At 36.0% G+C, this 138,931-nt stretch overlaps 5 protein-coding genes across 7 annotated transcripts; 2 read left to right on the forward strand and 3 right to left on the reverse strand.

Moving 5' to 3' along the window:
* Positions 1-5,301: 5,301 nt before the first annotated feature.
* On the reverse strand, positions 5,302-24,323 carry LOC140155779 (krev interaction trapped protein 1-like). The gene is made up of 16 exons (XM_072178740.1): positions 24,196-24,323; positions 18,972-19,224; positions 18,054-18,190; positions 17,544-17,678; positions 16,957-17,019; positions 16,447-16,540; positions 15,752-15,859; positions 14,999-15,097; positions 14,223-14,286; positions 13,543-13,694; positions 12,648-12,764; positions 11,345-11,394; positions 9,409-9,544; positions 7,406-7,585; positions 6,499-6,624; positions 5,302-5,531 (listed from the first exon to the last, which is right to left on the reverse strand). Exons 2-16 carry the CDS (start codon positions 19,203-19,205, stop codon positions 5,424-5,426), a joined length of 1,803 nt encoding a protein of 600 aa, XP_072034841.1. The 5' UTR covers positions 19,206-19,224; positions 24,196-24,323; the 3' UTR covers positions 5,302-5,423.
* A 2,034-nt stretch (positions 24,324-26,357) lies between these two features.
* Positions 26,358-66,820, forward strand: LOC140155789 (uncharacterized). 3 transcript variants are annotated; one of them, XM_072178757.1, is made up of 21 exons: positions 26,358-26,517; positions 28,644-29,132; positions 31,265-31,387; positions 36,120-36,295; positions 38,348-38,420; positions 42,413-42,540; positions 43,765-43,868; positions 44,695-44,851; positions 45,209-45,367; positions 46,216-46,401; positions 47,971-48,222; positions 48,786-49,011; positions 49,859-50,058; positions 54,552-54,694; positions 55,465-55,553; positions 56,145-56,438; positions 63,145-63,315; positions 63,857-64,074; positions 64,959-65,077; positions 65,450-65,628; positions 65,787-66,820. In XM_072178757.1, the coding sequence occupies exons 2-20, from the start codon at positions 28,775-28,777 to the stop codon at positions 65,589-65,591; spliced, it is 3,318 nt and encodes a 1,105-aa protein (XP_072034858.1). In that variant the 5' UTR covers positions 26,358-26,517; positions 28,644-28,774; the 3' UTR covers positions 65,592-65,628; positions 65,787-66,820. The 3 variants fall into 3 exon arrangements, with proteins under 3 accessions (XP_072034858.1, XP_072034857.1, XP_072034859.1); XM_072178756.1 differs by having other exon boundaries at positions 65,450-66,820; XM_072178758.1 differs by lacking the exons at positions 63,145-63,315; positions 63,857-64,074; positions 64,959-65,077; positions 65,450-65,628; positions 65,787-66,820 and adding exons at positions 57,442-57,568; positions 58,578-58,650.
* Positions 66,821-79,888: 13,068 nt separating this feature from the next.
* On the reverse strand, positions 79,889-120,726 carry LOC140155780 (endoplasmic reticulum resident protein 44-like). The gene is made up of 11 exons (XM_072178741.1): positions 120,639-120,726; positions 91,274-91,389; positions 86,602-86,717; positions 85,403-85,587; positions 84,314-84,429; positions 83,608-83,665; positions 83,175-83,294; positions 82,345-82,456; positions 81,463-81,604; positions 80,452-80,584; positions 79,889-80,417 (listed from the first exon to the last, which is right to left on the reverse strand). Exons 1-11 carry the CDS (start codon positions 120,720-120,722, stop codon positions 80,319-80,321), a joined length of 1,281 nt encoding a protein of 426 aa, XP_072034842.1. The 5' UTR covers positions 120,723-120,726; the 3' UTR covers positions 79,889-80,318.
* On the forward strand, positions 95,396-104,428 carry LOC140154103 (uncharacterized). Its single transcript, XM_072176711.1, has 5 exons — positions 95,396-95,441; positions 96,482-96,828; positions 99,966-99,995; positions 101,122-101,208; positions 102,487-104,428. Exons 1-5 carry the CDS (start codon positions 95,396-95,398, stop codon positions 102,739-102,741), a joined length of 765 nt encoding a protein of 254 aa, XP_072032812.1. The 3' UTR covers positions 102,742-104,428.
* Positions 104,638-110,837, reverse strand: LOC140154104 (putative nuclease HARBI1). Its single transcript, XM_072176712.1, is given in 3 exon segments — positions 104,638-104,848; positions 110,360-110,527; positions 110,529-110,837. Coding segments are annotated over 3 exon segments (687 nt in total). The 5' UTR covers position 110,837.
* Positions 120,727-138,931: the final 18,205 nt, after the last annotated feature.

The raw sequence follows: 138,931 nt of genomic DNA on the forward strand, positions 1-138,931 counted from the left end.
ATATCCATAACCATATTCGTGACCCAAAAAACATGACCACAGCTGACGCTTTAAAAACTAATTGGTTCATTTCATTTTACAAAATATAAAATAATTTTGTGAAATATCTAAGGGGAGGTAACTTCCGGTGTCACCCAATAAATTATTACCCATACTGACCATTTCTGCTGGGAACGTCTCCGCGTATGGACCACGCGGTTTAGTGTTGAGTATTGGAGGGGCACCGACCATAATGGGGGGGGGGGGGCACAAGCAGTTTTCCTGTAATTTTCCTATCGGATTCTCTAAATTTTCAAACCGGGGGCATGTAATGCAACACCACTGACCACTACAAACCACCTCAAAAGATGGTTTGATGGTTGCCATAATCCTGCATCACCCTTTACCTGATCTCTTTTTACTGTGACCATTACCGCTTATTACTTCACATCTGTGCATCACCCACCATTTCTCACTACTCCTTTGCTAAGTAGAACACATTATAAAGATGACTAGAAACAATATTCAAGAGACAACAGAATGTTTATTGGACAGATTAAACATAAAAGTATTGCACAATAATCCATAATATAATATAACATGTTTTGGACATTTTACATGGGTGGAGGTTTAATACCTTGACTTAACTAAATGAACTAAATGTTAAACTAGAGCTAGCTTAAAACAACAAAGCAATCAGGAGTAGCAAATTAACAACCTAGGATACTGTTGCAGGGTACGAAAGAATACATTTAACAAGCATTTGTGTGTAAGATGCACCAAAACAATACCCAATTAAATGTAGAATCATCAGTTCCAATAGGCTTGCTATTTCATAAAGTCAATCTTAGAAAGTAATCAGACTAATAAATATTGCATTTAACCAAGTTAGCACCTCAAGGCGCTTTAAGCAACTTTCACAAATATGTCACTTCCAAACCACACATTCCTATATTTTAGGAACGTGAACAAGTGATCTCTTAAATGAATAAGTCACAAATGTTATTTACGTGTCAAGAGCGACAAGTATCACATCTCAGTAGTTCTTGTCTCCAGGTACAATGAACTAGGTGTAAGCAAGGAAGTCAAATTTGGAAACCGTGCTCTATGCCAGCAGATGGTGCTGCGATAAGCCAATGAACATTTAAAGATAGTATTACTTGAAGAAGACTATTTCATAAAGAAGCTTATTATCAAATTGAACAAAATATCTCTGAACGTGGCTTTTTGAGACCACTTCTTAAAACAGCGTAACCAAAGTCAAAATTGGGTATTATACGCATACACATTTAAAATACAGTATATCTGAAATCATGATCGTCATAATCTTAAGTTGGAAGGTTTAGGTTCTGATGATAATTTACCTGCTACGCTTGTCACAAATGAAAAACCACACAAAATATCAAACTATATACTGGCTCTTAAGGCAAGATTCACAGATGTATGGCAGTCACAGAATTAGAGAAGGAGAAGCGGGACTCCCTATACCGCTACATACAATCGCGCCGTCAGCTATAGGGAGAAAATTGCGGGTATTCGGGTCCTTGCCGATGGTGCACGGAGACAAACGAAAATAATTCTGCGTCTCATCATTAGCGTCTTGGTATCGCGTGCAGGTCCCATCAAGTGCGTCTCTCAAATGCACCCTTTATCCATGTCGCGCTAGCATGACAACGAATGTCTCGAGTGTATTGCGAGGGAAAACGAATACCCCAATTTTTGCTCTATGCCTTTATCAAGATGGCGGTCGAGTCCTGATTCTCTTTCTTTAATTCTGTGATGGCAGTAGACTGGTATTCATCTATCCATCCTATTTTTGATGGTAGCCTTTGTATGTGTTGAAGTAAGAGCAAGTCATTTGAGGCTGTCCGATTGACATTTTAGCCACAGTCTGCCTATACATGTGTAGTACATATTGCTAATCGGTGTTTTTCATTATATTTCTGATACCTCCCGGTTGCTTAACCCCATGGGTACTACTGGCTTCTGATTGGTTAATTACATGATATAATCATATGAGTAAACAATCAAATTAGAGCTTTTAGTTCTCTCAGCAATTTTAAGCATAATCTCCTTCATTCCTACTGACCATTCTTATCACATCTCTGATTGGCTCAATACATGATATAGCCCTCTTTATAACCAATCAAAATAGTTCATAATTCTGCTGGTAGTGTCCATGAGGTTGATAGAGTGTGCCTGTTTGTACTGGAAGTATACACGTATTTGAGCATCATGGTAAGGAAAGCCATGGTAAACAAAACTATTCCATTTTCTTTTTCCTAGACTAAAAACATATATGTGACACGATCAAGGGAAATGAGTCGGATGTCACTAACACTGATTTTGAGATATTGGCAAAGAAAGTGTTAAAATTCTTTTGTTTTATATTGTTTTCAGCGATTGATCAAGTGACGTACTTTGCAAAGAAAAGTCGTATCAACATGGGGTTTTCAGTTTCTTTCTGAAAGCTCTAAATGCCCTCTTAAGAAACATATGTAAAACTTATTTTCGACCAGGGTCGACATGTGAAACATTCCCCTTGATCAAGTCACATATACCATATTCGTTCCATTAACCGCCCATGCCCTATAAGCGCCCACCCAGTGACTTTACAACAAGTAAACTGTGATACTATTAAGGGATGGGGTATGAACGTTTGGACACTATTTATTGTGGGACATTGGAGCACATCAGACATATCGAATTGCATTCTGAATCGAAGAATGTCCTTCTGATATCAAATAATTTTGATTTTTGAAATTGCAATGTAATACACATTTTATGGCAAATGATTAAAAATTGATATTTTGATATTTAACAGTACTGAAGTAAACTTTATAAATCTGATGATTTATACTTAAAGTGTATCTAGGTGGGATGAAAAGGTGACGATCAATTGAAAATTTTGACCTTTCGTATTGAAGATATAGATTTTTTTCCCAAAACACCAGAAAAAATTAGGTATTTTGGGGAAAAATCCATATCTTCACTATGAAAGGTCAAAATTTTCAATTGATCGTCGGCTTTTACTCCCAGCTACATACACTTTAAAAACATATCATTAGATTTATAAAATTTACTAATTAAATGTGTATTATATCGTGAATTTCAAAAAATGTAAATTATTTGATATCAGAAAGACATTCTTCGTATTCAGAATGCAATTCGATATGTCTGATGTGCTCTCATGTCCCACAAAAATACTGTCGAAACGCCCAAAACGCTCATTCCAGATCCCTTAACTGCCCATGCAAACCTGAATCATGGTCTGAAACATAATGGCACACTGATGATGATGGATGTATATATTGGGCCATTTTTTACATAATTATGCAATTATATTAACAATGTAAAAAATAGTGCCCCAGGATAGTGCCGACCCAAAATGCCTTTATTAAGCACCATGGGTGGTTAATGGAATGAATACAGTATATATAATCAACACAATTAAATTGATATCAAACATGATACTTTTAAAGTCAACATTTCACAGCATTATAAATATCTATCATATATATTTACAGCATCACAAATATACAAAACTTAATAGAAATTTACACTTAGCAAAGCAAAGCTTTTCTATACACAATATATTTCACATTATATCCTGTAAAAATATTGTCAAAAACAAAATGCATTATATACAGAGCTTTAGGCACTATGAATCTTCAAACTTCCTGAGCAACCAGATGGACATCATTTAAGGAATGAAATAAACACTGGCCAATATGCTACAGCACATACTTTTATAGGAATGGACCACAATTTGAGCGTTATTTTGGCACGGTTTCAATGTAGAATCTTAAATGCATTTTATAACATAATGAGCCATATAATATGTAATTGCCCAAAGATACACACTTTTTATAATTCTATTTTTTGCCATCTAGTTGCAACGAGAATATACCTTTATACATGTTAACCATCATCATGCCTAAGTTTCCAGTGTCTACATGAGAGAGTAAAAGTAGTAATCTTATTAGACTGCAGTCAGCTTTACCGCTTACTAAGCACAGACCTGTGCTAATATACCATTTAAGAGTCTTAGATGGTATATTAGCACCTATGTATGCTAAGGTAAAAACAATTTGAATTAAGGTACATGTAGAGAGAGTCAGAAATGAAGACTGAAGTTATTTACTAACAGGGATGCAAGTAGCTGCTGTCAAAGCAATCTGCAATTTTTAAAATAAATCAGGAATCCGTAAGATGACCTTGCTCACTAACTTTCCAGAATTAACCGTCGACTGAGGCAATTGCTTATCAAAAGTTGGTAACAGGCATCATCATGCTGATAGCATTATGGCCATAGTGTGGGTGAATGAGTTGTTACCGCCTTTTTCAGATAAAAAGTTTTTTTCTGATAAAAGGTTTCTCACCTTGAAAGTCATTCCTTGCACATGATATGAAAACCTTTTGGTTTCTGTGCTCATTCCTTTCATGTTTTTTTAATTGCCTGATTCTCCTTGAATACAAATTGTCCATGTTTTTACCTACAACTACAATAATATTAGGGATAGCTTCAAAACCCATATATGCTGGTCGTCCACCATCCCCTGGCAGACCGCATTCTATTGTTCCCAACAATAGAAACCAGGTCCAATGGCTGGTTCTACCAGGGTGTTAGTGGTCAACAGACTGTTGGATTTTGAAATCATCCCTAATTTGATCATCAGACAACAAAGAATGCACTTGATGATTTTATTATACAATATCAAAACAAAATATGAAACACAATTTACCTGATTTGTTCATACACTCCAATTTTGTTTTGTTTACTGTTGACAGCATTCAATCTCTTTGGTTTATCATGTATGATGTGAACATACAACTTTGACATGTGTATATTTATTTACAGCACTTGGTTTAAAGCTGCTGATGTGGATATACTGTGTGGATGAGTGCTTGCTGATACAGCTATGACATCATCTGTGCAGTGCATCCACAGGGGTGTAGCCAGGGGGTGCAACACACCCCTCAAATTGACAAAAATGTCCAGTTTTCAGGAGGGGAAATATAAAAATGTACACAAGGTCCAAATAATAAAGATAAATTTAGAAGGGAATCATTTTTATCACTTTGAAAGTCCACTTTTGCATGTAAGAATTTATATAGGAAAAATGTCTATTTTATATGGAAATTTTGCATCCCTGCAAAAAATCCTGGCTACACCCCTGTCCATGCATCTTCACATCTTCAACTGAGTTAGTGTTATTTTTTTGACCAATTAGTTTTCAAAGCAGCCAGAACCAATCTACTTCATCTGTCAAAACTCAATTGCTTGTTACTCATGGACTGAGTGTCAAATCAGCTTTTGAATGAAAGTGATATGGTGGTTCAACTTGGTGTGGGTCAATGACAGCTATGAATTTGTTGGTCTCTGAGACATTCAGAAGTACTGTGACCTGTTTTTGATTTCATGTATACATTGATTACCATGGTTATCTTGGTAATGAGTTGGTTGTTCTTCCTGTGGACGTTGATGGTTGGTCTTCTACTGATGGAACTCTACCTGATAACTTATTGGCTAAGTTACTGATGATTGCAGACTACAAAAGCAAAATAACAGGAAAATGAAAATGGTTATCAAAACAATGAAATCTTTTTCTTGACAAAACAGCTAAGAAATGCATGAAACACACAAAAAAATAACAAAGTACATTTACAAACATCTACTCAAAATGAACTTTAAGCATAACTAACTCCCACTGTCTTGATGTATCAAGTTTATTACACAGTATCCAGTTACTCAATCAATAAAGAGAAATTAGATTGGCTGAGGCTGACATGCCAGAAAGACCTTTATGCTATACTGAATGTGTAAGGCACATTTCAAACAAAATCAGTTGGGACATCTATGGCAACATTTTATTGTGTTTTAGCCATATTTCAATTATTGTTAACATTTCAAAATGCCACTTTCTTTGTGTCAATCCAAAAACCGTAACCCTCCCCAATCCACAGTAATCAATGTTGGGTACTATTAGCCACTCATCAGTTTCATTCAACATTGATCAGAGGTGAGATTTACATTTTGTCTACCACTGTTAATGATAAAAAACAAACATTCCTAACATAACATAACAAGCATTATTTCTTGAGTGATTGTGGTCATTCAAAACCAGAAGGCAATAAGGGGCAGGAAACCTGGACATCATGAAACCATGAGAAAGCACTTGGATCAAGCACCTAACTGTAATGACAGAGTGTTATATCACCGATTTGATCTTTGACCAATAAAGAATAGATATTCCTGATTAACTTTGTTGTAAGTTGCAGGCTCCTGCTTCTGTATACTAGGATACTGCATACTTGATATTTGACTTCATAACCCACAATTAAATGACTTCAATTACCATATTCGTTCCAATAAGAGCCCATACCCCAATAAGCGCCCACACAGGGTATTTTCAATTTGCTAAAGGGTACCATTACAAATAAGCGCCCACCCAAAATGACTTTGTAAAGCGCCCTGGGTGCTTTTGGAATGAATACGGTAAATATAATTTGACTGACCTGTTTAGTTTTGACGGTGATACTCCGTAATGTGTTGCCATCTTGTATGTGTAATGTCAATGTCTGCATATCTATTGATACATTCCAGGTCAAATTCTGTCCATAGCCTATACTCAATTTCAATACCTGTGATAGAAATTTCATATTTAATACATGTTAAATTTGGCAGTTATTATTTACTTTTTTTGTAAACATATGTACAACCGTTCCTTATTTCCCAAATGCAGAGTGCCATCCTTTATATTATTATTATATTTATTGTCTGCTAGAATGAAGTATAACCATCATGTTCAGTTCTCATTTGACACCTTATATGCTATTTTCAAATCTCTTCATTTCTTTAATAAACCCTCACTAATAACATTTCCAATTGTAAAGAGTCAATTGCTTTCAGATTCCCATGCTTTTTCACACCAGGCATTAACATCGGAAATCAGTGAGAGAACACAGACACAATTGAAGGGAGATAGCCATAAAGTGACCTGGTGAAGGGGGATCGCCATAAACATATCAGGTTGGGGCATTTTTACAGGACAGACAACTGCAGCAGAATATCTAGTGTTACCCTGATCAGAACCGACTGTAATGAGGTCTTAAGCATGGGTCATCTGCACCACATTTTTCCAGATGGGCCATAGGGAGAGCGGATTTGGTTTATTTTTTGTCCAGAAGAGATTTTGAACCGGAGACCTCTCACATGAAAGGCAAGGACCTTATTCCGTGTGCAATGCTGCTCTAACATGTTAATAATAATTCCAATGAGATAGCCCTCAGGATACACAAATCTCTAAAAATTTAATATTCATTATAAAAGTCTTTTAAGTCAGTTTTAAAGTACAACAAAGATCCTTTGATGATACAACTCCAAACTTGTCATAATTTCCTATTTTAGACCCTGACAACCTACCTTAGTAACTGCATCTATAAGATGTATGCCTCTACAGTTGACACCTATAAACACTGCTGGTCTCTGTTGGGAACCAGTTCTAGTTGTTGAAATAGCTTTGAGCTGTGCTGAACCAAAGAAGAAAGCTGACCCATACACCATAAATTCTCTACAATGTTCTAGGTACATTAGTTGTAGTTTCTAAAATTAAAATGCAATAAAATGATTTTAGGTGCAAACATTGCTGGGAAAATAGAAAGTCAGGAAAGCAACATGTATAAATGTGTAACTCAGAACTTCATGAGGTTTAATTGTCAACAACAACACTTGTTTGCACATGCAACATTATTCCAGGCTATCAAAAAGATTTCTTTAATGTTGATTATGTAAACAAACAGTTGTGAACAGTTTGGTCTGAGTCACAAGGTAACCTTTTCAGGGTCATCATAAAATTGCAGAAGACCATAACAATCATTTTGCACCATAAACACCAGAAGATATGAACATGAGGTTTTCAGAGAAAATCAAATTTGTGTCCCTTCTTAGTACATGAATACTTTTGAATTAAAATTCATAAAATCACAACACATCTGTTTCCAATATCTAAATCTAAAGTGAATCTGGCATGTTATGTCCGTAGAAATGACACATTGGACTGTCAACCATGGGAACTAAAATGATTTATTTGGCATTCTTTTCGTAAAACCTGAAATCAAAAGATAATTGACATCTTACAATAAGAGTGTCAAGGTTTGCACATGTAATGCTTAGGACATGTACCTAACACTAAGCATTTGCACACAATATCCTTTACCAGGCACATGGTTAAATTATCTGAATATAATTTTATGTACTATTTAAGGCCGCTGTGTACTCAAGACGTTGTTTCTTTTGCAAAATTGAGTTTTTTTGATATTTGTTACTTTGTTATGTTTTTTATAAATACAAGCAAAGAAAATCCAGATTTATAAACTCCAACTGCGCTATTTTATGGATTTTATTTCACTATTTCATTCGTGTTTGCAATTTTAAAAGAGAGAAAATCTTTGTTGTATCAGCGGGTACACAAGCGCAACAACGCATCGCGCTGCGTATCGCGCAATTTGTTACCGCACAGATACGCTACGCGACGCTTATCTGCATGCGTGGCGCATCCTTTGGAAACACTAATTTCAAGTGGTCAAATGGCTCCGTTTTAGCTGATAAAATGTGGGTTTTTCAAGTCCTTTCCCTCGATTTGAATATCAAGTTATGAATGGATTTCGCTCAAACTTCTCAATGGGCTATGGATTTACCCGATGTTCACGTAATGTAAGGTAGACAAACGAAAACTGCCGCATTCTCCTGTGAGATTCGTTGAAAGGGCAAAATGTGACCACTTTAAACTTCAACGGCCATTATTTCAATGTTCATTTTCTCGGTACAATGACGATTTCGGTACCACCATAACTCAATAAATACAGCCTCTATAGGTAAGCAATTATGGTCATCGTAAAAAGCATGATCGACTCAAGAAACGGTTTTCTCATTTTTGTATATTTTGGTCTATTTCCGATTTTAGGCATCATTTTGTGCAAATAGGCGTTTGTGAATTTTAAAAAGTTCAATTTGATGCCTTATATGGTCAATATCTAAAAAACTAAGGCCAATATCAAAAAAATTAAAAAAACGTTTTTGGAATGGAGCCTCAAGATTGAGCTAAAAACAAAATAAAATATTTTGGAAAGAGTGTTTTTGTGTTATGATGTACCTAACAAATATTGCCAAAAACTCGCTTTTTTGTGATTTTCTTCATAATTGTTGTTTTTACCCCAAATCTGTATTTATATTAAGATTTATTGATGTCTTGCCTTTATAAAAATGTGTACTTTTATATGTCTTGCGCGAATAATTACAAAGTTATTGCACTTTTACTACATGCATGTCTGAGAGTACACAGCCTCCTTAAATGAAATTAATTTGTAAATGACAATTTGACATTAACCTGTCATACTAACTCATAGCCTCACAGTATAGATACTTACTGTTACATCTTTGATGCCTCTTTGAGTCACATTCCGATGCTCAGCTACAATTTTCTGTGGCCATGCCATACTTTTACTCCCGATTCCTTTGGATTCTAGCTTCACAGCTGGTATGAAATGCCGCAAGTTGATATTACTGTAGAAAGACAATGATACTTTTTGATGAAAGACAATCATACTTTTTGTTCTGCCAGCATTCAAAATCAAAATCTTGAAATCACACAAAACATGGTTTCAGAATTGTGATGTCAAGACAGCCTTTTTTACATGTGTTAACCTCAAATGACCTGTGACCTCACCATTTGACTTTCAATTTGCCATTAGATTGAGGATACCTTATATTGAGTTTAACCCTAACCCCCAAAAATCTTACGATGAAAAATTCTGCGCATGCATGAATCCCAGGGTCTGCGATGACGCAATCACCCTAAGTGTTATATGCGCACGGAATTGCTGGCCGGGCAACAATAACCTGTGTAGCTACCGGTCCGTGATCATGTGCTTGGCATGCGGGGGTCAAAGGTTCGAATCCCGGGGGTGCCAAGTCAAAAATTATTCTTCTCCTTGACTTTTTCGGATCTTCTTTGACTTCCGATCCCAAAAAGCAGGGTCCAGTGTTAGGTTAACTAAGATGTATTTTTCCAGATTTAGAGCCTATGTTAACCCTAACCCCCAAAAATCTTACAAAATCTTATGATGAAAAATTCTGCGCATGCATGAATCCCAGGGTCTGCGATGATGCAATCACCCTCCCAGGGTCTGCGATGATGCAATCACCCTAAGTGTTATATGCGCACAGAATTGCTGGTCGGGCAGCAATAACCCGTGTAGCTACCGGTCCGTGATCGTGTGCTTGGCATGCGGGGGTCAAAGGTTCGATTCTCGGGGGTGCCAAGTCAAACATTCTTCTTCTCCTTGACTTTTTCGGATCTTCTTTGACTTCCGATCCCAAAAAGCAGGGTCCAGTGTTAGGGTTAACTAAGATGTATTTTTCCAGATTTAGAGCCTATGTTAACCCTAACCCCCAAAAATCTTACAAAATCTTATGATGAAAAATTCTGCGCATGCATGAATCCCAGGGTCTGCGATGATGCAATCACCCTCCCAGGGTCTGCGATGATGCAATCACCCTAAGTGTTATATGCTCAAGGAATTGCTGGCCGGGCAGCAATAACCCGTAGCTACCGGTCCGTGATCGTGTGCTTGGCATGCGGGGGTCAAAGGTTCAATCCCGGGGTTCCAAGTCAAAATTCTTCTTCTCCTTGACTTTTTCGGATCTTCTTTGACTTCCGATCCCAAAAAGCAGGGTCCAGTGTTAGGGTTAATAGATTATTAACTTCAATGTTTTTGCCCTCTGCATATTGGCTGTTGCTCTGAAGTGTTAAATATGCTTAGTTATTCACTCACTCACACTCATGCCTGGCAAGGCTTCATTATACAGTGAATTCACAATTTTATACTGTGAATTGTATGTTGTGACCTTTGGGGAACTAGTGTGTTGAACATACGATCCTGCATCCCCACTTGAATAGACTTAGATGTAATATCTTCCATCTGGTTTCTAGTTTTCAGAGTATGCTGGATTCCATGTTGCACCTTTGGCATGACATGAATGCACTTTTATTTAATAATTAAGCTATTTACGTTTCAGCCAATATGAAATTTGTACCTCAGATAACCTCCATCTTCAATAGATGACCTTTGACAATGCCATTTGATAAATAATGCAATGTTTCAGTTTCACTTATATCATACGGAAAGGTCAATAATCATATACAGGATACTGGGATTAAGGGATTAAAAAAACCAACCAAACATAATTATTCTACTTTGTTTGAATATTACAAAATGTCTGAAATAAAATTCAAATCATGTAGGCCTATAAACTATTAATTAGCAAAAACAAAACAAAAAACAGGGTTTTGGTATGACTTACTTCAAGAAATTAGACTTGTGTCTCTTTGGATCATGGTCACCATATACAATCTGAAAGGGAAGTAAAATTATTATAATATTTTAAATGTCACATCTATGAAACTATCAGTACTGACAGTATCTATATGTTATCGGCAAGGTACAAAGTTTGATTTGTTTAGTAAAGATTGGTGAAAGCCTACCACTTGTTTCAATGTATGACTCACTAAAAGTGGATAAGATGTTGTCTCTATCATTTCCTACATTAGAACTAAATTGATTTAGAACACATACATGTATACAAGTCTTTCTAAATGAGAAACCTTATTTGAGAATCAGAGAGAACTAGAGCGATAACCGCACCATAGCTGAACCATGTGGCTTCGGCAGTATTGCATTTAAATTTCAGCTCAATTGAAGCATTTTGAAAACTTGACATTTGACCCCTTTATTGCCCCTTAGTGACCTTAAATGTATTTTAAAATATTTTAAACATGTTTAGAATGTCATAAGGATCATTGCTTTAAAATTTCAGCTCAATCGGAGCATTTTGGAAAACTTGACCTTTGACCCCTTTATGACCCCCTTCATGACCTTAAATGAATTTTAAAATATTTTTAAAATGTTTACAATGTCATATTAAAGGATCATTGCATTTAAATTTCAGCTCAATTGGAGCATTTTGAGAACCTTGACCTTTGACCCCTTTGTGACCCCTTAATGACCTTAAATTAATTTTAAAGGTTTTAAACATGTTCAGAATGTCATAAGGATCATTGCATTTAAATTTAAGCTCAATCGGAGCATTTTCGGTTAAAATGACCTTTTTTGACCCCCTGTGACCCCTGGATGACCTCCGACGCTTGGAAATATTTTTATTATATTCTTTATATTTTCCTCTTTCATATGACACCACTCATGGGGTCATACCTTCGTGGCATTTAGAGATATGTCCATTTCAGACCAAATGGTTAGTCAGTTAGTAAGTAAGCTAGTAAGTAAGCTAGTAAGTAACATTCACTCATATAGGCTGATACCATTTCATGGTTCAGCAAAAATTATTATGAAAAAGAAAGGAGGAAAAAATGGAAAATAGAAATGTTACACAAAAAGAGGGGAACAGGGTTGGGCAAGAGAAGAATGAGAAAGGCCCTTAAAAGTGATGAACATGGGAAGATGTGAGGAGAAAGGGTAAAAGAGAAACAAGAGAAAAAAAGACTTACACCATGCCAGTATAAGGAAGACAGGCAGACAGACAGACAGACACACAGACAGACAGGAAAAGCACACTGACAGACAAGAAGACAAAAAATGTACAAAATTACCTGCATATAAATACCAGCTAATGTAATAGCGTCTGTATCACTGCATGGGTACATGCCTTTGAGTATGTTAAGTAAACACTCATCAAACAAGAGTTTGATTGCTTGTGGATCATTCACCTGTAGGAATCATACAATAATTCATACCCTATTAGTGATCACATTGTGATCGCATTCACCTGTCAGAATCATACAATAAATCATACCCTATTAGTTCACATTGTGCTCAATACCATTAGGCGATGGAAAAAAACAACACCACTTGTTCTACGGGCCTGACCGAATTGATTTTGACTGAATTGTTTTGAAAAAAATTCAGAACATTTTCAAAATATGTTTGCAACAAGATTTTCTGTGATTTTTTAGGGTAATTTATCTTCTTAGGAAAACAATCCCGACCAACCAACACTACTTGGCAAGTCTATCTGCCAATAGAACAGATTTTTTTAAAAATCACCTTATGCCCATATAATAATAGTATTGTGCAACAGTAGTCTTAGGTTCAGCAGTAAGACTGTGCTAAGTCACCACATATTTTCCAAACTATACATTGATATGGCCTACATCTGGTCAGATTTAACATCCATGCCTATTCAAGTATCAAACGAATTCATTTAAATTAATTTCATTGAATGGCTTTCTGACTAATCACATTAATGTCCCCATTTGAAAGTGATTACAAATGCATAACCACATACATAACCCCTTACACACTACAACTGTGATCTAATCAATTCAAATTTTAGAGGCGGAAACTTCACTCTCCAATAAGGCATCAGCTTGCATTAGCACTACCTGCTTCTCAAGTCAGTATAACTATACAGCAATGAAAAAACAAATGTGCAGGGAGCATCATAATTCAGAGTATGGTATGTTTATATTTTGCCATGGATCTTACCAGTTTCTCTTGGTCTACACTTAATCTGGCATCTCTTCTCATATATAGAAATGGTCTTTCTGTTTCTGGATTGTAATTTGTTAGTTGCCTTATGATAGTAGGCCACTGCTTGAGATGTAATACTGGCTTGTGCTCTGGTCTCATTTGTAAATCTGGAATATATGAGGAAAAAAATATGTTGCTAGAATTGATTAGCTGCAGTTGGATATACATAAAAAGTGCAGAATGACATTACTTTCTGGTCTGATTAGCATCCTATTCCCACGTTATCCCCATTTTCACAAAATAAACATGGAAAGTTGGATACCGATAAAAAGCCTGTAGTTTTTTCATTAACCATGCCTGTGGAATTTTAGGCCTAAAAATGTTTTGCTTTTAACTCAAATCAGATGCTAGATGCTCGGGCCCATCATCAGCATATGGTGAGGTAAAAAATATAAGTGTTTTAGAAATGGTAACAAGAAAAACAATAGCTTTGAAAGGTCTTCTCACAATTGTGTAAGTCATCACTAAATAGATTCCTCACAAATTGGTGCCTGACACTGAATGAAAGTGGCAAATATTCTTGTTCCAGATTTAGTCTATTTCCAGATTATCTATTTCAGATGTATTACACCTGAATTTCAGATGTATTACACCTAAACTAAAACCATGATACAATGTGATATCAAAACACTTACGTAAACTTTGTGAAGCTATCCAAATGGCAAAGATATGTTGGCAACCTGGAGGCAATTTCAGTTGCTATGGAAACAATATGAAATAAGATTATATTAGTGACCATCACACTATTGTCTATTTATCATATTTTATCATATTATCTACTGATAATATAGCTAATACTTATGCATAGTATGGATTAGTCTTCATAAAATTAATTCTGCTTATCATTTCTATTGTTTGATAATGAATATCTGATTCTGACCTTTGCATTCATGTGAAAACACATCTGCTGCTTTTGGAAGGTTTTTTATTAATTTAACATTCCTAGTTGATGAATATTGCATAACTGCACAGAATACTGTATTTGACTTATGACAGGAAGTTTTTAACAAATAGCAATAATGTTGCAATGTCCATTAAGAGTCAGTATATTCTCAAATGCAATGTATTTAAATAACAGTTTTGTACTTCAGGTAAAAATGGACTAAACAAGCATACACATTTGGGAACTGACCAGAATCACATGAACAAATCATTGTTTTACAAGAAATCTTGCTCCTTCCTCTTTTCCCTTTCTTTCAGATTTGGCAACATACAAAGTCTATATGTGACAGACACTATCTGATCTACTCGGACCAAAGTCCAAAAATTTTTTAATTGAGTTATTATCACTAACTTGCTCAATACTTAACTATACTTTCATGCAAAGTTTAAACTTGTCATAAGTCCATCTTCTTGTTTGCTCCTTATTTTGTCTACATTTTAATTTCAGTTAACTGTGCATGTTACTTACTTGTAGAAGATCAGCTACTGTAGTATTGCTTCCAGAGTCTAGCGTGAGTACTACATGCGAGTCATCTAGGTCCATTAGATGAACTTCAACTTTATGAGGCTGAAATAAAGTAGAGATTTAAATTGTTGATCTAATTTTAACAACATTTTTGACCTGAATGTACGACATATCTGGTAAATGCAAAAATATTGATCCAAACAGGACTATATGATAACAAAAACATCAACGACATCAAACAGGGAAAAAGTTGCCGCTATAAAGAAAAGATATAGACATCTTACTTAGTTTCAAAATCTCAATAATAACAAACATGTTTTGGTGTGTATATTACAGGTAACAAAACTGACAATTCAGATAATCATAGGCGTAGATCCCGGTGGGATAAATCCACCCCCAATATTTTGCCAGGGGGGATGGTCCATACAATCATCCCCCCCAATGTTGACGCCTGATATGGGTTTCTGAACAAGTTAACCTCATATTTGCCCATTTTAGCCCCAAAAAGTGCAATATTTTCGAGCGCTTCTCACACATTTATTCTACTGTTACACCATATTTCAACAGTTCAGCTTCAAAATAACAAAAAATTTCGCGCGCTTTGCACGCATTTGTACCATAAACTTATTCTGTTGCCAAAAGGTGCTGGATTGACTATACTTTTTTTCCAACTCCATTCCCCCAATGTCAAAAAGAAATCTACGCCACTGCAGATAATTAGAACATAATCATGCATATAATGAAACTATATATTACGTCTTGGTTTTTGGCTTCTTGTAGCAATGTCTTGGTAGTCTGCCAGTCATTTTGTTGTGATTCTTCACATAATTGTAATGGTGACCGCCCCTCTCTATCTACCACAGTCTGATAACAACAAAATAAAACAAAAAGAAATTCTAAATAACAATAAAGTTTCATCAAAATCTGTCCATGTAATGGGTAGATGTTTGATTTTTGTTTCAAGAAGCTTATACCCTCATTCACAAATCAAAATGCTCATACACAATATATTTATCACCAGCTTTTGTGGACACCACATTAGAAATGTGTCCTCAGAATAGCAAAGTGTTATCAAAAGTGTCTCATAATGACTGTATGTGTTAAACACACTACCCTGTGAAGAACAGATTAGGAGTGTATGAGTGTGTACAATATTAAGAGATGTATACTTCTGAAAGATTCTTAAATGTTAGATATAGATCCTTAGAAAACTGGTATGCTTTCAAGTTCTTGGACATATAATAAAAATAATGTACAAACAACACACACCCCGATTTTCTCAATCGAAGCACCAAAGGTACCAAACACATTGGAGAGGCATATGACATTCTCCCTGCACAAATTGTTTCACTGTAGTTCACACTGAAGAAAGGGCAAAAAAGTGCATCATGTTGACTACCTTTCTCATATAAATAAAACAGGAGAGCAAACAACACACTGATTTCTCCTACCTTATCAATATCTCGATGTGCTAATAAAATACCAACTACTGATGAGTGTCCTCTAAAGGCAGAAAAATGAAGTGGCGTGGAAGCATTTTCATTCCTGGAAATAAAATGATGACCACAATATGTTAACAATTAGTGTGATAAAAAGGCTTTAATAAGATACAAACTAATTGCAAATATTTTATAACAGCTAGCTGATTGTGAATTGTAAAGAACTCTTGACTTTTCCCAACTTGTCAATATGTATCTTATTGTCAATTATAAATTCATGTAAATACGTAAAGATCTTCTATTGATATCAGATTACATTGCTATACAAAGAAAAACATTAGATTCATGTGACTGTGAATCACTAGGTAATAATCTTAAAATTGGTACAGACTAAAAATGTTTGTAATACTACGAAAGATATAATCCTCCAAGTGTTTCACAAAGCTCTACTGATCTGAGAATCAATTATGTGTACATATGGCTAACATTATATCTATAACTATATCCTGTAATAGTACTTACTCTGCATTTGGTGAACATCTACCGACTTGAAGCAATGCTTTTACTGCTTCTACATGGCCATTCCTGAAATAAACAGAAGAGCAAAACTTAAGTAAAATATATATTTTTTATTTTCTGAGTGCTTACTGTTGACTAGCTTTATCACTACAATCAATATATCTGTGTACATTACAAGCATTGAGATTTTAAAAAGCCAGAGAACAATTAATGATATAAAATTGGATCGATTGAGCCCACATTTATTGGTGGTTTTAAAATATTGGACGAGACGTAGTCGAGTCCAATATTTTAAAACTTATAGCGAGACCAATAAATATTGGGCGTAAAGCATCCAATTTTATCATTATTATGTTATGAATCCAATATTTTTACACACTAGGGAAATATTACGTACAACCTATTAGGCTATTACTACCTTGGGAGACTCAAATTCAAAGACAAATTCATAACTTGACACCTCATTTAGTAAGAGCCATGTTACAACTTGCATGATGCATTTACCAGGTTTACAACTCTCAATCACCAAGTGATAATTTGAGGCATATATGTACACAATACAGGAGTAAAGTTGATTTGATGGTACCTACCAGGAAGCATAATGTAGTGGAACCCATGAATGCATATCAGGTTGGTCAGCTGGATAACCCATACTTAATAGTTGGCGTACTTTATCAGCATTACCTTCATAGGCTGCACTGTGTAGAGGGTATTGATCTACCCAGCTGAAAACAAAAAATTATGTGTTAGCTACCAATGACACACATTCTATTATATTGTATTTGACTGCTTCTCTGAATGCCTTCATTAGCCACTTTTGAGACTTGTTCAAATCCATAAATAAGGCAAAAATGAGTCAATTGTCACATTTTATTTATGAATAAATGGTTCACAATAAAGCAATTTTTCTTGTTAAAATTTGAATATACATTTGTACCTAAAAATAATTAGAAGTTGTATTAAATAGACAGCTTTGAATAATTAGTGAATAGTTTTATTTTTTTAAACTAGTGTATTGTGAGATAGTATTTGTGCAATTATATCATGTTCAAAGTACAATTCTGAGCAATAGCCTGGATCCTCCCCTCCCTATAACTTACTTATCTGGTGGTGTATGGATGGTGGTTTGTTTCTGGTTCAATCTAATTGGTGGTCTGATCTTATCATAATCAGGTTTTCCTTTACCAAAGTATGGATTTATTACAGCATTGTCTACGCTGATGAAATCATTTACAGTCTGCAACAAAAATGACAAGTAAAAGAAATATATTTTCTAATAGATTATCATTATTATTTAATTGGCAGCATTTGACAACTTTGGCTGTCCTTTCAGATTATGAGGTTGAGTTTTTGAGGCTTTCAACTGGAATATGTGAGGGAAATAATAATCTACATTTTTGCCAAATGAATCTAATTATTTTGAAATATCTAATTTTGTATCACCAAGGTGTACAAAAAAAAAAATAACAACAATAAATACCGTAATTAAAAATATGCAGTGTACTTTTTTTAAATTTTCGATTCCCATTTAGAAAATCAGATATAATTACAGCATGGCTTTAAAATTACAGCAAGGTCTGGTAATCAAATATGATTGATAAAAACACCGTAATAAATTTGATCTTCCATAAAAATGCATATTTTCGTAGCCCACACTTTATATTGAGAACAGCCCATTAGTCTGAAGCCTACATGTAACCTCATTAGTCTGAAAAGGGTTAAGGGTTCAGAGCATTTTAGGTTAGGAATAAGGGTATGATTATCATTAGGGTTAGTGTTAGAGATAGGGTTAGGCTTGAGTTAAGATTAGAATCAGGGTCCTGTTTAGGGTTGATTAGTGTTCAGGTTAGGCTTCTAGGGTTATGATTAAGGTTAGGGATTGGGTGCAGTTTTGGGTTAGCATTACGGTATTAAGGACTAGGGTATATAACTGAGTTATTGGGTTTTCAGACTAAGACCCTTCAGACTATCGACCTGTAATATTTATATTTTGTTCTATATTTGCAGTATCAACTTACAGGATCATTCACAGGTAAATTGTACACAACGTCAGACTGTCCTTGGAAGACGGGATTGAATATGGCACGGTCGCAATGTTCAAGCATTTTCATTTTGGTAAGTGCTTCAGCAGGAGATATTCTGTAATCTGATTGGTTGACTTCTGTAACATAGGCAGGATTGGTAATTCCATTTTGGTAGCGTCCATGATGGTGATGATGATGTCTGGAGGAGTGATGCATTCTGGCGCTCATCACCACTCGTGATCAGTCTCTGAACAAATCAAAATGAAGCTTAAAATTCAGGGTTATTTTTGTAAAATTATTTACATGACAGACAAAAAACGGATTTTGAAAAATTCAAAAAAGTCATAACTCCCCCCATTTCTTGGCCTATTAAGCTCATTTTTGCACCATTGCATTTCTTTTTTGATGCTCTTTACAGTGATACCAAATTTGTTGGGGTTTTATTCAAAAATCCACCGGACTCCCTAAGGCTAATATAACATATTGTAAAAATGTAATTCAGTACGGGAGAAGCGGTGAATTCAACAATCGACATGATCGATGGATACACCGACCTCGTTGAATCCAGCGATCATGACTCAGGCAACACAAGTCTACAAAATTTCAGAATTCAGTACAAAATAAATTTATTTTATCATTTTGCATGTTGGTTTTAATACTGATTTTAAGTGAATAAAATTGGGCTTAAAATGTCGCGTTAATTGCCACGGCAGAATCGGTGTGTGAACTTCCATTTTGTTTTATTGTTTTCATCGCCACTGTGCATGTGCGGCACTACATTTTAATATTCATGTGCGGGTCATCAGCAAAATGGCGAATACCCGAATCTTCATGACAACTTTTTCCATGATATTTATCCATTTGCATCCGAGTTATGAGGCTAAAAATTAATTAATTTACATATGCATTGCAACCTTTACCCCTTTGACCCCTCAATTTTCCAAGATGGAGTAAAAAAATTACGATATAGCAGAAAAACAAAATGATTTTCGCCACCAAATCAAAATCATTAATCCCAAGTTTTGCACTTGAAAATCATCATTTTTTCATCATGCAGCATAAAAACAAAACGGTAAATATTTTTTTCCAAGGGTGAAATTTAAGAATAACTACTAAGGGCGTAAACCACCAAATAACTTCTCCATTGAAAAGCACGTAAAAATCAACTTTTTCAAACGGCGTTTTCTTACCAGGCGTGACAATATTTGTCACTTTTTTACGTCATCCCTGTATTAATTAAGGACTGAAATTTTATTTAAGCTTCAATTTTGGGGAACTTTATAGAATCAGTTTTTATTAAAAATGTTGAAAAGCGACGCGCTATTTCAACACCAAAACTAGCATTAAAACTTGTTCCGTTAGCAGTAGTTCGGACAGGGCCTACTTTTCTTGTGAAATCGATTTGTATAATTTCATATCTATTTTAGTCATTAATAGGCTAGCATCTTTCATTTAAATCAGAACATGTCAATCTCACGAAGAACATGGTCCCTAAGGACACCACGTTGTCTCCAGTAGCCATATACGCTTAACCGGCTCTCATCACCATGGCACCTTTCGCGCAGTGATTTAGTGTAATACGCCCTTGAACCGCACAAGAGGTTTGAATTTTTTAACTTTTCTCTATTTTTGGAAACAATAAACTATTCTAAGAAAAAGTGTCATTTCTTTAATTCATACATTACACCAATCTGCTATAAGGGTTCTCTAAACAATTTTTGATACATTAAAAAAACCCGCCATTTTGGGTACTTTTGACCATTAAGGATATAAACAGAGTTTATAGCAGGTTTGATCGATCTTTAAATACAATTATGACATCATAATAGTTAAAATTTTAACAACAGTGAGTCAAATAACTTAAGTTGCACATTACATAAGCAAAATGCACAAAGGTTTCTGAACCCCCCCCATGACAAGCATCATCTCATTGCACGAGTATATGCCTAGGTCGAAACGTTAGGGGTAGGGGTATTATGCCCACTCTCCCCCCCCCCCCCTTGCGCGCATATTTTCTCCCAATGTCTGATAATATTACAATATCTTCAATCAAAGAAACTCGTCACAAACTTTGTTAATCAATTTCCCTCTAGAGAATTGAAAACGGCCGCATTGTAACTAGTAACGCCATATACCGACCAAATTTCGTTAAAATTGAGAGGAAAATAGAAACGTCACCTTAAAACGCTATTGATAAGGCAGTTGGAGGTACTTGGATACCTTTGATGGGATAAATGTTTCCGAGAGTATCTTATAAACGCATTTCATGTTATAAGTTTTTCAATTATTGTACCATTTTCTTAAACAAAAATTTTAAAAGTTGAATGGTTATTCGATTTTAAGCTCAAAGTGGTATATGGTCATTTTCACGGTAAAGGGTGTAACTTTTGATTTTTAGGGTCAAAATTTCAAACCACTTAAATATGTTTCTGTTTACTGTAATCATGCATAGAAGCAACTTAAATTCCAGTAAAATAGTGTTTCAAGGCTTAAACCTTTTGATTTCTGATAAAAAATTTGACATTTCCATAACATTTTGGTTAAAATCTAAGAAAAATGTATTTTACATAAGCTCAGAAAATTATGACATGAAAGCTGGAATACATGTGAAATCCCATTCCAAAGTAAGTCAACAGATATAAGTTAAATTTTATACCATGTTTTGCTATGTTTGTAATTGCAATTTTGAAAATTTTTAACATCAAGGGTCATTTGCAATGGAAATTTCCCAACCTTAAACATATTTTTTAAGTTTTAATTGGGTTCCTAAAATAATTTAAATGTCTAACTTCATGTACAAATACTACTTGATGAAAGGAACCTCCCAGCCAAGTTTCACAGAAATTGGAGTTATTTTTTAGGATTGGCAATTCAAGCGATTTGTGTTTCGGAGGCTTCAGTTAACAACACAGGTGATCATAAAAGTAAAATATTTGGCTAACTACTACAAGTTGACATGAAAAATAGGTAAAAAATATCACAATTACCAATTTTCATGCTTTGCTTCTAAGTATTGAATTTCAGTTGTGACAAAAATTTAATTATCACAGCAAGTCATTTTTTTTGTTTCGGAGGCTTCATGTTTACAATGGTTAAACATGGCAGAAGTAGTTTTTTTAAAACAACACTGTTGGGATCATCTAAGCTGTTATTTTCTTGTGTGTATTGAATCAATGATTCTATGCGGCAGATATTGCAGATTTATAACATGATAATTTTTTCACCCATTTGTTAAGTATGGTGTTATTTGCATGTGAAGCCTCCGAAGCGGGCTTTCTTGGATATCAGTATATTTTTCAAGCATTAACCATAATATCAATTTTTTTTTTTTTTTATGACATTCTGCACATATCATGCAACAATTACAATGCAGATATCAATATGGAACATACCAATTTAGATATGCATAGATGATAATTAAGTTTACTGTTGTTTCGGAGGCTTCATTTGTTTCGGAGGCTTCAATTGTTAACGGAAAGTTTGTATTGGGTCCCATTTTCAAACGGTGATATATATCTCCATGATTTAAAAACAAGTGACTTGAGGATCTACTTTGCTACATTTTGATAAATAGATTGGATGAGCTCTTTTATTTATATTTGCCCAAGCTTGCTGAACAGTTTGTTTCGGAGGCTTCAAAAAAGTTAACGGAAAATCGGCTCTTTGAAATCAAGATTTTATAAAAATTTTAAAAGCTTGCAAATCAACTAATTTTTGTTACCCATTTCAAGTTAAGATATCAACTGTTATGAATCAAGAAGAAGTGAAGAAATAACCAAGAATTATGAACCAAAGCTATACCCACAAAGTTTGTTAACAATTGTTAACGGAAAATGAAGCCTCGAAGCGACAAATATCAAGTCCGGTTCTCAAAAATACAGGGCTGTTCACAATTAAATCTAATGTGGCAGTGTTTACTGAACATATGACCGTACTTTCAGGATAAGAAAAATTATCCATGAACTAACTGAAGAAAACACAGGGTTTTACAAAATGTTACTGTTTTTTACAGTTTTTCAAAATGGCAATATTAGGTACATTTAAGCCTGCTAAAACTGAACGCAGTAACTCCCGAAGATGATTATGCTACCCAAGGTAGCTGCTAACTAGATGACTTATGTGGCCAAAAATCATGGAATTCTGTGGCTTTATTAGAAAACTACGGATCAAAAAATTAAAAATCCAAAGTTACACCCTTTACCGTGAAAATGACCATATCTGAACAAACATGGCCGCCATTGCCAGTTTTGGTACCAAACCCTGTTTCCAACGAATTTTCCAGAAATGTATACTCTAAAATCTTGTTTGAAAGCTTCGGGATTATAAAATAGAATATTCTCATTTCAAAATAAATCAGTTTGAGGGGAAAACTTTCTTTAATAAATTTAAATTCGAATTTTATAGCTTATTCCACCATTTTTTAACATGCTTTCAAGGGCGTAAACCACCAAATAACTTCTCCATTGAAAAGCACGTAAAAATCAACTTTTTCAAGCGGCGTTTTCTACCAGGCGTGACAATTTTTTTTTTTTTTTTTCGTCATCCCCGTATTAATTAAGGACTGAAATTTTATTTAAGCTTCAATTTTGGGGAACTTTATAGAATCAGTTTTTTATTAAAAAATGTTGAAAAGCGATGCCGCTATTTCAACACCAAAACTAGCATTAAAACTTGTTCCGTTAGCAGTAGTTCGGACAGGGCCTACTTTTCTTGTGAAATCGATTTGTATAATTTCATATCTATTTTAGTCATTAATAGGCTAGCATCTTTCATTTAAATCAGAACATGTCAATCTCACGAAGAACGTGGTCCCTAAGGACACCACGTTGTCTCCAGTAGCCATATACGTTTAACCGGAACTCATCACCATTGCACCTTTCGCGCAGTGATTTAGTGTAATACGCCCCTAAGGTACAATTTAATGAAGGACAAAAGTGTGTGGTATTAAATAATATTGTTGTTGGGTTTAATTTAATCATAATCAGTGTCTTTAATGCAAAATGAACACCAACACCAGCAAATGCAAAATATCTTTCTTTCTCCCTTTCATGCTTTATATTGCAGACTTCATAAACGAAGATAACACACACTGCTATTCAGGCTAAAACTTACATGACTTTCTTAATTTACATGTTTTAAGCTTACCGAACTGGTGACAAATTTAGCTTATTTTCTCCATTAATTTCGCAACCAGTCACAAACAAATACAACATTTTACCTGTTTTTGATCTTAGGTACAAGTTGATTCGCTTCAATCGTGGATTCGTTGTGGATTTCTATGTAAAATAGACGACTCCACCCAAGTTTGCACACATTCTGTGTAGAAAGTCGCCTTCCAAAATCGCAATATCGCATAAATAATGACAACAAATCGATGTTTTGCCTTTAGTGTTTCTATATCGAGATTGATAAATGATCATTAAAATAATATTTCAATCAAATTGAAGATCAAACATAGTTTTTAATAATGTTATATTTAGATAGATTAAAAAATTCTTTTGTAAATTTGTCAAAAGTACAATAATTGAATGAGTATAAATTTATATTAGGAATTTTTTTATTTATTATTAAGCACTGATGATAAGGTCAATATAGGTCATATTAATCAATTAAATAGTTGGAATGGTCCACTATTAAAAAGGGGGACATTTAACTGGTGACTCATCGCGGGATATCCCGGAGGGGTGAATTATAGGGAACTTGGTGGGGGGGGTGGTGGAGAGGCTATTGCTCAGAATTGCACTAACATATCAGATCAGATTCAGAATTGTGAGGGAGGGCCTCCCGGGGGAGGAAGCTCGCGAATCTGAGACGCACGGCATTGGCGTAGACATTTTCAGGGGGCGGGGGGCAAGCAGGGGAAACATAATAAATAAGGGTGCAGGCATCGTTCATGCTGTTTGGATTTGTAAGCCCATCAACACCCTCGTCGCACTGGGCAACGCGGGAGGGGGGTCTGCTTGGAATGTCCCCCGGAACACCAGGGGGGTGGGGGTCAATCCCTTTGTGGCCTGTAATAGGCCTACACCATCCGCGATAATCAACGTTTGAAAAGCACCCTTAACAAGGATTTAACCCATGGCTAAAACGATACCCTAAACAGGTAACACACGCCTGTTAGACAGGGATTTTATTCCTTGCATCAAATTTCATACCCTAAATTTCATTTCCGCGTAGGCCTATGTTTTTGACACCCTAAACAAGATACGCGCGTATTGTGCCTACCCACGAAAAACTACCCTTTTTATGTGACGCGTTTTTATTATCGCCAATGGTGTGCAGGTGTGGGAGTCAGGACCGGCACTGACCCCCCCGCCCCCCTGGCAGGGGTAGCGCTAGAACTAAACACTCCACACAGTGTCATCGCCCTGATATCTTCATGGCAGAAATCGCCATGGTAGGTTGAATCCACAGCCACGCTTGGCCATTTTGTTCCGACCAAATTGAGACGCATAATGATTCGAGGACCTGACTTAGGCTACTGACAATAGCCGGGTAATTGATTTCTCTAGTGTGTGAGTAAGCTTGTATACAACATTGAGGTCAATGGTCATCGACTTTTATACTGCTTCCACGGGAGTAGTGAGTGCAGCTATAGCATATGCGCGCTGTAGTCCATACAGGACCAACGCAATATAAAATTAGAATTTTGGTCAGATTTTGAGTTCAAGACGCACGGCCTTTTCTCAAGACGCAAGCTAACGACTATCATATCTGTTCAACACATATTTTCAAGTGTATGAGACCAGATCTGGTTTCTTGAGACGAAATCATTAAAAATTTTGATCCCCCCATAAAAAAGGGGGGATTTTTTTATTCCCTTTTTTAATGGTCTAAAATATTTTTGATCCCCCTGGCCCCTTCATGTCCTTCGTGCCCGGGCCTTCGTGTTATTAACTCATTAGCTAAAAATTACCGGTTGGCGTAATTACTCATTGGAGTCATAGTCAATGGTGTAGCGATACATATTAAATGGCGCCCCCAATCTTGAAACAACTTGTTGAAGTTGAATATCAGTCCTAAATTAATCTTTCAAGTGATTTTGTGCCTAAATGCGTGCGAAGCGTGCAGAAATTTTGACATTCATCGTTTGGAGGGGCGCAGAATCTATGCTGAATTGGCCAATTCGGCGTCCCCTAACGGTAGCGCCCAGGGCACATGCCCGCCATGATCATCCCCATAGAGGACTGAATTTTTTTTATCCCTTTTTTAGACTCAATTTTTTTTTGATCCTCCCATATTTTCCAATACCCCACCAAAGTATTTATGATCACTCCCTTATGCCCCTCAAACCAAAATTCCCCTTCTCTACAGTAGACGAGTCATAACAACAAAACACGTACCATACACAACTTCCGCATGTATAGTGGTGTGATGTAATTGTAAACCTGCTAACTTCACTTTAGCATCTGTGTGTAAACAAAGCACTGAGCAGCTGCTACCTACATGTATATTGCAATCATGATATTCCAGTGTTTGGCAAGGAATGCATAGGAAAGCTTATGACTTAGTGTTGCATGTTGCTGATAATAAAGATCAGGTTAGTGGTGGTTGGAACTTTATCATAAATATGCTTTCTAAATTCTAAGCTTTGTAACAATACATACAATCATGACAATGTATGAACTTTCTGTAAGCCTACAAAAATATTGTACATATTTAGCTTGTAGCCGGGCAGGCCGCAGGCAAGTGGGTAGGCCTAAGTATAAATTTTCAAAGATATCAGTGTAAATTGTACTCTACAGAGCTGAGACTGCATGCAAAACAATTGCAGTGACTGAATTTGATATTACGATGATCATGACGATAGCGATATCATATACATGTACACGTACTGTAATGTATGTGTAGAAAGAAAATGATCATAACTCGTTTATCTACGCGTTTGTAATTGTATTCTATACATTTATATGGGAGGGGGGGCACTTATAAATTGCATTTTTAAGTTATCACAGGTGTACAGGAACTTTCTAAAAGTATCAGAACAAGTATTTTAAGCAAAGCAAGTATTACCACATCACTACACATATGTATTTTCTAAATTCCTACCCTAAAGCAAATATATTCAGGCCCTGTATTTTACTGGTAGGTATAAGTCACGATGAACACACCTAAAACTACCGATAGTGATCTCACTGATCTGTCAAGAGAAAACGTGCGAAAAAGCACAGTTTTCAGGTCGTCCAACGGAAAAGACCTTATGGCATCCCAAGTTGTGTGTCCTGGGGGCCACTCAGAATGATATTTGTAAGCATCCGCGTGGAAGAAAACATGGATTTAGGGTGGTTTTGAAAAGCAAAACGAGGATCCGTGATTAGGGTCTCAAAACACTCACTTTACTGGAAGAATTAAGAGGTGTTTTTTTAAAGAACAATCCTCGCTTTGGGTAGTTTTTTTAAAATTACCGTACCCAATTTACGTCCATTTAAGGGTAGACGAGGTATTGTTGGTCGAAGCAACCTAAAAATCGATTTTTTATTATCTAAATCAATATATTATTGAAAAATAACACCTTGATGTTTTGCAAAAGTTCATTCTACAAATCGTATACTTTGCAAACTTGCTTAATTTATTGTTGTTTTATGAGTTATGTATATTTTACAAAACTGTTGTTGTTTCAGTCCTCTTTACAACGTAACTCAAGAACCGCAGCACCTATAAAAGTATATTTGTGATATTTTAATTCTTCTACACACTCGCTATGAATTGAGCAATACAGTTTTCGCTAAAGCTCACTACCATTCGTAAGATGCTGTGAACTACCAAATCACAACAGTTTAAAATAATTAATAATTTATAGTATTACACCCTGTTCAATTTTGTGCCTATTTTTGCATTTTTCTCGAAATTTAGAGCACATTGGTGACAAGTAAGATATGTATATTATAGGGCAAGGACTACAACTACTGCACTGAAAATTCAGCAACTCAAAGCAAGTAGTTATTGATTTATTGATCAAATATTGGTTTTCCTCATTTTTGACTGTAACTCCACAACTGTTGTCTGTGCTGAAACAAAACTTCCAGTGTAGTAGTTGTAGTCCATGCCCCTATGATATACATATCTTACTTGTCCCCAATGCGCTATATTTTTTTGAGAAAAATGCAAAAATGGGCACAAAATTGGGCAGGGGTGTAGTACCCCCTTAATAGTGGTGACATATTTATCAAGTTATTTGGAGCAAAAGAGTGGTTTCCAAGCGATTTTACACACCAGATTTTTAAAATTTTGGAGCCAACTTCAACAGCGCCTTGAATAGCTGATCATCATCGCTGAATGACACTCATACGACACATGCAATGTCCTTGTTTAGAGGCAAATTTCAAGCCAATTCCTCGCTTAGGGTGTTTTTATTTGAGCATAAAAAAAAATCCTTGTTTAGGGTTAGTTTGCCAAAGTTTCGACATCCTCGCTTCGGGTCATTTTTGAAAATCAATTCATGTGGATGCTTACCACTTTTATACATGAGTGCCCCCGGGTTGTGCGTGTGTGTCAGTCAGTCAGTCCGTCAGTGTGTCCGTCAACAATTAGGCCAAGTAAAAAAGACTGATGCATACATGTATTTTGATATTTTGTTACCGTACAACTATTTATTTGAAATATAATTTATTGATAAAGTGAGTTTTTTTTAATTTACACATGTTATTGTATTTTTGAATACAACAGGTATGCATCCACCAAATGGATATATTATGTGTGATGAATACATAAATCCATGGTAATACACTGTATGGACAGCCATGTAAAATACTGTACAACACAGATGAACACAAACTGCTGTACATAGCAAACTTACAATGCAGACAGCATCTGAAGATGACATGCTGGTTGTCAGCCTCTCCTCACAGAGTTCAAAAGCATCCTCCATTGAATCCTTGAATCATATAGAACAGCAGCCCTCAGGACCCCTCCCATCAGTGGAGCTTAACATATGCAATGTATTCTGGCGACCTAACTTAGCCTGTCATCCGTTTGAGTATGGCGACACATTGGTGTCATTTGGAGAGCTGTGGCCAGCGGAGGATAGATTAGCTCCGCTTGTGTCATGCTTTGTGGGACCTGAAATGCAGGATGCTGTTGTGGATTGTTGTATACTGGTTTTAAGATGTGGTCCTGTGAGAGTTTTAAAACAACTTTTGGATCAAAAAATAATAGGTAAGGCTACACTAATATTACAAATCATGATTGAATTGTGTTATTGTAAATTTGCATGCTAATTAAGGTACATCAATCAGCAAACTTTCAAGTGCTGTCAGTATTATACTAGTTTTAAGAGGGTCATTCAAACAGTTCTGCCATATACAGGGTGTCCCAGAATGATTTGTACCGTGTTTGCAAAAATAACTAAAAATAGAAGACGGGCAGTGTATCTATTTTTGATACCAGCATTATAATGTTGGACATGTCTCCTACTTATTCTGTTAATTTCAGCACGCTACCTTTATTTGTTTTGGCGTGGCATGCAATAATGTAAAATCGATGAAAAGCGACTCGCATACCTTTGAAAAATGGCACGATACGATTAAATGAAGAACGTGGGATGTTTGGCACAGCATTTCGACGACAACTACTGTTGGGGTCATGCCTTAAAGCTTGCCGGACAGCTGCAATGTTCGCTCTAGTTCTTACAGTCTTACGAGCACCTGAAGCTTCACTCTGCCGATTCCTGACAATTCCGTGCTCGTCAAACTTCTTTACGTTATACACTATCGCCTAATGAATCTTCTTTGCGCCTCAACATAGCTGCCGGTTTGCCAGTAAGTTTTTGAAAGAAATCCACGCTACTGTACAGTAAATTGAGGAGCCGTCTTTTCTGTATCACAACCAGTTTGATCTCTGCAAGCATTTCAAATGACATGGACCTCACACCACATTAACTATATTTAAAACTACCGCCAAAGAGAGAATGGGATTAGGCCACAAATCCTTAATTCCATATGATGATTGCTTCAGAACGCCATAAATAATAGATAGATATCGGCTATTTAGTGGAAATATGAACAGGGCACAACTAAAATACCTGCATAACTTTTTCCAAATAACTTTGTGCTGAACGGTTAGTAATGTTACAGATTTTCAAAATAGGTTGCGTTGTCAAAACTTAGAATTCACCATTTTTACGTATCCTTCTATAACTTCTAGTAGAAACGTCCATTTTTTAAAATCTAAAAAATCTGAGAAAGCTAAATATATGTAGAACTAAAATGCAAGACAATATGACCATTCAACATGCCCTTCATACCTAAAAAATTCCATCTTTCCCGGTACAGATCATTCTGGGACACCCTGTATCTCATATCTCTACTTTGGTAAAAGGTTGTCTTCTGATACAAATTTTCCATGTTTATGTATTTGGTTGGGTCTTATCTACTTGTTGCAATTTGGTTTTAATATCCTTCTTTTATTTCTTATGAGTGAAGTAAAAATGGGTTAAATGGGTGGTTCTGGAATAAAAAGCTAATATCATGGATATCATTAAAATCAGTGAAAAGAAGCTCTTATAAATGAAAAGAAGCAATTTTCCAGTTCAATGAATTGTTTCAACAAATAATGAGCATGGATTTCAATAGTGTATGAACATTAATAGTATTATTTGAATAGTAATTTTACTTACATGTATTGTTGTACAACAATCAATTATTTTACTGATTTAAAAATTATCTAACTATTTTAAAACTATTTTATTAAAAATATTATAATAGTCTGATCTTCAGAAAAAATCCACAACAAAACACTTTGGCTAGTAAAGAAATTGGGTTTTGGAAGCTAGCAGTCCATGAATGTGTCTATATTAAATTGTATCCATAATTTTGTCCAGTAATAACAGTTTAACAAAGACTATACCCTATTCATATCTCCAATACTAGACATTAGACCTTCTAGGTTTGCATTATATGTCATGTTTTCTTTGAAATACAAACTTTTAAATAGTATGGGTAAACAAGTCCATAAAAGAACAGACATCCTTCAAAATGATCATCCATTGATCTTAATCTGTGATTTACCTTCAAAAATTAGTTTGATAACTTTATTGTGAATCCAATGTGTGTGTGTGAGGGGGGGGGACAAAGTGAAATCTGGAGGGATTCTGTAAAATTTTCGCCACTATGATTGAAGGATACTCAATCAATGTGAATATGAACACCATACAGCTCAATGTGTGTGATTATGTGAGAAACCTCCCTTCCTCGATAGAAACAATCCTGGAAAAGTGCTGCCACTGCTTTGTATACATCTCACCAAAGTGATGACAAAAATGACAAGTATTGGTTTTCATCTCCTTGCAGGTCTAGACCAGACATTTGAGCATGGTATGACTATGCTACATATAGCATGCTTAGCTAGTAATCCTGAGGCTGTTGCATTTCTTATATCACGAGGGATTGATTTCAAGAGATCGGACAAAACAGGTACCGTATGTTATGTACCATGAGGGGTATATGGAGTTTGTAATAATATTGAAAACGGACTAACATCAGAGTCAATGTTATGCCCTTTTGGAAATAGATTACATGTAGGTATGTTTTGTTAAATGCTAAACATTATCTTTGCTGTAACTCCATAGGCCTTGCTGAGCTAAATTTAAAATAAAGATTATAGTGCTATAGGTTGGAAAACTTTTTCCCAATATATATCATAGCCACAAGTTGTATTTTGAGAATTTAATTGATTGAAAAACCTGGATATAGATGCAGATAACACTTTTAAGGGGAGGGGGGGGGCACTTGTGTTTCAAGTTATATGTCACCCGAGTACAAAAAAAGAAGTAAAAGTTGTCTTTTTTTCACGACCAGACGCTATACATGAGAATCTTGCGTACGGTACATGGTATCAAAAACAGCAAAAATGCAAATGCTAAAACTAAAAGGGTAGCTAAACTCAGCATCAAAATGCTGACAAAATGAAATGGAAGGTAAATTCTGCCAGTGTAAATTGTACTCAAAACACCACAAAACAGTGTAGTACTATATCGGCTAGATTGTCATAACTTATTTAAAAGCATAATTATAGTTTCACTGGTCTGGAAAATTGAAATGTGGATGAGTTATACTGTAATGCAGCAAACCTTTGACGAGCGCGACTACCGTGATGTTGCAAATTCGGCGCCAACAACGCGTACAGCGCACAGTTCATTCATAAATTTCCACTCAGCAACAACATATCGCCTTAGCAGCCAATCAGAGACAAGTGCGTGCAACGCAGTAAATACGCGATGTATCCTTACAATACGCGCTCGTCAAAGGTTTACTGCATTTTAGTATAGTTACGGGACTTACTGCTAACACCACATAATACCTACAGTCCATGATAACAAGTGTGTATTAGCGAGAAAGGTAAAATTTAAAAAAAAAACAACATTGGAGATGTGTTGATGCAGAACCAAATACATTTAATAATAATATGATCCTTCATCCATACATTTGTTAATAGTCCTGTGAGCTAGCTAGTCTTCTATTTTCTATTCATTGTCTGCTGTTTGGATTTCTCTTGTTGTGCAATGCGGGTGTTATCCCTACACATTACTCAAATCCAAAATTCCCCTAAATGGTGAAAATGAAAATATTGCAATTACTTTGAAGAGTGCAGGAGGTTCCATACTATTGGTTAAACTCAACTGTAATAACAACCCTTTTTTGTGGTTTCAATGACTAGAATTTCAAACACCCCTTTTCAGTGACACTAAATATTGACATAAAATTACCGGATTTTCCCAAATACCCCTTTTATCCAAATTTCGTGGACAGTGCAAATTAAATACCCCCTATTTTGCTGATTTCACGGTCAAATTTCGCGTCCTGTCCAAATTAAATACCCCCTATTTTCCCAATGTTGCGGTCCTCGCTACTGGTAAAAACATTGCCCCTTTTCCGCATTATTTGGTAACTCTCATGGTTGTCAATTTTTGTGTTGAGTTGGGGGCCGGGCCCCACCCACTTGGGCTATCTCTGATTCTGAAACCTTAAACACACATTCTATAGTGATTTTTGGACAGATTTCTGGTGGTCACATTTTGACCTAATTAACCCTAACACGGGGACTTGGTATACCCTATGTGTTATCCACTGAAGGGGGGAGGGGTGTCACCCGGCAACCTGAAGGGTTTCATAGGATTTTGTAGGCGGTTAGATTTTTAAAGGTATTTGTAAATGTTTGCACTTGGATCAAAATTTGTAATAAATAGTTTTTGTTTGCTATGTTAGTTTTTGTTTACACCGCATGTCATACAGTCATTGGGTCGAAGACCTGATCACATGACAGACACAGTATGGTTCCTTCTTCTTCTTTTTTTTTTATAGATTGCTCACATCCCATGAGATCATATTATTTCCTTCTTATTCAATGGTCACAAGATTTTTATAGGGACATAGGCTCAGGAAAAAAATCCCAGGATTTACAATAATTTCTTTTTATGAAAATTATTCAAAATTTCCCAGACATTTTCTTCCAAATCAAATTGCCTGGAAGGAGCTTCCTGCACATGTAGATTCTCCCTCCTGGTTCTAGTAGCCCAAGAATGAGTTAGAATTCAACCATCAGAGTCTATGATTCAACATAGTTATAAATGTACAATGTCAAGGATTTGTTTGAATTCATCACGTAACCCACATAGTAGCATTATTGTTTGAGATATGATAAGATGAATTGTTATCTTGAAAGTGTTTGCATATAGAACTAGCTCAGTTTTATATAGAACTGGTTCAGTTCACAGATTTCATTGGGGGTGCTGATTTTGAAAAAGTGGACTTTTTTTCAAAGGGGGGCAATTTTATGAAAAGTGGATTTTCTTCTCAAAATTGAGACCTTTTTGTCCAAAAAAGCATAAAAAACTATACTTTTCCAAATTTGCGTCGCACCCCGCACCCCCCTGTGTACACGGGCCTGGTATCACAAGTTGTTAAAAGTGAGCAGTGATGGGGGGTACTTGAATTACAAACTCAATTCACTCAGATCCAACAACCATGCAGATATCAGCTTTTGAATACATTTGGTGCTCATATATCATTCAATTTCCAATTCTGCTGAGGGTACATTCAGAACAAGGTCTGCAATTACTTGGAATAAACTTCCACAAAACGTTCACCTAAACTTTGATCTTTAACTAATTCAAAAACGTTCTTCAAACCGTTTTAATGTAAATGCATAATTATTTTTGTTTTTTAATACCTGTACAATGTATGTATTAGCTATTTCTAATATTTGAATTATAATTTGTATATTTTCTGTAAATCAGGGCTTTCTTGGAAAGCAGTGCTAGACATTGAATGTTGTAACCCTGTATAAAGACAGCTTTTAAGTAAATAAATAAACTCCCTGCGAAAACTTCTTTCCGCTTAGGGGTTTGTTTTTATAGAAATCCATTCAGCCAGGGTAGTTGATCATCTCAGCTGTTGCTAGTTTACACAGATAAAAGAGTATTCCAATGGGTCAAGTTTAATCAGCCCAACAGATGTGTATATAATCAGTGGAGCATACATAGATAAATACTACTGGGTAAAGTTTACAAATGATATTGTTGTGGCACACATGATCAGTGAACAGCAGATTAACGTTGGGAAAAAAGTTTTGCAGTTTTCAAAATGGTGTGATTCAATCTCATTCATGCATTCATGTGACCTTTTTGAAACTTCATTTGTTGTGAGAAGTTCCTGAAACAAAATGCCAGACTATTGCAAACTGTATCAATAATGTATTATTCAATTTAGTTGTGATTGAGATATTTCTTTGTCCCAATTTATATAGTTCAGTGAACTAGTAAATGGGAAAAGAGTGTGATGTCAAATACTAGAATGAATAATGAAATAACGATTCAGCACAATTGATTGTGTTAAGGGATCTGGAATGAGCGTTTTGAGCGTTTCGACAGTATTTTTTGTGGGACATGAGAGCACATCAGACATATCGAATTGCATTCTGAATACGAAGAATGTCTTTTTGATATCAAATAATTTAATGAAATTCACAACATAATACAAATTTTATGACAAATTATTAAAATTGGATATTTTTCACATTTTTGATATATAACAGTCCTCGAAGTAAATTTTATAAATCTTATGATATATTCTTAAAGTGTATGTAACTGGGAGGAAAAGCCGACGATCAATTGAAAATTTTGACCTTTCATATTGAAGATAGGGATTTATTTCCCAAAAGACCTACTTTTTTTGGTGTTTTGGGAAAAAAATCCATATCTTCAATATGAAAGGTCAAAATCTCAATTGATCGTCGGCTTTTCATCCCACCTACATACACTTTAAGTATAAATCATCTGATTTATAAAGTTTACTTGAGTACTGTTAAATATCAAAAATATCAATTTTAATCATTTGCCATAAAATGTGTATTACATTGCTTAATTTCAAAAATCAAAATTATTTGATATCAGAAGGGCAGTCTTCATATTCGAATGCAATTGATATGTCTGATGTGCTCTAATGTCCCACAATAAATACTGTCCAAACGCTCATACCCCATCCCTTAAAGCATTCTGTAATAAGTCAGTTGTAAGTCAACTAAGTAAAGTCAGTAAATTTGAACCCATTCAAAGGATTTATGTTAGTGCAAGTCCTTGTATTTGTGACATAATCAATCAAAATAACTTCAAATACTTGATAAATGTATGAAATCATGCTGATATATCTTGGGGTGTTGAAAGTTTTTTTTTTATCAGTGGCATAGTGAGTCATACTATGGGGGGGCATGATTGAGGGCACAAGCCGTGAGGGGGACATGCCCCTATGATGCTACGCCACTGCTTTCTTGTCAAGTGTGCTGAGGCTTGTGGATTAACGTCTAGGCATTGTGCCTGTGCATATCACACTAAATCGCTGCATTTTTTTATGAGCCCAAATAAAGGGTGGGATGGGGGTCTGGGGCTCAATCAAGCCTCTGGGTTTCATGCCAAAACTTAACCTCTTCTTTGTATTCTTTGATATAAATATTCTCATACTGCAGCCTGCAGATAACAGAGAAATTAAACAAGAGATTTAATACAGCTCTATCTCAAAATCAAACATCAAACACCATACCTGTCTTGATTATCACATTTATTGTTTGAAGCTGATACCCACTTATCTTATTTTGTTTAATAAAAGATAAATGAAATATAGAGCTGTTGTACTTTTTTTTTGTATATTCCAGGTAGAACTGCTGATATATACTGTTTCACATCCAAAACCAGGAAAGCTTTACCAGCCAGGTACCATGCAGGTGTAAGGTCCTTGAAGAAGAGACCGTCATCGGCTCATGATAAGAAAACCATATTTGACTTGGCTCGCAACCCAGCATGTTTGGAGGAGCTCCAATTCAAGCTACATGTAGGTCTACAGGTTCAAATGTGGGAATGTAATAACCTATAAAGCACATAACCCCATCTAAACAGGCAAAAAACAAGTTAATTTGTTTTACAGGAATGTATGTTGTTATATATTTGTGTGTTTTATTGGTTTGTGTATTGTAAAGTTATTTATGTTAAGCTATGTTAGGGTTGATCTTATTGTCAAACTTGGAAAGCTCTGGAAACTCTGCTGCTTATAAATCAAACATCACAATACTGTGTTTAACCTAATTTGTGTGCTTTTCAAACTTACATAAAGTGTCCCTTAATAAACTTCTACTGGTTCTAGCATGAAAAAGGATAAACAAATGCTAGTTGAATCACAGAAAAATTATCTTGGTATAATGCGATAGCTGTACATCTATATGTATTTTTCTATTTTTCTTGAACTACACCATAGCCCTACTATTAGGGCCTTTTGACTGTGGCAATCACTAAAACACTCTATAACCTGAGAACTGCTATTAAACCCAGTCAGTGACCACTCCCCTCACACTGGGTTTTAGGAGTGACCCCGGCGTCACTGGGTCTGAGTGGCTATAGTGGTGCTACGTACTACACCATTGTTTTGCTAGAAAATGTTCAATTTGACTTTCAAAATATGGCAATTCTCCCCTTCAGATGTCCTACTTATTAGCACCCAATGTGCTTATTAGGCCTGATACAGTAATCATCTTTTTTTTTTTAAACAAATTTCTGTCCATGAAATTTTGAGATAACTTTTTTGTATTTTACAATAACCACCCATTATTGTAGCTTATTGTTAAAGTATGAGACTGATGATAACCAGCAGCATGTACATGTACAATAAAGTACACTAAAATTGTGTCAATCATTGAACTGGTAAACAGTTGTACAATCTAGACCTTTCTACTTTTGACCTGCTTCAGGTTCAAGATTGGATCATGCTTACCAGCCACAAGTCATATGAAAAACAAATCAGGTTTTATATTATGTAGGGTAAAATTGTCTGTAGTTTCTGGTTTATCTATCAGACAGTTTTTGATAAAAAATGAATAGGACTTAATTGTTTTGTCAAAAATGACCATTTTGGTGTGCCAGCAATATTTGAAGTCTGAATTGAATTGCTCCTTTTCCTATCTAATGTGAAGGGGTAATTATGTACTCTTTTCAGATTTAGATTCTCTTTTAGCTTCTCTTTCAACTGATACCACATGTTTTAGTACTAGTATTTCATTACATGTATACAATTTAGGTGATTTGTTCCTGGGAAGTTCATAATTCACCCCAAAAGGACATTTTTGCAAATTAATTGGCTTAATGTGGTTCATAATCTTTGAATGGAAATTAGGTGTACAACACCAATCAGTTGATTGATAGTTACAAGTTGATTTTGAGTATAGAAAAAGTATAATTTAATTACTGTATAGCGGGAAATTGTCACGTCAGTTTAATTTTTGCGCTTTTCACGGTCAAACAGGCAGCCATGATTTTTTTTAATCCTGCGAAAATATTTATTACACATAGTATTTAATGTGAATATATTTGGAAATACGAATTAAACACCCACTGAACTGTCCAGAATTGATAAAATTACGAAAAATTAACCAGCGAAAATATCCCATAATACAGTATATTAATTTTTTTTCAATATTGAATTCAACTTATTTTCATCACCAAATTGTTGTCAAACCTTGAACTTGTCCTAATTATTATCACCTGAATATACAAGGTACATTTCTTTTAATTCTTATACTAAATTGTTCAGAAGGTACACCAATGTATTACGTGGATACAGTTTTCAAATATGATTAACAAAACAAATCTGAATGACCGACCTCTCAAAGACAAATAGAATCTATGGACAAACAAACAATCTATGTTTATTGGCCTAAATAAGCATGACAAAATGAAAGAATTACGGGGAAATTAAGACTTTAAATGAAGTAATACTTGAATCTTATTGGCACATTGATGAAGGAAGTTATTGGTCAAATGTTACTTTTTTTGCGTATTCTGTTACACTTTGTAATCAAATATTACTTTTTGTTATTTGTTTGTTTGTTTACAGACAATGGAATTTGATGTGAATCATGACAGAAATGCCAGAGGGGATTTATTAATTCATATTGCAGTTAAATCAGGTACGTTCTCAACAGGGTACTCAATGAGTACTACTCATGGTACTTGTGCCCCTGATCAAGGAAAAACAAAATACTCCCACTTTTCTGCCACACCTCCCCACCTGTGGGGCTGCAGATTTGCAGCTAACATGGTTTTGCTCAACATGGAATTAGGCCGGGGGAGGAGGGAAGCAAGTAGCATTGCTTCCAGCACACTGGAAATTAGGATTTCCCCCACAATACCCCTTGTTTACACATTTCCCCCATTCAAGAATAATTCTAGAAAGTTAAACATGCCATGTTAAAACAAGCAACAAGGTGTCCAGGTGCACCATTGGATTGAAAAGATTGTCAAAAATGACCAAAATTGAAGTTTTGATGGCTGTAAAAACTTAAAAAAGAGCCATTCAGAAACAGCCAATCAGAGCATAGCTCAATTAGCCAATTATAGAGGGCAGCTCAATTAGCCAATCAGATCAGCAGTCAGTCAGAGCACAGAATTATCAAGCAATCAGAAAATGATATTGCCTGACAACTAGCCTATTTGAAAAGAATGCTTCCCATTCCTACTTCAGTCCTGAAGAAGTCATGAATCACCTGGCAAAAGCTCAGCAACCTTTTCAATTCAACGGTGCACCCATTGAAAGTTGTAACCTAGTTTCTGTTATGGATTCCCATCGTGAAGGTCTCTCTTACAAACCATGTCAATATAACCATACATAAGGAAGTTGTATAGTTTCTATTACAAAGCATTCTGTAATTACTATTCCATTTATGTGTCACTGCATTTGTGACATCTGTTTGTGTAATAATAACTTTGCGCTGTCTGTTTTGAGGCTATTGTGTGAAGTAATGTCCCACAACTTTGTCCCCAACCTTATGTGGATTGGATCATTTTCAAATTACTTTTGCTTGTATATAAATGTCTTCACAACCAAGGACCAACATATTTGTCAAATTGCTTATCATTGTATGTTCCAAAGAGACAACTCCGATCTTGCAATGATTATCTTCGTCTTGACTATCCGATGACTAGAGTCTTAGCTAGTGATAGAACTTTTACAGTTTTTGCATCAAAAGAGTGGAATAAGCTACCTGTCTATATTAGACAATCTTCATCTACAAATATATTCAAAAAAGTGCTGAAAACTTATTTGTTCCCTCAACATGTTCTTATTGGTATTGTAATTTGTATTTTAAGATGCACCTTCAAATGTAGTTTTAAGTGGTAGTATTAAGGTATTTTGTAATTGCTCTGAGCCTTATGGAAATGGTGCAAATGCTCTTTGTATTGTATTGTATTGTATTGTATTGTATTGTATTGTATAGCACCTATTTGATGTTATAGTACTGTTTTCTATCTTAGTAGAAAGGAGTTAGTGCAAATTGTGCAAGTTACAAAATAGAGAATAGAGGGAGAGGGAGGGAGGGAGGAGGGCGAAATGTGACAATTTGAGCACTTTTGGAAGATTGACAGGGAAGTTTCACCATATCTAAAGTAACCATGGTAACACAGTTTGTCAGCTATTGTATGTGATGAATGTTTAACTTTTCAATTTGTAAGTCACAAAAAATTGCAAACAACTATTGTCAAAAAATGAAAACAAATTTATTAGCGATAAATAAATAGATAAATAATTACGCAAAAGATACTAAAGCTGTGTGTGCATTATCTGGTCGTATGGATGATTGGAAGAGGTTAATAAACTTGGCCTGTATATAGGACAAACAGAAGCTGATTACCAGATAAGAATCACATGGTAAACAAAATAGATAACCAAGGTCACATACAGGCAAAATGGAACCACAGAAATGATGATTGCAAAAATTTTTAAAGAAAATCAGGTGAGAAAACCTTGCTTCCATTTTGATAAATTGGATACTCAGAGAGCCTACTAAAAAGTAACTTACAGAAGCAAATCTGTAGAAATTATATTTTAGAAATTATGAAATATATTGTGAGTGGGATTGTGAGTGTTTATCTGCTATTAAATTGCATTGGAAATTTAGTTCAGGATCCCGAGTTTGATTTTAAAATTAATCATAATTTTTGACATGTACACACACCAGATGGACTTTGAACAAAATACAATCTGATATAGCTGCCCGTTTAAAAATGGTAATAATCTGCATGTTATAGAATATTATTATAGATTATATACATGTAGACTATACAGAATTCCAACAAACACAACTGGTTAATGTAACTTTCTCCAATATGTCAATAATCATTACTCATGTTTAAAACTCTATGGATGTATGTACAGATAGGGAAAGTCAACCATTCAAAATGTGAATGCAGAAAGTCTATAGGCTGAATGAAAAAACATGCAATTCACATTTTAATTAATTGAATTAATTGATGACTTCTAATGCCCGAAGCACTGTTTTGGTAATACAGTTCATTTATATGAAGCTTTCGTAAAAATATTAATAAACTATGTTATGTGTTATAAAAGATTTGAACAGAACCACACTATCAGTATCAATTGTGACCATTCTTTTAAATATATGCAGCCACTTAATTACAGTCTTGCTCTGATTTTATGATCTTGAATATGCCTAGAATGAAAATTGTACTTTAAGTAAGTTTTGTTTGTTTATTATGTTAGTGTTTGTATATTTATTTATACTTATTTGTTTATTATTTTTCTTGTTTGTTTTAATAATGTAGATTTGGTACGTGTAAACTCTTAGCCATGGGGTACTGGTCTGTAACATAACCCCCCCATCGACAAAAATATGTACTTGATGGGGGAAAATGTTCAAATTTACCCAAGAAGATCCAAATAAAAAAAGACATATTAAATCAGGGATAAGAGACAAATCCCTGATTTAACAAAGGAACCACTTTTTCATATTAAACCAACACAATTTATAGTCGGCTTGTGTAATTTTTGTTGATGTTTACATTTATAATGCTAGCATCGTGATTTTCTTTCGTAAGGTTTCGTTTTTTGACCCTTTTTAAAATGACCTCCGACCCCCAAAAGGGTTGCAACCCACAGTTTGGGAATCGCTGTATTAAATTGTTCAAAATATTCTGAAAAATCAATTCAGAGGAGTTAAGTTCACTTATTGAAATTCTACAGCCTCCACCCCCAAAAGAAACAAGTCCTATTGCCGTCTACTGCTGAATGCAATGTTAGGTATTTTGCTGTCTACTGCTGAATGCAATGTTAGGTATTTTGCTGTCTACTGCTGATAGCAATTATGTTAGGTATTTTAATGGCTATCTACTGCTGAAACAATGTTACATATTTTAATTGCCGTCTACTGCTGTTTATGTGACCCTGAGTACATATGTTTTGTAGGAAATAATAGCAGCAATAGTTGTAATGGTAATGCCCTAATGTCCTGCTTTAACCCTTATACACAGTGAAGTCGGATAGATACACTTATCCTGTATTGGCTCATATGAATGTTGGCCTTGATATTAAAAAATAAGCGTGATCAGATTGAAACTTGTGCCAAGTATTGATATTATTGACACGGGTACAAGCTAATTTTAATGTAAATGTATAGTAAATAATAGCTAAGCAGCATAGCAAGGCAGCTTTTAGCTTAAGGTTATCTGGTATCGTGTATTATGTGACATAAAGGTGAATGGCATTTTATGATCCTTTACTATTGAATCTTGCCAATTCAACAAACTGTGCCCCCTGCAAAGATCCAAACTGCATGGTCCTTATTACATTAAATTCCCCAGGCAATCATCATTGTACACATTTGTCACTCTGCATACCTATTGTTTTTTTGTAGTGATCTTATTATATTCTTAATTTATATAGTCACATGGTGGTACCATGGGTGGTTAGAACATTTGATCATGATGCAGAGAGAACGGGGCAGAGACTTGTCATGGGGTCAGGAGAAGTAAAAAAAGTTTTTAATTCAAATATGGGGTCATGTGAAAGAAAAATTCTGCCAGCCACCACTGTCTGTAACACCATCCATAAAGTTCTCAAAATGTCAAAATTCTGTGAAATCATTATTTTTGGTTTTCATTTCAGGGTTATCCCAACTTGCTCTTCTGATAAATCTGGTGAAAAACCATGGTGCTAACATAGAAGCTCATGACATGGATGGTATGACACCGCTTTGTCTGGCTGCCAAGTATGATATGGATATCATTGCTGAGGTAATATATGAATGCAATATTATTAAGGGATCGGATAACAATGGGGGACATGTGAACACAAATTGCATTCTGAATACGAGGAATGTCGTTCTGATACCAAATAATTTAGATTTTTTGAAATTCAAGATATAATACAAATTTAATGGCAAATTATTAAAATTTGACATTTTTGTCATTTCACAGTCGACTGTTCAATATCAAAAATATAACAAATACAAATTTTTTATAATTTGACATAAAATTTATATTATATTTCAAAAAATCAGAATTATTTGATATCAGAAGGACATTTCTCATATTCAGAATGCAATTTGGTGTGTCTGATGTGCTCTCAAGTCCCACAAAAAATACTGTGCAAACATTGCTATCCAACTTCTTTAAGACAACCTTAAACCATTTAAGACATTCTTTAAAATGTAGAGATCTTAACTGAGTTGGTAGTAGACACAAAAAAAGTTTGAAATTATTCAACAACACTCATGTTTTTGTCAGAATAATTTCCGAGTAACTGTACACTGCCATCAGTGGTGCGATACAAGTGAATGACTGATGTATAGTTCTTGACAATGTCCTTTTTGTCCTTTTGGCAGTGTTCAAATCTACTCTGCATAATATTGCACTGTAATTTGTTCATTGGGTGATATTCAAGTGAAATACATCGTCATTGAGTAGGAAAAACCATTGGCCCCTGAACATGTTTAAAACAAAACCTATGTAACCTCTTGGCAGTTTTCTTAACAACATGTTCAATGGCCTAAAGATAAAGCCTGGGTAATCAGTATCCCTAACACCCAAATAATGTGTCAGGAATGAGGCAGTAAAAATGTAAATAATGATCAAGCCTCATCATCAAGGCTTAGCTGCGCTCGTTAGTTAACTGCCTAGAACACATTATTTGGGTGTAAAGGATATAGCAACACCTTGTGACATCTCGCCAGAAGCATCACAAATTTTTAACTCAAGTCCTATACTTTCTTTAACACACAAAATATAGACCAGACAGGTCAACTAATAAGCACTCTTAACGTGGGTCTACTTTTCGGCGTAGTGGTAAAAGCCTAACATTTCCTGCCTATTAAGAGCTGATCAAACTATAACATAATATTTCTACTAATTTCTGGCTTCAGGATCACAATAATTTAAGTTATTAAAGTATCCTTATATAATTATACTTGAAATGAAGTGATGTGACTTAATTTTTATGGCTGGCTCTTTTTATTGCAGATGCTAATATGTGTGCTAGGTGCTGATCCTAATATATACAACCATGTAAACAGGTGGTCTCCACTCCATTATGCTGCCAAACGAAACCATCTCAACATAATTGAGTAAGTATGCTGCCAAACGAAACCATCTCAACATCATTGAGTAAGTTCTTCATTCATACTTTGCAAGCTGTAAACCTACTTTTGGAAAATTTATACCCAAGTTTGTTGGGAAAATGCTATTGCACTAAGCACCAAGTTATGAATACACTTCACATTCTGTATTCTGTATTCATGTAAAACAATTGTCATACAAATTGTTGGAAGTACCTACAAAAGAGACTTCCAGATGCAAGACTATCTTCACCAGATACCACAACCATTGGCTCAAATACTTTGCTAGCACTAATGGCATGCTGATATGTTGTGTTTGGTAATTACCTTGTCTGTTTTTTTCCTCTTTATGATTTTCTTCAAATTTGAATAATAATTGCAGTATATTTTCTGTTTGTCATTATAATGACTTTGTTACGTTATTGTATGTTAATTTGTATACAAGATATTGATATATATTTATTATTGATTGATTGATTGATTGAGTTGATCAAATTGTTTAATCAATCAACAAATCAATTGATCTATCAATTGATTGGGGGAATAAAGGTTGTATCAAACTGAAGAAAAGATTCTCCTTACAAACGCATGAGCAAACTGTCCATTTTTTACTATCGCACATTTCTAGTAACGCGCCAAGAGACTTTTGCAATGCAGCATGCTTTTGACAGGCGTACGCACACACACCACACACTTTGCAATTAGAACCTCGTTTTGACTTTGCAATTAGAACCTCGTTTTGAGATGGCCGTGTGATTGGCGAATTAGTACTTTACAATACATGTGCAGGGTAAATTGTACATACAGCATGAATATTGCATTTTCTCTTCTTCAGTGCATTAAGCAAAAGAGGTGCAGATGTGAACCAAGAAGACAATTTTGCCACCAGACCAGATGATTTAGCTATGCATTGGGGTAATGATGAATGCTGTAAGCTTATTGATTGCTTACGAAAGGAAAGATGTGAAAGACTCAGCTACTTGGCTCAAAAGGTAAGTTGCTATGGTTACTACTATAGAATAACAGGAATGTTTGACTCATGCAGATCAGGGTCACACTATGCTGTAGAGCTTGGTTAGCTTTTTATGTTGTGGACATGCTAAAGCGGGAAAAGTACCTTCCTTCTTCTCTGAAAGCGGCTTTGTAGTTATAGAAATTTTAGGCACAGTTGTGAAGCTTAATCTGTGTCATAGAATGTATGGAATTTTCAATATGCTGGACTCCATAGATGTGGTCCAGGTTTTATATTACCATTAGAGAGCATGGTTGTTGAGCCATACCACTTCTGATCAGTTTCTCACTCAATAAATTCTGTCCCTGTTTTCTTTGTTGTTTTCAATCTCATCTAGGGTAATTTGAAATCCAACTTGGTGCGTTATACTGACTTGTTCAATGCTGATATGGAAGGCAAGACTCTCATCATGGTGGCTGCTGAAGCTAATAGATGTGATAATCTAAGTGTGCTACTCAAAAATTCCAAAAGTCCAATCAATGCACAACATACAAAGGTATGTAATAATGTTTGGGGTGTGCTTTTATACACTGTCATTTGAGGACACATACAAGGAATCACCCCATACAAGTGAACACACAGGAAACACAGATGTCCATGCTTCCTTGATAGTGTTACAAGACCTATATGTGATGCGATCAAACAAAATCAGTCGGAACTCGGAAATATTAAGTTTTCAGTTTCTTATAGGATAGTAAAAAGCATTTACAAAGCTGGATTTTGCAGAAAACCCCATTGAAATTGAACATACAGTTCCAAAGATATGAGCAATTAAATAAAGAGTTTCCAAAACAAGAGGAAACAAAAGGAAATATTTCCTTTGTTTGGCTATATCTCAAAATCAATATTTCCGAGTTCCAACTGATTTTGCTTGATCGCATCACATAATTATTAGCATAAAAATGCTTTATAAACAACATCTGTACTTGAGGTATATAGACTTGTGAGTCCTCAGTTTGCTGTAAAATTTCTAAGTCTGCAATAAGGCAAACAAAACTCACACATATATGTCTTGCCTATGAATGAGAACAGTTAGCCTACAATCTGGGATATCCCCGGTTCCATAAGGCTGTACCACATGCAATTGGGTATATATGTTAAGAGAGTGTATACGGGGTACTCTCCCCAGTTGACCTGTAAACTGTCTCATTTAGGTATACTTCTATTTGCATGGTATCTGTGTATACTTAGACAGGTGTGCAAATACAGTGTTCATGTATGTGTTTAATAATTACACCAATGCCAAAGAAACAAGGTTCCATAGATTACAAAAATAACTCATCATATATTTCTGAATAAATGTATTGCAATGATTTTCAACCTTGTTTTCTTTTTCTTGGTCAGACTGGACGAACTGCCTTAACATTAGCTACAATGAAAGGTCATGAGGTCGCTGTAAAAACACTACTGGGCTTCAAAGCTTTAGCTGGTTTGAGGGACATGATGAGCCATGTAGCACTGCAATATGCATGCGTGGAAGGACATGCACACATTGTTAAAGATCTAGTGGAAGATGTTACTGGTTTAACAGTAAGTATGCTGGATTTCATTATTTGTCATGTTTAAAGAAAATGTCTTTAGGCAATAATATTGTGCTTCTGCTTTACAATATCTTTTTATTGCATAGATTTTCATTGTGGAAATATCTGATATAGTTCAAATAAATAAAGCTGCATGAATTTTGATCATAAGATAATTGTGTAGTGTTTACAAGCAAACTTACCAAAGAGGGCAAAAGTGCAAAATTGTTGTATCTTCCCAAAATGACTTTACTGAGAGAAATGTGTGTGGAGTGTGTGAAAATTTGCAGTTACTAATAAAATGGAACAAAATGATGAGTATGAACAGCACAAATTTTGGTAAATTTTGTGCCGGTATTTTGAGCAACTACTTGCCCAGTTGGGATATGCCACTGTGACATGATCCGATTGACTCAGGCCAATGCTGGCAATGTTGAATTTGTAATATAGGGGAAAATGAGCAAAAAAAATGAAAACATATTAAGAAATTTGGCATTAGAAAACTTCATAACCAACCAAACGCAATAGAGATATGGGAATTTGGTTACATGAAAGCTTACTTCATTAATGGGCAATGATTGTGCAACCTATAAAAAACTCTTTATATCCTAAATCAAATAATTATATAATATTGAATGGCTTCGAGTGTGATACAAGAATATATTGCACGAGATAGAAAAATATTGCACGAGTCGAAGACGAGTGCAATATTTTTCTATCGAGTGCAATATATTCTTGTATCACAACCTAAAATAAGCCATTCAATATTATTATTATTATTTATATCAGGCTTTTGCTATGCGGTAAAATGAATTTAAGCTTACCTAGCCACCGGTTTAACCAATGTGTATTGTAATGTAAGCTTACCTTTTGACCTTCTTGTTTTCTGCTCTTTACTCTCCAAAGACAATTTCGAATAATTATATATAGGTTTATTTGTAGGCCTAGATGTGGATTATATTTCCTAAGGTTATCATCATCCAGAATTGTCGCGAATTAAGTTTGTAATTTTACTTGTTTATATTATACTGTAAGAAATCTCCTGTGAGCCGTTACGGTGTCTGTATTGTTGTGCTGTTGTATCATGACGAGTGTTGGTGCTGTCACCATAGTAACGCGCGACGCTGTACGCGTTATGCGTACAATATTTAAAAAAATATTGTAAAGCATCCGGGTATTTTGCAAATATTGTACAATATACAGTTTTATTGTATCGCTCAAAAGCCTGATATAAATAATAATGTAACATATTGACTGGCAAGAGCTCACAACCATAAAAATGACAAACCTTAAAAAGGAAATTCCTTGAAAGGGATGAGTTATGGCTTAAACGCATGATGTATCAAAATAGATATGCTTTTTTGTATAAAAAAGTTGATACATGCCTGCTTGAATATTCTTCATTCTTCAGAAATTGAGTGACTTTGTCTAGTGAGAGAGCTAGTAAACCTGTCATCCACACCAATTTACAGTGATCTTTGCTTGATGCACACTTCAAATTTGAACCATTTTATACATTCCCCGCCTTCTTTTTATATAATCTAAATTGATGGGTTCTTGTTCAAAATTGATCTTATAGGGTTTATTTGAGGCATTACGGTGTACAAGAGATGAAGAGATTCGTGGAGTTCTGCGTGAAGCCATGGAGCGCAGACAGACACAGATTGTTAACCCAGCATTATTTGAAAGTGCAATGGATGGTGATGCAGACCGCATATTTTGTATCATCGAAGAAGGAGATGATATGAATCCACAGACTGGCACAGGTGACTGGCCCATGTATATGGCTGCTGGTAATGGCCATCTCGAGGTCATGCAACTCTTGTATGAGGTAGGTAATAACAGTCAGAATTTCAAATTAATGCTAATTTAGTTGTGTACGTAATTACATGCGTCCCTCTGCGTCCAGTATGCTTTGATAAAATGACACCAATGCATATTTCAGTCCATAGGGAGCCAGAAAAATTAATGAGAAGTTTTCCAAGTTAAAACGTCAAAGGTAAAGTTTCGACCTCCACATGGGTCAAATTTAACAAATTGCGCAGATTCAAGTTAATCAAAATGTTTTCAAATGGTTCCTCTTAACATAAAAATTCAAATTAATGTAAGTTCCACATACATGGTATATTTTTCCCAAAGTTACATTGGAAAATAGATCAAAGACCATTGATGCCTATAATTGACCATGACCTATTTTACAATGTTACCTTTGACCCCTCTGTACTATGTTCTCCAATAGTTGATCTTGTTCACGTTGAGGGCCTTTTCAAAAATTGGGCACTATGATCCACATGTCCATATCTTGTGCTTTGGACCATTCTGTCCACATCTTGATGAAATCAATCTTTAGCCTGCCTCACTACTCGTTTCATTTGTATTTATTCATATCTGCAGAATGGTGGGGATGTCAGCGGCAGACATCCGAACACCATGTCAACCGTCCTCCATGTCGCTTGCTCAAGAGGTCTCTACAAGATTGTCAAGTATCTGCTTCAGTTTTGCAAATATGGCGGTTATCTTGGATTCTTTGCTACAACCAATCTGTCATGTTATCAGGAATTAGACATCAATTCACTCAATAACCATGGACAGACAGCATTACAAGTGGCTGCTTCCAAAGGTATTACCACTACCAAGAAGTTGATGAAAAAAAGACAAAAAGTTGTTTTAATGTTAGGTGACACTGGCTTGATGTATCAATAACCAATATTGGTATTATTACCTGAAAATATAAATTCTTTAATACTTTCAATACAAAAACTGAAAGTTACTAACATTCATGGCAGCAAAATGCATTGAAAGATTTAGTGTGAAATTTTGTTCTGAATCATGTACAAATGAAGATGTGCCAAGGTGTTTAGCAAATGAATAAGTTTGCAAAATTTATTGCTGAAGCTCCATGGTATTTCATGAAATCAAATTCAATAAAATTGTGATAAATGTGTAGTTGAAAGAAAAGCTGATACCATAGTACAGAACTGTTGATTCTGGCAATACTATTATATATAGAGTTGCAGGGTAGACTGATGCCTCGGAAATCGCATTATGACTCACGGCGGCCAAAGTCGCACCTGTAGCATTTCTTTTGTCTGGTACATTTGGAACACTAGAAATATGTTTTTCAGTCGTCACTAACAAGCATAGCACAAAAATGCGCAGTTGGTTGTCAATGGGGGATTCAGTCTGGTTATGGGGTTTTATGACATTACTACAAAAATGTGTTCATCACATGCATACTTCTGACATTAGATAATGCTTGTCAATATTGATATGTCATGTCAATATTCTGCTGTCCTTAAAACTTACAGGTACAATGCAGTTGGATGGTATTTGATCTAAGTGCCTATTGAATTATCCCCAATTGTGTATTAATTATTTTATCAATAGCATATTTTGTTTCCATATTAATTTGATTCACAATTCACTACTATTTGATATTCTAAATCAATGCTAACTTTTTTTTCCAGGTTACAGCAGGATTGTCAAAATTCTCCTTGAGCACGGTGCTAGTTCAGCAGTTTTGGACCTCAAAGGTCAGCTCTACAAATGTAAAGAATTTGATGGTGTTCAAGTACTGATAGAACGCCACCGTAGGACTCGCACAGAGCAGATCATGTTGTGTATAAAAGACAGAAAACGACTTGGGTACTTACGTAGGATGTGGCAGGTAATTGTTTGTGCATAGAGTGAGAATGATTGGATGGGGATTTTTGATAGCGAGATTTTTACATTTTTATATTATTATTAAGTTCATTGCTATCATATTCTTACTTCTGGACAAAAAACGTGGTAAAAATACATGGGAAAATTAATTCAGAAGCATCGTAAAATGATTAATAATTTCAGTTATTTTCAGATATTTTGGGTAAATTGTGGTAAATATGTGATATAATTAAAAAGAAATTATTTGTCATCATCATTAATTCAAGTTCCCCATCAGATTTTCAGCCTTCATATTATCATCCGCAAACACACAAGGTTGGTCTGAACCCTGGAATTATGGAAACTTTCGGGCCTCATAACTGCTAAAGTGTTGGTGTAAAGTATAAAAAAGTATACATATTTAGAATGGCAAAGACTTGATAAGTTCATCTGTGATGTCAAATTTGGGCCAAAATGCTCATTTTTGGCCCAAAATCCCAAAAAACGTTTTTTTGGCCCACTTTTTTTTCGTGCACTATATGTGGATCCTGGGAAGCTAATTTCTTCAGAAATACCATAACACAATGTAATACGTATTGCATAACAAAGGAGATGGCCTATTACATTGTGGCAAGGAATTTCTGTACAAAATGATTTATGGTAAAGAACCCCAGGAGCCATGTATTGTGGGAGGCTAGTGTATGTTCAAATATGTGCTACAGAGCCATTTTGAAAGTAATGTATGGGATCCCATCCAAAAATAATCTAGCAATTATGCCAAAAATGTCATGACTGCTACACATGAAGAAATGTTAACACATATATTAAAGTACCCTAACATGCAGTTAAGATTATTTGACCTTCTTACTATACTGATGTATGTTTCCATTATGTTTCTTCACTTTTCTTCTTTTCTGTATTTTTATTATTACATGCAGTGTGTAACTTTTTTCATATCAATGAACTGAGCTGATTTCTCTGAACTTGTGCTGCTATCCTATTTCAATATTAAGTTAAATAAAAGTAATTTATTTTACATCTCAAATATTAGAGTTTTTCAAACTTGTTATATGAGCAAACCTGTCTGGTTATTGTCAGTGCGTTATTTATATCATGAATAGTTATGTCGTGATTTTTAGCAGAACCTTCTGATTTTGGAGTCAGCTTAGTGATGAAAACCGTATGTCGCTAACTTTTACTTTAAATTTACCTTTACCAGATCTTTGATCATGAAAGAAATGAGTGATGTTGCTTTTGTTTCTTGACATTTTTTAGGCCAAGTTTCATCCCTCTCAAACACCAAGTGTAATGCTGACATACTTGCAGAGAATCTGGCAGGTCAGACATAGAGATATTATTATGATATAGATCAGATTTGAATGCCACATCATCACATTGCTGCATGCAAAGGGAGCTTTATGCCTGTTTAGATCAGATATAAAAAATCAGTACTCATTTATTTTGTGTTATTTTTCATACTTTCTTTGTTTCACTTTTACATGCTAAGCTTGAACATAAACGTTTAGGTGTGTAGAGACCTCGTCATGTTTGTTGTGTTGTATAATCACCTACATTCTTTTTCTTCAACATTTCAATTTTTTGTGTTACACACATAAGAACACTAGTTTGCAAAATTTGAATATTAGCACACAAACACCCTAGATATATGTTAGTAGCAAAGATTGGTTACATGGTTTCTTTGATTGGATGGGATTCTGTACAAGTATAAGAAGACACTATTATAATCACTCTGTCACTTTATCTCATTTTTAAACATTAGTTGAAATTCACATCATTTCATAAGTCGGACTGGGTTATTCCAGTTGAAACCCATACATCCCTATGGAAGACATGACTTAAGCTTCCACACATGGAGTGTGAATTTGAAGTGGGTTACCTGAATGGGTGACTGCATTTGAAATGCACACTCCCTGTTTGGGAGATTAAGGGCATGTCTTCCATAAGGAGTGTATGGATTTCAACTAGAATACCCATTACATCAGCAAAGAATGGCCATAATTAAGGTTAATGATTATGTCATTGTTTCCTATATTAAAATCTTGACTCAACCTTATGCCCGACTAACAAAATATTAAGATATATTTTTGAACAGCTGAATTTGTGTTGATACAATTATTGCAAAAAGTCTGTGTTTGTTTATATATGTTTTTGTATATGGTATGTGTAAAGGGGGTGTGCATGTAGGTATGTTCCTGCATATATTTATACTTTGATCAGCTCGTAATCGGCGGGCCTTATAACATCGCGGATAAATACCAATATATTTTTATTTTGAGAATTGTCTTGTGACATCTTCCCAGAACATCACAAATATATTAATGCAAGCCCAATACTTTGTCTTCTTTCTTTAACAAACACAATATAGACCAGACAGGTCAACTATAACACTCTTAACTTGGATCTACTTTTCGGCGTAGTGTTAAAAGCCTAACAATTCCCGCCGATAACAAGCTGATCAAATTATATGTATGCGTGCATGAGTATTGTCCTTATACAAATACTACATGGTTCAAGGGGAAATAGGACATACAAACTGTTTTTCCCAGGGTACTTCATGTAGCTATGGGCCTATCACCCTGGGGTTTGTGATGATAAAGGCAAAATAGTTGCCCTATTTCCAGAGCCGTATTTCCATGATAAAAACCATGTAGTATTTGTTTTGGTACACCATACTTTGACTATGTAGGAAAATATAGTCCAAAAATAACATGCAGGGAAATAGTGATTGACCAATGAATTAGCATGATTAACTCACATAATATATTTATGAGGTCTAATAATACAATGTATTCTGTGACTTCTATATCTAATCAAAATAATAAATACAAGCCATTTAAAACCTGAAGTCATTCTTTCTGAAATTCAACATTGAATAGGGGAGTAGGAGGCTACTTTTTCCACCCTGATCAACAAAACAATCTACATGTATTATAAATTAGAAATTATGCTCTTTCGTTATTTCAACATACTTTTCATATTTAAGGATTCTCATTTCATACTGCTTTATCATTTGTGATAGTAACATAAATCAAATAATTAAGGTCCAAGCTTTGTGATGACAATAGTAACAACAACAACAATATTCAGCTTTAAACATTTTTCATCTTCATGTTCTTCAAGAAGGCTGATGCAGTGTCATCATCCATCCATGTGAATAGATCCTTGCATGATATCGCCATCTACATATTTAAACACTTTTGGGGAAATGTATTTCAAAATGCTTCTGCAAATTTTGGTGGTGTACAACCTTCATTTATGAGCATATTGTCTCTGTAGAATCAACAGTAAATGGATATAATTGTGTTAGTTTTTGCTAACTAGGGTTAATAGAAGTCAGATGCAGATATATTATTGATTATATTCTTTGATAATAATAAACATATTTTACTTCGGTGCTCTGCAGTGGGTCTTCAAAAATTGGAAAAACTTTAAGTGCAATTTTCTCAAAACTGCATTTTTTCGTTATACGACAGTATGTCAAAACACCAATGCCACCGATGAAATGATTGTCAAAATTGGGAATTTACACACATAAGCAATAAATGATCATAGTGCTAAGCCAGAAGGTTTAAGATAGTATGTTCATTTAGACATTTGACAGAATTTGGTTGAGCTGGTGCATTAAAAGGGGGTGCTAAAACAGTTGTTACTTGAAAATTTCTCTCGAGGCACTTATTAGGTGAGGGCACTTATTAGGTCAAATAGGGTAATGTGCATACTGTGTTTGTTCAATCTGCCCATCACGCTTGTAAAATTTACGAAATTTATTCATTAATTATCTATGAGCATTGAGCACTGAAATTATTATACTTAAGTTCTCTGGGTTGATAGGATGAACAAATTTTAATCTTTATCCAGAGCAACCAGCACACATAAAAATTGAAAAAACAACAACACACCAGCGCATCTGGTCGGTAAACTATGTGACCTAAGTATTACTAGCATGACACTCTAACCATGTGAGCAACAGAGGTATGCAAAGGTGCCAACACTCCCTGATTTTTTGTACATTCCTACAAACAAATTTGATAACCTCCCTGATTCAGGAAGGTTTTGTACCCATTAGGTTGCATGTAATTCTGAAAACCTGCCTGATTTCTGTGTGAAACCTCCCTGATTGCTGAATGTAAATGTTGGCATCTCTGGGTATGCTGGAGAAGAGAGGAAGATTAAAAAATATAGGTATTACTATTAGGTTTGAATGATGCTCTTCACATTCTTAGTGGATCAGAACTTCATATTTTATAACCATTAAAACCTAATAACTATAGAATTCAATCTTCTGTTTTCCCCCAACATGCCTCTGTTGCTCAGTTGGTTAGAGCACCATGCTAGAAATACGAAGGTTACCAGTTCAAATCTGGCTAGATGCACTGGGTTTTTTTTCAGCACTGGCTGTTCTGTTCAACTGTGAACACTGTTTATTATGTAATGGAAATGTGACACCATCATATATAGCTAAGCCTGTGAATGTAATATGTGTTTCATTTTGTGTAGGCCAAATTTGATCACAATCTACGCAACAAGAATGGCGATACCCCTTTGATGGTAGCATGCTACTATGGACGCACAGAAGCAGTGAAATTTTTGTTGGAATCGGCCATTCAGAGTATGGAAGATGAGGAGAGGGACTTTGAAAGGTAATGTGTGACACGATCTGATCCACTTGGACTAAGTCAGGAATTTTGAAAATTAACATCACTAATTTGAAGCTTACTGATATTGAAATCCCTGGCATATACTTGGTTATAAAGTTACAACATTTTATTTGTCCATTTTCTTATGTTTTTTATTTATTTTTGCTCCTTATTTTTGCCTATATCTCAATTTCACTATTACCAACTGCGGTCTGATTGAACCATATCATGTTAAATTTGGTTTGATGGGAGTTTCCTTAATTACTATTCATTTCATGACTTTAGTGGCAGTACTGGTGGGGCATGCAACTTCCCCTTGTCAAAACAAGAAATTTATGGAAAAAATCTAATTTTCAGATTCAAATATTTGTGCACTTTATAAGTGTATGCTATTACTAATATGGCAGTGGGTAACAATCTGAAAATTAGATTTTTTCTATCAAATTACAACAATTCATATTTCAAAGCATCTTAAAACCAGTAAATAATTATATACATGATTTGAAATCTAAAAATGCACAAAATAAACAAGAGTGGCTGCAAAGAACATCACATCTGCACAAGATTAAACATTATATGCTAGTATAAAAAGATGTTTTAAGATGTGTTTTGAACTGATCAACTGAGTTTTTGAATTGCACAGCTTTGGCACAGTTATTCACCCTCAAAGTTATGGTGCCACACTGATGACCTTAAAATCAAACTGAAATCATGAAGATAGTGAGATGATGAAATCTAGAATGTGTTAAATATTTTCAATTTGTGTTATTTAGGTCTATGCAGCAATGGAGAAGAGACTCTGATGATGACTCAGGCACCTTTGAGAAATCACATTCCCCAACTCAAATCAGAAGAAGTCTAGGTAAGGACAAGATTATTATATTGACATAACCCATCATACCCTAATATTTGGGAGGTGAAAAAGTGTTTTGATGTATTTTGAAACATGATTGGAAAATGCACCCAAAAGCACACATTTTCTCCAGCTCGTCATCAATGCCAACAATGCCAACATAACAATTATAACAATAATTTTGCCCAGTGTTTAATTAAAATTAGTTGTTTCATTGTAAGCAGTGCATGACTCAACTTTTTTTTGTGACCCAATGCGAGTGCTAAGTAATTGAAATGCTGTAACCATACTCATGTAAATCTATTTCATCTATAAGACCACCCCTTGTCTGTCAAAACATCAGAAAAAATGGTAGATGCTGGTATAAGACAAGACTTGATAGCATCCTCAAAAGTCAACTAAAAATTTCATAATATGCATCCATTTTAGTAATAACAGTTGTTTAGAGTTGGTAAGTTGCAAGAAGAATATTTCCTCATATTTTAGTGTGTTAAAAGTGCACCTTTCAATGTTGTTATACCATTCAAAACCTTTTGACATGTTCATATGTCAGATTGATACTGTAGTTGACAATTTTGTGGTACCCATTTTGTTTTACAGCTAGTCTAGCAGACATGAGCACAGACATGTCAACAACAGACTATAGCGATCAAGAATTTGCTGAGCGCCAAGAGCCATACTACACCCAACGTGACCATACCGAGAGACGTGAAAGTTCAGCATATCATCGCAGAAGAAGGAAAAAGAGAGCTCAATTCATGATGGCTAATGCAAGCTTGGATGAAGGGGACGAGGCAGTGGGAGGTGTTGAAGGCGGATATAATACATATAGACCAATCCCATATGTGTCAGATTCAGAAATGTTTGAGGATTCATATGAAGGCCAGCCTAAAGGTTAGTCCTCAAGTCAAATATATGTGACGTGTGCTTTATTGTCTGCTTATACATGCACACTGACATTTTATTTTGTATGTATAAGTGGGTGGGGGTGAGGAGGGGTGTGTGTTTGTAAACAAGGACACACATATGAAAAATCTCTGTATAACAGTGGACTTGTAGGAATTGTGGACGTCCACGGTGCTTAGACGGAATGTCTAGATCTAGATGTAAAATGCCATATGAATGTGTAATATCACACATGTGGATATAGGGTGAGCATATTACATGCAGTAGACTTTGTGTGGCGATCATTTCAATTGTGGTTCAGAACTCAAAACCGTGATCCAGTTGACATAGTAATAATTGTAGCATGTGTAACACTTCATTGGTGAAGAGTGGAGTGGACCTAGTCAAATTAAAGCTTACAATGTACCCAAATGCAGTATTGCATGAAGGAAAAGGATCAAGAAATGACTTTCTAACCTTCTGTCAAATGTCATAGATTAAAGAGGTACAGGTAGCTCCCCAACAGGTAAAGTTTGTGTACTTTGTATGCAGTGAGAATTCCCATATTCATGAGGGCCAATCATATTTTATCGACAATCTCTAACAGTTACGCATGAGTGTTTTTGTGCTATAGAGCGTTGAGTCCTTTGTGTTTATGCAAAGTCACAATAAATACGTTGTATGAGCGTAGCAGTTTTGTAATGTCCCACTTCATGGAAAGATGGCCCTCATTAACAGATGATGCTGGGACTTTGCTAGTTGGTGAATCATCTATAGTTTATTAGTCTACTCATCATTTGTTTGACAGCATCTATTACATGAAATGTTATATTTGCTATTGGTATAGTTTAGATTAATGTGCCATTTCATCTTTTCATAATCTTTTTATTTTGTTTACAAGTGCCCGAATAACATTTGGTTTCTTTGCTGAAGAGCTGTTGTATATCATGTTACCCACACTATATCACATTACTAACCATACTAACTGCACTTACTACTAATTATTTACTAGGTTATGGGGCTTACAACCCTAGTTTACCATCAATTCGTTCAGGAGCTAGTTTGCACCCTCCACCATCTGGCACTCACCCATCCCCCTCCTATAAGACTGCCCTATACTAACCCACTTTATTTACATGGTAAGTATACTACCTGTATGCATGGAACATACTTGTAAAGAAATTAGACTTAGAGGGGGCAATCTCTGTATAGTACTGTGTAGTCATGCTAGGGGAAATACCCCATATTGGATTGTAATGCATGGGGAATAAATAGTGTGCCTGCAGTGTTTTCAACAAAGGCTAAAGTAAAGGATAACTTGTAACTTGCAGTGTGAGTGTTGCAATCGTTCAAAATGTGTAATCGGCTAAAAGCATAAAAGAAGAATTGCAAACATACAGGCATGTAAAATTGCACCCTCAAAAAAGAATTCTCTGGATGTACACTATTTTGCCTTCCATGAGTGACAAGCAAACTTGGTGGAGTATGGACACTCTTAATCTTATATCTTTTTCTCTTGTTTATATTAATATGGGTAGAAATTTGTGCTTTTTGATAATCTGATGAGATGCATACACTATTCACACTTTTGTTTCTTACTGTCAATAATAATAATTTTTCAAAAGTATTTTGGTAGTGCTTTGTCAGTAGCAAATTTTGGCTCATGTGTAAGTCTTTTTTTTAAATATTAGATTAAATGCTGTATGTAGCGGTGTAGGGGTGTGTAGGTATGTTCCATTTTGGGTTTTTCTTTTTTCCCCAATTTCAGGAGATCCGTATGGGGTACTGTGACATCTTTTTCTTTTTTTTTTTCTTTTTCTTTTTCATTTTCCCTGTTTCTTTTCTTCTTTTTTGACGAACCGCGAAAGCCGGATTACAACTTGCCAGTAGGATTTGCAAGTTTTACTTGCTGTATTCTTGTGTAAATATTGGTAACACTGGCTCCAAATATTCCTAGACTTGACCAAGCTTTGGGGTCATTTAGTATATATAGAAGGGTTACACATGATACCATTTGATACAGAGTTTGAACACCATGTGTTTAACCTACATTGGTTTACTAATATAAATTACTGAATTCACTTTCAACTAAAAAGATGTCTAACATTTTTATGTCATTTGGAATTTGAATCTGCTCATTACTGCTAGGTTATATTCCCACACCTGGTAGTACATTATCCTCGCCTTATTTAAGGACTAGACTAGGACTGCCCTTTATTAGATCCGCAAGCAAACATGGTGAGTTAAGTAAATTCTTACCAGGAATAATTCTGCTAGATACCTTTTGCACTTGATGCTTATGATATCCGTAACGGTCGTGTGTCTTGAGCTCGCCACCAAAAAAAGGTGGCGACGTTACATTTTGCCAAAGTCGACTCAAAACAAATGATGATATCTCTGTCAAGCAAGAAATTATTGTCATGCTTGTGGTCTCATTTGATTGCTAAATAAAATGCACTTTCAACCCTGTAAAAAGAAATACTTGAACTTCTTTAATACTAACACTGTGCTTCATAGAATTCAGAATGGGCAGGGTGGCGGTGGTGGGGGATGTGGTGGTGGGGGATGTGGTACACACAAACTCTATGGGATTGGTATTTTAGTGCGTAATCTGCTTCTGTAAAGGCTGTAAATTGGATTTGGACTCTATTTAGCATCTAAAAGACTCATGGTCTTACAGCTAAACAATTCTACTAATTGTTTTTAATCATTTATGATTGGTTTAGTCTAGAAAATACAAACTTTTCCATACAAAACTACCTGTTGTCATATTAAACACTGTAGTAAGTAATGCAGATGTCTTCAAAATCTAAAAGTTACTGTAAACTTTTAATTACTTATCCTATCATAGTCAAAGTATAGATTTTCTGAAGGGAAATTTGACGAGGAATCTAAATATGGACATATTTTTTCTGTATGGGTTAGGGGGAAAATGTTTAGGTTCAAAGTATGTTGAATTGTAAAAAAATCTAACATATTTTGGGACACCCTATATTCCGAGATTACCAAACAGCTGTGATTTCGGTTTCTTCCAAAGTCAGTTGGCTCTCCATATCCTTTAACCAAATGAATGTTGTTTACTTCCAGTTTATTACTGTAAGTTGGTAATAAGCAATGCATTGAGTGACCCATTTTTTATCAAAATCTTTTTATTCCACCCTGTATAACTTGCAGGTCACCCTGTATAATGAGTTGAAATGTATATATTTGAATTGCTTATGCCTTCAGCTTTCCAAAAATGTATACTTTTGCTAGTTTAGGGTTGATGATTGTCGAGATAATCTAATTAGAAACCCGGTTGGTGTAAAAATTCATAATATTTGTCATGTAACGCTAAGGGTGGCGAGTTCAGGACACACGGCCTAACCTTAATCATAACCCTAACCTCAAATTATTCCATCCCCAACCTTAATCATAACCCTAACCTCAAATTATTCCTTCCCTATAACCTTAATCATAACCCTAACCTCAAATTATTCCTTCCCTATAACCTTAATCATAACCCTAACATCAAATTATTCCTTCCCTAACCTTAATCATAACCCTAACCTCAAATTATTCCTTCCCTAACCTTAATCATAACCCTAACCTCAAATTATTCCTTCCCTAACCTTAATCATAACCCTAACCTCAAATTATTCCTTCCCTAACCTTAATCATAACCCTAACCTCAAATTATTCCTTCCCTAACCTTAATCATAACCCTAACCTCAAATTATTCCTTCCCTAACCTTAATCATAACCCTAACCTCAAATTATTCCTTCCCTAACCTTAATCATAACCCTAACCTCAAATTATTCCTTCCCTAACCTTAATCATAACCCTAACCTCAAATTATTCCTTCCCTAACCTTAATCATAACCCTAACCTCAAATTATTCCTTCCCTAACCTTAATCATAACCCTAACCTCAAATTATTCCTTCCCTAACCTTAATCATAACCCTAACCTCAAATTATTCCTTCCCTAACCTTAATCATAACCCTAACCTCAAATTATTCCTTCCCTAACCTTAATCATAACCCTAACCTCAAATTATTCCTTCCCTAACCTTAATCATAACCCTAACCTCAAATTATTCCTTCCCTAACCTTAATCATAACCCTAACCTCAAATTATTCCTTCCCTAACCTTAATCATAACCCTAACCTCAAATTATTCCATCCCTAACCTTAATCATAACCCTAACATCAAAGTATTCCTTCCCTAACCTTAATCATAACCCTAACATCAAATTATTCCTTCCCTAACCTTAATCATAACCCTAACCTCAAATTATTCCTTCCCTAACCTTAATCATAACCCTAACCTCAAATTATTCCTTCCCTAACCTTAATCATAACCCTAACCTCAAATTATTCCTTCCCTAACCTTAATCATAACCCTAACCTCAAATTATTCCTTCCCTAACCTTAATCATAACCCTAACCTCAAATTATTCCTTCCCTAACCTTAATCATAACCCTAACCTCAAATTATTCCTTCCCTAACCTTAATCATAACCCTAACCTCAAATTATTCCTTCCCTAACCTTAATCATAACCCTAACCTCAAATTATTCCTTCCCTAACCTTAATCATAACCCTAACCTCAAATTATTCCTTCCCTAACCTTAATCATAACCCTAACATCAAGCTATTCCAAACATAACCTATTAACCTATGATGGTTAGGTGCAAAAGGTATTCCAGACTTATATCCATTGATATGGTGCAAAATGGCATGTGCTTTGCTGGATGATGTCCATGCATGATATATGTACAGGCATGTCAGGTATTTTCAGTTCAAATATTTGCATTCAAGTTTGCTTTCTTTTTGAGATTCTTTGATTTTCATTGTATTCTTGCATTTGGTATATGGTATGTGGTATTATTTTTACCTTTCTCATGATAAAATCATATGATTTGGGGTATTTATTTCCAGTTTTAGCATGCAATTTTATTTTCCTGCATGTTTTTTGAATGAGGTATTTATAATTTTAGTTGGTTTCAATTCACTAAGAAGTTCAATATTATTTGGGACAGTTTTGACACAACGTATTGTTTGCATTCATATAATTCAGCTTGGTATACAAATTGGGCTCAATATAAATAAACTTAAACAACAGGTATAAAGTTTTTGAGTTGGTCAATGTTGCTATAGATCAGCGTTGAAGAGTGTCTAATTTTGTCCTCTAATGTGCACTTGTCATAGTGTATACTTTGTGCCTGACAAAAACCACAACATACATACTGTGTAAGAGGCATACAACGATACATGTATGTGTTGGACATGAGTACTGGTACCTATTACTGTATATTTGGGAACTGTCTTATTCATATTTTTACAACAGATGCTATACAAAAATATGTTGGAATGTGGTGTTCTGCAGTGGTTTTATTAATTGAATACCTGAGTGGAAGAAGGGCCCAACCCCATCAAAACTGTTTTTGAGATATTAAGAAAAAACTTAATATTTGGAAAAGTTTTATAGACGGAATGTTTTCATGTAGAAGCATGTCATATGTTAGCTAGAAAGTATATAGCAGTGAAAAGCAGATTTCGTAGATGAACAAAATTCCTCTTTAACCCAATATTGTAATTTTTGTAAAAAATTGGAGTTGGGCCCTTCTTCCACTCAGGTATTCAATTGCATTCACAGCTGCATGTAAAGCAACAATGTGTTTTCTATCATCTTATTATTATATAGAATAAGACCAGGGGGATTTTATGATGTTTACTTGTTGCTTGTGTTTTGCATGTGCCTGGCAAACTTTGATATTTAAAATCAAAGTTTGCACTTAAAAGTGCATGTTTTTATGTGTGTAATCTGTATCTATTGCAATCATGCCAATAACATGCTAAGAAACTGCTACCTGTGCAAAATTTTGTAAAATATCAATTATTATTTGATTTTAGCTTTTCCTGAAAGATGCTTGATTTGCACTATTTTGAGTGGGAAATTTTCATGTCCAATCCTGATCGCATCATCAGCCCTACTGATCATCTGACGGTAAAAGTTCAATGAAACAAAGAAGCAATTTATGTGAAACAGGAGGAGCTTTCACTAAATAAGACAGGCAGCCTACATCATAACTTGGCCGGGGCTTACAGTCCAGCAATCAGGAAGATACCTCTCAGCTTGAACTCAAAAGTGATGTGTGATACAACAACATCTACTTCATAGGACAATGAACTTTTACTCTTAGAAGATCAGTAGGGCCGATGATACGTTCAGGATTGGATGTGGACAATTTATCTCTCTAAAAGTAAGTCCAGTTGACTGGCTTATTTATAGTTCAAATATTAACATTGTTTACTATCTGTATGAATGATGATCTTCTCAAACGCTCCACTGTGTTGTAAGTTGTCTGACTTTCAAGAAATAAGATCACTTTGTGCTATTCCAGTTGAAATTCATTCACCCCATCTATGGAAGATATGACCTTAATCTTCCACACAGGGAGTGTGATTTCGAAATGGTGTTACCGGAATGTATGACTCCATTTCAAATCTACACTCTGTGTGTGAGACTAGGAGATTAAGGACATGTATTAAACTGGGGATGTATGATTTCAACTAGAATAGCCCATTCTAAAAAAAAGGTTGGAAACGCCTTTACTAAAATATAAACTTGTGCAAATATATGAAGCATTTCTTCATGATTCAGAAAATGTACAAGTTCAGTTGCAATGAAATATTGGCAATTTAATATAATGATTTGGTTCTATTCCTAGGATACACTGATGTACCAGGACGCCTTGGTGGTCGAGGCAATAACAGCGTGTATAGCTATGGTGGTGGCACTCTCAGTATGTGGGGTGGTATGTCAGATACATCAGGTGGAAGGATCAGTCCCAGTATGAGTGATTACTTTGGTCAACCAACTGGACCATCAATATTCCAAGGTATATATATAGGTCATATGTGGGGTGGTATGTCAGATACATCAGGTGGAAGGATCAGTCCCAGTAAGAGTGATTACTTTGGTCTACCATATTCTTGCTCAGGTTCATAGAGCAAGTGTCCTCTCTCATAACATACATGCATATTACAAGTTGCCCATGTAAATTACGCAAGTGGGACATAATTAACCTGATCTAATTAGTCAATCGAGAGCTCATAATTTAATATCAGTTTTTGTTGTACAAGTCCAGAATACTACTCACATTTTAGATGTTTCATCTTCTAAATGACAAGTTATTTAAAGAATCTGGAGTTCCCTTTCACATACACAAATCTCACAATTGACATCCCAGAAAATATACTGATGAACTCTAAATAATGTAGAGTCACTTATTACACCAATTCTGACATCAGTGAAACCATCTGAAGATAACTATTCCACACATTCAGTGAATTAATGAACTCCATATTGGTCAACCTTGCTTTACCTACAACCAATAAAATCAAATAATTTCTACACATGCACCGCTTGTATTTCAACAGGTAACAAAGTGAACCACCTGTGTGCAGTGAACCTACGAGATGGTTCAACATGTTTCCATAGAGCAGTAGAGTGTGCTGATCAGAAAGCAGGACTAGCCATACTATGCTTACTCCTGGCTAAGGATAAATCCATGGTGAACACACAGAACATCAAAGGAATGACACCATTACATCAAGCATGTCAACTTGAGAAGAAGAAGATTGTCAAGAAATTAGTGGTAAGTGTGCTCACAATTATTATTATCAATTAATAAATAATTTAATATTTTAGTATGTGATCTCAACACAAATTTTCGGTCACAGCTTTGACCTTCATCTGCAGACTGGCAACCAAGTTAGGAATCAGTGACCTTTTGGGACAACAAGTTGGCTTGAATAACTTGAATAACCAGGACTCGAGGTATTTCAAAAGGAGTATGAATGCGGCTAGCTACATCAGATTCAACCAACTATCACTCAACTCTGATGAGGGTGATATAAGTAACCAAGAATGTAGGGGTGAGTTTGTGGTCAAGTGTCCAAAAGGTCACTAACACTAATCACCCTCTAATTTGCTAGTGTTTTGATGAAGATCAAAGTGGTGAATGAAAATCATGTATAGACCTAAAGCTTGGTATTAAGATCACAGAATAAAATAATAAATTATGATGTGGACCAACACAGGTGAACGTTTATGCTAATTGTTATTGTCGGCCATTTTATTTTCCCGGGATAAGAGGGACCTCATTTCAATGAGAGAAGCAGTCTCTGTGGAGGGACTAAGTCAGATTGGGAGGAACAAGGAAAAATTCTGCATAAATGTGCATGATTTCTTTAGGCTTCAACTAAAACTGTTCCATAGAGTACAAATTGTTTGTTCTCAAAAATATGAAATAAATCTTTTTGAAGTGATCTTTAAAATATTGCAGCTAGGAAAATGTGTGTGTCAGTTTACAGGGACAACTCACAGATGGAAATCTATAACAGGCAGAGCAGTTATGCTCAAATTACTTTAATTAAAATGAGAAATTTGGACAAGTACTATAAATTGTATTTAGCATCTATAATAAAAGTTTATTTCCTTATAAATGTTCAAGATATCACTTTTTTTTTTTACTTTCAGTCTGTGGAATATGTAGATATAAATATCCGCACACTAGATGGTAAACTTCCTGAAGATTTGACTCGATCCAAACGCCTCGCTAGACTGGTACAGAGTGCTAGAGAAAGACCAGCTGATGGGTAAGTTTTGATGCGCCAAAATCAAAGAAATTAGACATGAGAATTCCTGTGTATAGCCACATGCTATGGAAATCTGACAAATTGGATTGTTGTTCATTGTGACCAAAACAGTGTGTCTCTGACTTTTTTCAGCAAGTATTTGGTATCTCATACGCATGGGCAAAAGAATTGAGGGAAGGTGACTATTTTGTTGGTAAGGGGTAGATAAAAACTGGTCAGTTGGGAATGGTTGATCAGAATAGCTAGGTCATTTTTATTATTTATAATGATTTGCCAGGTACCAGTCTTGTACTCTTTATAGATCAATAGACCAGCTGTTCTACATACTTCTGTTGGGGTAATTTTATCTTTTCTCTTTCCAATGCCTTTCAGAATAAGAACGCCATCACCATTTGGAGATGGTGTACCTACACCACCACTGAGTAGCGTAGGAGGTGCTAGCATAGATTTTGACAGACTTACTGAAAGATTTGAAGAATTAAAGAAGAGTGGTCACCGCGGCTCAAAGCACTGACCAGAGTGGTCACCATGGCTCAAAGCACTGACCATAGGTACACACAAGTCTTCCTGTAGAGTGATTACAATGGCTCAATGCACTGACCATAGGTGGACACAGGTTTTCCTGTAGAGTGGTCATCATGGCTCAAAGCACTGATGAGGGTGATACAAGTAACCAAGAATGTAGGTACATACAAGTCTTCTTATAGAGTGGTCACCATGGCTCAAAGCACTGACCATAGGTACACACAAGTCTTCCTGTAGAGTGGTCACCATGGCTCAAAGCACTGACCATAGGTACACACAAGTCTTCCTGTAGAGTGGTTGCCATGGCTCAAAGCACTGACCATAGGTACACACAAGTCTTCCTGTAGAGTGGTCACCATGGCTCAAAGCACTGACCATAGGTACACATAAGTCTTCCTGCAGAGTGGTGACCACAGCTCAAAGCACTGACCATAGGTACACACAGTCTTCCTGTAGAGTGGTCACCATGGCTCAAAGCACTGATCATAGGTGCACACAAGTCTTCCTGCAGAGCTTAACTGATGTACATTCAGATAAAACTCTGTTGCCAAAGTTTGTTACAGGTGTTCTATTACTGCCAGTATTTTCTATTGTCATAGCAATGATATCAGGTGCTACTGTGCCTTTATGTATTTTGTGGTTTTGGTATAGATTTGCATATAAACCTCATGTGTAAGTGTTGAATAAAATATGTATCTAAACATGGGATTACACAGTATTTCATGTTATCACATTAATGAAGTAGTTTATATGTACACACTCATACTGATAAATTTGAATTTAAGCATTTCCTAGTATGTTAAAGGACTTGTACATAGATTCTGGTCATTTGATGGCAAATGCTATCACATTACGTTTCACTACCTGGAAAGAATTGATCAAAAATTGATCAAAAATTTAATTCCCTTCTGAGGTTCGTATCTGTCAATGAGTTGACCAGATCACAAGGATGTCATTATAGCTAGAGGCAGTATATAACACAAATGGGTCAATGAGTCACATACCTTGTGTGGTATTTGGTTCCCACGAAGTGAGTTTTGCCTGATGCAATTTGTGTTTAAATGTTGATCCCTCAATACAAGAGTTATAACCGTCGATTTGGTTGAAAAAGGAGGTTAGACATGATCAAATCTGTCCAAGTAACAAAACATAATGCAAATGTACCATTTTCCATACATGGTCACATTTGGGTTCAATACCATAATTGATGATCAAGTAGCTACAAAGTGATGTTTGTCCATTTTACAGATTTGTCAATGTTTCTTCGTTGCTGCATGTTATTGTGATAATATATTACTGGTTCTTTAAAGAGGTGTGACCATATCAATAGCTCCCTCATTTTTTCCATCAAAACTGAGATTTGGGTATCAGAAGCAGCTTATATTTTTCTCATTTCATCAGTAAAATTTAATACCGGAGTCATGTTTTGTTTGGATGTTATTAACAAAAACATAGTGAATTGTGGCAACCACACCAGGGGGGTGGGTATGTATAATGGGGCATTGTTATACACATTTTTTTGCTTCTCACATCAAAACTGCTGGGGCAATACAACTCAGAATTTGGAAATATATGTGTAGGGCCTTTACGATATGCATGGTTTTCCTGAATTGGTAATATTTTCCGCATCAGAAATCATCATATTATCATGTTCAATCTTGTGTAAGTTAGGCCCTACTGGACTCATCAAAATTTTCATAACTGCACCAAAATCAAATGAATGGATTATAACAGCTAGTGAAAATATTTCACCTCAAGATTAAAATATCTGCAGTTGATATTTGGTTTTATGCATCATTGGGATATATATATATTTATAAGCTGTTGTACAGTCAAATGTTGCAGCTGTGCCATGTACGATTGTACGTGAGAAAAGAAACAGTATTCTTTACCACTGAAATTATTAGTTAATTTGTATGTAAAATTAATGTCAATTATTATATCCATGTTTATTGTATGCAATACAAATTATTATATGTAGCATAATATATAGCATTTCAAATATTTATTTTGTTAAAACTTGTACAGATAATACTAACTTTTTGTGCATTTGCACACTCACTTAAATATCAAAATGTTAACAGTACTAATCATAAGTTGCCTTTTTAGTTTTAGCTTAATTACTAGAGCCATTTTACACTTTGAGGTTCCCATTCAGGGCTGAATCTCTAAGGAAATCATTTGCAGTGTTAAGAAATAAGGCAGGCCCGCAGGTAAAAGGCCTGTCAAAATCATTGTGGACCTGCTGATGCTGATGCAGGCCCATGAAATTTTGTTACCATAGTCATCAATGCTTCCCTGCTATTTGGCTTGAATTGCGAATACGAGGTCTTGAAAAGTCACATGTTTGTGGACCAATGTAACATTACACAAATGCCCTTAAAAATTGTGGCTTATTTCTAACACTGATCATTGGCAATGCCTACTGTCAATTATTTGTATAGTTTTGATTTCTGGACATTGCCTTTTTCAAGCATATGATGATAGAAACACGGGTGCTTAAGGGATTGTTGATCCCGGAGCTATCACTGATCTAATGTTCGTTTGTCAAGCTCAGTCATAGCCTGAATTCTTTGGATCTCAATTTCAGGCACCATTTTATCAAAAATCCTAAACAGTACTGCATCAGCAACTCAAGAATTGTGAGGAATTCAGTCTAGCATTCACAGCTATGGTCAAAATGGCAAGGGTGTTGTTTACTGGGGTTTTTTTGTGCCATAAATATACAAATATTTTAAGTGTGAAAATTTTGGAAATATCTTCTACAGGGGGAGTATGAATTCAAATGGAATGAAAACATTAGGCAGCTCCATTTGAATGTCATACACCCTCTGGGAAAGATTCAACCTGAATCTTCCACAGGAGGGTAAGGTTTAAATGGAGCTGCCTAATGTGCTCATTCCATTTGAAATTCATACTCCCCCTGTGGAAGGTATTTCCAAAGTCTTCCACAAGGGGGAGTGTTGATTTTAAATGGAATAGCCCAACAGATCGTTGAACCTCCCCTTTGAATTACAAAACTAGTTTTGTAGGATTTCACTGATCTTTTGGTTTCTTCCCTATCAATTAGTGAAAAGAAACCATAACTGCTATGAAGTTAATATATTTTAAAGTTAATTATTAACTTATTAGGCTATCTATTAAGGTGGTAATACACCCCTGATATATTTTGTGACTAACTTGGCAGTTTTTCTCACAAAATAACTAAAAGTTATGTATATTATAGGGGCAAGGAATCCAATTGAATACCTGAGTGGAAGAAGGGCCCAACTCCAATTTTTTACAAAAATGAGTTGGACTCAGCATTTTATTGCCAGCAAACTGTTCTTCCTTGTGTGTTGAAGATGAGCCAAAATTCACTCTCTAAATAGTCTTCCACGTACACTTAATCATGGTTTTCATGGAAGAAAGGCCCAATTCCATGGAGTTGGGCCCTTCTTTCACAAATATTGGGAGGAATTTTGTTCATCCATGAAATCTGCTTTTCACTACAATAAACTTTCTTGCTGACATATTACATACTTCTACTTGTGCAATTAATGGATAATTATTAAATTTCTGTAGCTATTTATAACACATCTGCTTACGGAACTGGCACTTACAGTATATTAGTGGAAGAAGGGCCCAACTCCAGCTTGTATTAAGACCTGTACCATTGCCATGGAAACATAATAAATTTCGAATGTATGTAATATTGTATATTCGTGTATTAAAGGTCCCCTGAATATGAAAACATTCTGTCTATGAAACTTTTCCAAATATAAATTTTTTTTCTTAATATCTCAAAAACAGTTTTGATGGAGTTGTGCCCTTCTTCCACTCAGGTATTCATTACTTCACTGAAATTTCAGTGATTCAAGACAAGTGGTTCATTATGTATGTTAAGAAATTAGGTCAATTCTTGCAGGACCTCTTATCATAAATAATGTACCGCTTGTCTTGAGTCACTGAAATTTCAGTGAAATAACTGGATTCCCTGCCCCTATAATATACATAACTTTTGTTACAAGTGTGTTATTATTTTTTGAGAAAAATGGAAAAATGCAAAAATAGTCAAAAATTTATCAAGGGGTGTAGTACCACCTTAATGCAGCCTTAGTAAATAATAATTTTTCAGGCACCCTATTAAAAATGTTTTAATATTGTACAAAATGACTGCACAATGTTATATTTAACAAAATTGGATTGAATTAAAGGTTTTGAAAGTTACCTTTTAATAGAGACCATAAGTTGGTGAAAATACCAAAGGTGATCAAACTTAATACCAAAGCAGATGATATGAAGAAATGATTTTGATATCCTTATGGGATTTTCAGCATGGGTGTGAAAGGCAAGTGTGATTAAACCCATGGGCACTACCAGCCAAATTATAGACCTCTAAGAACTCTTTTGATTGGTTATAAAGAGAGCTATATATCAAGTATTGAGCCAGTCAGAAATATGGTAAGAATAGTCAGTAGAACTGAAAGCCTAAAATTGCTGAGAGATCTAAAAGCTTGTATCTGGTTGGTTATGATTATATGTGACACAATCTGGTCCATGGAGGCCAAAGGTGGCAAATATGAAATTGAGATAAAGGCAAAAATATGGAGTAAAAACAATAAAATACATAAGAATATAGACAACACAAAACTTCTTAACTTAAAAACCAAGTATGCTAGACCTTTGGTGTTTTCAGCCAAATGTTTGTACAAGATAATAAATATTGTAACTTAATTTTCAAAATGTCTCCTTTGGCCTCCCAGCCATGGACAAGATTGTGTCACATATTAAGTGAGAAATGCAGTAGTGCTCATGGGGTTAATACCCTTACTAGGATGTCTTCCAAGTGATCAAAATTATTTTGACACCCTTATCAGGACTTTTTGACACCCTTATCAGGACTTTTTCCATATTTGAACTGAAACTGTTCCTTGATGTTCCTCCTTTATTGTCATTCTCCTGGGCATTTATTGTGTAACTAAATATTGGTTTGGACCAAAAAGCTAATTTTATATGGCGGTGTACTTTATTATAATATTCTTGAAATATTTTGTGAAAGCAAATAAACTTTATACTGAAACTGAATACTTTCCTATATCTGTTGTTTCTTATTTTTAGTGCTGTGTTGACTTTGTTTAATAAAGGTGAAATAGTTATAAACTCATGCAGAATTTTGAAAACAGATATGAAAAATACAAATGTCAAAAATCAAGGAAATGCTGTGAATTTAATTGGAGAAGACCCGAATCAACCATGTTAGCAAAATATTATTAACACCCATACTCTCTGCGATGGCTATTTTATAGTTTTCCATAATATGAAGGTGATACATCATACCAAACCTTTGATTGGTAGCTGCAATTGGTCTTTGCCTGACAAGTGTGTATGTGTGTTACAAACTGTTTGGGTATTTAGCCCTTTGAGTATTACCCAATGTGGAAATGGCATAAAATGCATGTCATCCATGCATGATCTCGGTAGCATTGATGGTGGAGATTGGTGAAGTAATTTGTCATTTGTTGCATATTTGTGAAGTGTATCAATCAGGGTGTACTTTTTTGACCAACCCGACATACTGAAAAAGCATAATTTACACAAAAATGCAACTTACTCTGAAAGTGTTGCTACCGTTTGAATTATAGATGCATGAGAAAAGGAAGATATTGTTTCACTTCCACATTGAAAACATATCAATGATATCGTTATGAATTGCAGACAGCGAATCCGGATTCGCTTTTGGTAAATTCATTTTACGCATGCATTACTTTTGAATTTGAGAACAAGGGATCAATACTGTATATAATAGAGGGCAGCATATCAATTTTTTAACGGAGATCAGATGATAACAGCATAGTAAGTATTCAAAAGAGGGCGGTATAGAGGGTTAGCTAGCGGTGCATCGCAGTACGGTCAACGACGATAACCGTTAAAAAGTCGATATGCTGCCCTCTATAGGTTAAATATTGATCCCTTGTTCTCAAATTCAAAAGTAATGCATGCATAAAATGAATTTACCAAAAGCCGAATCCGGATTCGGCCATCTGCCGAATTCATAACGATATACACATTGTTGTTTTGATCATGTGACTGTCAGTCTCAGTCTTTTTTTGTTCTGATATTCACTATCAAACTCTCTTTCCACTAACCACGATATGCACAAACTTTCAACCAATTCAATGTATTTTGTACCCTGGAATTATCATTTACATTACAAAAGCATGCCTGTGCTGTACATGTACGTCTGTACATGCACTTCGCATGCGCTGATCCAAATTGCTTATCAACGATCTAGAGGGGTGCTTGTATCACATTTACATCACACATGATGCATCAAGTATTAGGCTGCCTGGCCAATGACATGGAACTTAGTATTCGGAAACTCCATTCATTACATTAATTTTGTGATTTCCCTGAGGCGACGGAGCGACAGAATTTCAGATATCACATCACATCCCAGAGCTAGCTCTGTCAGGCGGCTTAGCTCACAGTTGTGATATTACCAGTTTATCATCCTCAATTTTTACCAGTCAGGCAAGCGGGTTCTTTTGAAAAAATACCTGCCCAACAGCAAAGTCACCCATGGGCAGGTGTTAAAGTATATCCCTGGTATCAACAGGTTCAAAGTGTTATTTATGGATTTCTCAATTCTGAGTACAAAAACCCTAGTTTTTCCAATAAACAAGATTTCCAAAGGTTTTACTTGTTTGCACCGAGTCATTGCTATGGGTAGATGTCCTGACATTTGTTGAGAAGATATTAAAGGTGAAGCTATAGTGTAAGAAATAACATGGCAGAACACATCAGGATGTGGAGACTTTTGAAAGAAACAAATGCACATAAAAATAGTATACAAGTCACCAAAAATGATTTATTTAGTTGCTTGGAAATAGAATTTGAAATTTACAATAAAATATTAAATTAGGTTTCAGTAAAGTGCAACATAAAATTATATTATGAACCCCTGATCTGTACCAAGATTGACATGTTAGAGATACATAAGACCACAATATTGAAGACAGTTTCAATATGCCACAGTTTGTAGCCACAATCATTGCAGGGAAAATATAAGTGGGAACAGTAAACATAGGGCTCCTATAACCTATTGATTAACATGCCTTTTGAGCTATTCCAGTTGAAATCCATACATCCTCTATGGAAGGTATGTCCTTAATCTCCCACACAGCTGGTGTAGATTTGCAATAGACTTACCCATTCAGGTAAGCCCATTTGAAATTCAAACTCTGTATGTAGTAGATTAAAGTGATATCTTCCATAGGGGGTGTATGGATTTCAATTGGAATAGCCCATATTTGCCACAGATTGGACCAGTTGCTGTGGTTCACAACTTGCCCAGATATTTAGAAATCAAGCTCTCTTTAATTGATACTTACGAAGCTTATATTTACAACTTGACACCCACCTGTACTACAACTTGAACAGAGCATTGGACAACTCTTCAAGTTTTGCCAAGTACAGAATCATTCAAGTTTTGTTTAATGATTGCCTTTAGATGAGATTTTAGTACCAAGGCTCAAATTTACACCTTGATATTTCAGGGCAAGTTACACCTGTGGTACAAGCTGCCCAGAGCATTTAAAACTCTCAATTACTACTAATGGACAAGTGACAAATTTGAAGCTATTTAAGACCTGATTACCATACCAAAAATCAGTTGAAATTCATACTCCCTGTGTGGAAGAAGAAGGTCATGTCTTCCATGGGGTGTATGGATTTCAACTGGAATAGCGAAATGTGATATGACATGATCAACAAAATGAGTCGTTTGATGCTTTTGATTTTAAATCATGGACAAAAGTGTTTGATTTTATTGTTTTTAAAAACATGAAACTCAAGGAACTGCAAGCCTAATTTAATTTAAAAAAATATTTCAGCAGGCAAAGATATTAAATGACTCATGAGTCATGAAGGATAAAACCTCATTTTGTATAATCATGCCACATCATGTTGTAATGCAGGCTGGTGTTTCATAGGTCCTGTTTTTGCCCCCAATTTGTTAATTATAAAAATCACTTTCAGAGAAACTTCGTACATTTTTGCTGGATAAAAATGACAAAGTTTCTTTAAAAAAAGGTAAAGCAAACTTAATGATAGGATATATTTGAGCCAATTTTTTTTTGGTTGTCCTCCACCGACCGACCTACATGTACCCTAATCTTGAAAAGTTGGAAAAAAAGCTTTTACTGTACAAAAGCGTGAGAATGCAGACCCTTAATTTGGAAATTCAAGAAGTTTTTTTTTTCCTTTCAGAATTGTTGACATCTTTCAAATATATTTAGTTTCATTACACTTCTTAACTGTTTTAAAAACATCCATGAAGTGATGCAGTAATGAAATATCCAAATTCACACCCAATTTATGCATTATCATTAAGCTCAAATTAGGCCCGAACATGTTTTGGTTATGACCTTCAAAAAAGAAAATGTGACCTACCAACTGATCCCGTCTTCCACAAGGTGGTTGAGGACAATTCAACTTTTTTGCCTTATATGATGTAGGAACATATACAATGCATTCATATTTGGCCCATTTTGTTGTTGTCAAGCTGCGATGTGTAAAATTTTAGCAATTTTTTTATACTACAAATGTTATCTTTCCATAATTCCCATAAATTCTGTCTTACTTATCCAACCTTATCTTAAATGAAAAGCTTTCCCCCTACATATTCTCACATATAAATGTAATACCATATTACTTGTTCCGGATGTTACATAACAAATATGCCCTCTAAAATCATATCTTCACAATAAAGACCAATATTAATTCTCTAGACTCTCATCTTTATAAAGACCAATATTAATTCTCTAGACCCTCCCCTTTGTAACCATCATAAATATGTCCTACAAAGTGATCAAATGGTCATAACAATTTCTGGACTGTGTTTCACTAACATTTACGACAAGTCTCAAAAGTCTTGTAAGTCCCAAAATAAATCATATGTTAAGAGTAACTTTGATTTTACTGAGGAAATTTACGATTTAATCCGGATTCGTAACAGGAACGCATCGTAAAGTTGCACCGAGTAAAGAGTCACTGTAACTTTACGACAGGGCACTTTTTGGTACAATTTGCTGTTAGCCCTTGGGTTGAGAAATAAGAAATTGAGAATTCTTATTTCCATGGCCCGATACAAACAAAGGCTTATGCTGCGAAGTGTTAAAAGTTCAGTGAAACACACCCCAGTTTAATGTAAAAAAGCAAATGTTAATGAAATTAAAAAAAACCAATATATTAATAAACATATTATCAACACATTTATAACATAACATAATGTTAACCTTCTTTCTTTTTCAGTTCAACCCAGTGTGTCACATCTCCAAAAGACTGGCCTAGTAACATGATTTTTTTTGGAACATGACAAGTTGACAACACATATCACTGAATGTGATACATAGATTGAAAGTACAGGCAAATTATTATTTTACACTCTGAATTGTTCAAGCACAAATGTAACATAAAAAAGTTTTAAATCATGCATAATTATGATCATTTGAGATTCAAGATCTCACCTCTATTGCATCACTAGTTAACTATATCACAACATTATTATATAGAAAGGAGGCTCAACTCCAGAGCTGCATTTCACATACATCTTAACCCATTATATCTGAAGTAACCTACCATACCCTACATGTAATTGCACTTCACAACTTCCCATTTAAAAAAAACCTTTATATCAGGTTCCTCTTATGAATCTGTATTACTTCCCATGTGTTTTGATTGAAAACTTCATGAAACTATATGATTATATGCCATAACTGACAGATTTCACATTGCACAGCTTGCCTATAAAGATTAATCAGCACAAAATAGAGTTGTTTTGTTTATCTGCACATAATAGTAATACATAAACCCAAGTATTGGCATGCATCGACATTACACATATTATTATACACACTCCGCCTGCTGTGTTGCCATGCCATGCTTTTATGAGCCGTCTATTTGGCACAGATTTAACTACAGCATGGCAATTCTGAGCAGGAGATGATAACACGTGAATTTCTCATAATCTCCACATAACGATCCTTGTGCTACATTTCACCTAGCTAGTGAGAATTCATAACAGATCCTAGGACCTTTTCAACCTGATGGACACATTAAATCCTTCAATACTATAAATAAATTGGAAACTTTACTTTACATTTATACTCTTTGCTTGTTTGATCAGCATGCATTAGACAGCTTTTTTTGTTCATTCTAAAAATTTAAGTCCTACAAACCAGCTGTGTTATAGTGTTCGGATATAAACATAAGGAAAAGTTGAGCCTCCTTTCATGACCTTTTAGTTATAACCATGCAAAACACTTTAATGTGAACCTTTCATACATTCATATACAATAACATTCAATAGACCATTTTTAGGAAATCCCTAAAGCCTTTTATTTGCAATTTAACCCTATATATGGCATGCTGAATGCGCACATCGTTATTGCACAGCTCAACATGTGCAAGAACAATTGTCATTAACAATGAGTGCATTGGTGTGACATATGTAGAGTAAAATTGCAAACGTTGGAATTTTCTGGAAAATGGTTTAACATTTTCTTTATCTGTAATTAACCAATTAAGAAAAGATCTCATGAAGCTCTTCTATTTATATCGGTGGTATGTTCATAAGATTAACTTCCCATCAACCACCACCAATGCACTTAAGAAATTTGAACTTTTTACAGACAGTAGCTAAATTTGCAGTTCAACCACAGAGTTCAAACTTCAATAAACGGAGTAATGCAATTTTATGTCCAAGCCAATTATCTGTGATAGTATTATATATTTAATTAGGCTAAATGGGAAAATTAAAGCTCCAGCATTAAAAAAAAAGGCCTGGAAGTTAACCATGTTAGGTGTCTTGATGCACGTGTGTTAGACATTTTATGCATATACAACACTTATTCCATTATTAGCAAAAATGACATTAAATTCAGCATACATTGTAATTTTACATGGCTTACACAAGCAAAAATTAAAAACATAGTTCCATAAAAGCATAAGGTATATTGCTCATCTGCAAAATCGACTTGTACTATCCACGCTGGAACAGAAAAGGGACACAATCTGATGATGAATTTGTCCCTTTATTATCCCAGAATTAATAGAGCAAACCAATTTTGCCTACCAGCAATTTCGCCTCCCTTACAACCATCCATATGGATGGTTCTCCAATTCAATTTTCAAACCAATCAATCAAAATAAGTCATCAGTAAACTCAATGAATTTAAAATTTTCTTTATTTTCCATTTTTTATTCCAGTGCTTTTTGAGTTTTGACAGGCAAAAATATACTGAAAACATTCCACTAAAATGAGAACATTCAGTTTCAGAAACAGAAATACAAAGAAAACTGAACACTTTTTTTTTCATAACTAATATTAACGACAAACAACTCATTTGATTTAATTGTGGCATATTGAATTGGGCAGTTATTAATTATTACTAAACCAGCTACAACAATGTGCTTCATATTTGAAAATCATCCTAAGAAACAGAACTGGCTATACCAAGGGTATTAGTGGATAGGCTAATAAATAGGCTTGCTCGACGAGAATTCAAAAATGAACTTGGTGGTTGACTAAAGCATAATTGTTCACAATGTTATTTCATGAAGGCCAGCCTAGCAGGCTAGGCAGACCTACACTCATCAGAACATAATGCAAAGTGATGATATTCACTAGAACTGATCGTGATATAGTTATAGTATTTACTACTATTTCTACAAGTAAACCATCAGGTATTACAGTCCAGTGCAGCCTGTCCCTGTGTGGGTGGTTATTTCCACCACCATATTTTACATGAACATTTTAATTTTAAAAACAGGGCTTACTATGTGTTGTTTGAAGGAAATAACATTAATGACCCTACAGAAAATATCACAAACATAATTCATATTATTCAATTTTTTTTTTAATTTTTCTAAAAAATTTGCAGCTCTTTTGCTTTTTTTTTGTTCAAGGTGTGCATTACGCTACATCAGATAACACAATTATAGAAATCTAATTCATTCTACTATTATTGCAAAAAATTGGCATACCATATTGTCAGCAGTGTTGACAAATTACTAATAAATTGATGTCATTATAAGCAATATCATCTTTAAAGATATGATGGTGCAAAACCATATGTGTGACACCATCAAGCATATTTGAGTCATATCGCACAAAATCATTTTGTGTCAACAATGCTCACTATTTTGTTTCAGGATACAATAGTTATGGTGACAACAATATATCTGATATTTATGAACTTCTAAAAAACTAGACAAAAAAGAGCTACAATTACATGGCATTTAAGCAAAAAACAACCACAATATCAATAAAAGAAAACATGCACTTATTTAAAATAAAGAATTCTCCAATAATTCCCTTGAAGAAATGAAAGCAATCATGAAATAAATGTAATTATACATTCTGATAAACGGAATGTTTGCAATCAACCAAAGGCACCAGGAATTTCATTTCCTCTTAGTTCTGATGACAACAACAACAATAATATATCAAAAAATTTTGTGAAACCCCTGTCAGGTCTAGTAACCAATCACCAATAACACACAATGAACATATAAATTCTACATTGTCATTTCTAAAAGTGTATCAATAAACCCAAGTTGGCCTTGCATATGGCACATGCGTCAAATAGGTCAAAATCAGACATTGAATGACTCATTTGTGAATGGAGAGTTCAGTAAGAGTTCTATATACCTATTAATAGCACACAACTCTTCATTACCCCAACCTTGCATTTTGACTTTCACTTTACATATTTCAAGTTATTAGATTAATCTTTGCCATAATGAAATGAATATTGAATATGAGCACTTCTGTGACAATAAGCCTTGCTGCCAGCACCCTCTGAATTGTCCTCACATACCTACAAAGAAATGCTAAGGACCATTTCAAAATTCAATGGATACTTTATAAATGACTTTAAACAGTTTGGTAACACCAACATTATCCAAGCATATATAGGCATCAACAGTTGAAATCGGAGAGACAACCCTGACTTTTACCAGTCCAAGTGACCTAGTCAAGGTCACCTTAGAAAGCAGGGCAGTGCATTTTTACAGGACAGGGAAGTGTAGCCAACAAAGGGGAGTTACCCTGATCAGAACCAAGAGTAACAAGGTCTTATCATGGGTCATCCGTCCCGCCTGTTTCAGTTGATCTCCGCCTTTTTACAGCACTATACTCAGTTGTGATAGATCAATTTTCTCTTGCAAGAATCAGACCAGTCAATCACAAGACAAATATGGCACCAAATCACTGCTTTAAATATCATTTGTTTTAGGTAAATAAATATGTATATTTTGATCTATTTGCCATAACCTTTTTGCAAGAAATCCAAGCATTTCAAATTTCCGGCTTCAGACTATACATACAAGTACTCCTGGTCAAACAAAATCCTCCCTCACATCATAGCAACTTGACCACAGTTGTGCATGTTCTTTACATTTCTCCAAAATATGATAACATGGCAAGGATATTTAGTGGCTGTAAATATTTCTTGACCACCAAAGGTATATAATAATTATAAAATGTGAAGAAAATCTGAGTACCAATGCAAACCCAAGAGATTTGTACAAAATTTTCTGACACCAGTAAGAAAATGATACAAAAAATTCACTGGAGCTCCAGACAGTGCTCATACTTTACTTAAACAAATAAGTAAATCAACTTTCCCGACAGGAATTGATAATAAGTTAGTATTTCTACGAGTATACCGTTGGTTATCACAGTACCGGTGCAACACACAGGCACCTGCTGCGCTGGTACTGTAATAACTGACAGTGTACTTGTAGAAATACCAGAACTTTTTACTTAATAGCCACCCATTTTTGTATGATGTCTTTATCATGTTACAAGCTTAACTTGAGTATTTATTAGACAAAAGTGCAGGCTCATATGTCACAGTAAAGGAATGTAGTAAAGATTTAAACTGTCATCTGCACTTACTCACCTGGTTATTTTCCCAGATAATTTTGGAACAAATTGGTTCCTTCCTCAGTTGGGAGTGGACTACAGAGATACAGATTCACCACAAATAGTCCCAGCATCACCCAATGAGGGCATATCGTTCTATGAAGTGTGACGGATGAAACTGCTACACACATACACCATATTTTTACAGTCTTTGTGTAAACACAAGGACACGCAAGGCACATAACGCTGCCGTGATTGTTAGACACAAAAGATCGGCCCTCATGAATACATGTATGTGAGAATTCACAGTATATAAAGCATGGGAACTTTGACCGTTGCTGAATACTATACAAGTATATGGGTGTGTAAGATGTTTGATCCCAGCAAATGGTTATAAATAAGAGATGTAAATCTTTTACCTTCATTTCCTGGTATGAAAATAACCTTGCGAGTATAGATGAAGTTGAAATCTTTCCAACTTTTAAATATTTGTTTGGAAAGGACCCCATTATCCCACCAGCTTCATGGCAAAAGATATATTTGCAAATAAGCAAAACTTCTACTTTTCTACCACTTGTCCTGTTACCTTGTCATGTTTGTGTTACTTTGATTTTCAAAAGTTGGCTGCAATATTGGTGCACATTTCAAAGATTGCAAAGTATCTCAAGCATCCAAATGTCTTGGGTGCTTAGGATACCTAACAATCCTATCAAAATTGGGTCTTTGACTGTACCATTTCCTGAGAGGGTGTTTCACATTTTCCCACCATCCTAACTACTGTAACTAATAATAACTTAATAATCCTCAAAGTTCATCCCTACCATCCCTACCAAATGAATACCTATGCTCACTTGGCTTTAGTTTAACAAAAGTACTTTCTGGAGGGTCTGTTGGTTTCTTTTCCTGTTTTTTTCTGCTGCTGCTGTTGGTTTATAACTATTCCTGGCTGTGGTTTCTGTGATGGTTGAGTCTGGGATTCCGGTGTAACAGGGTCAGGTCCATGATGGAACTCTCGATGAAGTTTGCCAGAATGCAGGTCTTGAACAAATGTTTTCAATTTCATAGGTACACTGTTGATGGTACAAATAAAGATAGACAATAAATTGGCTACATTTCATTTAATCATACACAATATTTAAGGGAAAAAATAATGTAATTCATGGAAATACCAACAGTAAGCAAGGTTACTGTTGCATAATCCGTTTCACAACCAAAAATCAACTACTCATCCATCAGGTCTTTCGCTTTGATTTAACAAGTGTTCATCATTTTCACTAAAACTCTGTCCAAAAATTTGACCCTGAAACATAAACCAGACCTCTGCTCCTTTTTGGGGTTCAGTCAGTTCAAATAGTTATTGCTATAGCCTTGATTTATTAGTCTGGTCTTGTTTTGAGTTCACAGAACTTATCCAAGCATTCTTTTTAGAATTTAGCATCTGCCAGAGGCATTAATCTTGCCTGTCCCAGAAGCAAACTGTTCCGCCCAAAATGATGTGTGGGTGGCTAACACCCTGTCATCAACCACTGTTTCATTGGGGAATATTTTACAATATACTGAAATGATAGGCAACTATAGGTACCAGTATAATTCTAAAACATATGGTACTTTCATTAAATAATTAGGTTTATGCTTTTTATTTGTCTGAATTTTGGGCACAACAGGGTGCTTTGACAAGTAGTTCCATGGAGAGGCAAGGTTCAAGCACTTTTAAATCTGTAGTAATGTAAAAGTGTAATCACTTCAATTACTTTTCCACAGCAACAAGTATTGGTACCTGTCCTTAAATTATAATTTTCAGTATCACCTGAACTGAAGTGAAAACAAAGATTATGTTTAATGATAATTGGGTTTGTTTAAAAACACAAATTCTCTCACAATATTCACATATTCAAATGCTTGTCATGTTACAACATTAGGGAGTGAATTATATCAGAGGATTACTTACGTAAGTTCATTGATATCAGGAAATAGGTACATGTGTCGAAAACTATCAATAGCTACAAGTGGTAGATCTGCTGCTGATTTGCCTAGATGATGCAATGGATGTGTAAATTTTGTGCCGTCAGCTGTCAGAAAATTAATGTTACCTGAAACAGAAGAAAGGTTATAATAGTTAGGCAAGAATTGAAGCTCTAATCCTATGAAAATATCATCAAAATTATACTTGGAAACATTGGGTATTTAAACAATAAAGAATGAAAGAATTTGAATAGCAAAATCAACTGAAAAATAACTTTGTGATATTATAATCATCTACTTAATTGGGTCCAATGTAACCATTATTGAATACACTTTGTATCTTTGTATTCATTTGCACATCTTGAATAGACCTTGGAAATAACATTGAGAATGTTCAGAAAACCAGGCCTTGTGAACCAGGTGAAACAAATCGTATGTGAATATCTTGATGCTCCCATAAATTCACATAAGCCCTCGCCAGTGACATGCATTATGCAAAGCGCAACTAGCATAAGTGCTGTGCTCAACAGCTGTGTGATGTTACCAGGAATATTTTTATGACCAGGAATATTATTATTAACTGGGTCATCATAACCAAACAGCAGCTGCCTTCAAAGAACTTTGATTTGAAAAAGTCTACAAGGCAAGTTGATCATATGCCTGCATGTCAGTAAAGTAGGTTTTATAAATCATGTCAATATCTGCATCATAAACATGATACCAATGTTTATACAATGTTTATATTAGTGCCTTTACAGAGTAATAAAGCACTACTGTTATTTAAATAAATTTAAATAAACTAAATATTAGTGTTGTGTAGGAAATTCTTACTCAATAACACTTTTTATAAATTTATACTGAACTGTACCTTTTTCTTGAATAAGTTCTCTTGAGATGACCTGATTATATTTTTGTACAACATCAGTGTCCTCTGTCTTATGAAATAAAATTAAAAATGGTAGGCCTTCTTCTGTTAATTCCTGCAAGAGAAAAGAAGTATGTTGTAAAGGTTCAGATAACTTGGGTATGAAATCACACAAATCATTTGCACATAGACCACTATAATTATTATAATCATGTATAGCAATCAATCATAGTGAACAGCATAGTATTAATAAAAGCCAATTCAAATTAACAACAGAAAATTTGGCAAATAAACGAGTCTTAACAAGTGACTTAAAACACTCATAACTTGAAGCACAACAATATAATGGGAAGTGTAATCACAGTTTGTCCTATACCCTAAATGAGCTCAGCTGGAACTAATTTTTTCACTCCATTTGTGACCTCTTGTACCTATTAGGAAACCATGGATGTCCCTGTTATGGTGTGTTCATAGTTAGAATAAATGTCTTCATTTATGGGTACTTACAGATGCACCTGCACCCCATTTGTATCAAACTCGACTCACATAATTAGGTTACAGACTTGCAAGACATCCTCACGTTAATTATAACAACAAAGTTATTTTATGAAATCATTAAACACAAACAGCTTTTTTTTTTCATTTTTATTGTTTGCTTAATAGTGGTTTTAAGATTGCTGTTATTCAGCTTCAGCTGGTCACTTGGTTTTCATAAATCTGAAACTAGGACACGGTATCCAAAAGGAAAGTCACGGAATAGCTACACAAAAGTATAGAAAGAAAGTAATTGCACCTTTACATGGAAACAATTCTCTGTATATTATAATACTTACCTCGCCATTTTCAAATGTGATTTCCCTGACGAGTGGTATACATTTATCATTGGCCCATGCCAAAAGTAGCTCAAAGTTATTAAGTGTTCCCATATACAGCATATCTTGATCTCCCCTGGTCTGATGAATCAAATGATATCAATAAGTATGATAATGAAAATATCAATAACAAATTCATTTTTAATTGAAATCAAATATTGGAAATAGCATTGCACAATAATTATTAATTTAATTTTACGATGTCTTGCATTGTTTAGCATCAAATATTTAGTTAAAATGGTTTGTACCCAATTTCTAAAACAATCTTACAGTATTGAAATTGTTAACAAATGCAGGATATATAGACTGATATGCCGACTATTGGAAGTGGAAGTTTCATAACTGCAACTCCTTTTGTTTGGTAAATAAGACAATTTAAAAGTATCGTACATACCCTTGGTGGTCTGAACATGATATTGTTTCCTGGTACAGTTTCTGGCCTAAATGCATCTCTGAAATACAAACATATAAATATTTTTAAAAAAATGATTTTCTTTCTTTTTTAGCCTATACTGGGAATTTCAATTAAATGAACACAGCTTTCAACAGCTGTATTCGACCCAACTACTATTTCAAACTACAACGCAAACGCATGACCTTGGATATAATAATTAAAATACTAACCAATCACAAGCGAGTTGGCATGGTCGGATTTACTTCCGCGTCACACACCCGCGAGCGTTCATCTCACAGTGTATGCGGACAATGGTCACACTGTTGTGCAGTTGTGTTCATTCAATTGAAATTCCTTGTATAGTACCATGTCATTCCAAGAACACTCAGACAGACAGACATTTTACTATTTCAGGTATGACAATTGTTATATTTAAATTTTTGTCAACTCGCACACAATATTTTTCTTTGGGTGTGTGGTATCTCCTCGGATCGGATATCGTATATATTGGATCGGATATCGGTAAAACATTAACTTGTGTTTACCTCTTCATCTATCACATATTATAAATGCATTGAGAACCAATGCATCTTTTTACTGATATTGGATCGAATTGATATCCACCGATATTATAAAATCAATATCGGATCTGTAGACAAATGCCATTTCGGTTGTACCTTAATGTACACACTGGCTTTTAACTTACCCTGTACCCACATAGAAATTACAATCATCTCGTAATGAGCTTGCCACTCTCATGAATACTTTGTAGTCTGGTCCTTCTGTATTGGCAAAGTATGCTATTACATTTCGCTTTTTCTCCTGAAGGTAGAAAACAGATAAACACAATGGATATAGTGCATGTATATCAAAATTGAAAATCATGTCTCAATGAAACCAAACTTTTAGCTTATAGGTTACTCTTTTTAGATATTCAATACACCAAATTTGTTGTAAAACCCTTAAACCTAGAACTGAATGTGTGGCTGTGTGCATACACTTTACAATGTCAAGTCATTGCAAACATGTTTCTGTTCACAGGAAAACTGTACACTTTGTCAAAATTAAAAAGAATGCCCTCTTTAGGCTACTCAACTCCCCGAATTTCCCACGATTTTGGCTGTTTGTTTCAAACTGCATGATTTTTCCCGGTCTAAAAAAATGAATTTTCATTTTCCCTGAGTGGCTGGAAGCCATGCTTGAAGGTTCCCTTTCAATACATCAAGAGAAGGAGCTTCTTTGGAACTATATACATGTATATGGACTAAATTTCATTCAGAGAGTTGTAGTATGAAACAATTTAGTATATTAACTGTACATAGGAGGAAGCAAACATGAAATTTGGCAAGAAACTTGATACTCAAAGAGAGTTTGATTTTCCTAGTGTTGCTCAGATATCTTGATGGTCTGGTTGGGATCTTGTTTTGGATTGCCAATGAACATGTTTCCTTTCTGCTTTAAACTGGAAACAAATTCAGCAATGAAGTTGATGACTGACTGAACACATGTACATTACAGTTAAATTCAATGTACTGATACTAGTACTACCTACATACTTTTCATTAGCTATCAGTCAGGAAAGACTGCCATCAACCTCCAACGGAATGACCTATGACATGTGGAAAGTTGTACCTTTCAAGACAAGGCCATTAAATTATGTGCAAGCTGTTGACACAAGCTGCAGTGACATTGTGAACAATATGTGTGAATCCATATAGATTTAAATTTGATTCAGTTTTTCTTCCTCACCAATTCATGAAATAAAAAAATCAATTCTACCTAAATCACTACTTACATCAATGTTATTGAGAGCCATTTTATCTTGCAACATAACAATAGGATCCTTCATCTGTTCCTGAATAAATGACACAAACGCATCCTTTGAACGCTGTGACCTGTACTCTCTCTTGGCAAGACGACCATTTCTGAACAACTTGAGTGTTGGATACTTTGATATGTGGTACTTTTTGGCTATTTCACCTGTAAAATGAAACACATAATAACAATTACAGAGATGTCAGTGAATTGCCAAAAATAATTCTGAAGATAATTCGGACGATTGTGAACCACAGGGAGAGTAGCAACTGGGGCGCAGTGCCTCACGGCCAGGGTTCCTTATAAAATTGAATTTGTTGGCGATTTTTTCCTAATTGTTTTTAAAATCAACCACAAACGATTGTGGTTGTAGGTAAAGATTCCATTTTCATTCGTCATACATAATTGTGACCGGATACATCACAGATGTACTTAAGAAATCAAACTTGAGATCATACCCATCATGTTCAGTAGAATTTTATCAGCTTTATATGTCTGTCTGCAATTAAAAACTTCTTATGAAGGAGTTGATACAGCTTTATTCTGCATGCTGCTTGATTCTTCAGTGGAATATTAAAACTCTACACCAAGGACACACCCATTTTATGTTGTTCATTTTTTATGCATGACTTCATCCATACTTGAAACTCGGCTTGCTACAAAGCCCCCCTTTTCATGTGACTGGTAACAATTTACATTTAGACTGTAAACAGTAAACACTACATTTGGTATTTCAGTATGCATATATTTATTGGATCAATGTGAAATATCAAATCACTTTATAGCACCTGACTCTGTGACCTTGATCACATGTAATGTTGATTATGCCCAGGAATCACATGTAATGTTGATTATGCCCAGGAATCGCTGCAATTATGTGCCCTTTGAACATATTTTACCAAATGAAAGTTGCAACTACATGTATAACATTTTGACAAAACAGCACATTTTGTGAAAATTATTGAATTAGATGTTTTCATCAGCTCTTAGTACACAAGATTTAAGGTATTATAATGTTGGTCTGTGATGGGGTTTAGGTTATTTTATGTGGCAAATTCTTTCTGATGCTTGATAAAATAAAAGCCTTATTGTTACAACCCTACAAATTGTATAATGTGCCAGTAAGGAGCTACATGTATGACATTATGTTCCATGTGACATGTGAAGGTTTGTACTTACTCTCTGATTCGCAGTCAACTCCTGCAAGTGCAACTCGACCTTCCTCTGGGAACTCAGATTTGGTAGCTTTGGCAGCTTCCTCCCAGATGGGTTTCAACATCTGGCTGAACCGACACCTAAATCAAAGTAACAAAAACAATCCAGCAATCAAAAACAATACAATCAACCATATTCAAATATAGCTGCAATTCAATACAATTTAGAAATAATAACCAAACTGTATAATCTACAGTCAGTGTGAACTGATAGGAAAGAAAAAGAGCAAGGTACACCAACTTGACGTGGGGACACAAGTAAAATACAGACTAGCCACCCAAATTGTTTTTATGTGATTTAACCCTAATGCCCTTTCTGCTTTTTGACAAAGGGAAAGGAAAGAAGGAAGAAAGATGAAGAGAAAAGTGATTTTCTTTGGTCTGGTTTTGAACTATGGACCTCTCGGCTGAGTGCAGAGGACAAAACCAGGGATAGCAAGCCACAAGTATTGCGCTGGACAGCCAGCATATGCATTCTCGGATGATTGTGCAATCGCATCACATGGGGTGCTTGCATTTGCTGTCGTTTTGTGCTGTAGTATTTATTTATAACATTCAGGGGCACTTACACGACTGTAGTTTTTACACAGATTTAATACAATTTGCTAGTACAGCAATTTTATAACCAAGTACACTGCTCATGAATAATTCTTCAATGTACAATATGCTACACGCCTTTTATGTATATTGTCTCTTATTGATCTTTGTTCCTTTCTATTATGCATGCTGGTTGATTATATTCAAGCTGCTACAATGTTCATTTACACTGTACATACACGTACACACAAGAAACTGTTATGGTCCATATGTTCACAGTGTTTTAAAGGTATGACAGGCCTCTACAATAACTGTAACCAATATAGGTTCAATTATATCATTTCTTACTTGGTCTACTTTGTGTTTTTATTTGTATTGTATTTCAAATACTATTCACGCAATAAACAAAACTAGAATTACGCGGTTCGTAATTAAGGTGGCCCCCACACAAAGGTGTGTAAATAACAAAAGTTTGTAAATACAAATAATATGCAATAAGCAAATAAGCTCATTAATATTCATAAATATGCAAATAACATGACACAAAACTATACAGCACATCAGGCCATCAAACATCCTTGGTATACAGAGCTGCATTGAGATCATTAAATTTATTAAAAATCAGAGAATTTGTCAATTGTTGACCCCTAGACCACAAACTTTGACTTTTGTTTGAGCCTATAACTCCCTGTAAACTAGATACATGTAAGTCAAATTACATTGTAGGCCCTATACTTTTGCTGAATCCAGATGATAAGTAGATCCAATGAATACATTGGTATGGGCTTTAACTACATGTATATGACTTTCCCCCCTGCATAAGCAGTCAGCGTGGTTACTAATCATAGATAAGTGATTATGGTGGTCCAGGAGGTGCAGATTTACATCCAAAGAGAATAACATATGGAAGTTTTAGATGACCAAACACTACAGAATGGGATTTCAATGTTGTTTTGTGTTTCATTTAGTGTCATTCAATCGGAAATTAAAGTAAGCTTTGAAATTGCAATTGTTGACTTCTAAACCCACCCTTTTTTATCAGTGACCACCCTTTATATTTAGACACACATTATAACAAGAAATTTTTCAAACCCACCCTTTTGCACTTTGTGGACCTCTCAAAGTTTTTCCAACATATGATATTAATCTACTTATTTTTCTATTCACAAATTATTAGCAATTGACAGACTAATTAACAACTTGTCATCTTTTGTACCATGAAGAGCTCATGCTTCATTACTTTTCCTACAATGCAATCCACTAAAAATAACAATGTTATATGAGTTGGTTCTCTTTAAAGCTGACAACTAATCAATCTTAAACAATTTGATATTGACACTCATGGTTGCTGTAATTAAGTATTTTGTGGTGGACAATTTTGAGCTGATTGATTTCATCAGCGACTGACTTTTTATAAATTATTTATATTTAGAAAATAAAAGTTAGGAAATGCTGAATACTTTGTACTGTTGTGTCATTAAAGACAGCAAGTCAACACATTTAAACTACATTATACAATCAAATATTGACATCGAAATATTATTTTAATCAAGTTAAAAAATAAAATTTGCTATTAAGGACTTCCATGATAGCCTTTAAAAATTAATAAATCTGTCAAACTTGTTCACAAAAATTGCGTGTGCCGTCGCTTACATCATGACATGCTAGTTATCAAGACCCCTGTTACCAAGCACTTCAAATCAACATTCCTTTTAATGTGCATTGTTACTTGGTCGCAAACCATGATGCCCCTCACATAGCGAGTGAAGTAAGTGTAGCGATCTTAAATCGTCATAGGTATCAGAGTCCAGCACAGAGCTATGAATATAGTAGCAGCTACATGTACATGTCTTTGCACCTTAACATGCTTCTTGTTGTATTCTGTGACGCGAATCACACAAGGCACTATCCTCTATTGTGTCATCAAGACACCCAGGAGGAACCAATCAAAGTTAACATATTTTAAGCAAAACCATGTACATGCATTTTACAAGAATTCATAATCATTTGATGTTAACGTTGGCTCTCTAAATAATTTTAGAAATTTCAAATCAATGACAAAAAATATCTAAAGTTTTAAGTTGCCTTCAATTACAAATCATTTGGAACTACATTACTGTTCAATAAACATACTGTACCGGTACTACTAATGTGGAAATTAGTAAAATTAACACTTCGTTTTGTGTTATAAAATTAAGCTCATGAAAAATTTGCTCTTCTATGGTACATGTATACAATCCATTGTACAATTGAAAGTCAATTCCCCGTTCCAAAAATACACTTCAATCAGGCTGATGAACAATTGATTCAAACCTGAATTTCAGGTAATTGTGGATACAGAAACCATGGCAACTAATTTACATAGATGTGCACTCTTCTAAAAGCAATAATAATCAGACTCCCAACCTTCACTTTTCATTGCAAATTTATTATTGTTATTGTTGTTGTTTCAGCCCTCTTTACAGCATAACTCAAGAACCACTGGACCTACAAAAGAATATGATTTGAATTCTGCTACACACTCGCTAGGAAATGATAATGCAATTTTTGCCAAAGCTCACTACCATTCACAAGATGCTGTGAACTACCAAATCGCAACAGTTTAAAATAGTTGCTAACCTTAAGACCACCTGCTGGTGTAGGAGATGCAGCATGTTTCAGTTTAGAGTTCATATGAATATCAAAGGTATTGATATTGCTAATTCAATATTTTCCTACAGTGACACAAAAGGCTGGAATTCTCTTCACGACAAAATTAAACATTATATTATCCCATCAAATGTGCAATCAAAAACCATCTGGTAAAAAATGCATTGACTTTAGAAATAGAAAGTGCATCAGTCATTTTCTTAACTAAATGTGCAATTCAACAGTAGTAGTATTTTTTCATTTCATTTTTCTGATGCTTTATATTTATTTTTCTTCAAATCTGTGCCTGCCTTTTTCAATTTTATTCACATTTCAAGGACCTCATTGGAAATAGGTTAATTATTTATTTATGACTTTCATCAGTTTCATGGCTGTTCCTGTTTTAACACCATTATGTTTAGAATTGTAATATAACTTATTTTAAAAACTCTAATTTGTTGCAAGTCTTCCATGTTTAAAGATGGGTTTCTTTGTATTTTTTACAATGTTTTTTACAATGCATAAAATTACAATGTATGTGCAATATTGTTGTCTTTTAATGCTGATAATTATAATAAACTCAATCAATCATCCAATCAATCAATGCTGAGGTCCAAGCAAACTACTGGATACTCAAAGTGTTTGATGGCTATATGATGTCATCTGAATGACTACATTTCCCAAGTTATTCCTAAAGATTTCTCTACAGTATGATATAGCCAGCCCTGGATATAGCAAATAAGTAGTGATTTTGTTAACATTTATTGCCTGCGTGAAAACATGCTCAGATCCTTATTTCAGCACAATAGTAGTATGTACCCTAGTAAAATTCTCTGAGACTTCCAAATTGATTCGAGAAATAAAGGTGTTTTTTGTGCCACACCTTTTCAAAGATATTGTATAACATCAAAATGTAATTGCCTGAAGTTAACTTTTTAAAAGGTTGTACTACACCCCCTAATAAATTTTGAGACTAATTTTACATTTTTCTCAAAAAATAACTACACACTGGTAACAAAAGTTATGTATATTATAGGGGCAAGGAACCTAATTATTTCACTGAAATTTCAGTGATTCAAGACAAGTGGTTCATTATATATGTTAAGAAATGAGGTACATTCTAGCAGTACCTCTTTTCTTATCATAATTAACGTACTGCTTGTCTTGAGTCACTGAAATTCCAGTGTAGTAACTGGATTCCTTGCCCCTATAATATACATAACTTTTGTTACCAGTGTGTTATTACTTTTTGAGGAAAATGCAAAAATAGTCACAAATTTATCAAGGGGTGTAGTACCACCTTAAGTAGCATGGCAGTGATGGATCATAGAGCAAATGATAGAGATACATTGTATGTAGATCTCTTTGTCATGTTAACAGTCAAGTGAAACTTAAAATTTACAAAAAATGAGACAGGTACTTGTCATTTTGTTCCAGCCTGTAGTTAATTATCTTTTTAATTAGTCACTTACCAGTTTGCATAGAAATTGACAAAGACCACCTCATTGGATTGTACAACTTGGTCAAAATTAGCTGAGTTGAGTTGATTTGCAAACTGACTAGACGATGGACACCACAGCATTGACACCTTGAAAATATAAAAAAATACAGAAAGAAATTATAGTTTTAATTCTGAGATAAATTGGTTATGAATGTGGCTTTCCACCATATATAAATTAGTGACATGATTTGATAAAATCAGACTTAGATCTAGGGCTGTGTTGTACTGTTGTTGACTAGAAATTTTCATTGTCGACATATGTCAAATCTCAAGATCCGACGAAATTGTTCGAACGCGCAACACGTCACGTAACGCGGTCAACAAGCATTTCTTTTGCATCACAAAAACTGCTATAATGCAGTGCACTTCTTGTTTTGTGTAGCATTTTATCAATTTTGTCAGTTTTTCATTGATCATTTGGGTGTACATGCACAAATTATTCCTGGGCGCAATAAACTGGCTATTTGTGTATTTCTGTAGTTTTCAGGTTGTCACTGAACCTTTTGATCATGCAAGTTTTTTGCATCAATACAATGACAAAGTTTTGTGCTGCACGTTTGTAGAATTGCATCGCAAGTATTCAAAAGTGTGTAGCATTTTGCAATGCGATACTGGGTAAATCGAACGCTGGGTTGTAGTACCCCTTAAGGGGGTACTACACCACTCGATAAATTTATGTCTATTTTTGCATTTTTTCTAAAAAACTAATAAAACAGTGGTAACAAAAGTTATGTATATTATAGGGGCAGGAATTCAGTTACTACATTGGAATTGCAGTGAATCAAGACAAGCGGTTCATTATTTATAATAAGAAATAAGGTACCGTTAGGATGTACCTCATTTCCTATCATATATACTGAACCGCTTGTCTTGAGTCACTGCAATTTCAGCGTAGTAATTGGATTCCTTGCCCCAATAATATACAGAACTTTTGTTACCAGTGTGTTATTATTTTTTGAGAAAAGTGCAAAAATAGTCACAAACTTACCGCAGGGGAGTAGTACCCCCTTAAATAGGGTGAAAATGGTATAAACTGGGTCCAAGTTTACATACAAAATGGAGTTGAGGGATACATCATGACAGTCAACATAATTGTATAATATTCCATTTCATTTGGTGCCAGTTAGTTCTAATTGGAACTCACGTGGCTCCGACCGCGAGTTCCAAGGAGCCGAGCTACGTGTATGTGCCGCTGCGATTTAACGTGCATTCATCACCATATTATTCACAAGTACATAGTCGTGGAGTGGACTTTTCGCTGCTCATAAAAATCATCTTTTTAAATATTTCTTTGGACAAAAGCTGATGCGTAGAATAAGTTGAACAATCACAGATGAAATACACCAGTGACACAGGTTTCTAAGGTGAGTATTTTACCAGATATACTAATGCAAACTTGCCAAAATAAAACCCTGGAGGCACCCTACGGGAGTATCTACAACTCTCAAATGTTCGAAATTTGTTTTGTAGTTACTACATGTAATACAACTAGGTTAGACTCGCTTGCCAGTCCTATATACGCCATACCTATGTATATTAAGGACTGGCTTACGCCATTTTGGATGTCAATGACAATAGTCCCAAACAAAAATGTTTGGTAGACTCATAACCGGTGCGATCTTACCTTTCCGATGTTGATTAAGATACTTCTTGCATCGATCCCGCGAAGCGGGAAAACCAATAGTCATTTTGTCCCACATAAATGAATAAATAACAAAAACCCCGATCCCCGGTGGACTCACCCAAAAGGTGACGTCACACCATATGATCGCCCCTTATCCGACTTGGGATCCCCTACCGTAGGGGTGGCGAGTCCGGGATAATCAACATCGGAAAGGTAAGATCGCACCGGTTATGAGTCTACCAAACATTTTTGTTTGGGACTAGACTCAGTACACCGGTCGATCTTACCGCTTCCGGCGTTGATTAAGATACTTCTTGCATCAACATCTGAAAGATCGATCTAGCAAGTAACCGACGGATGGAGGTACAAGATTGGTCAGCATCTGATCAGGGATCGGGAGCGGGTAACGATGGTTTTCGCGAGGTCAGAAATATTTTCTCCCAACGGAAAAAAAAAAAAAAAAGACCACGCGATCACAGACATAAACCTCCTTACTTAATAAGTTTGGTGGTTAAGAATAGCGACACTGGTTCTTACCATGCTGAGTATTCTGTATAGTCTGAAAACCTGGTACCCGTACACCACCGTAGTATGTTCGGCCCGAACACTGTCCCGGTAAACCTCCCGCCCCGTCTCTGATTACTAACGTAAACGGAAGTATCGTAGAGAAGGGCGAAGGAGGCTTCCGGGACACCGCCTGCTAGATCTCCTCAAGGGACAACCGAACGGTATACCCAAGATGATGAGATAGCTCGTGTCGAGTGTGACGTGGGACGCGAAACCTGCGCGATCCCCCGGACCCCACCAACACCAGGGGCCTATTTCACTAACGTAAAATTTGGCGATCATCGCTAAAGCCGTTTCATCGCTAAATATCCATCAGCGGCGGCGATAGCGATGACTTTTACCTTTCACAAAAGTCATCGCGAAGTTTTGCGATTATGCGATGACAAAAATTTTGATGAACGAGCCTATCGCTAACAACAAACCAAGATGGCGGACAGTCAACCGGAGGTTATTGCGGTAACCGCAGCGAAATAAAGCAAAACAAGGTAGGAAATGAAGCTTTAAAGTATTTGTTTTATTGTAAAAAGCAGGCACGAAAGGGGTGGAACTAGGGAATTCGTTTGCAAAGGTTAAATTAAGTAGTTTCTTGTAGTGTGAGCTTAATTCATGTATGTCCAAGTGGCAATCATCGTGTCAATACAGTTTTACATTTAATCCAATGCATGAATTAGTTCCAGTAACTGTAACTCAGTAATCTTGATTACATTCATGCATTATGACATTATCAAAATTAAAATCATGTCGATGCTGCTCTGGCACATCCCAAGGTGTAAATTTATGAACACGCCACCATGTGTTGACTAATTTGACCTTTGACTTGAAGGCTCTGACCTCCCTTCTCTCGACAACTTTCTACTTGAAATATAACGGGACGAAAAAGTGCTCCTGAAATAATTGCTTTTACAAGAAAACAAAAAATGCAGTGAAGTTTCTACAACAGCGTATGGAAAGCTTAAAGTTTAAAGCTACATATTGATGTAGGTGTTGAGTTTATGACATATTTTATGGGCCGATGAAGAAGGGAGAAACTTCTTTTGCAAAACAGACCTAAATATTTAGCGCAGCATGATGCATGTATTTGGGCCCCAGTATAAATGTCAGTATTATGTTAAACGATAGGACTTGCTCGAGAAACAATAGCTATGAATTTGCTCACTGATGCCCTCGCATTTGTAGCTAGTGTCCTTTCGTATCAGAATGTAGTCTGTAAATAAACATGTAAATAACACTGTATTATATACTTATACTTATGCATTGATCGAGAAATCTATCTACTATCCACGACGACACGATGGTTAATGTGTGGATAGAAGATAGAGATTGCTGGTATACCACGGCCAGTCGCGTGAAGCGTCTTCAGTTTTAAACGCATCAAAACAATTTTTAGATTGTCCAATTTGGCTTCAATTTAGCTTGGCTAACATTTATGTATCTTAGCTGAAGTGTATGCTTACTTTTAACCGGAAACACAGGCGCTGAAGTATAAATTCCAACCATATAATGAGTCCGTTTAATTCGGCAACCTTGCTTGATCATGGTTGTTTTGACAATTGCCAACTGCGTTGGTGATTAAAGATTTGAGAAAATCCAGTGCTGGGCAAATCAATCCATCTCCCGCTTTGCAAAGGTTGACTTGTCATTGCAAACTGATGGTGATACCCTTCCGGTTCTTGAACATGTGAGCCCAGCACTACATGTGTTGATCACCTATTTACAACATGGGGACTGTGTGATGTCTGGCGATCACTCGAGAAAAATTGACACAAAATGACGTTTTTCGTGAGTATCGTCAAGGTGAATTGATGAAGGAATATAGCACATGTGTCACTAATATTTCAATAACAATATCCTCATATTTTTGAGACAATAATTAACTTGAGGAAGAAGTTTTTATTCATATGCATGATATTGGGCCCTGGATGGCAACCGTGTACATGTGCCAAACAAGGTATGTTACATGAGCACGTATACTTACACGTTCTAACTTTCGTATCACAAGCTATCGGTTGTTCAAACGAAAGTTAGAAATTTTCGAACAACTTATGCACAAATCAATTGCAGTCCCTGCCCCCAGGGTGGGGACCTACCGTCCCGGGGATGTAATTTTGGAAACTGTTACAATCATGTTACAGTCCCGGCTTAGTCCCCGCAGGGCGGGGCACTATTTCTGTGTACATCCCGGGGTACATCCCTGGCCAAGTCCCCACCCCCTAGCCCCGGGCACCATGTTCGAAGTCCCCACATACTCCCTGGCCCTAAGGGGCCGGGACAGGCTCTCAATCTCCTGATTGCGTCGAGCAAGAACATCATCAACTTGCCGATCGCCATAGTTCTTCGCACCGCATTGCGTCTATCGTTGATGATGAAAATATTTTTAACACTACGGTACTAAAATTGTCTGTACATTGTATAGAAATGAAATTGTGCATGCACATTAATATTTTTCATTATAACATGCATTATAGCTCTATTTGTGCAAAAGATTAGGCCTATAAGATCGGTTTCCGACATTGTTTTCGGATCGTGCATGCACATTAATATTTTTCATTAATGACGGAAATATGGCACGTCCCGTTTTTTTAAAACTTTGCATGGAATGCGGGACTGGGGGACAGTGCAGGTCTGTATTTTCGCCAAATACGAGCAGTAAAAATCTCTTTTTAATGCATATCGAACTTTTTGAAAAACATACTTTAGGACAAAAATTCATTATCTGTACTCCCGTATTCTTGACCATTTCCGTACGAAATACAGCAAAATCGTAGGCCTACTATGGCAACCCTGGCTGTGTGTTGTCTGCTTGTCTGCCACTGTCTGAAAAATAAAACCATGTGAATCGGTGCTCCTATTTTGATAGGAAATGAACCAAATGGCGATCACCTGTATTTCACGAGCCCAAAACTAAATTATCGAGAAACGTGTATTCCCCGGGTAAATCGCTAGAACAGACGAGTGTTTCCCCCGCATACGACCCGGCACAGTTGTGAGTACTCTTCTATTACGTCCCGGGTACACTCAGTGTTGTTAAAAATATTAGATTCCAAACCATACCATGTATCACTCACATATCCAACCAAATTTTTTTTTTCCAGAGACAGCCAAAATGGGAAGAGGAGGAGGTGCTGATATTGGCGGCGTGTGAAGGACAAGACGGGGAGTTATTTGGGAGTGCAGGGGGTGCGGGGGTGGAAGTGAAGAAGAGGAAAGCTTGGAAGGTGATATCAGAGGTGTTAGGGTCAGCAGGGTACAGCAGGACGTGGGAGGTGGTGAGAAAGAAGTGGGCAGATGTGGCGTTTCGAGCGAAGCAATACAGAAGAAACAGAATAGGAGCAAATGTAACAGGTATGTAAAAAAAAAACTTAAACAAAAAACAGTGTATAGTATTAGTATAAGGCCAAAGCCAAAAATACTTGGAAATTTGACAAACATTTTAATCCATTTCAATTTAGCTGATTGTATTTACGATATTTCTACTATAGGGGTAGTGTGTTGCCATGGTAATTACGAAGAAACAGATGTGATGGAACGGTTTGATAGATTCTGTTTTTTAGTATCAAAGGGCCAGTAGAAATACATGTGAAATGTGTATGTGGAATAGGGATCATGAAATTGTTTGGTCATCAGAGAGGTTACTCTATTCACTTATAAATTTGGGTTCTCTGCTTCCAAAAGACAAATGACAGCCATCAATGTTTTGGAACATTTACAACATTAGATCACGATGAGATTCAGAATATCCACTTGTTTACATTGTAAAACCACAAACAAAATAGTTTCCATTACTCCTATCATTTTGAATATGTTCAATCGTATATTTAACGGTCAATTATGAATCTCTTGTCTCCATATTAAGGCTGGCATTTTCGGTCGGGTAAACAGGTACCGCCCGAGATTACATTACTTGTCAAAATTTTTTTTTTTTTTTTTTTTTTTTTTGGTTTTGTAGTGTCCCTGGACCTAGACCTAAATGCTAGGATCATTCATGGTTGACCTAAAAAAAAAAAAAAAAAAAAAAATAAGATGTTTTATTTTTAATATGAAAATTGATAATTTGTATTCATGTCATAGTCTATTAATGATTTCAAAATGCATTGAATTTGAATGCATTTTGAAATCATTAATAGAGTATGACATGAATACAAAGTATCGATTTTCATATTAAAATACAAAATATCTTGCAATTGAGTACCAGTAACCCGCCTTAAAAAAAGCGGCGGGTACCGGGTACAAAATTACCGAAAATGCCAGGCCTACTCCATAAAAGCTAGTCATTTATTCAATAAATGTTGTTTTTTTATTTTAGGAGGGTGAAGCAGCCGGCAGAGAATAATTGACCTTCATATGAGGTTAACAATTTACAAATTAATTCACATTTTCCATACAGCAAAGACAGTTGAGTTAAGACACACCTTATAATTTATTTAATATTATTCTGGGGAGTACCTTTTTCAGCCAATATGTGTATTGTGAAGGCTATAGGCTTGAAATAATACACAGGAGACATTCAGTTGTGTTACGCAGTAATGGTTTAATCAGTTCAGAGCATGTGTTGTTACGGTTAGACCAGTTGAGTCAACAGTGATCCAAGTTGGTCATCAAAAGTAATAGGGGTTGGGCACAGAAGCTCAACAGTATTTTGATAATAAACATCGCAGCCAGGATCAGATCCCACCCTGAGATTTGTACAGGTAATCTGTGAAAATCTGCAGTAACACGCCGCTAGTCCGATTTTCACAAAGTCCCTATACTTAGGGGTGCGCCAGTCTGAAAATGAAAAACACTGCCCTAGTCTAAAAAAAGCATGCGCTAATTCGAAAATGAAAACCACTGCAACAGTCCGACACACAGTTTGTTTGAATCTGAAAACCACAGCTCAGATCTGAAAAATTCTGCGGTAGTCTAAATTTAAAAATCATTACGTTTGTCCGAATTTGAAAAACACTGCGCAGTGTTTGCTAAATTAGTACTCAGTGGCGGATTTAGAGGGGGGCGCACGCGGCGCGCGCCCCCTCTATTTTGTGCAGATCGGCGCCTGACTCTGTGTATTTTTGCAGAGTGGCGCCTGACTTTGTGGGGGCGCCGACGCGGCGGCGGTGCCGGCGGTGGCTGGGCGCCCCCTCTATTGAAAATTCCTGGATCCGCCCCTGGTACTAGTGCAGTGTTTATCAGATTCGGACTAGTGCGGTATTTTTTAGATTCGGACTGGAGCAACGGTTTTCAGTTTCGGACCAGCGCAGTGTTTTTGATTCGGACTAGCTCGGTCGGACCCCGGTCCCCGCAATCAGTGCATCCGCGGGTATTCATGCTTGTCGGTGAACTTTAAAAACACCCCCTTTTGCATATCATTTCGCGAAGTTTTCAGGGGAAATACACCCCTTTTTTTAGTGATTTCACAAATTATTTGCCGTTCAACAATACCCCTATTTTCGCTAAAACGCGAACGTTATTTCTAATATACCCTTTTCTGGCAGAAACACGTAGGGTTTGCTCACAGGCCCATGGCTAAATCATAGGCCTTCAAAAATATGTTTTTGAAGGCTATTAATACCGCCTATGGCTAAATGCGACATTTTGATGAAAATAGGCCTACTTTTTTTCTTTTGTTTTCGCGAACATAGTTTGAAAAACACCCCTTTTTCTTTCGGACTAGCTCGGTCGGACCCCGGTCCCCGCACTCAGTGCATCCGCGGGTATTCATGCTTGTCGGTGAACTTTAAAAACACCCCCTTTTGCATATCATTTCGCGAAGTTTTCAGGGGAAATACACCCCTTTTTTTAGTGATTTCGCAAATTATTTGCCCTTCAACAATACCCCTATTTTCGCTAAAACGCGAACGATATTTCTAATATACCCTTTTCTGGCAGAAACACGTAGGGTTTGCTCACAGGCCCATGGCTAAATCATAGGCCTTCAAAAACATACTTCAAAAATATGTTTTTGAAGGCTATTAATACCGCCTATGGCTAAATGCGACATTTTGATAGGCCTACCCTTTTTTTTTTTTTCGCGAACATAGTTTGAAAAACACCCCTTTTTCTTGTGTTTCGCGACTCGCGTTTCTTCATCTGAAAACACCCCTTATTTCGCGAATTTTTCGACGAGCATGAATACCCGCAGATGCACGGAGTGCGGGGACCGGGGTCGGACTAAAGGTTTGTTTTACAGATTCGGACTAGTGCAGGGATTTTTAGTTGCAGACTAGCGCATTTGGTTTCAAATTTGGACTAGCAGCATGTCAGACTAGCAGCATGTCAGACTAGCGGCATGTCAGACAAACACCCTATACCCACTCAATTCTCCATGAGTACAGAAATAGACACTGCAGAGGCTCAAACTCACACCCTCTATAAATCACTCACCACATAGTCTAGTAGCACCTTACCAATTGAGCCAACTGAAAGTAAAAAAGTTATCATATTATTTATTTATCTATGCATCTTTACCAATCCTCTTTATTTATTTTACCATCAGACTCTGCCTGAAGATCAAGACATTGACAATGTAAGTTTAACATGCACTTCCCTGTTTGTCTTTTTAATAGCTTTAATTAGTTTCATGGACTTGGTTTATGTGTGGTTTTCAGATGATTGGCAAATAAATGAATATAGTCCCATATGGAAGATATATCAAATCCTCAGTCCAGAGCTGTTTGTCTTATGCTGATGTCATTCATTCCTGCCGCTTTGGCCACTTTGAAGATGATTTTGCTTCACTGCGTAGTCGCACCAGAAACGCTAGCTGTGACCAGCGGCAAGCCTATATATTTATCACTCAACCACTTTGCTCAAGCGGCAGCATCGCTGGGAGTTGAATTCAAGTCAACTCGGAGCGGTGCCGCTCTGACATATGAGAACAAAATACGATTTTGGAGCGGTGCTGATCAGACAAGTGCAAACGGCATGATGAGGCATCACACGGCTCAGTGGCAAGCAGCAGAAAGTATGAAAGTAGCACTAGATGAGGCTTAATCCTTGCTCGAAATGGATCCTTAAACAATCATCCCAAAGGCCCCAGTTACTTTTTTGGCAAGTGGGAAGGAAAGAAGGAGAAAACTTTATTTCTTGGATGCAGTTTTGAAACACCGACCCTTCAGTAGTGTTATTTTAATGCATTAGAATAGGAATTGAATTAAATTTGATTTTGGCCATTTTTCATTTGAATTCAATTAAATTGAAATGGTTTTTTTTCTTTTCATTCCAACTCAGTGCATTGAATCAAATTGTTTTATCCATTCATTTCAATTCAATGTGATTGAATCGAAAATGCATACACATACAACATAATCAATTATGCCATTTCACTTGTCAGTTACAATAAACATTCTCCTTTCTCCCTGAACTGCTTTTTGTCAAATGCCCGATAAAATGTATCAGTGTTGGTAATTATATATGAATTGAATTTAAATGCTGTGAATTGGAATTGAAATTGGTTAGCACTTAGCAGTTAATTTTGATGCATTGGATATTTGAAAATTTATCTAAACAAAAAAATAGGAAGGAAATGTCGAAGACTGTGAATGGGCAACTTTGATCTCATTATTTGGATTTTTTTTGTATGCACGACTGGCAGAGAAATACTGTAGAGAAAAAAAACATACTAATAAATAAACATACTATGCACTTCACAGGTACATGAGCTACATGTGGATAAACCAGGCCCATCAACTAGTCGGAAGAGAGTAAGAGTAGTGAAGTATGATTCGACAGAAGTTGAGGTGAGTTTCTAGCACAGAATTAAACCAGAACCAGGACTCAAGTGCCATCTTGATACATGCATGGGGCAAATTTGGTTTGTGTTTGCTCGAAATTCATCCGAAATCAATCGGTGCTTGTGTGCAATACTAATTATACGCTTCATGGCACGGCGCATTTTGTTTGTTTACGCATATGGTCAGCAAGGACGCAAATAAGCCTACTCTCAATTTTTCCCCATAACTGACCGCTCTATTTTATGTGGCGGTATTTGCCCTTTGCGCGGATCATCCACCATGTGGCTTCCAAAACAAGGTTTTCCCTGCAAACGCATGCGCATAAAGTGCATTTTAGTTTCTCTCACTTTTTTAGCAATGTGCCCAAACACTTTTTGCAAAGGGTATGTTGAAATTAAAATGGGTGTTTGACAGGCATAGGCACAATAAAATTCCCTTCGATCATGCCACTGTTTTCCCATGAGGCATGGGTACACGCAACACACACTTTGCAGGTAGAGCCTTGTTTGAAGGTGACCGTGCAATCGGCAAATTGGGAGTCCTCTGGTTTAAATCCTGTGGTTACTAGTCATTTTTTGCCATGTGTCACAAGTGTCACAATTGTTGATTATGTAACATGCTCCCTTATTTAATACAGCAATATGTTCCTTTGATATTCTATTCTATAAATTCAAGTTTGTGACAAAGGTAAAGCACATGGACAATTAAAAGTTATTAATAGGCTAACCAATTTCTTCATATAACTGATCATTTTAGTGATCAAAACCTTTAATACCATTATTTTACAGTTTACATGGTAAATACATTGAAATTGTTTACTCATATAATGAAGAACCACAGGAAAAAGCCATACACAACTTATGCACACTCTGTTTACACTCCTATAAAAGATGATGTTGTGATTACTGATTATATATGACATGATCAAGAGGAATGAGTTGGATGTCGCTAATATTGTTTTTGAGATATTAGCAAAAACAGTGTTCAAATTCTTTTGTTTTATATTGTTTTCAGCCATTGGTAAATTGCTCATAACTTGGTAACCAGATGTCCAATTTTGATGGGGCTTGCATCAAAATGTTGCATTTATAAACTGCCTGAACATGATGTAAAAAACTGAAAACTGCCGACATGTGACTCATTCACCTTGATCATATCACGTATGTGTAATAATTTGTGCTGTTGTCAAGATGATTTTTCATTTAGAATAATTAAATTAAAATACAGATGTTGACAACAGCACTGATATAATCATACCATGCAATATACTTTTCTTACTTGCAGTCACAGTCATCACAGTATCTAGAAGTGGAGAAGAAAAAGAAGAAGAAGAAGAAGCAGAAGAACATTTCAAAGAAGAAAGACGAGGGGGTCACCTTATTAGAGATGAACAGGGAAATTCAAGAAGTTGAGAAGAGGAAGCTAGAGGTTCAGGAGGGTATCCTGGGGGCTTTGCTGAGCATTGATGCCACCCTGAAGAAGCTGTTGCCGCAAGAAACAGCCATTGATCTTTTCAATCAAATGCAGACTGAGCAGTAGAACCATTACCTTAAGATCAGTCTGTATTTGATTGAAAATAAATAGCTGATTGTTATGGCATAAGCTTTTCAGGGTTGCATCATGCTCAACAGGCTTCCTGTACAAAATAAATTTTATACTTAAACACTTGAATATTCTTGCAATCTAGGTAATTCCTTGTGAAATATAGGATTGAATTTGATTATAATTTGGTATACTTCTGATTAATATATTTATTTGAATTGAAGTGTTTAAGAATGAGAATATAGGTATTGTTTTTAGCCGCTGTCGTGCATCTATCGTCTCATATAACATGCGACATCATTATTTTTTGCTTAAAATAATAATGAGACGATAGATGCACTACAGCGGCTAAAAACAATACCTTTATTCTCTAATTATTTCAGTGTAATGTGTGTGTAAATGCTTCTTTGGCTAACGCTAACTCCTGCAAGATTTGTACTTGCCGACCGCACCATGCTCTTTTCGCTGTGCGTTTTTTAACATGTAGTGCATGTGACGCGAAGCATTGACCCCTGATGCCACAGATTTGGTTTGTACTTCTATGAGGACAAACTGTAGTCCACAGAATTAGAGAAGGAGTCTAGAACAGGGACTCGACCACCATCTTGATACAGGTAATGGAGCAAGAATTGGGGTATTCGTTTTCCTTCGGAATGCTCGAGGTAATCATTGTCATGCAAGAGCGACATGGATCATGGGCGAAATTGAGAGACACACTTGATGCGACCTGCACGCGATTCCAAGACGCTAAGGATGGATGAGACGCAGAATTGATTTTGTTTGTCTCCGCGCACCGTTGGCAAAGACCAGAATACCCCCAATTTTCGCCCCATAGCTGACAGGGCGATTGTATGCGTGGCAGTATAGGGAGTCCTTCTCTAATTCTGTGACATAGTCTGATGTGTTTGCGTATCACTCATGGAGTAAAAGAGTTTACCTCCACATTATTTCGCTATGCGCACAGCTTGCAATCTGCATATAACATGTGTTTTGCAAACCTTTGTAACATTCAAGCTTATCAGTACTCTTAGAATATTATCTCTTTGATTCCTTGATATCAATATATCTTACTCTACTTCTCTGATTTACAGCATTCTGACATTGTTTTGTATGTAAATTATACTTTTTCATATTCATAATGGCTTGCTGACATTATGGATATACCAATCAAAGTAATCTTTGAATCCAAGTAGCCTATATTTAGAGATTCAATCATGTTTCACCGTTGTTCATCACCGATTAACAACGATGCGTCCGTGTCCGCCCAAGCAAAATAAACAATGCAGATGCGCCAGACGCGAGTTGTTAATCGGTGATGAACAACGGTAAAACATGATTGAATCCCTTTCAACAACGAAAACAAGCTAAAGATCGTATAATTCACATGATAATCATGAGGAATGTCAGTTAATCATTTACAGTCAGCCTTACAAAAAGATCGGTTATTTCTGTTGATATCAGCAATAAAACTGAATAAAACGGCAATCTTTATCCGATACTTCCAAAATACTGAATTCAACTTGTAAGCATGATACGCACACAGATTCCTATCATCATCATCATCATCATTACGCTTACTGTAAAAGTGTGGATTCATCACGAATTAACAATGGTTGGCTCGTATACAAAAGTATAGGAAGAGTTGTTGAATATCAGATGTAATATAGAGGCAAACAAAGCAGTGCTATGCAAAAAAAAAAAAAAAGAGGCTATGTACTTTTTTCTCTTTGACTAAGAATTTGGAAATTTCATATACCTTTATGTATGAATCTATGGAGAATAAGATGTACCAAACTTGGATATTGAGATTTTATTATTGTTCCTATTCATTGTGGGTGGATAAGATCTGTAACACGTTGCCTGGCAATGTTTCCTGGGATGTTGGCTGGACCCTCATACTCCGAATTTCAACTTCCACAATTGGTGCTGTCTCCCAAGGTATGGGTCTCTGATTGTCTTCGAGATATTAAATAGCACCACACAGGCTACAATAACATTACATGCACGTTCTGGCGCAATGCGCAACCCCTTTCTCAGGCATGGAAACTTCATCTTCAGTTGTCCATTGGTCTGCTCTATGACAACTCGTCCATGGCGATGGGCACTGTGCACAAAAATGTAGAAAACAATTTTAGTTAATACAAGGTATTTTGTCTACATTTGAAAGCACATCCAAAAAATATAACTATGATTTTCATTAACGATGCATATTCATACGTAGCGGTAAACATAAATTGAAAGCAAAATAATACAGTTTCTACGCTACTCAATTTGGTACAACATCTGTGACGTCATCGGAGGTGTCCTAGTACTGCATCACTATCAACAACAATCTTATAAGATAAATAACATCCTCTGAAGATGCCGGTTGACTCAGTGAAAGCGCTCCGGTGAGTGTACCAAATTGAGTAAGTATTATTTTGCTTTCTATGATTTCCATTGTAGACAAGACACGCCCCTAAGGGGTGAGGCACTCTAGAATATACTGTACACATGTAATAAAAGTGAAAGCTTCGGGTTTGTTTTTTTTTGCAAGTAGGCAGAACATGAACACAAAACACAAACACTAAAGCCATGATTTTTCCGTGTTACAAAATTTAAATTCTGTGTTACAAATCGGACGATTCCGTGATTTTCCGTGTTACATTATAAAGCACTGAAAAGTGAATACAAGCATGTTTTAAAAGTGTAATTTGTCTAAAAATGTTGTTAATTCAATTATAAGAGCTGTATCGGTCAGAATCTTGCATCGTAGGCCTAGAATTAATGCTAGAATGGATTGTTTAATGGTTGAATACTGCTAAATTATCACTTTTCTTTGTTTTCTTTTGCAAATCAACACAAAAGTTAGACATTTTACACAGTTTTTCACTATTTTGTGGCATTTTCAAATTTCCGTGAGCAAACCCCGAATTCAGTGAGTTTTTCCGTATCACAGAGAAATCATGGCTTTAACGAACACACAGAAAAAATATACAGTATATATTTGGGGCTTTTAATGCATCATCTCTTTGCTAGTTGGGTAACATTCACGCTTCCTAAGCCAGCAAGCTAGCTCTACTACTGTGGATCCATTTCACCGATTTATCTTTCTAGGTGATGTATAATGTGAAATTCCAAGCACTGGAATAAAGGCCAAATTGGGCTTAAGCCTGTTGGCTTAGGAAGCCTGACCAATAGAATAGCCATGTTTCGAGAAATCTGCCCTAAGAGTCAGGACTCTGAATAGGCCATATGTGACATGATCTGCTCCATGGGGGCCAAAGGAAGCAATTTTGAAAATTGAGTCGCTATCATATTCTGAAAACACCAAAGGTCTAACATACTTTATTTTAAAGTTACTGAAGTTTTGTAATGTTTATTTTCTTATGTATTTTATTGTTTTTTACTCCATATTTTTGCCTTTATCTCAATTTCAAATTTGTTGCCTTTGGGCCCCATGGACCAGATCATGTCACATATAGAATGATACATAAATCTGTGATCATATTGATATTTACAAATGAGCACAAATATAGAGCATCTATTGCATTTATCACACTGCATTCGATGAAATCAAATGTCAATTGACTTCTTTGAGCCATAACATTGCCAAGATTTTAAAATTGTAATTTCAAAGCCTCACTGCAGAATGCTAACAAGTGCCCACACACTTTGAATGGAAATTTGCAGAGCATATTGTAAAATTATATATAGGTGTGTCTTTGATATTATATTTTAATGGTCTTATTCCAATATATTTAAAGTGTTTTAACATTGTAAATTAAAAATACATTCAAGTTACTCAAGTGCCATAATTATATATCAATATCTTTATCTATATCAATATGTTCATCTATTCCAATAAATTTGAAATGTTTTAACATTGTAAATTGAAAATACATGTTACTCAAGTGCCTTATATATCAATGTTTTATTAAAACTTTTAATGGTGCTATGTTTATTTATTCCAATAAATTGTAAATTGTAAATACATTCCAAGTTACTCAAGTGCCATATATATCAGTATGTTTTTATGGTGATATGTTTATTTATTTCAATAAATTTGAAATGTTTTAACATTGTAAATTGAAAGTACATTCAAGTTACTCAAGTGCCATATATGTATGAATAGGGAATGATTTTAATGATATTATGATAATCATAATAATATTGACAATTGACTGAAATATTACTTTTCATTTTGAATGTCAGTTAGTGCAATAAATAATAGTAAATAACATGTTGCTGTAGTTAATTGAGCTTTAATTTTGTGTTGCATTTCAATGGAATGGTTATTACAGATGATCTTACTTTTGAATATTGATAAGCCAATACACACCGCTTTGTTTACCATTCATTAATTGGATTTTTATCCCATAGGCTACCATGGCAGGGAAGCACTTATATAGGTGACAAGCTTAAACTTAAGGGCATTTGATGAGAGAAAAATGTTTAAAATTAGGTCTTTGGGTGAGAGATTTACGGAGCCCCAAAGTGACATGGAAGAAAAAAAACTCAGGGTCTGACTTAGTAACTCGGGGCCCCGACATAGTAATTCGGGGACCGAAATAGTACCATAGTACCATTTTTATAAATACCCCATAACCTAGTCCTTGCAAAGGTACCTTCCTCCTTGGTACTATTATTGTTCAGGCAATTTTGGCAAAAAGGCATATTGGGGTACCCCCCTTCGGCTCCCACAACTGCTAATGGCAGAGTTTGCATTTGAAATTGCCATGAAATTTGGACTAGTGAAGGGACAAGGATTGTTAATGAGTGCTCCATCCCCTTTGAATTTGAATTTACTGGAAAATTCATAATTTCTTCCCAAAAATGCATAATTTTACCTGAAAATATATATCATTGTAACTGAAAATTATGAATTTGACTTGAAAATTATGAATTTTAAATGAAAATTATGAATTTTACCTGCAAATTTTGGGGATCCTAGAGTACTTGGGTCACTAGGGTACTTGGGGTCCATCAAAATTATTAATTAAAATTACCTGAAAATTTATAGGCCTAATTTTCCCCAAAAATTCATTTTTTACCTGAAATTTTTAACTGAAAATTTTTAATTTTACCTGGAAGTTATGAATTTTACCTGAAAGTTATGAATTTTACCTGAAAGTTATGAATTTTACCTGAAAGTTATGAATTTTACCTGAAAGTTATGAATTTTACCTGAAAATTATGAATTTTACCTGAAAATTATGAATTTTACCTGAAAATTATGAATTTTACCTGAAAATTATGTATTTTACCTGAAAATCATTAATTCTACATGAAAATTATGAATTTTACTTGAAAATCATTAATTTTACCTGAAAATAATGATTTTACTGAAAATTGTGAATTTTAAAGGAAAATTATGAATTCAACCCGAAAAATTTGGGGATCCTAGAGTACTTGGGGAACTAGGGTACTTGAGGGTCCACCAAAATTATTATTATCATTATTATACTGCTTAGCCATATACAACAATTTAATTCCATACTTCCATGTCCTCAACTCTCCTCACTTTAAATCACAACTTTAAGGGCTGGGGTATGAACGTTTGGACAGTATTTATTTTGAGACATTAGAGCACATCAGACATATCGAATTGCATTCTGAATACTGAAGAATGTCATTCTGATATCAAATAATTTTGATTTTTTGAAATTCGCAATTTAATACACATTTTATGGCAAATCATTAAAAATTGATATTTTTGATATTTAACAGTACTTGAAGTAAACTTTATAAATCTGATGATTTATACTTAAAGTGTATGTAGGTGGGATGAAAAGCCGACGATCAATTGAAAAGTTTGACCTTTCATATTGAAAATACGGATTTTTTTCCCCAAAACACCAAAACAAATTTGGTCTTTTTGGGAAAAAAATCCATATCTTCAATATGAAAGGTCAAAATTTTCAATTGACCGTCGGCTTTTCCTCCCTGCTACATACACTTTAAGAATATATCATTAGATTTATATAATAATTTGATATCAGAAAGACATGCTTCGTATTCAGAATGCAATTCGATAGGTCTGAGGTGCTCTCATATCCCACAAAAAATACTGTCGAAACCCGATAAACGCTCATTTTAGATCACATAATACTTTGATACTCAGGATATAACAATGTCAATCTTTACTTAAATGTTTCATATCAATGCCAATTGGCAACAACAAAAACCCACTCCCTCAATTTTCAAAAACGTGGGGACGTGAAACAAATTTTTAATTTTATGTGGTCTAAGTAATCATCATCAACATGATAATAATGATCACTAATAATAATAATCACTAATAATAATAATGATCACTAATAATCATAATCATAATAATAATGATAATCATAATAATAATTATAATCATCATCATCATCATCATTAATAATCATAATAATAATAATAATAATCATACTTAAAATCATAATAATAATAATAATCATACTTATAATCATAATAATAATAATAATAATAACACTAATAATAATAATAATAATTATAAAAATAATAATAATAATCACTAATTATTATATAAAAACTTGAACAGAAATAGCGGGCATTATTTCCAGAATCGCAGATTATGCCCTCTTGTGTCAAGTGTAAAGCCAAAAGTTATTTTAATTAGACTTTGCTTCAATCTCGTTCATTGGATGAAAGTTTTGAGATTGTGGAAAAGTCTCAAGAGGGCGTCGGCGATGTTGGAATACTGGAACGAGGGGCGCGACACGAGGCCACGATCAGAATGACAGGGAACGGATTTCTTTATGGAATCTATGCCAGTCAGTATGACAAATACTTAACATAACATAAAGTTATTACTATTGGGTGGGGTGCCCTAGGTAGGCCCTACGTGAAGCATAAAGATGAACTAACAGTAGGCCTATATGGTTTTATAGACCTATTGATTTCACTGCGAATATTTTAGGCCTGCATGCCATGATGCTGCAGCTGCAGTGAACCGTGATTATCATAATTTGGTGATCGTTTTCCTGCAACATGTTTAATATAAATACCCGGGATAATACCTATGGGTCCTATTAGGCCTACTATAATTATAGGCCTACCAAATGACGTAAGTCCTGCACGCATAAGAATTGTCAAACTATTATTTGAATAAGCTATTTATTAATTAGTAGGACTACCCAGCAAACACAAAACGTTTTTAAAACATTTTAAACAGGTTACCTTTTGGGTTTTGATTTTGGTAAAAACATTTTAATAACATTAAATGTCGGGTTATTATAAAGGTCATGAAAACGTTATAAAACGTTTTGTACGAAACCTCACTGCATCAATATTATGAAGATGATTTCAAAAATATTATTGTAAGTATTTTTGCAAACATTTTTACCAAATATTTTGTCATCATATTAATATAACATTAGGCCTCTGTTTGAATGTTTTATTAAGTTAATCAAAAATGTTTTTTAATGTTATGTAAACGTTTTATATATACTTTTTATAGGCATAGGCCTATAACCCGACATTTAAACAGTTTTTCCGGCAACCTTTTCTAACCTTTTGCGAATGATGTTGAAATCAGTTTAATGTTTGCTGGGTACGGTAGGCCTATAGCCATGATAGCCTAATTAGTAGGCCCTATTTATATTCAAAGCATCAAAATTGTTCTTACTCATTATATGCTCGCTGGCCATCGTTGATTGGAGTCCTCACTGGTGTCATCAACCACCTGCGCTGTGGATAACCAGAGTCTCCAAGGAGACACCCTTCCAGACGACCTCTCTCCATCATCTCCCAAATGGCGCTATTCTGCAGGATGCGGAATCGTGGGTGGATCCCGCCATCTGGAGATTACATTCAGGATCTTGTAGTTAGCATCACAAACCAACTGAACATTGATGCTGTGGGCGCCATGCCGGTTTACATACACATGTTCGTTTGGTCCATACGGGCAACTGTCGAGAGAGACGTGAGTGCCGTCAACTGCTCCGATGACGCCTGGGAAACCGCAAAGGGTGTAGAAGTTCCACTGTTTCTGCCCTATTTCTGCTGCTGTTGTCGGCCACTGGACATGTTCATCTTTGATGTTGATGATTGCGTTGGTAACCCGATGAACAATCCTGCAAGCACTCGCCTCCGGACACTCCATGATGTTCAGATGTGGTGGTGTAGAAGCACCCTGTGGCATAAAACCTCAGGGCGATTTAAGATCTGCGTTGTTGCATCAATGGAGTGACTCCTGGATGTTGCGGGTCGAAGCTGTGGCTCTAGCAAATCGATGACATGCATAACACCCGTCGTGTAAATCGATAATATTTGTGCATTTTCTTGTCATGATAACTATCCAATGGATTCGTTCTGTCCCTGAAAACCCTCTCCCCCCGTAAAGCCCTTGCATTGTTAATATAAAGTAGATGAGCCGCCATTAAAACGAAAAAATCCTCCGACTTAGAGCAAGATAACGGATTGTAAACAAAAGCTAAAAAATAAAATGGCGCGAAATTTAACATGTGATACACTTAGCGATCAATTTACCTACCTTTGCGATTACCAACGACTACAAAGTAGTCATCGCAAACAATCCATCGCTATTTCAAACTTTGCGATGACAAAAATCATCGCATAAAGTGTTAGTGAAACCAATTTGTAAAATCGCTCGCTAAATTGCGACGGATTTGTGGTTTAGCGATCAATTTGGGTCTTAGCGATGATCGCAAGACGTTAGTGAAATAGGCCCCTGGACCAGCCATTGCGACAGCGGCTGGACCGAAAGGCTCTGTAAGGGTGATGAATGCGGTCGTGAGTCCCTCGCAAGGCTTGTGTTCGGAAGAAATAGTGCTGCAGCGCCTTATCGGACACCCCAGCCTATCTTTGGCTTCAGCCGAACCTTGCCCAACCCTGGGGATTGGAGAGGGACGAATGTCGGTATGCACCGCGCCCGTTCAGTAGTCACGAGAACAGAGCGCCGAAACAGTGTCGCTCCAGTGTTTGTGAACACGGAAGCTAACCTCGAGACCGTGTGCAACTCAGCACCGCCGCCGTCCGAAGCCAACGCCAAACCGGAAAGCCATCTTGAGAGTTACGTTTAAGCGTCGCTTTTGACGGAAGGTCAAAAGGGTGACCCTTAAAGTAATCTAAGACTGTGTTGGGATCCCTTAGGAGGATCACTTTCCTTTTGGTAGACACTCGTTGAACATACCGTCGAGGCGAGACTAATAAGGTAACCATCAGTTATGATAGTCGACCCGCCTCGAAACCTCGGTGAATGGAGAGGACAGCTGACTTATAGCTGGCCCCAGTGGCCCGCTGAAGTCTTGCTTGGAACTTTTCTGTCAGAAACTCCGGAACTAGCAGCACATAGGCTCTAGCGGAGAGCTATTTGTCTCATTGCACCAAGCGTAGTATGGAGCCAGACTCTGGCTATACGCACGGAGGGTAGACTTCCGTCTAGCCCGGCGATGAGAAAAACAGCTTCTGATGAAAAGTATCCCTCCGCTCTGCGTTCCTGGTAAGGGCCATGCAGCTAACTGCAGGTGCTCTAGTGATAGACTGGGTACCTCCGCTCCGGGCATCCGGAGTAGATCTGGTACTGGGAGTGCCAGCGGCCTTGCCGCTAGCAGAATGACAATGCAGTCTTCCCACCCGATCTTGGTCACCACCCTCATGAGTAGTGAGATCGGAGGGACTGCATAAGCTGTCATCCCTCCCCAGTCTATGGACAGAGCATCCACGGTGAATGCTTGGGGTCCGCGACCCTTGAGCAGTACACCGGCAGTCAATGATTGCGATGAGATGCGAACAGATCTTTCGAGGGGTGGTACACCCCTTGAAGATCGCTCTGAGCGACCTGCGGAGCAAGGGACCATTCTGCTGGTCCCGACACCCTTCCTCGTGACAGATTGTGCGCGAGGATGCTGGTGACGCCCGCGATGTGTATCGCTCTCATCGTAATCTGCCTGAACTTGCACCACCCTATCAGGTGTCGTGCATGCAGGCTCAATCGTGGTGGCCCGGAGTCCCCTTGTCTGTTGGGGTAGGCTACCACGGTTGTGTTATCCGTCAGGACAACGGTATGTGATTCCACGATCACCTCCTCGTAAGCGAGGGAGGTTGATGTGAAACTCTGTCTCTATGGCCCCCCATAGGCCCGAGACGGAGTCTCCGTGGATGTGGACCCCCCAGCCCCGTTTTGACGCTATGGTCGTCACTACGTGACATACCGGGGGTGCAGGAAACCTGACACCCTGGGTCAAATTGGGCTGATGGGTCCACCACCAGAGTTCTCTCGCTAGCGATCTCCGACAACGGAACCGCGAGGGATATTGGTGACGACTGGGCCTGCAAGCAGGCTAGAAGGTGTAGTTGGGTAAGCCTAACGTAGAAACGGCAGTACAGTACGAGGTCTACCATACTGGCCATTAGGCCTACCACCTTCATCCATGCCACAGCGGGTTTTTGCCCGAGACTCGGCCAAGAGTCAGGCACACCGCACCATGTTCGTCACCCGCTCGGGTGAGAGCACCGCGAACCCCTCCGTGAGGGTGATCTGGGCCCCTACAAATAGTGGTGTCTGCGTCGGGACCCCGCTGGACTTTTTTGAGCTGATCAAAAAATCCAGGGTCCCGCACCCTACGGACTATCAACCCCATGAGACCCGTAGTCTTCAGTGGAGTGCGTCCGTATATGAGCCAAACGTCCAGGTAGCAACTGATGTTGACACCCCTGTGCTTCAGGTACGCTGCCACCGCTCTGACCAAGAGTGTTAAACACCCTGGGAGAGATGGACAGGCGGATGGCGGTATCAAAACTGGTAATTTTGATCCTGTACCTAGAAGCGCAGATGCCTCCGATCTTGAGAGGCGATTGGCATATGCAGATAGGCGTCCGAGAGATCTAGCGATGCTGTTCCCATGCCCCTGATGGGGCAGGCTAGCACCGAGGCGAGAGTCCCCATTCTGAACCTCTTGGGCCTGAAGAACGTGTTCAACAGCCTGCGGTTCCGGATGGGGCTCCCGTCGCCGGTCTTCCTTGGAGCCAATGGCTCCAAGATCACCCGTAGAACGGGGGGTAGACCGGGACAATCGCCCGCGTCGTGAGAAGCTGTGTGATCCCTGTCAGTAGTGCCCGACGCTGGGGGCCGCCTGACGGCACTACTGTGGACCTCTGAAATGTGCAGGCGAATGTGGGGAGACTGGGTTGCCAGTCTGTAACCCCACTCACCACTGACCATACCCAGGCACTCAAAGAGATGGTTTCCCACCTCTGGGTGAAAGCCATAAGCAGTCGTCCACTGGGAGATCCCACAGTGGAAAAACCGCTGAGCCCCCCAGGAATGCTCTGCCTAGCTTCCCTTGGAAGAGCGCTTGCTCTTCTCGGGGCTTGCCAGCTGTTCCTGTGCTACCCTTGCGCCTCCCAGAAATGGGTGCTACAGAGGTAGTGGGCTCGGGTACTGTTGGTGGTGCACGGCCTGCTGAAGTCGGAGCTCCTACCCATGGTAAGGGCAGTTTCCGCGCTCTTCAGAGTGCTCCCGTTGGTAGCGTGTTTGCGCGGTCCTGCACCGTCGTGCAAAGAAGAAAAAAAAAAAAAAAAGGACCCTGCCTTTCCATCGCGTTGAGCGATTGGAGTGGCAGGCCCCACCCCCCCGGCGCTGAGTGGACACCCTATGGGCTAGGCCCATGGAGCTCTCGTTGAGGCTAGCTGTTAGCACCGCTAATAGGCTCACCTCGCGGGAGGGCTCAGATGTTGTCTGAGCGTGATTCGCTTGACGACATCTGGGTCCCTCTCGGATCCCCTCATGTAGGTCCCGTGGTCCTCCCGCTACACGCAGAGGAAGCGTGCAAGCACGCGGCGTCATAGCTCTACTGAGCTCGACAGCCCCACGATATCTACCCGTGAGGTTTGCGGGAATGAGAGTGCAGGCGTCCCCTGTGAGGAAGCAGCAGCTGAGCATCCTACTGAAAGGATCCCTGGTCCTCCTCCATGGACTCCCCCTTAGGGGGTGTCCGGAGGAAGATCAGTGTGCTGTTGCTCCCTCATCGGCGGGGCAGCGGGGAAAGAGATTGTAGTGATGTCACTACCGGACTCAGCTTCCGACTCCTTTCCTCGCCCACAGTATCCGTATCATGCTCCGATGATGACGGTAACTGAGGACGGGCATCTGAAAGCGGGTAAGAAGGCATAACCACTGTGTGGCTCGCCGACTACCTGCCAGCAGAAGAGGGAGTACTCCCGCAAGACCCTGAGGTATCCGCCATGGCACCACTGGGTCCGCATGCTCTCGCAGCCGTCGTCCTAGCGCTAGCAGCACAGGGCCTACCCTGATCAAGATCTGGGTTAGCCCCATGCCGGCTGGCCTGGTCAACAGCTGATGTTGGTACTGCGTGGCCATCGCTGGCGACACTTGCCACGCGGTGCTAGGCCGTGGAAGAAACACCCTGCGGCGGATACCACGGGGCATACCCAGCCGGCAGCTGACCCTGAAAGGATCCGCCACCAGGGTAACCCCATGGTACTGCAGTACCAGCACCGCCGCCCCCCCTTGTTGCCACAGAGACTGTGGCGACTAAGGCGGGTGCTGCGGTACCGGTGCGGTATCAGCGTGGGTACCCTTGAGGGTTCCCAACTGTGGACCGCTGTACCCTCGCCACACTGCGTTCCCTGTTTGGGGGGCTCAAGCTGTGTGCTGGCGTGGGACCGGCGCGGTACTAGCATGGGTACCCGTGAGGGTTCCCGGTTGTGTACCGCTGTATGCGTGGTTCCAGCGTAGGTGCCCGTGAGGGCTCCCGGCTGTGTACCACTGTACCCATGCCTCACTGCGTTCCCCGCAAGGGGCTCAAGCCGTGTGTATGGGTACCCCGCTATACCGGCTGTCCCTTGGCTAGAGGGAGCTTGCCTAGTACCACGGGTAGCTGAGCGTACATACCCCCGATCAATCACCTCGCCACCTGAATAGGCAGCGTCAATCAATGGAGCTATGCCCTGTTGATTTGACAGTGATCGATCAAGAGAGGGTAATTGACCTATTGACGATAATGGATCACCCACGCTCCGCTGGCTCTCGAGGACATAAGTGGGTTGTTGATCAGCTAGGCTGTTCAAGCTACTTACTGTACCCTCTAGAGCTTCGCCCAAGGTCGCTGTGTGTGGCGGACCACTCACGGCACGGCTATGGGCGGGTGCATAGCGGCTAGCACTGAAGTCAAGCCGGAGCTCGTCTTTGTGGCTGCCACCGAATGCACCTGGGTCGCTGTCCCGTGAGAGACTGCGAGCCCAACCCCTGAATAATCGCCAGCCAGTCCCTGTGGACAGCCAGCAGCTATTCTAGGGCCCAGGGTATCACTTTCGGCGGTCCCGCCATGGAACGCTGCCGTGTGACAACCCCAGTTGGTTCTGCTAAGACTACACCCACAGCGTTAGCCGCGGTATCGTCTCTGCTGAACCCATGCATGCTAGGGTTCAACCCAGGCAAGCCGGGTACCCTTGCATGCTGCCCGTCGCTGGCTACTACTGTGGCTGTTTGAGCCCGTAGATATGCCTGCAACAGACGGGTGTCCTCCTGCTAAAACCCCGTGAGGATTTTTGGCTAGAGGACTGGTATCCTCCTGCTACAAAACCCGCTAGGGTTTTCGCTGGTGGTTACCGCTCTGCTGCCTGCTACTTTGCTCCGGACGTATAGTCAGTGCTTTCGCTGGCTGCTGAGCCTTTGGACGCGCTTAGCAGTCCCGAAGGAACCGCCTGCTTGTCCGGGACGGAGCCCCCTTAAGCAGACCTGCCATGACCCATAGGGGCTGTCACAGCAGAATCTACCGTGTCGACTGGTATCCTCCTGCTGCAAAACCCGCTAGGGTTTTCGCTGGTGGTTACCGCTCTGCTGCCTGCTACTTTGCTCCGGACGTATAGTCAGTGCTTTCGCTGGCTGCTGAGCCTTTGGACGCGCTTAGCAGTCCCGAAGGAACCGCCTGCTTGTCCGGGACGGAGCCCCTTAAGCAGACCTGCCATGACCCATAGGGGCTGTCACAGCAGAATCCACCGTGATCGACCTTACCAGTGCCCTTGGTAGATTTCTTCTTCGTCTTATGGCGATGATGGAGCCTATCCCAATCGTCAAGCTGGAACTCGGAGAGTCCTAAGCAAAAGAAAGACATCTAGAAGATCGTGAGCACTCCCTGTGGGTGAAACAGAGCGGGTGTGGGTCCCGCTCCGTCACCAGGGAAGGCAAGCCCGACAGGGCCGAGGCGAAGCGAGGAGAAAGGGAGGGGGTACTACCCCCCACACGCGACTCAAGCCCAGTAAGCAAACCTGAGCACGGAGGCTGGTCGCTAACGTTAGTGGTAAAGTAAGGACTGGCTAACTTTATTACTAAAATGTCAGACGGGTCCCTACCAATCCCCACCGTATGAATATCTGATTAACTCGTCTTATCGGACGGTAATGAAGACATAACGATAGAGTAATCACCCTAACATAGCAACAATAACCTACCGTACATGAAATACAATGTGTATGTACAAACATCTATTGTAACTTACAGGCTGCAATGGTTGTTTTACGTGGGAAACAAAATGAATGGCGTCAACGAGCGGCCATTTTGAATTGCTCGTGTGTCCCGTATACAAACGGAGGCACGATATGTAGCTAAGTTTTGGATCGTTTTTTGTCACTTTTTCGCCAGAAAATGCCATCAAAACTATCCTCAGCCGAACAATACCGGTATGGTTTTACCTAAGGTGTGAAACTACAACCGTATATCTCGCCTTGGTCGAGAAATTGATACACAGTGCTATGAACAATCGATAGGCACGTCTGTGTCAGTCGGAGACCAAGGAGGATAAGGGACGATCATATGGTGTGGCGTCACCTTTTGGGTGAGTCCACCGGGGATCGGGGTTTTGTTATTTATTCATTTATGTGGGACAAAATGACTATTGGTTTTTCCGCATCTCGGGATCGATGCAAGAAGTATCTTAATCAACATCGGAAGCGGTAAGATCGACCGGTGTACTGAGTCTGTGAAATACACAACGATTTGCGCCGGTTAGAAACAATATAATATAGAATAGAAAATTTGACATCACTTTCTCAAAATATTGAAGAAATTTGCTTACTAGACATCGAAAAAGTACGCATTCCAATTCCTGTTCAAACGCGTGGGAAACTGAAAGTGCATAATCCCCACTAAACTAGGTGCCAGTACAACAAGTTAAATGTACATGTACATGGGAGGGGACTAGCCGGGATTATGCACATTTTCAGTTTCTCACGCGTTTGAACGGGAATTGGATTGCGTACTTTTTCGATGTCTTGTGAGCAAATTTCTTCAATATTTTGAGAAAATGATGTCAAATTTTCTATTCTATATTGTTTGGTAATAATGTCTTTTGCCAATAGTATGTTTAAAGTTGTAATTTTGTGTTTTTAATAATAATATAGTCTAGGTATGTGAGTATCTCCCGATATTGCCGTCGGCAATTTAGGCTCTTATAAATAGCGAGCCTCGTTTTCGTTCTATCAAAAGTGGCAACACTTCGTACGAAATTGCGTAGTGAACACCCCCCTAGGATACTGGTTTTATACTAATTTTCTGATGTTTTCACAATCTTGCACATATTTTGATGACGTAGTACACATGTTGACCCCCCAACTCAATGAAAAAGTATCACTGAAAATCAATTCTTCACTGACAGACGCCATGTTTTTCCGAGATTTGGACTGAAAGTTCACGAATGGTCGCCAAAACCATCATCAATTTAGCTGAAGGTGAGCATGATATTCTTTTAAACTATTATAATACGTTTCTTTAGTCATTTATTTACGTAGATATTGAATTTGGTGTTATTTTATCGATGATGAGGAAAGATATTCGATGCAGAAAACACCATGTGTTAGTCGATGTCAACCAGTGTTTCCATGCAGTTGTTATGAACGCTGATGTGTGGCGTGATTGACATCATTGAGCGGCAGTGTTCGCGGGTTACCATATCACAGTATGACGGTGTATGACCGTAGTATGCGGGGTCGCGGTCATTAGGTCAGCATTTTATCGTAATATATTTTGATGTTGGATATTTTCATTATTCGTTGATTTTTCTATTTTTATGTATCATTTGTGATTTGAGGTAAATATCTTTCCTTGGCATTTATTATTTATTTTATATATGTGTGTATCTATTTAGGCTCTTGCAAAAGTATTTTATTTCATCGTCACATTTTGTGAATATTTAATAAAATTTTTATTTATTTCACATGATCATGGCTGTGCATTTAAATACCTGCTTGCTTGCCAGTGCTGAAGGGGATCTCTTCCCAGTTGTTTTTTTGTAAATTTATGATCAAAATGTAATGTTTATTTTTTTTTAAATTTCTTCACTCGATGACGATGGTAACATAAAATTGTTATATTTTTTATTGTTGTCAATTTTCCACAAAAAAAGGTAATTTTTTTTTTTATGGGGGTGCAAAAAGTTGTAATTTTATAATTAAAACTATAATGAAATTATTTCAACAAACATTCTAGATTGCATTTTACAACAAGGACTACTGTGGACAAGCTCTTTTTAATTTCTCTCTTTATTATTTCTTTACAGAATTTTAAAGTTAAAATGGTGAAGGCAAAGAAACGGAAACCCCCGGCCCCGTCAAAACCAGGCATTGCTTATCAACATCTTTTGGATGCTTACAAGTTACAGTAATACACTGCAGACACAGGGTTGATGGTTCCATTGACTTCTTTATTCATGACTTTATTATACAATTTTAGCATATTTATGTATCATTTATGCAACGCAACATATTATGGCAGCCATTTTGGATTTTGGCGGCCATCTTGGATTTAGGCGGCCATATTGGATTTACGGAGATGTCCGGTTACAATGCCAATTATAACTTGAACATATTTTGTGATTCTTAATGCCACATTTTGATATTTTGACATTCAAGTAAATGGAAATGTTCATTTAAACACTAAACAATACTTACTTAAACCTTTAAAAGGAATTCTTGTTTGGTCACAATCCATTATTGTATTATCTGTATAATCCTATTGCTTTTATAAGACAAAATTTTAGCCCGAGGGCATATCTGTTTTGGCTCTAACTTTCTTATTATTTGACGTAGGAGGGTCATCTTGGTGTCATTGAAAAGCTTTTTTCAAGACCTTTCCAATGATAAACATTGCAATAACATTTAACAACTTTGAAATTTTTTGTCACATACATATATACATATTAGGCCAAATAAAAAAATAAACATGTTTCACGTCCCCTCCCGCTTCCTTTTTTGAGGTTTTCTCAAATAAATTTTTATTTTTTGAAATTCAGTTTTAACTTTTCAAAGAATATGTCTAGGAAGTTGGGATGCTTTCTATAGCCTTGTTAAGAAACAAGAAACATTTTAGGAAGGTTTTGTGATCATTAGAGGGGTGTAACTCCCAGAACAAAAAATAAAAAAGGGCCTCCTCCTTATTCCAGGCATTATTGTATGTACGGATTATGCGCTAAAACAGCTCTAAGTATGGGTATTTACACCAATTTTGCGATAAAAATAGAAAATAAAAAGCCCCTCTTCCTCCTTTTTTTGAAAACCGGACGTGAAACATGTTTTATTTTTACTTAGCCTTATAGGTACGGCGTATATAGGACTGGCAAGCAAGTCTAGAGGGGACGGAGTAGCTCAGTAGGGTCATTTTAATTTACTTCCTGGACTGGAATACATACTTCATCAGTTTCGTTTTTGTGGGCCATTCATTAATTTCTCTGTCAAACAATACATGCATGTCAAGCAATGCATGAATGCAAGTAGATCGATGATGATGTGTACATTTCATTTCCTGTCAGGCCCCATCATCGGCTCGGTCTTGTCACAGACCCGGTGCCGCATAACAACTTTTGCTGAATGATGCACCGACATGCACACTGATAATACCGTTACTAACATACAGATATATATATTCTTACCATTAAAAACAATAAGAAGCTAAATCGTAGCCATTTATCGCCCAGAAAACGTTGCCATACTTCCATACGCGAAAGTCTTTCCATCGTGTCCATTCAGCTTTTTTTCACTTTTCAGCGTCAAGGCGCGGCGCATTGACTCGCCAGGCCGCGGTAAAGGATTCTCAAGTAGCCCAATTTTTTAAGCTTCCAAAAAGCGCCCAATACCGGATATTTGGGCGGATTTACTGAATTTAGAACGCAAAACACCCAATTGGGCGGAAAAGCACTTGACTTTGAAACTTCCGGTACTAACTGAGAAGTTACTGACCGATCAATAAATGGTCACAAAACCCATTGTAATTTCAATTTGGACCTTCAAAGACTCAAAACCTTTATAAATCGGCTAATTTGAAAGGAAAATACATCAAATTAGTGCCGCGGCCTGAGACTGACAAAAGTAGCCCAATTTTAGACAAGTAGCGGCATGCTTTTTTGAGTAGCGGCAAGTGATCGCCAAGTAGCCCAATTGTGCGCCTAAGGCGCGGCGTTGGCATCACTGTTCATAGCCACAATTCGGTGGCTTCTTTTGCCAAATTTAGTGACGTGCGATAGTGGTGATAGAAAAAACGACGGGAACGTGATTGGGAAAACAGTGTAATTGATGAAAGTTTATAAAGTCTCAAGTAGCTTCAAATGTTTCTGTACATATTTTAATATTAAAAATCATATGTAGTTAAGAATAATTGCTATTACTAAATGGTATTTAATTAAGTTTATCGACAATTGATCATTTCAGTCTTTTATAAATTAAAATCTGAATTACATTAATCACTTCAAGTAGCTACTTGTAATGATATGGTAAGTTTCAACTGTGCGTTCAATTCCTTGTCCTAAACAAGCAGTCCTGTAAAAGAACAAGTTCCCTTCATTAAAATTTCAATCATGTTTTGCATTTTGTTTATTATTTTTGGTGGACCGCATAGCGGGACCACCCTATATTAGTGTATGTTACTTAGTTACTAGCTTACTAGCTACTTACTAGCTTACTAACTGACTACACTAGTGAACCCTCCAACGGAACCATGATAAACATCTTTTCGTCTATATTTTTTTCTCAAAACTTAAATAATTTCTTGCGTAGGCCTAGTACTGAATCATCATCGTTTTTTAAATAATCAATCATGTTTTGAATTTGTGTTTCTTAATTTTTTACCTTTCTCAACGTTCCGGATAATCTTTGCTATACAAGTGCCGTTAACATTTTGGCCAGCTTCCGTCATTTTAGCATGTTTAATGTGAGAAAGGTTTTTAACACAAGTCAACACATACATAAATGAGCATCGGTCCGGTGATCCGAAGGTCCCAGGTTCAAATCCTGGATGGTCAGTGAAATTTTTTCACTGGCTGTCATTTATGTATGTGTTGACTTGTGTTAAAAACCTTTCTCATATTTAATTTACCACATAGTTTGACTTTATTTCTCCAGCAGTAATGATTTTTTTCTTTTCTTTTTTGACTATCTTACTTCATCATCATCTAGAACGCGTGTTATAGGCAATGTTTTTTTGGAATACTATTATTGTTCATGTTTTTTGCTTTGTTCGCTTCTGAATATAGCATTTATAGGGCCCACGAGAAAATAATGAATACATCTAGCGGAATCTGTTAAAAACATCTTTTCGTATATACCGGTATATTTTTTTTTTATGTTTAATGATTTTTTCTTTGCTTATTCTTTTTTGACTATGTAGGCCTACTGAAGATAACATTCACGGCGGGCTTATATCGACAAAAAATCATTTCTTGTGTACTGAATCATCATCGGGTTTTTTTTTTATATCAATCAAATTTTGCATTTTTGTTTCTTAATTTTTTTCCTTCATGTTACTGATACGAGCGTAATCTTTGCTATACAAGTACCGTTTTGAATTTTGGTCAGTTTCGTCATTTTAGCATTTCTTTATAGCTTTGCATTCGGCCTATTGGCTTTTTTTTTCTAAGCGCGCGGCCAATTAGTTTAGGCTGTACTGAATCATCATCTAGAACACGTGTTTTTTGGAATATTATTATTTTTCATGTTTTTTGCTTTGCTCGCTATCTTCTGAAGATACCCGTAGCATTAAGGGCCTACAAAGACAATAATTAATACCTCCAGCAGAATCTGTTAAAACATCTTTTTGTATACAGGTATATATTTCTTCTGTAGGCCCTATATGATTTTTTTTTCTTTCTTTTTTGACTATCTACTGAAGATAGCATATACGGCGGGTTTATATCAGACAAAAGATAATTTATTGCACAGTGGCGTCGATTTCTGACAGGGGGGGTTAAAAAAATTCTTGAAGTATAGTGAATCCAGCAACTTTTTGAGATAGAATGAATTTGTGGTACAAGCGCGAGAACAAAATTCTATTTTGAAGCTAAACTGATGAAATATGGTGCAAAAGTGGAATAAATGCGCGCGAAGGTGCTAAAATGGGCAAATATGAGGTTAATTTGGTCAGAAACCCACATTCAGGCGTCAACATTGGGGGAATGATTGGGGTTTTTTTGTATGGAGCATCCCCTTGGCAAAATATTGGGAGGATTTTCCCTAATCGCGCGGTCAAACAGTATAGCCGGCCGCAAGCCCTACTGAATCGTCATCTAGAACGCGTGTTAGGCAATGTTTTTGGAGTATTATTATTTTTCATGTTTTTTGCTTTGCTTGCTATCTTCTGAAGAGCGCAGTTAGGGCCTATACGAAGAAAATAATTAATACCTCCAACGGAATCTGTTAAAATCATCTTTTCGCCTATAATTATTTTTCTTTATGTTTACCGGTATATGATTTGTTCTTTTTCTTTTTTGATAGCCGTATCTATACTGAAGATAGCAATTTTCCCGCTTTTTTATAATATGACCAAAATAATTTAAGTGCCGTTTTAAATTTTAGTCAGCTTCTTCATTTTAACATTTCTTTATAGCTTTGCATTCGGCCTATTGGCTATTTTTTATCTAATCTTCTTCTGTAGATAGCATTTAGAGCCTACAAAGAAAATAATTCATACTTCTATTTTATTCTTTATGTTTAATAATTTTTTTTTAATGATTATCATTTTGACTGTCTACCAAAGATAGCAATCACGGCGGGTTTATATGAGACAAAAAGTATTTTTTTGCGCACTGAATCCTGAATATTGTTTGTTTTTGTTTGCTTTTTTGTTTTATTTCTTATTTTCTTTCCTTTATGTTCCCGTACTCTATACTATATAGGCCCCCTAAGTGCCGTTTTAAATGTTGATCAGCTTCTTCATTTTAACATTTCTTTATAGCTTTGCATTTGGCCTAATGCCGAGCTTTTTTTTTAAGCGCGCGGCAAATTATAGCCGTTTTACCGGCCCTGGATTTTGCGTACTGAATCCTCGCATTTTGCGTACTGAATCATCATCATCTATATAGAACTCGTGTAAGGCAATGTTTTTTGGGAACATTATTATTTTGCATGTGTTTTGGTTTGCTTGCTATCTTCTGTAGATAGCATTTAGGGCCTACAAAGAAAATAATTAATACCTCTATTTTTTTCTTTTATGTTTAATGATTTTTTAATGATTATTATTTTGGCTATCTACTGAAGTTAACAATGACGGCGGGTTTATATATAGACCTAAGATAAAAGGTTTTTTCTTGTGTACTGAATCATCATTGTTTTTTGTTTTTGTTTTTGTTTTTGTTTTTGTTTTTGTTTTTGTTTTTGTTTTGCTGTTTTGTTTTGTTTCTTTTTTTTTCCTTCCTGTTCCTGATAATCTATGCTATATAGGCTTAAGTGCCGTTTTAAATTTTGGTCAGCTTCTTCATTTTAACATTTCTTTTTAGCTTTGCATTCGGCCTATTGGCTATTTTCTTTCTAAGCGCGCTGCCAATTATAGCCGTTTGCCCCGGAATTTTGGGCACTGAATCCTTAGATTTGCCGTACTGAATCATCAACGCGTGTTAGGCAATGTTTTTTGGAACATTATTATTTTGCATGTGTTTTGGTTTTCTTGCTATCTTCTGTAGATAGCATTTATGGCCTACAAAGAAAATAATTAATACCTGTATTTTTCTTTATCTTTAATGATTTTTTTAATGATTATTATTTTGACTATCTACTGAAGTTAACAATGACGGCGGGTTTATAGACCTAAGATAAAAGGTATATTTCTTGCGTACTGATGATCATCATTAATGGTTTTTGTTTTGTTTTTGTTTTGTTTATATTTTGTTGTTTTGTTTTGTTTCTTGTTTTTTTCCTTCCTGTTCCTGATAATCTATGCTATATAAATGCCCTTTTAAATTTTGGTCAGCTTCTTCATTTTAACATTTCTTTTTAGCTTTGCATTCGGCCTATTGGCTATTTGTTTTCTAAGCGCGCTGCCAATTATAGCCGTTTTGCCCCGGAATTTTGCGCACTGAATCCTCAGATTTGCCGTTCTGAATCATCATGTATAGAACGCGTGTTAGGCAATGTTTTTTTGAACATTATTATTTTGCATGTGTTTTGGTTTGCTTGCTATCTTCTGTGGATAGCATTTAGGGCCTACAAAGAAAATAATTAATACCTCTATTTTTTTCTTTTATGTTTAATGATTTTTTAATGATTATTATTTTGGCTATCTACTGAAGTTAACAATGACGGCGGGTTTATATATAGACCTAAGATAAAAGGTATATTTCTTGCGTACTGAATCATCATTGTTTTTTGTTTTGTTTTTGTTTTGTTTTTATTTTATTTTGTTGTTTTGTTTTGTTTCTTATTTTTTTCTTCCTGTGCCTGATAATCTATGCTATATAAATGCCGTTTTAAATTTTGGTCAGCTTCTTCATTTTAACATTTCTTTTTAGCTTTGCATTCGGCCTATTGGCTATTTGTTTTCTAAGCGCGCTGCCAATTATAGCCGTTTTGCCCCGGAATTTTGCGCAATGAATCCTCAGATTTGCCGTTCTGAATCATCATCTAGAACGCGTGTTAGGCAATGTTTTTTTGAACATTATTATTTTGCATGTGTTTTGGTTTGCTTGCTATCTTCTGTAGATAGCATTTAGGGCCCCTAAAGAAAAAATAATTAATACCTCTATTTTTTTTTTTTTTATGTTTAATGATTTTTAATGATTATTATTTTGGCTATCTACTGAAGTTAACAATGACGGCGGGTTTATATATAGACCTAAGATAAAAGGTATATTTCTTGCGTACTGAATCATCATTGTTTTTTGTTTTGTTTTTGTTTTGTTTTTTATTTTGTTGTTTTGTTTTGTTTCTTATTTTTTTCCTTCCTGTGCCTGATAATCTATGCTATATAAATGCCGTTTTAAATTTTGGTCAGCTTCTTCATTTTAACATTTCTTTTTAGCTTTGCATTCGGCCTATTGGCTATTTGTTTTCAAAGCGCGCTGCCAACGTTTTGCCCCGGGATTTTGCGTACTGAATCCTCAGATTTGCCGTACTGAATCATCATCTAGAACGCGTGTTATGCAATGTTTTTGGAACATTATTATTTTGCATGTGTTTTGGTTTGCTTGCTATCTTCTGTAGATAGCATTTAGGGCCTACCTAAAGAAAATAATTAATACCTCTATTTTTTTTCTTTTATGTTTAATGATTTTTTAATGATTATTATTTTGGCTATCTACTGAAGTTAACAATGACGGCGGGTTTATATATTGACCTAAGATAAAACTAAAGGTATATTTCTTGCGTACTGAATCATCATTGTTTTTTGTTTTGTTTTTGTTTTGTTTATATTTTGTTGTTTTGTTTTGTTTCTTGTTTTTTTCCTTCCTGTTCCTGATAATCTATGCTATATAAATGCCCTTTTAAATTTTGGTCAGCTTCTTCATTTTAACATTTCTTTTTAGCTTTGCATTCGGCCTATTGGCTATTTGTTTTCTAAACGCGCTGCCAATTATAGGCGTTTTGTTTTCTAAGCGCGCTGGAACATTATTATTTTGCATGTGTTTTGGTTTGCTTGCTATCTTCTGTAGATAGCATTTATGGCCTACAAAGAAAATAATTAATACCTGTATTTTTTCTTTTTGTTTAATGATTTGTTTACTGATTATTATTTTGACTATCTACTGAAGTTAACAATGACGGCGGGTTTATAGACCTAAGATAAAATGTATATTTCTTGCGTACTGATGATCATCATTAATGGTTTTTGTTTTGTTTTTGTTTTGTTTATATTTTGTTGTTTTGTTTTGTTTCTTGTTTTTTTTTCCTTCCTGTTCCTGATAATCTATGCTATATAAATGCCCTTTTAAATTTTGGTCAGCTTCTTCATTTTAACATTTCTTTTTAGCTTTGCATTCGGCCTATTGGCTATTTGTTTTCTAAGCGCGCTGCCAATTATAGCCGTTTTGCCCCGGAATTTTGCGCACTGAATCCTCAGATTTGCCGTTCTGAATCATCATCTAGAACGCGTGTTAGGCAATGTTTTTTGAACATTATTATTTTGCATGTGTTTTGGTTTGCTTGCTATCTTCTGTAGATAGCATTTAGGGCCTACAAAGAAAATAATTAATACCTCTATTTTTTTTCTTTTATGTTTAATGATTTTTTAATGATTATTATTTTGGCTATCTACTGAAGTTAACAATGACGGCGGGTTTATATATAGACCTAAGATAAAAGGTATATTTCTTGCGTACTGAATCATCATTGTTTTTCAGTTGTTTGTTTTTGTTTTGTTTTTATTTTGTTGTTTTGTTTTGTTTCTTATTTTTTTCCTTCCTGTGCCTGATAATCTATGCTATATAAATGCCGTTTTAAATTTTGGTCAGCTTCTTCATTTTAACATTTCTTTTTAGCTTTGCATTCGGCCTATTGGCTATTTGTTTTCAAAGCGCGCTGCCAATTATAGCCGTTTTGCCCGGGATTTTGCGTACTGAATCCTCAGATTTGCCGTACTGAATCATCATCTAGAACGCGTGTTATGCAATGTTTTTGGAACATTATTATTTTGCATGTGTTTTGGTTTGCTTGCTGTCTTCTGTAGATAGCATTTAGGGCCTACAAAGAAAATAATTAATACCTCTATTTTTTTCTTTTATGTTCAATGATTTTTTAATGATTTATTATGATTATTATTTTGACTATCTACTGAAGTTATAACAATGACGGCGGGTTTATGCCTAAGATAAAAGGTAATTTCTTGCGTACTGAATCTTCATTGTTTTTTTGTTTTTGTTTTTGTTTTTGTTTTTGTTTTTGTTTTGCTGTTTTGTTCTGTTTCTTTTTTTTTTCCTTCCTGTTCCTGATAATCTATATGCTAGCCTATATAAGTGCCGTTTTAAATTGCATTCGGCCTATTGGCTATTTTCTTTCTAAGCGCGCTGCCAATTATAGCCGTTTGCCCCGGAATTTTGGGCACTGAATCCTTAGATTTGCCGTACTGAATCATCAGCGCGTGTTAGGCAATGTTTTTTGGAACATTATTATTTTGCATGTGTTTTGGTTTGCTTGCTATCTTCTGTAGATAGCATTTATGGCCTACAAAGAAAATAATTAATACCTGTATTTTTTCTTTATGTTTAATGATTTTTTAATGATTATTATTTTGACTATCTACTGAAGTTAACAATGACGGCGGGTTTATAGACCTAAGATAAAAGGTATATTTCTTGCGTACTGATGATCATCATTAATGGTTTTTGTTTTGTTTTTGTTTTGTTTATATTTTGTTGTTTTGTTTTGTTTCTTGTTTTTTCCTTCCTGTTCCTGATAATCTATGCTATATAAATGCCCTTTTAAATTTTGGTCAGCTTCTTCATTTTAACATTTCTTTTTAGCTTTGCATTCGGCCTATTGACTATTTGTTTTCTAAGCGCGCTGCCAATTATAGCCGTTTTGCCCCGGAATTTTGCGCACTGAATCCTCAGATTTGCCGTTCTGAATCATCATCTAGAACGCGTGTAAGGCAATGTTTTTTGAACATTATTATTTTGCATGTGTTTTGGTTTGCTTGCTATCTTCTGTAGATAGCATTTAGGGCCTACAAAGAAAATAATTAATACCTCTATTTTTTTTTTTTATGTTTAATGATTTTTTAATGATTATTATTTTGGCTATCTACTGAAGTTAACAATGACGGCGGGTTTATATATTGACCTAAGATAAAACTAAAGGTATATTTCTTGCGTACTGAATCATCATTGTTTTTTGTTTTGTTTTTGTTTTGTTTATATTTTGTTGTTTTGTTTTGTTTCTTGTTTTTTTTCCTTCCTGTTCCTGATAATCTATGCTATATAAATGCCCTTTTAAATTTTGGTCAGCTTCTTCATTTTAACATTTCTTTTTAGCTTTGCATTCGGCCTATTGGCTATTTGTTTTCTAAACGCGCTGCCAATTATAGGCGTTTTGTTTTCTAAGCGCGCTGGAACATTATTATTTTGCATGTGTTTTGGTTTGCTTGCTATCTTCTGTAGATAGCATTTATGGCCTACAAAGAAAATAATTAATACCTGTATTTTTTCTTTATGTTTAATGATTTTTTAATGATTATTATTTTGACTATCTACTGAAGTTAACAATGACGGCGGGTTTATAGACCTAAGATAAAATGTATATTTCTTGCGTACTGATGATCATCATTAATGGTTTTTGTTTTGTTTTTGTTTTGTTTATATTTTGTTGTTTTGTTTTGTTTCTTGTTTTTTTCCTTCCTGTTCCTGATAATCTATGCTATATAAATGCCCTTTTAAATTTTGGTCAGCTTCTTCATTTTAACATTTCTTTTTAGCTTTGCATTCGGCCTATTGGCTATTTGTTTTCTAAGCGCGCTGCCAATTATAGCCGTTTTGCCCCGGAATTTTGCGCACTGAATCCTCAGATTTGCCGTTCTGAATCATCATCTAGAACGCGTGTTAGGCAATGTTTTTTTGAACATTATTATTTTGCATGTGTTTTGGTTTGCTTGCTATCTTCTGTAGATAGCATTTAGAGCCTACAAAGAAAATAATTAATACCTCTATTTTTTTCTTTTATGTTTAATGATTTTTAATGATTATTATTTTGGCTATCTACTGAAGTTAACAATGACGGCGGGTTTATATATAGACCTAAGATAAAAGGTATATTTCTTGCGTACTGAATCATCATTGTTTTTTGTTTGTTTTTGTTTTGTTTTTATTTTGTTGTTTTGTTTTGTTTCTTATTTTTTTCCTTCCTGTGCCTGATAATCTATGCTATATAAATGCCGTTTTAAATTTTGGTCAGCTTCTTCATTTTAACATTTCTTTTTAGCTTTGCATTCGGCCTATTGGCTATTTGTTTTCAAAGCGCGCTGCCAATTATAGCCGTTTTGCCCGGGATTTTGCGTACTGAATCCTCAGATTTGCCGTACTGAATCATCATCTAGAACGCGTGTTATGCAATGTTTTTGGAACATTATTATTTTGCATGTGTTTTGGTTTGCTTGCTGTCTTCTGTAGATAGCATTTAGGGCCTACAAAGAAAATAATTAATACCTCTATTTTTTTCTTTTATGTTTAATGATTTTTTTAATGATTTATTATGATTATTATTTTGACTATCTACTGAAGTTATAACAATGACGGCGGGTTTATGCCTAAGATAAAAGGTAATTTCTTGCGTACTGAATCATCATTGTTTTTTTGTTTTTGTTTTTGTTTTGCTGTTTTGTTTTGTTCTTTTTTTTTTTCCTTCCTGTTCCTGATAATCTATATGCTAGCCTATATAAGTGCCGTTTTAAATTGCATTCGGCCTATTGGCTATTTTCTTTCTAAGCGCGCTGCCAATTATAGCCGTTTGCCCCGGAATTTTGGGCACTGAATCCTTAGATTTGCCGTACTGAATCATCAGCGCGTGTTAGGCAATGTTTTTGGAACATTATTATTTTGCATGTGTTTTGGTTTGGTTGCTATCTGCTGTAGATAGCATTTATGGCCTACAAAGAAAATAATTAATACCTGTATTTTTTCTTTATGTTTAATGATTTTTTTAATGATTATTATTTTGACTATCTACTGAAGTTAACAATGACGGCGGGTTTATAGACCTAAGATAAAAGGTATATTTCTTGCGTACTGATGATCATCATTAATGGTTTTTGTTTTGTTTTTGTTTTGTTTATATTTTGTTGTTTTGTTTTGTTTCTTGTTTTTTCCTTCCTGTTCCTGATAATCTATGCTATATAAATGCCCTTTTAAATTTTGGTCAGCTTCTTCATTTTAACATTTCTTTTTAGCTTTGCATTCGGCCTATTGACTATTTGTTTTCTAAGCGCGCTGCCAATTATAGCCGTTTTGCCCCGGAATTTTGCGCACTGAATCCTCAGATTTGCCGTTCTGAATCATCATCTAGAACGCGTGTTAGGCAATGTTTTTTTGAACATTATTATTTTGCATGTGTTTTGGTTTGCTTGCTATCTTCTGTAGATAGCATTTAGGGCCTACAAAGAAAATAATTAATACCTCTATTTTTTTCTTTTATGTTTAATGATTTTTTAATGATTATTATTTTGGCTATCTACTGAAGTTAACAATGACGGCGGGTTTATATATTGACCTAAGATAAAACTAAAGGTATATTTCTTGCGTACTGAATCATCATTGTTTTTTGTTTTGTTTTTGTTTTGTTTATATTTTGTTGTTTTGTTTTGTTTCTTGTTTTTTCCTTCCTGTTCCTGATAATCTATGCTATATAAATGCCCTTTTAAATTTTGGTCAGCTTCTTCATTTTAACATTTCTTTTTAGCTTTGCATTCGGCCTATTGGCTATATTTGTTTTCTAAACGCGCTGCCAATTATAGGCGTTTTGTTTTCTAAGCGCGCTGGAACATTATTATTTTGCATGTGTTTTGGTTTGCTTGCTATCTTCTGTAGATAGCATTTATGGCCTACAAAGAAAATAATTAATACCTGTATTTTTTCTTTATGTTTAATGATTTTTTTAATGATTATTATTTTGACTATCTACTGAAGTTAACAATGACGGCGGGTTTATAGACCTAAGATAAAATGTATATTTCTTGCGTACTGATGATCATCATTAATGGTTTTTGTTTTGTTTTTGTTTTGTTTATATTTTGTTGTTTTGTTTTGTTTCTTGTTTTTTTCCTTCCTGTTCCTGATAATCTATGCTATATAAATGCCCTTTTAAATTTTGGTCAGCTTCTTCATTTTAACATTTCTTTTTAGCTTTGCATTCGGCCTATTGGCTATTTGTTTTCTAAGCGCGCTGCCAATTATAGCCGTTTTGCCCCGGAATTTTGCGCACTGAATCCTCAGATTTGCCGTTCTGAATCATCATCTAGAACGCGTGTTAGGCAATGTTTTTTGAACATTATTATTTTGCATGTGTTTTGGTTTGCTTGCTATCTTCTGTAGATAGCATTTAGGCCTACAAAGAAAATAATTAATACCTCTATTTTTTTTCTTTTATGTTTAATGATTTTTTAATGATTATTATTTTGGCTATCTACTGAAGTTAACAATGACGGCGGGTTTATATATAGACCTAAGATAAAAGGTATATTTCTTGCGTACTGAATCATCATAGTTTTTTGTTTGTTTTTGTTTTGTTTTTATTTTGTTGTTTTGTTTTGTTTCTTATTTTTTTCCTTCCTGTGCCTGATAATCTATGCTATATAAATGCCGTTTTAAATTTTGGTCAGCTTCTTCATTTTAACATTTCTTTTTACCTAGCTGGGGGGTTTTCAACCCCCCGAGCTAGGTACTGTTTTGCTATCCGATCTTTACCTAGCTGGGGGGTTTTCAACCCCCCGAGCTAGGTACTGTTTTGCTATCGGATCTTTCTTCTTTCTTCTTTCTGGCAATAATTTCAAAATGTTTCTACTCCTACATGTTACACCCTACAATTACGTAACTTGCACATATGTATTGGCTATATCCAGTGCCCATAGTGTCTAAACAGAATTGGGGTCAAAGGTCATTAAGGGGGCATTTCCGGTATTTAACCAAATATCTTCAAAATGCTTCTTCTGCCACATATTATATAGTACAATGATGTAATTTGCATATATGCATCGGCTATACCACACTCCTATAACTTGCATACAGAATTGGGGTCAAAGGTCATAAGGGGGTAAAATCTTACAATTGTATTATCTGAACATCTGGAAGGGGTATGGGGCTCAAACTCGGTGACAACAAATCTCATGACCAGGGGAACATTTTGCACGGGTCAGGTCAAAGGTCATGTAGAGGTCAAATTTTAGAAATGCATTTCCTGGACATCTGTAAAGGGGTACAGGGCTCAAACTTGGTGACAATAAACTTAATAATCTGGGGAACATTTTGGAACACTTTGCAGGGGTCAGGTCAAAGGTTACCTGGGGTCAAATCTTATAATTTCATTTTCTGGATATCTGCAAGGGGTATGGGGTTCAAACTCAGTGACAACAAATCTCATGACCAGGGGAACATTTTGCAGGGGTCAGGTCAAAGGTCATGGAGAGGTCAAATCTTAGAAAAGTATATTCTGGACATCTGTACAATTCTGGACAACTCGGTGACAACAAACTTGATGACCGGAAGAAAATATTTTGAACATTTTGCATGGGTCATGTCAAAGGTCATCTGGGGTCAAATCTTAAAATTGCATTTTTTGGACATATTTAAGGAGTATGGGACTCAAAAACTCAGTGACAACAAACCTCATAACCAGGGGAACATTTTTGGAACATTTTGCATGGGTCAGATACCTCCAAAACACCAACATACCCCAGCTAGGTTTGTGGTCTATGACCACCATTTGCCACTAGTTCTTCTTCTTCTTTCTGGCAATAAATTTCAAAATGCTTCTCCTCCTACATGTTACACCCTACAATTACGTAATTTGCACATATGTATCGACTATGTCCAGTGCCCATAGGGTCTAAACAGAATTGGGGTCAAAGATCATTAAAGGGGCATTTCTGGTATTTAACCAAATATTTAACTCAAAATGCTTCTTCTGCCACATATTAAATAGCACAATGACGTAATTTGCATATATGCATCGGCTATACCACACGCCTATAACTTGTACACAGAATTAGGGTCAAAGGTCATTAAGGGGGTAAAATCTTACAATTGCATTATCTGGACATCTGTAAGAGGTATGGGGCTCAAACTCGGTTACAATAAATCTCATGACCAGGGGAACATTTTGCGGGGTCAGGTCAAAGGTCATGCAGAGGTCAAATCTTATAATTTTATTTTCTGAAGGTGTATGGGGCTCAAACTCAGTGACAATAAATCTCATAACCAGGGGAACATTTGCAGGGGTCAGGTCAAAGGTCATGCTGAGGTCAAATGTTTGAAATGTATTTTCTGGACATGTGTAAGGGGTACGGGGCTCAAACTCGGTAACAACAAATTTGATGACCAGGGGAACATTGTTGGAACATTTTGCAGGGGTCAGGTCAAAGGTCATCTGGAGTCAAATCTTAAAATTGCATTTTCTGGACATCTGTAAGGAGTACGGGAATCAAACTCGGTGACAACAAACCTCATGACCAGGGGAACATTTTTGGGACATTTTGCAGAGGTCAGATACCTCCACAACACCAACACGCCCAGCTAGGTTTGTGGTCTATGACCACCATTTGCCACTAGTTAGCTTTGCATTCGGCCTATTGGCTATTTGTTTTCAAAGCGCGCTGCCAATTATAGCCGTTTTGCCCGGGATTTTGCGTACTGAATCCTCAGATTTGCCGTACTGAATCATCATCTAGAACGCGTGTTATGCAATGTTTTTGGAACATTATTATTTTGCATGTGTTTTGGTTTGCTTGCTGTCTTCTGTAGATAGCATTTAGGGCCTACAAAGAAAATAATTAATACCTCTATTTTTTTTCTTTTATGTTTAATGATTTTTTTAATGATTTATTATGATTATTATTTTGACTATCTACTGAAGTTATAACAATGACGGCGGGTTTATGCCTAAGATAAAAGGTAATTTCTTGCGTACTGAATCATCATTGTTTTTTTGTTTTTGTTTTTGTTTTGCTGTTTTGTTCTGTTTCTTTTTTTTTTCCTTCCTGTTTCTGATAATCTATATGCTAGCCTATATAAGTGCCGTTTTAAATTGCATTCGGCCTATTGGCTATTTTCTTTCTAAGCGCGCTGCCAATTATAGCCGTTTGCCCCGGAATTTTGGGCACTGAATCCTTAGATTTGCCGTACTGAATCATCAGCGCGTGTTAGGCAATGTTTTTTGGAACATTATTATTTTGCATGTGTTTTGGTTTGCTTGCTATCTTCTGTAGATAGCATTTATGGCCTACAAAGAAAATAATTAATACCTGTATTTTTTCTTTATGTTTAATGATTTTTTAATGATTATTATTTTGACTATCTACTGAAGTTAACAATGACGGCGGGTTTATAGACCTAAGATAAAAGGTATATTTCTTGCGTACTGATGATCATCATTAATGGTTTTTGTTTTGTTTTTGTTTTGTTTATATTTTGTTGTTTTGTTTTGTTTCTTGTTTTTTCCTTCCTGTTCCTGATAATCTATGCTATATAAATGCCCTTTTAAATTTTGGTCAGCTTCTTCATTTTAACATTTCTTTTTAGCTTTGCATTCGGCCTATTGACTATTTGTTTTCTAAGCGCGCTGCCAATTATAGCCGTTTTGCCCCGGAATTTTGCGCACTGAATCCTCAGATTTGCCGTTCTGAATCATCATCTAGAACGCGTGTTAGGCAATGTTTTTTTGAACATTATTATTTTGCATGTGTTTTGGTTTGCTTGCTATCTTCTGTAGATAGCATTTAGGGCCTACAAAGAAAATAATTAATACCTCTATTTTTTTCTTTTATGTTTAATGATTTTTTAATGATTATTATTTTGGCTATCTACTGAAGTTAACAATGACGGCGGGTTTATATATAGACCTAAGATAAAAGGTATATTTCTTGCGTACTGAATCATCATTGTTTTTTGTTTTGTTTTTGTTTTGTTTATATTTTGTTGTTTTGTTTTGTTTCTTGTTTTTTTCCTTCCTGTTCCTGATAATCTATGCTATATAAATGCCCTTTTAAATTTTGGTCAGCTTCTTCATTTTAATATTTCTTTTTAGCTTTGCATTCGCTATTTGTTTTCTAAGCGCGCTGCCAATTATAGCCGTTTTGCCCCGGAATTTTGCGCACTGAATCCTCAGATTTGCCGTTCTGAATCATCATCTAGAACGCGTGTTAGGCAATGTTTTTTTGAACATTATTATTTTGCATGTGTTTTGGTTTGCTTGCTATCTTCTGTGGATAGCATTTAGGGCCTACAAAGAAAATAATTAATACCTCTATTTTTTTCTTTTATGTTTAATGATTTTTTAATGATTATTATTTTGGCTATCTACTGAAGTTAACAATGACGGCGGGTTTATATATAGACCTAAGATAAAAGGTATATTTCTTGCGTACTGAATCATCATTGTTTTTTGTTTTGTTTTTGTTTTGTTTTTATTTTATTTTGTTGTTTTGTTTTGTTTCTTATTTTTTTCCTTCCTGTGCCTGATAATCTATGCTATATAAATGCCGTTTTAAATTTTGGTCAGCTTCTTCATTTTAACATTTCTTTTTAGCTTTGCATTCGGCCTATTGGCTATTTGTTTTCTAAGCGCGCTGCCAATTATAGCCGTTTTGCCCCGGAATTTTGCGCACTGAATCCTCAGATTTGCCGTTCTGAATCATCATCTAGAACGCGTGTTAGGCAATGTTTTTTGAACATTATTATTTTGCATGTGTTTTGGTTTGCTTGCTATCTTCTGTAGATAGCATTTAGGGCCTACAAAGAAAATAATTAATACCTCTATTTTTTTTCTTTTATGTTTAATGATTTTTTAATGATTATTATTTTGGCTATCTACTGAAGTTAACAATGACGGCGGGTTTATATATATAGACCTAAGATAAAAGGTATATTTCTTGCGTACTGAATCATCATTGTTTTTTGTTTTGTTTTTGTTTTGTTTCTTTTTTTTTCCTTCCTGTGCCTGATAATCTATGCTATATAAATGCCCTTTTAAATTTTGGTCAGCTTCTTCATTTTAACATTTCTTTTTAGCTTTGCATTCGGCCTATTGGCTATTTGTTTTCTAAACGCGCTGCCGATTATAGGCGTTTTGTTTTCTAAGCGCGCTGGAACATTATTATTTTGCATGTGTTTTGGTTTGCTTGCTATCTTCTGTAGATAGCATTTATGGCCTACAAAGAAAATAATTAATACCTGTATTTTTTCTTTATGTTTAATGATTTTTTTAATGATTATTATTTTGACTATCTACTGAAGTTAACAATGACGGCGGGTTTATAGACCTAAGATAAAAGGTATATTTCTTGCGTACTGATGATCATCATTAATGGTTTTTGTTTTGTTTTGTTTTTTTTATATTTTGTTGTTTTGTTTTGTTTCTTGTTTTTCCTTCCTGTTCCTGATAATCTATGCTATATAAATGCCCTTTTAAATTTTGGTCAGCTTCTTCATTTTAACATTTCTTTTTAGCTTTGCATTCGGCCTATTGGCTATTTGTTTTCAAAGCGCGCTGCCAATTATAGCCGTTTTGCCCCGGGATTTTGCGTAGCCTACTGAATCCTCAGATTTGCCGTACTGAATCATCATCTAGAACGCGTGTTATGCAATGTTTTTTGGAACATTATTATTTTGCATGTGTTTTGGTTTGCTTGCTATCTTCTGTAGATAGCATTTAGGGCCTACAAAGAAAATAATTAATACCTCTATTTTTTTTTCCTTTTATGTTTAATGATTATTATTTTGGCTATCTACTGAAGTTAACAATGACGGCGGGTTTATATAGGCCTAAGATAAAAGGTATATTTCTTGCCTACTGAATCATCATTGTTTTTTGTTTTGTTTATATTTTGTTGTTTTGTTTTGTTTCTAGTTTTTGTCCTTCCTGTTCCTGATAATCTATATATAAATGCCCTTTTAAATTTTGGTCAGCTTCTTCATTTTAACATTTCTTTTTAGCTTTGCATTCGGCCTATTGGCTATTTGTTTTCTATGCGCGCTGCCAATTATAGCCGTTTTGCCCCGGAATTTTGCGCACTGAATCCCCAGATTTTTACGTACTGAATCATCATCTAGAACGCGTGTTAAGCAATGTTTTTTGGAATATTATTATTTTGCATGTTTTTTGGTTTGCTTGCTATCTTCTGTAGATAGCATATGGCCTACAAAGAAAATAATTAATAGCTCTATATTTTTCTTTATGTTTAATGATTTTTTTTAATGATTGGCCTATTATTTTGACTATCTACGGTACTGAAGTTAACAATGACGGCGGGTTTATAGGCCTAAGATAAAAGATAATTTCTTGCGTACTGAATCATCATTGTTTTTTGTTTTGTTTTTGTTTTGTTTTTATTTTGTTGTTTTGTTTTGTTTCCTATTTTTTCCTTCCTGTTCCTGATAAGCTATGCTATATAAATGCCGTTTTAAATTTTGGTCAGCTTCTTCATTTTAACATTTCTTTATAGAACGCGTGTTAGGCAATGCTTTTTGGAACATTATTATTTTGCATGTATTTTGGTTTGCTTGCTATCTTCTGTAGATAGCATTTAGGGCCTTCAAAGAAAATAATTCATACCTCTATTTTTTTTATTTATGTTTAATAATTTTTTTAATGATTATCATTTTGACTGTCTACCGAAGATAGCAATCACGGCGGGTTTATATGAGACAAAAAGAATTTTTTTGCGTACTGAATCATCTTTGTTTTTTCATGTTTTGTTTTGTTTTGTTTTGTTTTGTTTTGTTTTGATTTGATTTTGTTTTGTTTTTGTTTTGCTTTTTTCATCATTTATAACGCGTGTTTGGCAATGTTTTTTTGGAATATTATTATTTTTCACGTTTCTTGCTTTGCTATCTTCTAAAGATAGCATTTAGTGCCTACGAAGAAAATAATTAATACTTACAGCGGAATTTGTTAAAATCTGTCTTAAGGGATCTGGAATGAGCGTTTCGACAGTATTTTTTGTGGGACATGAGAGCACATCAGACATATCGAATTGCATTCTGAATACGAAGAATGTCTTTCTGATATCAAATAATTTTCATTTTTTGAAATTCACGATATAATACAAATTTTATGACAAATTATTAAAATTTGATATTTTTCACATTTTGATATGTAACAGTAATTTTATAAATCTAATGATATATTCTTAAAGTGTATGTAGCTGGGAGGAAAAGCCGACGATCAATTGAAAATTTTGACCTTTCATATTGAGGATATGGATTTTTTTCCCAAAAAGACCTAATTGTTTATGGTGTTTTGGGGAAAAAATCCATACCTTCAATAC

The sequence above is a fragment of the Amphiura filiformis genome, chromosome 6 (assembly GCF_039555335.1).
Source record: "Amphiura filiformis chromosome 6, Afil_fr2py, whole genome shotgun sequence".
Taxonomy (NCBI): Eukaryota; Metazoa; Echinodermata; class Ophiuroidea; order Amphilepidida; family Amphiuridae; genus Amphiura; species Amphiura filiformis.

Excerpts from the sequence above, each read along its gene's own strand:
- LOC140155779 (XM_072178740.1), bottom strand. The coding sequence starts at position 19,205 with ATGAGCGCCAGAATGCATCACTCCTCCAGACATCATCATCACCATCAT. Across the intron at positions 18,191-18,971 it reads ATTTACCTGTGAATGATCCT|ACTGTAAATGATTTCATCAG; the intron begins GTAAGTTGATAC and ends TTTTTGTTGCAG. Across the intron at positions 17,679-18,053 it reads ATCCATACACCACCAGATAA|CTGGGTAGATCAATACCCTC; the intron begins GTAAGTTATAGG and ends TTTTGTTTTCAG.
- LOC140155789 (XM_072178756.1), top strand. The coding sequence starts at position 28,775 with ATGCAGACAGCATCTGAAGATGACATGCTGGTTGTCAGCCTCTCCTCA. Across the intron at positions 38,421-42,412 it reads TCATATTGCAGTTAAATCAG|GGTTATCCCAACTTGCTCTT; the intron begins GTACGTTCTCAA and ends TTTTCATTTCAG. Across the intron at positions 45,368-46,215 it reads TCAATGCACAACATACAAAG|ACTGGACGAACTGCCTTAAC; the intron begins GTATGTAATAAT and ends TTTCTTGGTCAG.
- LOC140154103 (XM_072176711.1), top strand. The coding sequence starts at position 95,396 with ATGATATTGGGCCCTGGATGGCAACCGTGTACATGTGCCAAACAAG. Across the intron at positions 96,829-99,965 it reads GAAACAGAATAGGAGCAAAT|ACTCTGCCTGAAGATCAAGA; the intron begins GTAACAGGTATG and ends TTTTACCATCAG. Across the intron at positions 101,209-102,486 it reads ATGATTCGACAGAAGTTGAG|TCACAGTCATCACAGTATCT; the intron begins GTGAGTTTCTAG and ends TCTTACTTGCAG.
- LOC140155780 (XM_072178741.1), bottom strand. The coding sequence starts at position 120,722 with ATGGAAAGACTTTCGCGTATGGAAGTATGGCAACGTTTTCTGGGCGAT. Across the intron at positions 83,666-84,313 it reads AATTTCTATGTGGGTACAGG|AGATGCATTTAGGCCAGAAA; the intron begins GTAAGTTAAAAG and ends TTTGTATTTCAG. Across the intron at positions 80,585-81,462 it reads CCTGATATCAATGAACTTAC|TGTACCTATGAAATTGAAAA; the intron begins GTAAGTAATCCT and ends TACCATCAACAG.